Source organism: Pelobates fuscus, chromosome 2, assembly GCF_036172605.1.
Source record: "Pelobates fuscus isolate aPelFus1 chromosome 2, aPelFus1.pri, whole genome shotgun sequence".
Taxonomy (NCBI): domain Eukaryota; kingdom Metazoa; phylum Chordata; class Amphibia; order Anura; family Pelobatidae; genus Pelobates; species Pelobates fuscus.
In genome coordinates this window covers 312200601-312344779 of record NC_086318.1, presented here as the reverse complement: position 1 = coordinate 312344779, position 144179 = coordinate 312200601, and the positions used below count along the sequence as shown (strand labels likewise).

The window sequence follows — 144179 nt, the reverse complement described above, 5'->3', positions numbered from 1 at the left end:
GATGTGGACTGGGATGTCCCCCACCGGTCCGGGGGGGGGGGGGGAGTTGGGAGATGCGAGGTCTCGTGAGGGTTCCGGTGTCGGGGAGAGCGGCCGCCTCTCCCCGACCCTAGTCCCAGTAGGCCACACTTGGATTCCCGCTCCCGTAGCTCCGACAGGCTCCGGGGTGGTCTCGTTCGGGTCCGTGGGACACCCCCGACGTGGGTGGTGTACCCTCGGTGGTCCTCTGGCAGAATTGCCGTCGCTTTGAACCCGGTTTTGGCCCGCCAGGCAGGAGCTCGTGCTTTGCGTGTCTGCACGGCTTGGCGGTCAGGCTCCGCCCCCGGGATATCCGTTTTTTATATTTCTGCAGTGTTCTGCTAGTCTAGTTTTAAGGCATCTAGTGGTCATACCCACATATTGGAGGCCACAAGGGCACTCCAATAGATAGATAACGTTGGTGGTGTTACATTCAATAAAATCTTTTATAGTATAGTTTTTATTGGTAATATTAGATTTGAAACTAGTAACTTTAGAGTGTGTAGAAGAGTCGGTGCTCTTACATACAATGCAGCTTTTGCATTTGTAAAAACCTATAGCTCCATCTAAAAAAGTATGTTGGGTATTTTTAGTTTCTCTAGTATAATTATTAGTTAAAATGGATCTAAAATTAGGTGCACCTCTAAAAACAATTTTAGGTTGTATTGGTACAATTTCTTTCAGGAGATCATCTTGTCTTAAGAGATGCCAGTGTTTTTTAATAGTTTTTTTTAATAAAACCGCTTTTGTTGTTATAATTAAAAATTATAGGGAGGGTGGGAGCTTCTGAAATATTTTTATCCTTGTAGGTTAAAATGCTTTCTCTGGGTTTATTTTTCACTGCTTCTATAGTATTATCCAATTGTGTGGGTGAATAATTTTTTTCTATAAATTGTTTTTATAGAAGCAATTTTTAGGAGCATTGATTGTTCGTTAAAATCATCAATATGGGAACAATTTCGGCGGATTCGTAAAAACTGACTTTTAGGTGCATTCTTGTCACGACTAGTAATGTGGTCCAGCACGCAGAAACTATGTAAACATATACAAAGTAAGAAAAGGAAAATAATAGGATAGAGCGTAAACCGGACCTTAGAATGGCCGGACTAATACGCTAGAGACAGAGAATGGTCAAAGGGAAAGCCGAGGTCAAGGAAGCCAGAAAATACTCAATACCGATTAAACAAGCCAAGTCAGGGAAACCAGAGATCAGAATAACCAGGGAAACGCCAAGGATCAGGATACCAGGAAATCAGAAACACAGAATTAGCACTTTCAGGAAACCAGGAAACTGAAACCACGACATGGCAAAGTAATGGGGAAAGCTAGGGGTTTAAATACCCCTCTCTAGGCTATGATTGGTCAGAGGGCGACCTCTGACCCCAAAACATGCGTGTGCGTTGACGTCGTGACGTCACGCACACGTTAGTATAATTTTCGGGGGCGGAGCTACTCTTAGGCGCGACCACGTGGTCGGCGCCATGTTTGATTCGGGCGTGATGCCCAGAAGAACTACGTGCGCGGTTCCCGGCTCGCCGACGAGCAGGTAAGCTCGTGTAGTCGGAGCGGTCGTGCCGGTCGGGCACGACCGTGAGGCTCGGCGGGCCGGTGACCGCAACAATTCTCAAGCCATGGCTTGTAGTGACAGCTGGTTTGGTCGATTGCAGTATTGGTACATACTTTTTAAAAAAATGTTTTAGTGTGTATTGTACCTTCCTTAATAAAAATGCTTAAATCTAAAAAATGTATAGTTTCTTTACTATACTCGCATGTTAAAACAATCCCTCTGTTATTAGAGTTAAGATGTGATATAAAAGAGTTAAGTGAGTCCTCCGAGCCTTTCCATATAAAAAACAGATCATCGATATATCTAAAATAGGAGACCAGGTTATGCTCCCAGGCATGCCGTCCCCAATGGCGCTGGATTCCCAGTTTGCCATAAAGAGGTTGGCAAAGCTGGGAGCAAACCTGGTCCCCATAGTTGTCCCTCTCATTTGAAGATAAAAAGAGTCGTAAAACCAAAAATAGTTATTAGTTAAAATGATGTCAATACCCTCCACAATAAAATCGATCTGAGTATCTGGAATTCTTTTTTCATTGGATAACATAGTTTTGACAGCATTGCATCCAAGTTGATGAGGGATGATAGTATATAATGAGGTGACATCACATGTAACAAGTATAAAATCTGGTTCCCAATAGAAACTATTTAAAAATCTCCCTTTTTTTTTTTAATTCTTTATTTTTGCGTGCACATGGTTAACATCGTTGTAAACTTAGCCACAACAGCTCACGTTCACATTTTTCAGTAGACATTTAAAACATGGCTATTATGTCAATGCACATTTTTATAATATACGATGAATACGTTTCAGCATTAATTACAGTGGGATTTTTCTTACGTTTGTTAGTCGCTAGCTAGAGATATATATAAAACAATTATATCTGAGCTGGTCATGCTTAGTTGAGTAGTAATTACAAGAGTAGACGATTGGTAAATTATAGGCTATGTAGCTTAGGGTTAATATTTATGTCGCGTGACATCGCTTCAATATCTAGACATTGACATGGTTACGTTTGACTATGCTTAAGTGAGGGACATACATTTAGTACAATAGCAGCTGGTCTAAATAGTCATGACATGCAGTAGATGAGGCAGTAAGTTTGCATTTCAGGTTATGGTAGATTATGCAGTGCTGTCTAACATGCTATTAGGGTTTCCAGCTTAGCTAAGATTATCAGTAAAGCAGGGTGCCACCAGGCAAAGCAGTATACATTCCGCTATTTCCTTCTATACATATAAAGCTCCAATAAAGTTTAACTATATACAAGGTCATATGCAGAGAATGTGCACCTTATTCAATGACTGCAACTACAGTGATATATGGTGTGTCTATTCATGGTATGCTATATATTGTGCTTCTTGCTGTGAACGGCTGGGGTCACTGCCAGCTCCATCCCCGTGTAAAGCTTGAGGCAGTGGGGTCGTGTTCCATGCCCATGCGTGGGGAGAGTCCCTTGAGATTACCCCTTGAGTTCCACTGGGTCCTAATGACCCACTGTGTCTTCCCGGTTGCTGGGTAAGTTTGCCTTGCCTTGGTAGCCTTGGTGAGCTGTCGAGGGTTGTAGCACCATGTGGTCAGTTGGTGAAGCTGGTTGTTCTGCTTGTTCTTTCAGCCCTGGTCATTAGTGGAGCTTGCCTGCAGATTGCAATACTGGGGTTGCCACTTTGATATGGGCATGTAGAGGATGTGCTGGCTGTGATGGTTCTCGCCTGTCAGCTTGTGTGTTCCAAAGTCGTTACGTGGGGGCTTGAGGGCCCTCAGGGACACCCATTATAGCAGCTCAGGTTGTGAGGGATCACCGTCTCAGTTGGAGCAGTTGCTGTGCAGCCGGCGGCCATTTTAATGAGACCGCATGGGAGTCTCTCTCCTCCAGCTTTGGGCCATCCAAGTGGGGTTCTTAGGTGGTAGCCCACCTGGTGGGGACCGGGATGACCCCCCCGGCCCACAGGGGGGGGAAACGGGACCAGGAAGGCACTAGGTAGGTGACGGTTCGCCTTAGTCAGGGTGGAGAGCGAGGCAGCGGCCGTCCGCCCCTCTCCCCTCCCGGGTAGGCCTCAATCTCCGAGCCCCAGAGTCTCACACCAGGACCCAGGGCCACCCTGCAGCGGGCGCCCTAGCTACACCGGGACACTCCAGAGCTTCGTGCCACGGACCCCCGGGTCTGTATAAGCCTGGTAATGTGGGTATATTCCCCATTTTCCTCCGTAGGCTCGGGAGCCCGTGTGATGTGCAGCCTGTCGGCATGGCTGCCCGGCCCCGCCCCCAAAATCTCCCTTTTTATGCTATATTTGAGGGTTATTCCCTATTCTGGGAGAGCAATTTTAGGGCTTTCTGGCACTGATTCACCGGTCAATGTTATGACCCCTGCATGAGAGCCATCACTATCCTACTTTTATTTAAAAATCTCAGTAGTGACATTGAGTCCCTCAAATAAGATTTCATAAGTTTTACTGCTGGTTGTAGTAAGGTATCTATGTATTGAGATAAATTGCATTACAGAGAGTTAATCCCGGACACAATAGGTCTGCCGGGGGGGTGTCTAGCGTCTTTGTGTATTTTGGGTAAGAAGTAAATTACCGGAATTTGAGGATTTTTGATGAATAGATAATCAAATTATTTTTTATTTAGGATATTTTCATCTAATCCTTTTTGCAAAAAAGTGATTACTTTTTGCTATATAGAGGATGTGGGGTCTCTAGGTAGTTTCTCATATACAGCAGTATCATTCAATTGTTTAAAGGCTTCTTTAACATACATTGTACTTGATTGGATAACTAGACCTCCACCTTTGTCAGCAGGTTTAATGACAATGTCTTTATCTTCTTGCAATTGTTTGATAGCTCTTTTTTCTAACGCATTTAAATTTTGAGTACTTTTCGACCATCACGAGTGGAGCTGATTTAAAATGATAAGGATAAAAAGTAGATTTTGGTTTGAGGTCAGTGTTGATGTATATAGGTTGATCTGTGGGGGTGGGAGGAGAGAGAGATGAGGGATTTGAGGAATTAGTATCTGGGTTATGTGCATTAAAGAATCTTTTTAATGTAGCTTTCCGTCCAAATTTGTTGACATCTAAAAATGCTTCAAAAGGTTTAAAAGATGTCGTTGGAGCATATTTTAGTCCTTTACTTAAAACTGAAATTTGTGCTGCATTTAAAACTTTTTGTGATAAGTTAAAAATACCAGCATCAGACTCATTTGGAGCAATTATTGTCTTTCTAATCTCTCTTTTTTTGCTGTCTTCTGCCACTCCGTTTGCCTCTGGGCTTAGAGTTCTTTTCTTTGCTCTTATTGGATATGGTGTGTTTAAAAAAGTGTTGGGGTGTGTTTGAATTTCTAAAAAATGATCCCCATTTTCAATTTTGGAGTCTATAGATAATAGTTGATACCTATTAGTATGTGCAATAGGGGCTTCGCTGTGATTTTGATAATAGTGACTAGGTTTGTGGGTTTAGGGTGAGTGTTTATAAGTGTCCGGGCTACGTGCATTTTAATAATTAGAACGCAAATACTACTTATCCTGAGGTGGGGATTATACCACCAACGCTATCTCTAAAGTGCAGTGTGACCTGCAATTTACTTGTGAGTATATTTTATTTCATTTTATTCACTACTTTATAATATCATCAGAGAGCACTATCTGCTGTTTTTTGTTTTTGTTTTTAATTGTATTATTTTTTTTGTAATTCTTTATTTTTGTCGTGCAAAGGATATAACACATGCATGGGGTACCCCAAAGGCAATCCACATGCTTTTGCGTAACATTTTCAACAATCAGGGGTATGTTAGTACTTGCACTTTTTTATGGTTAGTCTGCATTTGTACTAGTTTAGTCATAAGTTAGCTTTGGTAAATATAAACGAGGTCTGTGTAAGTCAGGCTAAATAGAGAGAGCAACGCTATACATGGGACTGCATAGACATCTGCACTAATCAACATTGAGTAACATGCTGGCTTATTGGCATTAGTGTAGTAAACAAGCTAAACTGCGGGTCTAGGTAGGTAATCTAAGGGTGTAGAAGTGTAGAGAGAGATGCCCAAGTTTGCCTAATGGCTGTCTAAGCTTATAATCAAAGAAAAGATGTGCAATTAAAGGTTACTGGCATGTTACTCAGCACATCAGTCACTTAATGAGGAGACCATTGGATCCTGTGCGGCTCTCAGTGGTCAGTTCAGCCAGTGACCGCTCACCTCAATTGATCAGTCCAGTTTTGTTTCAGCCGATGCCCACGTTAGGTATGTTCTTGGTGCGGGCTGTTGATGTCTCGACATTGTTAGGCTCGATGGGGTTGTCAGTCCAGGTTCGTGGGTGGAGTTGAGCTTGTGACAACCTGTTGATGGCTTGTGGTCTGGGAAGGCTCCGGTTCTGCCCCAGTGAGCTAGGTAAGTGGGTTCTGTAGGTCCGTCGTGTAGATTTTGGATGCCGCGCTGTGGCGTCCCGCTTGTGCCTTGGGAGTCGCCTTTGTGGGTGCTTGGGGCCTGTCGTTGTGTATTTGTAGCTCAAGTTGGTGCCTGTAGCCTTCGATAGCCTTGATACTGGGTGCTTCTTGGTGCGCGCCGGCCTTCCGTTCTGCGCCTGCTTTTTGGTGGTGGTAGGCCCCTTCTCTGATTGGACCTGAACCTTCCTGTCGCTCGGCGGTAGACTGACCACGGGAATGAAAGTAAGCTTCTGCAGCTTCCGCCAGAAGCGCTGAAAGGTCTTGTCAAGCCTCTCTAGGATGTCTGCGGTGTGATCATCTGACCGCCCCGGCTCTGGGCCTTCGCCTCGTGGTCGCGAGCAGCCGCTATCCGCCATTTTGAGGCGTTGGGATTTGGGCAACGGCTCGTAGCTGTATGATGAGCGCTGGTATCCGGTACAGTCTCTGGGTGGACCGGGATGACCCCCGCTGGTCTAGGGGGGGGGTTGGAGTGTCGCTTGGTCTAAGCCCTTTCTCGAGGCACAGGGGGATCGTTTTCCCCCCAGCTCTGGTGCAGGCAGGCCGCGGCACGGACCTCGGGTTCTCGAAGGGGTGAGGTATTAGTCAGCTTCCCCGTGTCCCCCTGACCTTATGCACCCGGTTGGGTTCCCACTATCTGCTGTTTTTATCTCCTTCTCCTGAGAATTGGACAAACCCCCTGGAGGACAAGCACCAATACATCCTGTAAGCGGGGATTATTCCGCTGTATGCTTACAAACCTTGAGCTGGCTATAGCTCATCCAAATGTGAGTGTGACATATATATTTACACAACTGTTACATTTATTGTAAACACTCCGCACGATTGGTCCTCTCTTCTTGTGTTTTCCATATCACGAGACGGTGTGAACTACTACAACAAGAGAAGATACCCCCACAGCGGAATTAGTGACTATATCTATATTTTCTTCTGATATTTACTGGAACTTACCCATTTTTTACTATTTTTACTTTGATTTTATTTTTTCTTTTGGCGCAACCTTTCTTTCTCTTTACTCTATATTTCTCATATAGAGGGTTAGAGGGTTACCCTCTATAAGGTCGCTGCCTGTTCCCTATATTATTAGCGCTAACCTACTTTTTTTTATTGATATGAATCCCTAATGGATGCAGGCCTTGAGTTCATAAAAAGGGACATATACAAAAAATGTTCACTCGATAACATAATTCAGGATTCTGTAAAGAGAAACATTTGTATTCATTCCATTGTACATTTTTTTTTTTGTTTCTCTGTGACTTTAAGCAAGGCACCACTGAAAGCCCTACGGTACACTATTTTTTTTTTTTTTAGATAAAAAAAAAAGATGTGACTGATTTGTGCAGATATTGGAAAAAGGAAAAAAAGATGGCCATTTTCATTTTCTAATCTCGGTTCATATAGCAAAAGAGAAATAGTTTTTTTTTTTTTTATTCATGCAGGCGATGTTTTCATGACTAATCAAGCATAGTGGCTATTCTGACAAAGAATCACACTGAGTAATAATTCTATAGAATGGAGCCTGGAGCTAAATAGTATCTAGATTTAATGCTATTGATTCCCTGCAGGCATCTCCCATGCATATGTGTGTATCAGCCTTAATTCCCAAATAGCACTCAAGCCTCATTTAGTTTCTTTAGTACTGTTTTTTTTGGGGGGGGGGGGGGGAAAGGTTTGTGTGTGCAAAAGGAAACCGATGAAATAGAAGTAAAACAGATCTAGGAATTCTTGCAAATACTACAAATAGAAAATGCAGGTCAGAGCCAAAAGCCTTGCAGTCAGCATGTGGCAATCTCTTCTAAGTGATTCGCCTAGGGCTGTTCATCGTCACACACTGTGTTTGACGCAGACTGCATTAGAAGCTAGAATCTGATAAAAGAGAATTGCCTTTTGATCTAGATCTTCTTGCTCCAAGTCCCCGGATGCCATATTTATACTGAGTAGATGTTGTAGATATGTGGACTATGCAAAGTGCTTATTTTGTAAAGGAGTAAATGGTTCAAAGTGCCTTTTTGATAGAAATAGAAGGACCACAAGCTACAAGGGGGTAGAGTGGTATTATGCTGGCCTTCAGGTTGGGCAACCTTTCCTATATTATTTATATTTTTTATATCATATAAAGAGATATCATCCTCTCCAGGTAAATGCTAGCACAAGGGTACAATGTTTCTCAAAGATGCTCTTGTGATTTCCTTTACAGAGCTGTTCAATTGATGAACTGAGTGTCTTGCATGTTCCTATTTTTAGCCTTGGGTACAAGGTTTTGTTTCTGCATACAGCACCCACAAACTGAGGTCAAGCACTATCTGAAATTAGCAGTATATACATACGTTCTATGTTTCTTTATCCCTCTTGCTTATCAGGATAGACCATAACGGAAGTTTATAATGCCTATAGTCCCAGCATGTCTTTGCTGCCATCTCCCAGTTGTGTCAAATTGTTTTTCAACTGAGAGTCTCTTGAGCATCCATGTCCTGTTGCTTATGGGCACTACTGCCCTTATATGGACAGCATTCATTGGCTGAGTGAGTCAGCTGACATGCACAGTCAATGAATGCTGTCCATACTTTTATATCAGTAATACGGACGTATAATAGCAATAAGATGTTATCAAACAGAAAATGTGTTTACTGTCCAAGGCTCTTGCTTCTAATTAACATTCAGGAATACTGCATCCACGTGAAAGTTGCTTTTTTTTTCATATGGTTATGTTACCATTTTATTTTTTAAGTGAAGCCTTATGTTTATTATTAGCCTAGTAATTTGCTACTTCCTTTACAGATGAAATTTCCTCTGCTTGTAAAAGATATATTCTGTTGTCAATAAATATTTATATAATATCCAGTGTTTCTGTGTATGTGCAGAGCGAAGCTTATTTCTCTGTATCTATTTCAACTCCACACTATGAATTTGGATCATTGTGTGTACTGGCTCCTGTATTCTATTAAACTGCATTAGTCTTGGAGATTTGGTTACCCATGAAACTGGTCGAGGAAGTGCACTCTATCACTTTTTTTCCCTAAATTAGTAACAACTCTTTTTATAAAGAGTTACTTTCAGCAACTTATTACATGCCTAAGACAGTAAAACACCTCATCTTTAAAATGGTATAACCCATTAAGTATATTTAAATCAATTACCTATTGATAGCTAATTATTAATACAAACTAAACACGTTTAGTGTAGTTTAAATACTCTTACGTTTTATAATATGGAGCTCTGTGATAAACACATATCCACCAAATATTTTATTGTAGAACAAGAACAGGGAGATTTATTCAGGTTCCACAGAAGGTAACTTGGGAATTAGACTACAGGGTTTATGATAGAGATAAATAAATACAATAAAAAAGGCTGCGCACATAAAAATAAAATCCAATTCGTTAAACAAAAAAGGAGAGAATAAGTCCAACTATTTTGTCCTTACAAGTGTCCTTGGTTGTTGAGGTCTTCTACTTTTGTAGTGGTTTCACTTAATATGAAAGATAAAAAGGGAAAAAAGACAACCAATGGTGTAGTACGTAAAATTCAGATATAGACGTAAAAAAAAAATAATAGTATGAAACTCACATTTACCAGAGCTAATGTCCAGCTCTGGAGTGAAGCGCGTACAGCGGTTTAATCCCCGCTTATGGGATATAAAGCAGGTTCCTCTCCGTGAGTAGTTTTCAATTCTCGGGATAAAAAGAAACAGCCAATAGTGCTCACTGTATGGCAATATAAATAAGAATAATAAAAGAATGTACTTACAAAATAAGAGCAGACCCACTGCTCTTTGATGACAGCTTGGGTGGATTGATCCCCACCTAAGGATTTCTTTGGGTACAGGAAACTTCCAGGAATTTTCAAGGTTTCTTATAAAACCAGTAAAAAATGATAAAATAACAATAAAAGGCCAGGGTAAAAAAGAGAAGTTATGTGTCTATAAAAAAGATAATTGGCACAAACAAATGACCAAAAAATACTTTAATATATAAAACACAATATTTTAAATATCCATAACGCGTTTCGTCACAAAAGGACTTTTTCAAATGGAATAACATGTTTTACCTGGCACATAGATATTATATAGGAACATAATTACTTGAATTTTGGCGCCAAAACTTGGTCCATCCAATCAGAAATAAAAGCACGTTTAAAACTTAAAATACATTAATAACTTAATAGAAGCATTGTTTATAATATAACAACATGATTCTAATATATATGAATCAAAAACGAGGGTGGGAAAGTATAAATATAAACGTTTCAAAAAAGTCACATGACCGGCGGCACTTCCGCATTTCGGGAGTATAGCCGCAATGCTCAATGGGAAATGTAGTTAAATTTGGCCGCGAGCAACGGCCGTTTCTAAAATCATTTAAGCTTAGACATATATTTACACATGTTCATCTAATGTTAATTCAGGGGTAGATTGAAAAAAACGAAGATGCCAAATAGTAGTTTTAGACAGTTAGAAATGGTCACGTGATTTTCGGCAATAGTGGCCGAAATGCTATATGGGAAATGTAGTTAGGATAAAAACTAAGAGGCAAATACCCAAAGGGAACTGATAAAATAAGAGGAATAATATGGGAAAAAATATTAATACATTTATGAAAAAAGGAACAAGTACACCTTATGTTAAAAAGGGGACAATACTAATAAAATGAGCAGGGTAAGTAAAAGATTATAGTAAAAAATTAGGTTTTAAAAGGTAGCAGTAAAACCATGATATATGTAAATAAAATAAATTACAGTAAAACCTTACTTTAAAGGTACAGGCATCAAGTTACATAAATATTCATAAAAAATTGTGTAGATCAAAATCTGCATTGAGGCCATGGGGTATAAGAGTCTGAAGTTTGTACACCCATTCCATCTCTGTTTTTCCAAGTAACTTTTTTATATCACCTCCACGCCAAGAGGTAGAGCATTTTTTTATACCGATACATTTTAGTAGGCGTGGGTCTTTGTTGTGCATAATAAAATGTTTGGATACTGTATGGTTTAGGTATCCATTTTTAATATTTCTGCAATGTCCGCTCAGTCTTATCTTTAGGCACCTTGTGGTCATCCCCACATATTGGAGGCCACATGGGCACTCGAGCAGATAGATAACATTTTTCGTATTGCAGCATATAAAATCATAAATATCATACACTTTTTTGGTTTGATTAGACATGAATTTTGTAACTTTAGATGAGATAACATGATCCACAGTTTTACACACAATACATAGTTTATGCCAATGAACAGCCAATCTGTTCATGGCTGACTGGGAAAATGTAGCCATCTGGGGCAATCATACCTGGCGGGCAAACCTAGTCTCTTATTTTAGATATATAGACGACCTTTTTTTTATCTGGGATGGACCGGAAAAACATCTTATTGATTTTATTAATCATTTAAACACCAACAATAGAGGCATTATCCTTACACATGAATTCAGTAAACAATCCATCAATTTTTTAGATCTTAATATTTTCATTAATAAGGGACAACTCCAAACAAAAACTTTCTTTAAAAAAGTATGTGTAAACACAGCGATAGACAGATCCAGTTGCCACTACAAGCCTTGGTTAGAGAGTGCTCCTAAGAGTCAGTTTTTACGCCTCCGCAGAAACTGTTCAGAACTCATAGATTTTAATGAACAAGCAGAGTTTTTAAAAAATAAATGTATGGAAAAAAAATATTCAGAATCAGATCTAAATACCACAATCAATACAGTGAAACAAAGGGAACGAAATGAACTTTTGATATACAAAAATAAAGAAAATAATGAAAATATATCACTTCCAGTTATTTTTAATTTTAATATTAAAAGCAACGATGTTAAAAAAATAATAAGAAAACACTGGCACATACTAAAACACGATGAGATACTTAATCCCATTATACCCGCTCACCCAAATATTGTTTTTAGAGGAGCACCCAATTTTAAATCAATTTTAACTACAAATTTTACTAAAAAAATCTCCTCCAAAAAATCTATCCTTTTTCCCTCAGACTAAAGGTTTTTATAGATGTAAACTATGTATTGTGTGTAAAACTGTGGATCATGTTATCTCATCTAAAGTTACAAAATTCATGTCTAATCAAACCAAAAAAGTGTATGATATTTATGATTTTATATGCTGCAATACGAAAAATGTTATCTATCTGCTCGAGTGCCCATGTGGCCTCCAATATGTGGGGATGACCACAAGGTGCCTAAAGATAAGACTGAGCGAACATTGCAGAAATATTAAAAATGGATACCTAAACCATACAGTATCCAAACATTTTATTATGCACAACAAAGACCCACGCCTACTAAAATGTATCGGTATAAAAAAATGCTCTACCTCTTGGCGTGGAGGTGATATAAAAAAGTTACTTGGAAAAACAGAGATGGAATGGGTGTACAAACTTCAGACTCTTATACCCCATGGCCTCAATGCAGATTTTGATCTACACAATTTTTTATGAATATTTATGTAACTTGATGCCTGTACCTTTAAAGTAAGGTTTTACTGTAATTTATTTTATTTACATATATCATGGTTTTACTGCTACCTTTTAAAACCTAATTTTTTACTATAATCTTTTACTTACCCTGCTCATTTTATTAGTATTGTCCCCTTTTTAACATAAGGTGTACTTGTTCCTTTTTTCATAAATGTATTAATGTTTTTTCCCATATTATTCCTCTTATTTTATCAGTTCCCTTTGGGTATTTGCCTCTTAGTTTTTATCCTAACTACATTTCCCATATAGCATTTCGGCCACTTTTGCCGAAAATCACGTGACCATTTCTAACTGTCTAAAACTACTATTTGGCATCTTCGTTTTTTTCAATCTACCCCTGAATTAACATTAGATGAACATGTGTAAATATATGTCTAAGCTTAAATGATTTTAGAAACGGCCGTTGCTCGCGGCCAAATTTAACTACATTTCCCATTGAGCATTGCGGCTATACTCCCGAAATGCGGAAGTGCCGCCGGTCATGTGACTTTTTTGAAACGTTTATATTTATACTTTCCCACCCTCGTTTTTGATTCATATATATTAGAATCATGTTGTTATATTATAAACAATGCTTCTATTAAGTTATTAATGTATTTTAAGTTTTAAACGTGCTTTTATTTCTGATTGGATGGACCAAGTTTTGGCGCCAAAATTCAAGTAATTATGTTTCTATATAATATCTATGTGCCAGGTAAAACATGTTATTCCATTTGAAAAAGTCCTTTTGTGACGAAACGCGTTATGGATATTTAAAATATTGTGTTTTATATATTAAAGTATTTTTTGGTCATTTGTTTGTGCCAATTATCTTTTTTATAGACACATAACTTTTCTTTTTTACCCTGGCCTTTTATTGTTATTTTATCATTTTTTACTGGTTTTATAAGAAAACTTGAAAATCCCTGGAAGTTTCCTGTACCCAAAGAAATCCTTAGGTGGGGATCAATCCACCCAAGCTGTCATCAAAGAGCAGTGTGTCTGCTCTTATTTTGTAAGTACATTCTTTTATTATTCTTATTTATATTGCCATACAGTGAGCACTATTGGCTGTTTCTTTTTATCCCGAGAATTGAAAACTACTCACGGAGAGGAACCTGCTTTATATCCCATAAGCGGGGATTAAACCGCTGTACGCGCTTCACTCCAGAGCTGGACATTAGCTCTGGTAAATGTGAGTTTTATACTATTATTTTTTTTTTACGTCTATATCTGAATTTTACGTACTACACCATTGGTTGTCTTTTTTCCCTTTTTATCTTTCATATAAAGTGAAACCACTACAAAAGTAGAAGACCTCAACAACCAAGGACACTTGTAAGGACAAAATAGTTGGACTTATTCTCTCCTTTTTTGTTTAACGAATTGGATTTTATTTTTATGTGCGCAGCCTTTTTTATTGTATTTATTTATCTTGTTTTAAAGGGTCTGAGGGATTCCCTTTTTTAAGGTTGCTGCCTAAAGTTATCTAGCGCTGTCTTATTCTTTTTACTTTTTATGATAGAGATATATATAACATATAACATCTGCACACTGCCATAAATCAACTAAAATTAATATGAATGAAGAGATCCCAGAAGTGTGGAGGATTGGGCCAAAAATGTGGCCTGGGCATTTAAAGGCAGAGCAGCCTGATAGGAGGATCAGGGACAGAGACGGGGCATGTTATTTCTTTATCATGGCAAACATGCTCCTCTAAAATGAGTATGTTAGTTTGATGCCCGTCCAGAGCATGCCATCCACATAGTTTTGCTGAAGTGCTCTTGGATGGGGAAAATGTCTGCAGTGTTCTGGAGACTTGTTTATGATGTAACCATAAGTGGGATACCAGAGGACAAAAGTGGTACAAGGCTGGCAAAGAGTGCATGTGTGGAGGCTGCCTGTGGTATGGTATGTGTATGGTATGTATGCTGGCTACTTGTGGGATATTGTAGAGGGTTTTTCTATGGTATAGTGTGTGTGTGAGTAAAAGGGTTTATTTGTAGTGTTCTATGTGTGACTAGGGGCTGTAGTGTGTGTGTGTATGTTGGGGTTGTAGAGATTGTTTGTGCGTACCGGAGATATAGAGTATGTAAATGTGTGTGCAGGGCTGGTGCAACCGTAACATATAACATCTGTACACTGCCATAAATCATCTAAAATTATTATAAATGAAGAGATCCCAGAAGTGTGGAGGATTGGGCCAAAAATGTGGCCTGGGCATTTAAAGGCAGAGCAGCCTGATAGCAGGATCAGGGACAGAGACGGGGCATGTTACTTCTTTATCATGGCAAACATGCTCCTCTAAAATGAGTATGTTAGTTTGATGCCCGTCCAGAGCATGCCATCCACATAGTTTTGCTGAAGTGCTCTTGAATGGGGAAAATGTCTGCAGTGTTCTGGAGACTTGTTTATGGTGTAACCATAAGTGGGATACCAGAGGACAAAAGTGGTACAAGGCTGGCAAAGAGTGCATGTGTGGAGGCTGCCTGTGGTGTGGTATGTGTATGGTATGTATGGAAGCTACTTGTGGGATATTGTGCGTGTGCGGGGTTTTTCTATGGTGTAGTGTGTGAGTAAAAGGGTTTATTTGTAATGTTCTATGTGTGACTAGGGGCTGTAGTGTGTTTGTATGTTGGGGTTGGAGAGATTGTTTGTGCGTCCCGGAGATATAGAGTGTGTAAACGTGAGTGCAGGGCTAATGCAACCATAAGGCGCACCTACCCGGAGAGTGAAATGTCAGGAGAGGATCGCACAGCGCTACCTCCTGTGAGTTAAACCATGTACCGTGGGTGAGCAGACGGCGGGAGATGATTTGTATCTTCTACCCTGTCTGACAGGAAGGTACAGATAGAGGATACAGAAGATACACTCAGCCACGTTACATAGAGGTAAGCAGAAGAGACCACAAAAGAACGGGGGAGTGGAACAGACATCCAAGAGAGGCTAGAGAAAGAGACATGAAAGAGGGGATGAGGGGGAGAGAAACACAAGAGGGGCTGGGGGAGAAATAAAAAAAACAGAAGGGATGGAGAGAGAAAGAGACACAGAGGGGATTGGGAGAGAAAATGACACACAGAGAAAGAGGCACACAGGGGCTCGGTAGGGAGAATGAGACACACAGAGGGGCTGCAGGGAGAAACAGACACACAAAGGGGCTGGGGATGGAGACAGAGAAACCCTGAGGGGCTGGGGAAGGGGAAAGAGACACACAGAGGGGACGAGAGAAGAAAGAGACACAAAGAAAGCATAGGGAAGGGGAAAGAAAGGCTGGTAAAGGGGAAAGAAAAAAAACCACAAAGGGGCTTGGGAGGCAGAGGCAAGGGGTTGGGGGGAAGAGACACATAGAGGGTTGAGAAAGGTGTGTAAGAGGCACACAAAAGGGGCTTGGGGAAAAAGAGACTTAAAAGGGGGATTGGGACATGCAAAAAGACACACCCAAAGGGCCTGGGGGAGAAAAATTCACAAGACGTAAGAGCCACTAGAGGCAGTCTTAAATATGCAATGTATTTGTATGTATTTTCTTTAAAACTGCTATGTTTTCCATTGCAGGATTAAGGGGAGAGGGACACTGCATCAAGACCACTTCAATGAGATGAAGTGTTCTGGGTGAATATAGTGCCTTTTCAATCTATTTGTTAGTCTTCTATATAATAGAACAGAGGTAAAATATTTGCTCACAGTTGAGATGGCAATCGATGCCTAGATACAATTACCTTCTGGCTCTTTGTGTATTGTGTAAACTGAGTACTTCAGTGGGGTATAGTTACTTTAACCAGGGAGGATATATACTGACATCTCTAACTAGAATATCCCTACTGTATGAATATGCTGACTCCTAAAATGTAATCCTCCTATCATGAGAACTTTGATTAACGCTATTCACGCAAATCAGGAGAGGGGGACTTAGAATCCCTTAACTGTGCACTATTTTGAAGAAGTTTACAATACTAATAATTATGGTTACAAAGATGATTGTTCATGGTGTGTTCTAAGATATGGGTGTCTGACATATGTTTAAATAGATATTTCCATCATACATTAATTAACTGGCTGTGTAGGAGCAATATCATTCACTAATCCATCTATAGAGAGGGAGTATCTGTCAGATTAATGTTTCAGAACCGTTATGGTTTTTTAATGCTTGATCAGAACAGACTTTCTTAATCATTTCAGTTAACTAGCATGATCTTTTTTTTTGCATATAGATTTTAGTGTGCAGCAGAGGTGGCTCTGGATTTAGTGAGGTCTTGTTGCTTCCTGTGGCGGAACCAGCCCTGCCACTTGTTCCTGGAGAGGACTGCTTGCTAGCCTCTTGCCCTGCGACTATGGCCCTGGGATGTATTACCCTTCTAGGAACTGATTTGGGCATGTTGTATTTTATTATGCTGCTACTGGCCCTTTAAGAACCATCTGGGGACATACTGTGAAGTTACTGGGTGGCCACCATTTCATGTATCAGAGGCACATGGTGAGAACAATGGATGAAGCACATGGTGAGAACAATGGATGAAGCACATGGTGAGAACAATGGATGGCGGCCATTTTAACTCACAGACACTGTTTTGACTTTTCTACACGGTGCCATCTCGCCGGTATTTGGTGCACAAAGACATTGTGCAGTAGTTTTAAACTATACAACAGGGGACACATTATACAGTAATTATTTTTCATATAGCCTGTATATGTTCTGCAGAATCTGCATCAAACTGTATCTTCCAAACTACTGAACGGATCTGGGTGAATTTTATGGGGTTATTGCATGTTTTGTGGTCCCTGTGATATGTTTTATAAAACTGTATTTCTCTGCCTGTGATAATTATATTACCCATTGTGTTCAGTAATCATATTACAGGCAGAGGGGAGGATTTTGTGTGGGAGTGTCTGTGTGTATTGTATGGATTGATTGGTTGTATTTCAAAACCCTGTGGGCAGTACTATGTTTGTGGATTGTGAATAAAAGAGGCTGTATGTGCCAGTACAGTCAGTTCTGCTTGACCTCAAAACGAAGTGTCGTCTCGTTATTGGGGGAATTGGATTGTATGCTGATTGCCAGGAGTGTAAGCTGATTGTATGCTTTTCCTGTTCAGCTGTTTACAGCATTCATATGCTTGAGAGCATTCGTATGCTTCTCCGGTTCGGTGGTTGTGGTGTCTGCTGCAGTGCTTGGAGTCCTCAGGAAGCGCTAGGAGCATCCATCAACGGAGGTACCCAGTCGGGGTGCCCGTCGATCCGTTACACTTCCCCCTTAATCCCTTAAACGCAAGCTGCCAAATAATCATAATTATATTAAACCATTCACTAATCCCCTCATACTCTCCTTTCTCACATAGCCCTCAACTCATTTTTACATCACCCCTTCCCCTAATCTAGGGGTTGGCTATCTTCAGCACTCAAGATGTTGTGGAGTACACCTCTCCTGATGCTTTGCCAGAATTATGGCTGTACAAATATTTGTAATGTTGAAGGTTGCCTACACCTGCTTTAATCCATTCAAAAACCCCATCAACACATACTCCGACTTCTCAACCAGCTTTTTTTCATCCTGTTCAATGCTCGTAGCATTTGCCTAATTGGTTTAATTCCCGCACCCTAGCCCTATAAACACTTAGCCTCTATCCCTATAGTTTGTTTTACAATCGTTATTAAGCACGATTAAAAAACAAACAAACCAGTATGTCTTCAACAGAGTTTACCTGCACAGGGGATAGTAAAAAGTAAATAAAGGGTCGTGACCTGGACGCGGAGAATGATAATGGGGCGCACAAAACACCCGGACAGCTCCCAGACACCCAGGAACCACCCTAGCAGCTCCCAGACGGAACCCATGGACAGGTACCTTGCTCCGTCGACGACCGGGCACCACGAGGCTGCGGGCGCCAATATGGCCGACTCCCCGACCCGCTCACTCACCTCTGAGCCTGCCGGACCCTCGCTGGTTGACATAAGTGAGGACATCCGAGCCCTGGCAGCAGCAATGGTGACAAAGGAAGACATGCAGATCCTCTCTGATAACCTGCATGCGGCGATATGCACGGAGGTGACCGCGTTCAGGGCTGACATCACAGTGCAGGCTAACAGGATGCAGGCAGCAGAATCAACTGTGCAGGCCATAGGAGACAGAGTTGAAGCCTCAAACCTTGCTATAAACATACAAGGTAATATGTTATTGGCATTAAGATGACAAACAGAAGATCTTGATAACAGGGGCCGCAGGTCAAACATAAGGGTCCGCGGCCTACCAGAACCTGAAGGGGTCGAAGACGTAGAGGCCACATTGCTGACCCTATTCCATGACATCCTGGGACTGGAGGCACCAGAGTCCATAGTATTTGACAGAGCGCACAGGGCTAACAGAGCACGCGCAACAGATAACACGCCACAAGACATTATATGTTGTCTGCATACCTACAAACTAAAAGAAAAAAATCATGAACAAAGCCCGCTCAAGACCTACCTGGCGGTTCTGCGACGCAGAAGTGGCACTTTATCAGGACCTGTCACCCCTTACACTGGAAGCCCGCAGGGCCCTGAGGCCCGTCACAACACTCCTCAGAGAAAGAGGGATCCCATACAAATGGGGTTTCCCCTTTATGCTTCTGGCTAGGCACCACAATGAATGGACTCCATTACGATGGCCAGAAGAGGTGCCCAGATTTCTGCAACGCCTCGACCTTACACCTACGGAAGTCACCAACTGGATTCTGGGGCCGACGGAACAGAGGCAGGGGCCCCAAACCCCAGGACAACTGCGTAGATGTAGGGACGAAACGCTGAGGCGCCCGCAGGCAACTTGCACCTACAGATCCGGAGGAGTGATGACAGGAGAACCTCCTACACGCACCAGACAAGAAAGACCAGCCACGACACGAGCACTCTACCGAGGACGGCCGACCCTTCAGGATACCAGAGTCGTCCTGTACACCGCAGAAAACAGATAAGTCCTGCTTTGCACACACACATAAGTAGGGGCACTCACACGGACACCCACAGATGGGCCTCTAAGCACCATAATGCACACTCCTTGGGATGGAATGAACTACCAAGTTGAATGGGGAGGGGGGCCTGAGAGGGGAAGGTGTCATTAGGCACGCATGCTGCGGCCCATGGGGGAAAAGCCTGTATATGCTCACAAGGCACATGCTGGGACGATGCATAAGAAAGCTGGACTTTTACAGGACACACGAAACCCGCAATACAGCGAAGACACTCTGGGGACCCAGGGTGCCGTCAGCCGGGGATAGCAATGCGGGAGTACCCTCACAGTACCACATCACTATTCTAAAAGCTGTCTGGGATAATGTCTGGGGGTGGCGGGAGTGGGGAGGAGGGTACCTAAGGGAACATATAAACGTGAAATTGTTTTGCTAGGTTGTGCTAAGTAAGGTGGACACACGGACAGGAGTCAGGTAGAAATAGTTGAACATACTAAGGGACCACGGGTTAAGGGGGGAGGGAGGGGAACAGACCGGGGTCCACATTGAAGTAAACTAGACATGACTCTGGATATGTCGACGGCACACTAAAGACTAGGTAGCTTGAGTAAAGGCAGGGATGGGAGATCGGGAAATGACTGTAATATGAATGTATATTTGTAATGCTATACAATGTACAGAACCATGGTTCCCCAACACGACACAACCAACAACTGCGAGCACATACACCCAAACTACTGCAGGGTACACCTGCGCACACAGGACTCAGAACCCCACCGACAAAAAGTGGGAGGAAGGGCACACACCCCCGACTACTTGATTCCAGAGACACCTGACAGGGACCTTTATGCGAGACACGGGCTCACATCGTAGCAACTCCCCCACCCCCACCCAACATGACCTGCTGGACACAACATAACAGCCTTACACTGGACTGGCCATACAGACGCAAGGAATGACTCCAAGGGGACAGCCGAATTAACGACATAGGACCTACCGATAACCAGTCACACCGAGTGGAACACTCAGACCCTAGCCCACACCCCATTACAACGTGACCTTACAGAACGTTAGTTAAGGATGCTTAGCTACCGACATCAGATTAGAACCAGGTGGAAAACGGACATCTCACTGAGTACGCCACACACGATACCACAAATTCAAGATACTGAGCTCCTGCAATTCTGCAGGCAAACACACTGGATACAGTTAGTTCTACCACCCCAGACTAGACCTGTGTAGACCCAGACTACTGGGGGTCTCATTTCCGTGGCTGCCGTAGCCCAACTAGGAGACAGTACGGTCTTGAACTCCACCCAGTTACACAGGAACCCCTCACATTGAGGGAAATTTCTCCACAGATGCCACACTAACGTGACCTAACTACCTCCCAGATCGGACCAGCACCGGACGCGGATTATACCACACACCCACGGGTCATAAGACCTCAGACACTTGGGTGTCAAAACCTTCTTCTTACTTTACTGCAACCACACCTCTACCCCCCCCCCCCCCCCCCCACACAATCGCTGTCGGGGTGCGCACGGGCATCTAGAAATAGGACGCGCAAACCCGATCACCGTAGGATCTGCACGCGCAATCGCACTCACACAATGGCTTATACAGCCGCACCCCTTAGCATCTTAACACAAAACTGTCGAGGCCTGAACACGCCTGAGAAACACTCGCATCTCCTACAAGAACTTAAAAGTAAACAGGTCACGATAGCACTGCTACAGGAATAACACCTTTAAACTGACAGATACCCACAGATTAAAGGATAGACACTACCCAACCAACTACCATAGCACCCACCCTGCTGCGCGAAAGGCAGGGGTGGCGATACTGATAGCCGCTAGCGCCCAATTCACCCAGACCGACCAACTCGCAGACCCGAATGGTAGATATCTCTTTATCAAGGGCACGATTTCAGGGAAAACATAAACTTTTGCCTCAATCTATGCACCAAACGCAAAACAGGCGACATTTTTACGCAAGACGATTTGCCAACTGGCAACATTTACGGAAGGATCGCTCATCATAGGAGGGGACTCAGTCTCCAAGACATAGCACAAATAGACTGATGAGAGGATAGGAGTTGGGCAAATGCTCTATGGCAAATAAGGGCGACTAGATGCGAATACATCTCACATTTGAACAGCGAGATACACACAAAAAAAAAAAAGGTCAGGCTCGCTAGAAGAACAAAGATAAGAACACAGTCATGACAAAACCAGGAAGAGGCTTATTTCACACGCTAGGACGCATGGCCCGCTTATGGAATTTAAACATGCATCTTTAGACGAAATGGTTAAGAATGTAACATAATGCATCAAACAGACAAACAACTCACAAAAAAATCTCAAACTCAACTATATATTATATATTCAACTATATATTCAGTTTGCCTATCTTGAGCTAAGATTCCCTTGTTCGTTCTACATAATTTCTGATTTAGTGAATACAACCCAAACAAGTTTACATTTATTTCATAATTTATTTCCAGAGCTAATTTTTATAGGAGAACCCATGTTGATGTTATGATTTAGGGATTTACTAAACAGTGACATGTAAGGAATTGGAAACTGAATTGCAAAATTAATTCCAAAATAATTGGATTAGATAAGTAAATAAGACCTTTATAATCTACATGTCAGATATCTCTTAGTATTGATGCTCCTGCCTTGTTTTTCCCACCGACATGTATGCTTAACTATACGGCAGTAATCTATAGCAACGCAGTAATTCATCATTTATGTTCAGCCTGTTATTATCTAGTTTGTTTATGTTTAAAAAGTGCACACACTCACGCCAATGTTAAGCCTGTATGCATCTATATGAACGCTGTTGTGGCGCTTTACAAAAGCCTGTAATCAAAGAACAAAAATGCACATATATCTGTGCCACTGTTGAGCTTGTGTATATGCACGTGTACGCTGTTGTGGCGTTTCTTTATGTTTTTGTACTCACCTGTGCAACAAAAATAAATAATAAAAAAAAAAAAAAAGTAGAAAAATACGAACTTGGGATGCTGCAAAATGTGATATATTATAAGCATCATGCCAACTAACAACAAAAATTGAGGGACATGATTGTTAAAGTATTACTTAAATAGTCCAGTATCAAGGTAGTGGAGCAGGTACCTAAAAGGGCATCAAAAGAAGAAGAGGGAGAGAGATGAAAGGAATATTAATTCCCCATTTGGCGGTGGGTGGGATTTGTTGGGAATGATAGAAGAGTCAATGGGTGAGGGGAAGAGACATCCTCCCTCTCTGTGGCTCCCTCAATAAGGCATGCAAGCCATGGGGCACAGGTAATACTTCTGATATAAGGATGCAGTCATTTCCTCCATAGTCCTAATTTCATCAACCTTCTGCTATACATTGATGGTATGTCTAAGGGTATGTGCTCTTCCAGAGGACCGGGGTAAAAGTTTTGGCTGCATTCCGAAATGTTTGGCAAGAGACTTTTTATAGCTAGAAATGTGTAATTTGGTATAGTACAGTAAATACTCTGCAGAGTGGAAACCCTATAATCGTATTACACCAAGGCCAATCACATTACCCAACCCCTGTAATCCTATTTTCACTCCCACTCCAATTACATTACCCTATCTTTGTAATCGCATGTGCGATGAGTGCCGTAAATGCATTAGGCTCTCCCTCTAGGAAAGCATGGCTTCAATGCTTTACTGTGGTCTTTTAGATGATGCTGGATGTCCTCATGCAGAGCGTGAGGACAACCAAAAGTCGCTTAATAGTCAGAAAGTGCTTCCAGTGGCTGTCTGATTGACAGCCACTAGAGGCAGTCTTAGGCCTGCAATGTAATCCTTGCAGTTTCTCACTGATGGTGGAACTTGGACACGGCATCAGACGACTTCAATGAACTGAAGCAGTCTGGGTGCCTATAGTGTCCCTTTGAGTTCAACCACTGCAGCAGTAACTTGATTTACTGGACTGATTCTACAGACTTCAGCCGCAACAGAGAACAGGTGTCCTGTTTGTTTTGATCATTTTGGCTGGTAATTATGGGTTACTGTTTATTTTGGACTTTCTTTCTCTCCATCCCTCCCGATATGACTCACATTATTATTTTCTATGGGCAATTTCCCTATGTTCATTTTCTTACTGTGACAAGCGTTAATTCTCCAGAGAACAGTTTGTGTTTATCTGGATGCTGTCCCAATATTTACAATTCTTCTTTGCAGGCACTACATTGCATGAAAGATGTCTGAACTTTCATGTGTTTTATTATAATTGTTATTATAAAAACCCTTTCATATCATTGTGTTTTCCTTGTGCAGTCTTGCAGTTGTGTATACATTGGCATTGTATGCCTGATCTCCATTGCTGGTATGTATTTTCTATTGTTTATCTGCCTTCTCTATGATATGAGAGTATAAAATAAATAAATACAATTACAATACAGCCAACAATATGTTGTTCAAAGTGCAAATTAAGTTCACCAGAAATGAAAAGGAATTAAAAAATTATTCAATACTTCCCCTTTAAGAGGTATAATTGAAGAGACATTTAAATTACATTAACATCATGCTGTATGAACACATATGTGTAAAAAAAAAAAAACATAAATTGTACAAACTAATGCCTTCCTTAGTGATACCTGTGATATCGCTTTCTCCACATTTAAAAATGAATAATATTGTGAGTGATAACTTCCTATGAAAATGGCTCAGTGGTTTTAAATGAATAGTTGAAGTAAATTAGCCTTATGATAAGCAAGACAGTGTATTGTGGTTATTTACTGCTTGACTTGTGCCAATTCAGTCAGCATTCGGATTTCATTTTCTCTAAAACAAAATACTAAGTGAAGATTTAATAGCCATATATAGTCATTGATGGACCGTAGGGAAGTATTAATTAATAGTTATGTTTATTCAGTGTGCCATGTGTTACATGTACCCTCTCAGGCTGTAGGTTTTTGTTTGTTTTTTCGCTGCTTCCTATAAGTAATCTCCATTTGTAATGATATGCTCTAATTATTATTATATGATATTTATTATTATTTGGTATTTATTTAGCATCAATAGAGGGAATACAGACAAATAGTGATTACGTACTTATGCAAAAGGAACAGAGGACACTGCCCGTGAGTTTACTATCTAGTAAATATAGGACCTTTAAACAATGTACTCAGCAAGATAACTCATGAGCTTAACAATCTAAAGGTAATAAGCAGGAGCAGGGGATATTTGAAGTAATGGCCAGAGATCAGGGTGGTATCCGTTTCACTAGACCCCCGTTGCCAAGATACTCCGTCACGTGGGACGTATCTATTGTCCTCAAATTTTTCGAGTCTTGGCCAACTAATACTTTATTTTCACTCAAACAACTTTCAGCCAAACTGGTCATGCTCCTCTGTTTAAGCTCCTGCAAAAGAGTATCTGATGTCCGAAACCTTGATGTTGTGGCTCATTCCTTTACTCCAAAAGGTGTTGTCTTCGATATTTTTCGAAGAACAAAGACCTCCTCCAAATCAGTTTGGTATCCGACCTCTCTTATGCCTGGTCGCATGCCTACATGAATATGAACTTTGTACCGCTACCTTGTGGACTCCAGCGAAACCTGAACTTTTCATCTCCTTCCAAAAAACTCCTCTCCCAGTTTCTTCACCCACATTGGCTCGATAGGGCAAATGGGTTATGTTGTCAGCCAGTATTGATACGTCTATAATTCTGCCCCATTCGGGTTCCAAAGTATCTTCAGTTGGTTGTCGCTTAGAAGATATCTTGAAAGCGGCTGATTGGTCTTAAGAGTTTTATTTTCGACCTATTCAACACTTTGCAGGGAACGTTATTTTCCAGCTTTAACCCCTTAAGGACACATGACATGTGTGACATGTCATGATTCCCTTTTATTCCAGAAGTTTGGTCCTTAAGGGGTTAAACCAGCATAATAGGAGCCTCTGTGTCTTAATAAAATTCACAGATTTTACTGATAACATGACGTAAAGTCATGATTTTATTGATGACACAGAGGCGAGTATTATCTCTCCCACCCAGCCCCGGGAAGGATATGGGTAAGTTGACTTCACGGTAAGTCTTCGAGTATGGCATTATCTAGTTTTCTGATTGTCTACAGTTAAGTTTAGACTTTTCTGAACTAATATTGTTTAATTATACTTAATGACATGTATTACAGTCTATGCATACATCCAGTTTTATACTTGGATATTACCATATTTCTCCTCTCTACTCCAGCTTGATTTTGACCTCAAATCTCTGTTGGCATTCTCTTCTTGTGGATTCCCCTTTTTTGGTTGGATGGTTGTCCTTGTTCAGGATTGCAAGAAAGAGGAAGTAGTTTACTGGCCTTCATCCGATGCCACGTGTGGGTTTCCGCTGGGTGACACTCCATATGTGCAGGATGGCGTCTTGTGTGTGTCTTGTGTGTGGTGAGCCAAAGCCTGCCCCCAGCCCCAGGCCGGTGTTGAGGCCTGCATCATAAGGCCATGAACTCGGGGGCTCACGGAGTCCAAGTCCACCCCATTGTGGGGAATGCAGACGACCTTGGTGGATAATCGCCGTGGGTGGCAGGTGCGTGGGAGATGCTTTGGGGTCGGTCCCCTGACGGCCCTCAGCCGGTGTGTGCTTCTTAGATGCAACCGGAGCTTGAGGAGTAGCTCTGCCCGGAGTGGGCCCTGGCCCCCCTTGTCCGCCACCCCCACATACCGCTTCGTTTGACAGGTTTGGAGCTTGTCTCGCAGCCAGGGTGCCCCAGAATCTTTGGAAGATTGCATCCAGTTTCTGCAGGAACCGCTCCACAGCACCATGATGTGACTGTACATGCAGCGTGGGAGGCTTCCAGCAACATAGTCACTGTATTTGAGGAGCGGGCTGTGTGCAGCTGCAGGGTGTTGCCTGGGTGAGAATAGGCTTGTGTGGACCGGGATGACAACGGGGTATCTTTAGTCCATAGATTGGAAGTCTCGGCTCGTGGTTCGGGAGATCGGCCGCCTCCCCCGATTTCCGAGTGTGCAAGACCTCACCGGCATCCCAGGGTTGTCCCCGCCATGGGGCACTCCCGAGGACTCCGCTCCACTGCCCAGGTCTGTGGGATTCAGGAAAGGGCATTTCGGTGTGATGTGAGTGGGCTATGAGAGTGTATTAGTCAAGCTGAAGCAGGAGCTCTCCCACAGCACATCCGTCCTTCATGCGGTTCAGGCCCCACCCCCAACAGCCCTACTTTTAACCCTATGGTTATACTATTTCTTATCCCACACCTACCTTAACTCTGCCCTAACTACAGTCAGGTCCATAAATATTGGTGCAGCGACGCAATTCTAATCTTTTTGGCTCTATACACCAACACAATGGGTTTGAAATGAAACAAACAAGGTGTGCTTTAACTGCAGACTTTCATTTGAGGGTATTTACATCCAAATCAGGTGAACTGTGTAGGAATTACAACAGTTTGTATATGTGCCTCTCACTTGTTAAGGGACCAAATTTAATGGGAAATATTCACAGTCATAAATTAAACTTTCACTTTTTAATACATGGTTGCAAATCCTTTGCAGTCAATTACAGCCTGAAGTCTGGAACGCATAGACATCACTAGACGCTGGGTTTCATCCCTGATGATGCTCTGCCAGGCCTCTACTGCAACGGTCTTCAGTTCCTGCTTGTTCTTGGGGCATTTTCCCTTCAGCTTTGTCTTCATCAAGTGAAATGCATGCTCAATCGGATTCAGGTCAGGTGATTGACTTAACATTCCACTTCTTTCCCTTAAAAAACTCATTGGTTGCTTTTGCAGTATGCTTCGGGTCATTGTCCATCTGCACTGTGAAGCACCGTCCAATGAGTTCTGAAGCATTTGGCTGAATATGAGCAGATTATATTGCCCGAAACACTTCAGAATTCATCCTGCTGCTTTTGTCAGCAGTCACATCATCAATAAATACAAGAGAACCAGTTCCATTGGCAACCATACATGCCCATGCCATGACACTACCACCACCATGCTTCACTGATGAGGTGGTATGCTTTGGATCATGAGCAGTTCCTTTCCTTCTCCATACTCTTCTCTTCCCATCACTCTGGTACAAGTTGATCTTGGTCTCATCTGTCCATAGGATGTTGTTCCAGAACTGTGAATGCTTTTTTAGATGTTGTTTGGCAAACTCTAATCTGGCCTTCCTGTTTTTGAGGCTCACCAATGATTTACATCTTGTGATGAACCCTCTGTATTCACTCTGGTGAAGTCTTCTCTTGATTGTTGACTTTGACACACATACACCTACCTCCTGGAGAGTGTTCTTGATCTCGCCAACTGTTGTGAAGGGTGTTTTCTTCACCAAGGAATGAATTCTTCGTCATCCACCACAGTTGTTTTCCGTGGTCTTCCGGGTCTTTTGGTGTTGCTGAGCTCACCTGTGCGTTTTTTCTTTTTAAGGATGTTCCAAACAGTTGATTTGGCCACACCTAATGTTTTTGCTATCTCTCTGATGTTTTTTTTGTTTTTTCAGCCTAATGATGGCTTGCTTCACTGATAGTGACAGCTCTTTGGATCTCATATTGAGAGTTGACAGCAACAGATTCCAAATGCAAATAGCACACTTGAAATGAACTCTGGACCTTTTAACTGCTCCTTGTAAATGGGATAATGAGGGAATAACACACACCTGGCCATGGAACATCTGAGCAGCCAATTGTCCCATTACTTTTGGTCCCCTGAAAAGTGGGAGGCACATATACAAACTGTTGTAATTCCTACACCGTTCACCTGATTTGGATGTAAATACCCTCAAATTAAAGCTGAAAGTCTGCAGTTAAAGCACATCTTCATTTCATTTCAAATCCATTGTGGTGGTGTATAGAGCCACAAAGATTAGAATTGTGTCAATGTCCCAATATTTATGGACCTGACTGTATAACACCGCATTAACCCTTTCCCTACATTAACCCTACCGCATAGGAATTCCCAGTTTACACAACACAGAGAGCTCTGTACTGTGTTACTGGAGTATGAGAAAGAAAAAGATAATACAAAATAATTTTAGCACAACCTGTAGTTAATGTTTAGTCAGCTATTAGTTTGTTCTAAAATTGAGTAAGTGACAGTTTTCTTTAAATAAATCAGTTTACAATAAATTGGACACAGATTATATTTATCTAACAAAACTAAATATAGCTGCAAATGGTAGTGATAGGCTGTGGGCGGAGTCTACTCAGCAGCTGAGCTCACACTGAACTCTCATTGGCTGAGCTGCACTGTTTACCAACCAATCAGGAGGATGCATTGTAATTGGCTATAACGCACTTATGGATTATGACATATTTCTGATTGTTCAATATGCTGCAGAAGCAGTCCGTGCTTTACAAGCAGTCGGTGGAGTAGCAGCAGTAACAGCAGTAAAATCAGTCAGTGGCATATAAGAAGTCAGTGGAGTCCAAGCAGTCATTTGTTTATAAAATTAAGCCAAGTAGAAGCAGTGCTTTGAGCATATGTACTCAGGCACATGAGCCAGCTGTGCCACAGGCACCAGCCATGCTGAAGGTGCCAGTTAAGTAGAAGGTGTCAGTCATGCACAAAAGGTCAGCCATGCCAAAGGAGCTAGATATGCTGAAGTCATTAGTCATACCAAAGGTGCCAGTCATACAGAAGGAGTCAATTATGTCAAAGGCATCACTCATGCAGAAAGCAACAGCCATGCGGAAAAGATTTGTCATAGAGACATCACCAGCCATGCCAACTGTGCCAGTCCTGCAAAATGTGCTAGTTATGGAGAAGGCATCAGCCACTCCGAAGGCACGCATGCAGAAGGTGCCAGTCATACAAAGAGGGCCAGTAATCTCAAAATGTGCCTATCTTGCCAAAGGCATCAATCACACAGAAAGCAATAATCATGTAAAAGGCTCCCGTCATACAGAAGCAGTCTGTCATGCAAGAAGGACCAATCATGGAGAAATCACCAGTCATGCCAAAGGCTCCAGTCATCTCACAGATGCCAGCCATGCAAAAGGTGCCAATCAAACCAAAAACACCAATCATGCAGAAAGGAGTCAATTATGTCAAAAGCATCACTCATGCAGAAAGCAACAGTCATGCCGAAAGGATTTGTCATAGAGACTTCACCAGTCATATCAAAGGCGCTAGTCATGCAAAATGTGCTAGTTATGGAGAAGGCATCGGCCATGGCACCAGTCATGAAGAAAGTGCCAGTCATACAGAAAGGGCCAGTTATCTCAAAGATAGCAGTCATGCAAAAGCAAAATGTCCCTATCTTGCCAAAGGCATCAATCATGCAGAAGGCTTCCATCATACGAAAGGAGCCTGTCATGCCAGAAGGATCAATTATGAAGAAATCACTAGTCATGCCAAAGGCTCCAGTCATCTCAAAGATACCAGTCTTGCAAAAGATGCCAGTAAAGCCAAAAACACCAATCATGCAAAAGTGACAGTCATGCAGAAGGCCTCAGTCTTGCCGAAGGCATCCATCATACAGGAAGGGCCAGTCATGTTAAAGACACCAAGCATAGAACAGGTACAAGTCACCTGAAAGATACCAGTCATGCAAAAGGTGCCAATCAAACCAAAAACACCAATCATGCAGAAAGTGACAGTCATGCAGAAGGCCTCAGTCTTGACCAAGGCATCTATCTTGCAGGAAGGGCTAGTCAAGTTAAAGACACCAAGCATAGAAAAGGTACAAGTCATCTCAAAGATATCAGTCATGCAAAAGATGCCTATCAGGTCAAAGACATCCGTTCAGAAAGAAACACACATGCAGAAGGCATTGGTCATGGAGAAACAATCAGTCATGGAGAATTGACCAGTTATGCCAAAAGCACCTGTCATCGAAAAAGCGCTAGTCAATCTGAAAGGCATGCAACATATGACAGTCATCTCTTAGATCCAGTCATGCAAAAGGTGCCAATCAAGCCAAAAATACTAATAATGCAGAAGGTGTCAGTCTAACACTAGGGATCAGTCATGGAGAAATTACCATTCATGACAAAGGAGCCAGTCATGCAGAAGGCATCAGCCTTGCCAAAAACATCTGTTATGCAGAAAGAAATAGTCATGCAAAAGATGTCGGTCGTGGAGAAACAATTAGTCATGGAAAAATGACCAGTTATGCCAAGTCACCAGTCATGGCAAAGATGCCAGTTATCCAAAGTCACCAGTCATTCTAAACATGCCAGTCATGCCAAAGATGCCAGTCATAAAAAAGTGACTATACTGCGAAAGGCTTCAGTCATGAAGTAAGCAGTCATGTGAAAGAGTTCAGTCATGCAGAAGGTACCTATCATACAGAAGGTGTCAGTCATGCAGGAGGAGTCAGTTATACCAAAGACGGCAGTCATGCGGAAGTCCCCAGCCATGCAGAACAAGTCAGAAGCACATACATCAACAGCTGTGCAAAAACAGTCAGTCATTCAGAAATCGTCAGCCATGCAAAAATTGCCGGTCACTCCATTAGTCATTATGAAAACACCAGTAAATCGAAAATTTCAGCAATGCAGAAGTCATCAGTAGTTCATAAACTATCAGCCATGATAAAATTTGGCAGAAATAGTTGCCCCCACCCTCAGGGTCCAACTCACGTGGCGCTGAAGGGGTTAAAACCCCTTCAGCAGCTTACCTTATTCCAGCGCCGTGCTCCCTCGGCGCTGGTGACCTCTCCTCCCCCGCCGACGTCAGCGGAGCTGAATGCGCATGCGCGGCAAATGCCGCACGCGCATTCAATCTGTCAATAGGAAAGCAGCCACTAGAGGCTGGCTTAACCCTGCAATGTAAACATAACAGTTTCTCTGAAACTGCTATGTTTGCATCTGAAGGGTTAAAACCTGAGGACCTGGCACCCAGACTACTTCATTGAGCTGAAGTGGTCTGGGTGACTAAAGTGTCCCTTTAAGAGTTTTGTAGTATTTTAATACATTGTGATAAGGGATGTATGCTAAGAACAAACCAAGTCACTAAACAAAATAATCATAGTCATATACAGATTTCCAAGCATACACATACAGAAGTGGCAAAGAAAAGGGGGGAAGGTTAAAGGGCAGTGAAAAAGGTTGGAGAGACATAAGGGACATGGGAAGGTGGGTTGGAAACACACATGAGGGTCATGGAGTAACAAGGGACGTGAAAAGGATTGGAGAGTCATGAGGAACATGGAACGTTGGAGAGGGCCTAAGATATAATGGAAACGTTGTGGTGGAAGATTTTTTTACAAACAATACAAGGCGTGAACTTGCCTGCCACTAACCATACCAATAGGCCTTAGTAGCTATGTTGCATGGTTGGTCACCTTTACAGGGAGTGCAGAATTATTAGGCAAATTAGTATTTTGACCACATCATCCTCTTTATGCATGTTGTCTTACTCCAAGCTGTATAGGCTCGAAAGCCTACTACCAATTAAGCATATTAGGTGATGTGCATCTCTGTAATGAGAAGGGGTGTGGCCTAATGACATCAACACCCTATATCAGGTGTGCATAATTATTAGGCAACTTCCTTTCCTTTGGCAAAATGGGTCAAAAGAAGGACTTGACAGGCTCAGAAAAGTCAAAAATAGTGAGATATCTTGCAGAGGGATGCAGCACAAGGTGTGCAATACTCAGAGACATGGCCAAGGTAAGAAAGGCTGAAAGACGACCACCACTGAACAAGACACACAAGCTGAAACGTCAAGACTGGGCCAAGAAATATCTCAAGACTGATTTTTCTAAGGTTTTATGGACTGATGAAATGAGAGTGAGTCTTGATGGGCCAGATGGATGGGCCCGTGGCTGGATTGGTAAAGGGCAGAGAGCTCCAGTCCGACTCAGACGCCAGCAAGGTGGAGGTGGAGTACTGGTTTGGGCTGGTATCATCAAAGATGAGCTTGTGGGGCCTTTTCGGGTTGAGGATGGAGTCAAGCTCAACTCCCAGTCCTACTGCCAGTTTCTGGAAGACACCTTCTTCAAGCAGTGGTACAGGAAGAAGTCTGCATCCTTCAAGAAAAACATGATTTTCATGCAGGACAATGCTCCATCACACGCGTCCAAGTACTCCACAGCGTGGCTGGCAAGAAAGGGTATAAAAGAAGAAAATCTAATGACATGGCCTCCTTGTTCACCTGATCTGAACCCCATTGAGAACCTGTGGTCCATCATCAAATGTGAGATTTACAAGGAGGGAAAACAGTACACCTCTCTGAACAGTGTCTGGGAGGCTGTGGTTGCTTATGCACGCAACGTTGATGGTGAACAGATCAAAACACTGACAGAATCCATGGATGGCAGGCTTTTGAGTGTCCTTGCAAAGAAAGGTGGCTATATTGGTCACTGATTTGTTTTTGTTTTGTTTTTGAATGTCAGAAATGTATATTTGTGAATGTTGAGATGTTATATTGGTTTCACTGGTAAAAATAAATAATTGAAATGGGTATATATTTGTTTTTTGTTAAGTTGCCTAATAATTATGCACAGTAATAGTCACCTGCACACACCGATATCCCCCTAAAATAGCTAAAACTAAAAACAAACTAAAAACTACTTCCAAAAATATTCAGCTTTGATATTAATGAGTTTTTTGGGTTCATTGAGAACATGGTTGTTGTTCAATAATAAAATTAATCCTCAAAAATACAACTTGCCTAATAATTCTGCACTCCCTGTAGTTTTTTTTAAATGCTGTTTCAATGGGGTGTCAACAGTCAAATCCACCCGTGCTACCTATACTAGGTTTACCCCTGGCACAGAGACCTGCAAACACATAAAAACACAGGTATACCATTTCCTCCGAAGCACTCTTATCTGTATTGGAGTGTCTTTCTAGCATAGGGAAGGGGTATCCTTGACTCAGATCTTCCCTCCCAGTGCAGGAAGCCATGCTGCAGCTCTTGTCACTAAGCACACTCTAAGCACCATGTTATTCAGAGCCAGAAAGGAGAGCAGGAAGTGGGAGGCAGGGGGTTCCCTCCCTGTAAGGGATCTTGTAGGGAAACATTAACTGTGTATATTGGCTCCGTGTGTGCCTGTGCTGCAGCATGTAGGCAGAGTTTGAATCCTTATCACTCTCTGACAAGCTAAGCATTGCCTCACTGTTTAACCCATTTACAATTCACTGTTTTTCATTATTGCCATGAGTAATGGGAGTGATCTGCATCTTAATATGGGAGACCAGCTCAAACAGAGAGCTTCAGGCTCCTCTATAATCAGTAGTAGTGGAGGCAAGGAGTGAAATCCAGCAGAACACAGGTAAGAGGTCAAACCATTAGTAAACGGTTTGACTACTCACATCAGAGGGGTGCCTGTGCGTCCCTGGCACCATAACCACTACAATACTATGTAGTGGTTGTGGTGTTTGGATTGTTTCTTTCTGAAAAAAATGGTTTATAGCCTAGGCATCTGACTAGAATTTAAAACATTTCTTGAGCTTCACAAGTCTGACAGAACTTGCAAGTCAAACAATAATACTGTCTCACATGAAATCATGTTTGTATCATGTTCTGCTTAAAAGCAATGGTTGACTCATATTGGATTTATATCTAAGGTGAACTGAATCTGACAGAATTTCCCACCTGAGATGTTTATCTAGGTTAGTTATGTGAATGTATAAAATTAGAAGTTCAGCAGACTGGTACCCATTCAATGATCGCATTATATTCAATAAAACGTCAATTTAGTAGATTAATATTTAAAATGTTATCAAAATCCAGACATTCCAGACAGTCACAATTTCCTAATACAAAATATATCAGAAAACAAAAAAGAGAGTTACGGAAGCATGTTTATAGTTATTTGAAGGGCTTATATTTCTGTGCTTGTGAGGTCTTACATTATTATATTTATATACTTGAACAGACAAACTTTGGTACAATCAAAAATTCTTGATGGAAGAGTGCTTGTAATTCCAATAGCGCATGAAAAAAATCTTTGAGATGGTAAATCAGGCTGCCAGGCAAAAAAAAAAAAAAAAAAAATATTTTACAAAAATCCCTTTATTGAATACAAATAAAATAATTAAAAATCTACAACACGTTTTACCTTGCAAGGCTTCTTCAAGCAGATAAAAATAACAGAATAATAGGCCTGGCACATGAGAGTTTATATAGGAGGCTAATGGCAATTTGGCTGTTTGAATTTGGCGTCATTATGACGTCATATGGGAGGAGCAACACCAATTACACATAATAAATATAAGAACATACAAATGGGTAGCAGTATATAGTATAATTGACACTAGTTGCCTAACAGTATGCTAAGAATATTAAAAACGAGGCTGATTGAGCCTTGTATCAAACTTTATGCATTAAAGGACCACTATAGTGCCAGGAAAACAAACTCGTTTTCCTGGCACTATATGGTCTTTAGGTCCCCCCCACCTGCCGGGCTCAAGGGGAAGGAAGGGGTTAATCCCTTACCTTTCTCCAACGCCAGGCTCCCTCGGTACTGGGGGTTCCCCTCCCTCTTCCGCCGAATGCGCATGCGCGTCAAGAGCTGCGCGCGCATTCAGTCAGTCCATAGGAAAGCATTCTCAATGCTTTCCTATGGACGCTGGCGTCTTCTCACTGTGAAAATCACAGTGAGAAGCTCGGAAGCACCTCTAGCGGCTGTCAATGAGACAGCCACTAGAGGCTGGATTAACCCATATGTTAACATAGCAGTTTCTCTAAAACTGCTATGTTTACAGCAGGCAGGGTTAATGTTATGTATTGAGGTTTATGCAGTCCACCTTCCAGTAGATGGCAGCATAGTGAAGTTATGCACTTGTTCTGTTGTGTTTAGTCTCTTTTGTGTTATGTCATTATGTGTGTGTACTGAAGTAAAGAGAAGTCTATTTTACTACAATGTCTGAGAGCCATTTGTGAATATATAACATGCTAATACACTAAACTAGCGACGAGGATGGGATTTCAATAAATGGACACTGCAGAATATATATAAAGGAAATGAAATCAGCCTGAGTGAGGAAGTAAAACTTTTTTTTGGAATTCTTTTATCTACAAATATTTCCAGCATGGCTTCTCTGGGACACATGGAGGAATTTGATCTGGCTAATACAGCCTCATGGGACTCATATGCTGACAGGTTAGTGTTTTTCCTGGAAGCTAATAAGGTGGTGGATGCTATTCAGAAGAGAGCTGTGTTACTGAGTGTTATTGGATCCAAGACTTTTGATATTGTCCACTCACTGATGTCTCCTGCTAAACCACAAGACTACTCATTTGAAGAAATACTGGCACTGTTAAAACGTCATTTAGCACCCACTCCATCTGAAACAGTGAGGCATTTCCATTTCAATAGAAGAAATCAGAAACCAGGTGAAAGCATTGCAGCATACATTGCAGAACTGCGCAGGCTGTCTGAAAATTGCAATTTTGGTGCCAGCTTAGAATTCTTGTTAAGGGACAGGCTTGTGTGTGGGGTGCAAGATGAAGCACTGCAGAGGAGACTGCTTGCAAGACAGAATTTAACTTTTATTATTGCACAAGAGGAAGCGCTCGCAAATGAGGCTGCATATGTCCATTCAAAAGAGATACAATCCTCCTCCAGCAAAGATAATTCACCTGAAATAAATCTAGTGAAGAAGACTGATGTTAAATCAAAACACAGTTCACCACACACTGATGTCACAGCTCCATTTAAAGGAACTTGTTATAGTTGCGGTGGAAAACACAGGCGTAATACATGTCGTTTTCGAAATGCAGTTTGTAAACGTACAGGTCACATACAGACAGTTTGCCAAAGTCAAGCCAGTGGAATTCAGACCAAATATAAGAATGTGAATAAAATACAAACCACAGCGCACTCTTTTAATACTCCACAAACTGTTTTAGATAGTGAAATGACTGCAGGTGTTTACTCAAATGACTATGTGAATAAAGTGGAAAATTCGCCATCAGGACTGAAGATTTACACTGAAATTGTGCTTCAAGATGTTCGGTGCAAAATGGAAGTAGATTCTGGGTGCGCATATTCTTTGATTTCAGAAGAGACATTTACATTGTTATGGCCTAATAATTCACCTTCAATAGTACCTTGTGATATTCATCTCGTGGACTACAACAAACAGGCTGTGGATGTTAAAGGGGCTTGTTTTATACCAGTAAAATATGGTAAATTTTGGGGACATTTACGTTTAATAATTACTAAGGGACAAAGAGCAAGTTTGCTAGGTAGAGAGTGGTTTGAACCCTTAGGAATTTCATTAACTGGAGTTAATAATGTATCCACAGATATTCTACAGAATGTGATTGATAAATTTAGTGCAGTTTTTGAAGAAGGTCTTGGCCTGTTTAACCCCTTAAGGACCAAACTTCTGGAATAAAAGGGAATCATGACATGTCACACATGTCATGTGTCCTTAAGGGGTTAAAGGCCCTCCTGTTTATTTTGTATTAGATTTAAAAGTACCCCCAATTCGTATGAAGCCTCGCAAAATTGCATTAGCTCTCAGACCAAAAATAGATGCTGAGATTACACGTCTTGTGGAACAAGGCATACTTGAACCCGTAACACACCCAAAGTGGTGTACACCCATAGTTCCGGTCATGAAACCAAATGGAGATGTCAGAATCTGTGCTGACTACAAATGTACAATAAATAAAGTGTTGCAAGAGCATCCCTATCAAATTCCAGCTGTTAATCAAATTCTTACTACTTTGGCAAAAGGAAAAGTATTTGCCAAGTTGGATATGGCTCAAGCCTACCAGCAGTTACCTGTGGATGATTAGGCTGCTGATGCACAAACGATAATAACACACAAAGGAGCTTTCCGAGCAAGACGTTTGCAGTTTGGAGTTTCCATTGCTCCTGGCATATTCCAGAATTTAATGGAGGACCTCTTATCTGGACTTCCAGGTGTAGTGCCTTATTTTGATGACGTTCTTATTGGAGCAGATTCTATACAGTCATTGGCTGCACAGCTACAACTTGTTTTACAAAGTTTTCTTGATGCTGATCTAAAACTTAAAAAAGAAAAGTGTGTTTTTGGTGTAAGCAGCGTGGATATCCTTGGTTACCGAGTTGACGCACAGGGCATTCATCCAACTGATTCTAAGGTTGAAGCTATCCATAGAGCTCCGGTTCCAACAAACAAACAAGAACTGCAAACTTTCCTAGGTTTGCTTAATTTTTACCATTCTTTTCTGCCTGATAAAGCCACTGTTGCTGAACCTCTGCATCGTCTACTAGATAAAGATGCTCCATGGAAGTGGACTGACGTTCATACTACCGCTTTCAGCGCTGCTAAAAAACTGTTGTCTTCTGACAGTTTGCTTGTACACTATGATTTGGAGAAACCGCTCAACCTCACCTGCGATGCTTCTCCGTATGGCATAGGGGCTGTATTGAGCCACACTTTGAGAAATGGGGTTGAGGCTCCTATTGTGTTTTATTCACGGACTTTATCTACTACAGAGAGGGACCTGGCACCCAGACCACTTAATTGAGCTAAAGTGGTCTGGGTGCCTATAGTGGTCCTTTAAGAGGACCACGTGACGCGCGATATTACTTCCGCGTCATGTGGTTACAATAAAAGTGCACCTGCGCAATGTGTGATGCGCAGTGAGTTGGCCTTAAGCTTCACTGTGCATGATCGTAAATTCAACGATAAACAACCAACATAAAACAATTGACTTGACATGACCAACAGTCCAACATCCGAAAAATGCGTAGACATAATCCGATGGTAGTGGCTCCTAGAGAGCACCTCCATTGCAATCATGGGAAGAAAACTGGTCCCATTTAAACCATTGTAAAGGTTCAAGCTGTAAGAGACAGAGAAACAGGTGGTAAAATATGTTCAAATACTGATTTCGTAATTTGTATCCGTGACAGTTAAAACTGAACATGTCACCGTGAGTCCAGCAAAAGACAAAATTATTCTAAGTATTCGTAAACCCAAACTAAAGTCAGGTCAAAACCATGCATGGTGTAGAAAAACTGTGTGGGAAGACAAAACGTAAGACTTACCTGTCTGGAGGAATGCCAGCGGGCAGAGATTAACATTACGAGAAAAAGAGGGGTAGAAGACTGAAGTAATCTTCGATTTCATACGTCTGGTGATATTAAATAAAACACCGGTCGGAGTGTATGAAGGAACATATCCAGAGTTCGGACATCCAATACCCTTTTGCAGGAAATTAAACACAACAGCAAGCAACATTTTGCAGACACTTGTTTGAGCGTAAGATGCGGGTTCATAGACCAATCCTCCAACAGATGAATAACTAGGTTGACATCCCACAAACCGTGTATCAGGATGTGGGGGGACGTGCAAATCTAATACCTTGCAGAAGGCGACAGACCAGCAAGTGTTTCCCAGCTGGGAAACCACCCTTCCATTGTTACTATCTGTTATCGCCGATCTCTATACGTTTATCGTGCGGTAGGCCAAACTTTGGTCATACAGGGCGGTAAGGAAACTCAAGATGTGGTTTACAGAAGCACGTATGGGATCCACGTGTTCCATGCACCAACCACTCCATGTGTTCCAGGCATGAGTATAGGATCCCAAGCTCCTGCCAATAAGTCAAGAGTTGCTTGCGAAACATTCGGCACAACCCAAGGTCTACGGAGAGGAGCCACGCCAGAAGTCTGAGATGCCCCTGAACCAGAAGAGGATGAGAGTTCCCATCGGGATCCGATAGTTGGTCTATGGATCCAGGGATTAGACTGGGAAGGTCGATAGACATTTCCATGAGCGACGGGGAACCAAGGCTGTGCCGTCCAGAACGGCGCTATCAGGACCAGCGATGCTTGGGAGCGTTTTAGATATAGTAGGGTCCGAGCTAGTAGAGAGAAGGAAGGAAATGCATAGAGTCGTTTGTTTGGCCAATTGTAGAGGAAGGCATCCACCGCCAGGGCGTCTGGGTCCAGTCTCTAGCTGAAGAATGACAGGAGCTGAGAATTCAACCGGGAGGCGGAGAGGTCAATATGCATCGGGCCCCAGAGTTGTTGGAGCCGCAGGGATATTGTGCGATTCAGTCGCCAAGCGCTGTTGTCTTTCAGATGTCTGGAATTCCAATCTGCTACGATGTTGGATAAACCCGGTAGGTATTCTACTTGTACAGATATGTTGCGATCCAGGCAGAAGTGCCAAAACTCTTTTGCTAAGTTCGTTAGTATCGTGGATCTTGTGCCACTCAGATGGTTCATGTAGTGGACCGCCGAGATATTGTCCATGCGAAGTAGGATGGAACAATAGGTTGTGCCCCCGAGGAGACTCCGCAGGGCGAACAACCCAGCCAGGAGTTCCAGACCATTGATGTGAAGCTGCTTTTCCTGTAAGGACCATTTTTCACCTGTAGAGGTTCCGAAGATTGCCCTGCCATTCCATGCTTCCATGTGTTGAAGCCACCAGGCGAGTTCTTCTTTTGCCGTGCAATCGAGTGGAACAGAATCGGAGTCGCAAAGTCAAGATCGGTCGTGCCAACGTCCACGGGATTTCCTTCTTGATGAGTTTCACTTTTGTGGTAGGTAAACTGAGCGTCCCGTGAATCGCATCTATGTTGTATCCCAAAAACTCCATGGTGTGGGAAAGATGCAGGATTGACTTGTCCCAGTTGATTAAGAAACCTAGGTTTTGAAGGAGGGACAGCGTCCAGGACAGATCTTGACTCAGCAGTTGGGCATCGTGGGCCATGATCAGCATGTTGTCGAGATATATGATCATAAGGACTCCTCTTCTGCATAGAAGGGTGACCACTGACTTCAGCATCTTCATCCCCCCCCTTTAAAAAAAATGTTTTACACCCCCTCCTCCTTTAGGTTTCCTAACTCCATTCCCCTCCCTCTTCCTTCAAGGGCCCCGCGGGCAGTGCGCGCGGACGCTGGTCGAGCATCCTCACCCCACACCACCCCCACCTCACATCCCTCACCATTTACAATTTATAGTGTGACACTTTTGATAAAGCCTCTGGAGAGGCGAAACGCGTCAAGTGGGATACCCTTCCCTTTGGACAATTGGACTTATACTTGTATATGCTTTATATTTTATAACAATAAAATAGTTTATTTTATATTGCATTTAGCCATTTATCCTTTATTATTTTACCTGCATTTCGATGTCCTGCTGACTACCTGGTTCCATCATATCCTTAGGTGGGGATAGTACCACCCATGCTGTGATTACTAGAGCAGGTCTTGCTCTATAAATTGTAAGTACAATATTTTTATTTAACTATCCTGGATTTACAGTACTTACTACACTATCAGAGTGTCTCTCTCTTTTATTTTCATCTTCTCATCTGGAGGATCAAAATCATCTGTACCAGCTTGTATCCTTAGACGGGGATTATACCGTCCACGCTGAACAAAGTAGAGCTCTTTTATAGCTCTACCCTATGTGAGTGATTTTCCTATAGTTACCCAGCACAAATATTTGCACTGTTATAAACTGTATTGCACTATTATTTTCCTCTGTTTTATTATTCCGAGGTATTTTACCAACTCTCCCCTCAGAGGTGTATGTACGTATTACCCTTGGGCGCAGTATACGCCATATTTTATATATTTTTTGTTAATATATAGAGAGAGCAAAAAGACAGGGCACAAGAGAGGGCTCAGATCTCAAGCTGGTTTTAGCGCATCTTATGCCTTGAGATCTGAGCGGGGACCCATCGAAGGGCAGGCTATTTCAGCTGCTGCCCATTCTCAGTATTCTCTTGCTCTCCATAAATTTTGCTCTCCATAAATTTAAAGGGTAATCCAGACGTGGACCCCTTGCTCACGGTGCCTAGAGAGATATCAGCTATGCCTCACCGATGATGCTTAACAAGGCTGAAACAATCGTCTAGGGTTGCTGTGTCTCTTGTGCAGAGAGAACTTGCTGGCATTTCAGATCTGGACTGCCCGTATGGGTGGGACCAGTCTGATATGTTTCAGAGATGTTCTCTCTGTAATGGCACAAGATGAGCTAAAACGAGCTTGAGATCTGAGCGGGGACCCACCGAAGGGCAGACTATTTCATCTGCTGCCCGTTCTCAGTATTCTCTTGCACACTGTTTGTTTTTTGCTCTGCATAATATATATATATATAGCTCTGTATGTCTAGGGGAATATTCACTAAGCATGGCTTAGGTAAAACAATTCATTTTCCATCATTGGTTTAACTAAATATAGTCCCCTGTTTGTTTCTTTTTCTTATGGGCTACAATCTGTGTCTAATAAAACCTGATATTTTCTATATTTCTTAAGCATATAGATATAAACATGTCTAATGCGCTGATGTTTTCTAACATGATATGACTTTATTATTAACATTCCATACTCGTTTCATTTGTTCAGTAGCTCTGTGCAAGTCGTTTTATTGACCGTGTAAGTCTCCAATATATTCACAAGTACAATATCTGTTTTCTGTTGACATTAAACTGTATGTCATGGGTTTCACACAGTAAAATTAGGGCAATCCTTAATACAGAAGGATTTAAGAGCTGTGGCAGACAGCAGGCTTAGCAGCAATAAAGCAATTATCAGCATCAGAAAGCAACTGCAAAATGAATTAATGTATCGGAAAAATCCACTGCAGCAAATAACTCAATGTGCTCACTGGGAGATAATACAACTGTATTTAGAGGTCTTGTGGATGTGTGTATAGCCATGTTTGTGTTAAAGTGGCACTGTCACCCACACCTGCAAAATGAGTATTTCATAAAGAAATATATATAACATACTTATCAATATATCAACAATAGTGATGTCCCGAACGGTTCGCTGGCAAATAGTTCCTGGCGAACATAGCTTGTTCGCGTTCGCCACGGATGGCGAACATATGCAATGTTCAGTCCGCCCCCTATTCGTCATCATTGAGTAAACTTTGACCCTGTACCTCACAGTCAGCAGACACATTCCAGCCAATCAGCAGCAGACCCTCCCATCTCCTAGACAGCATACAATTTAGATTAATTCTGAAGCTGCATTCTTTTTTTTTGTTTATTATTATTTTTTTTTTGTTTGTTCAGTATACATTAACCTCCATAGCACGTAACCTGTGTTTATTATACATTATCCCCCATAGCCAGTAACCTGTGTTTATTATACATTATCCCCCCATAGCCAGTAACCTGTGTTTATTATACATTATCCCCCCATAGCCAGTAACCTGTGTTTATTATACATTATCCCCCATAGCCAGTAACCTGTGTTTATTATACTTTATGCTCCCATAGCCAGTAACCTGTGTTTATTATACATTATCCTCCCCATAGCCAGTAACCTGTGTTTATTATACATTATCCTCCTATAGCCAGTAACCTGTGTTTATTATACATTATCCTCCCATAGCCAGTAACCTGTGTTTATTATACATTATCCCCCATAGCCAGTAACCTGTGCTTATTATACATTATCTCCCCCATAGCCAGTAACCTGTGCTTATTATACATTATCTCCCCCATAGCCAGTAACCTGTGTTTATTATACATTATCCCCCCACAACCAGTAACCTGTGTTTATTATACATTATCCCCCCATAGCCAGTAACCTGTGTTTATTATACATTACCCTCCCATAGCCAGTAACCTGTGTTTATTATACATTATCCTCCCCATAGCCAGTAACCTGTGTTTATTATACATCATCCCCCCCATAGCCAGTAACCTGTGTTTATTATACATTATCCCTCCCATAGCCAGTAACCTGTGTTTATTATACATTATCCCCCATAGTCATTTATCGTTGGACCTAGGCAGCATGATGTCTTAGGCCGGCCCAGAGAGTGAGTGAGTGAATAATATAATATATATGTTCAGAAACATATTAGTAATATATGTAAATCGGGTTCATGCAAAGAGGGTGAATAGGTATTAAAGAAAAACACACTTATTGCATCAAATTTACAAAGCCAAACTTTTAAAAGCTTTCCTCATTTCTTTCTCGGGATGAGGAATATATCGGTTGTAGACTGAGGATTTCCATCTGCCCAATCTTTTAATAATATGCACTGGAGTGTCAGTGTTGAAGGAGACCGAAGCTGCCCCTATTCTAAATGAAAGACCCGAGAAATGGATACAACCCAATCTTAGGAGTAGTGTTCTGATGTAGAAGATGAATTTAGCCGTAGTCAGAGGGATTCAGTGAGAGTAGTGGTGAAATGTGTGTGGCATGACTGAGTGTGGGTAAGTAAGAGTCAAGTATTTTAACTGGGCACTAGTTCTAGGTGGGATAAAGTGGTATAGCGGATGGATGAGTAGTTTGGTTCGTTTTAGAGGTTTGTAGAGAAAGTATATAGTGATCATGATTTTTAGCGATATCCAATATTTTTAAGGTGGTCTCAAACAAACATAAAATGCTATATAAAATTTGTGGGAATATCGAATAGTCGTGTACAGTAAATCAGAGAGGGCTCAGAATATCGAACCATCGATCGGTAACCTGGATGAAGTAGGGGGTCTATCTGTTTTATTAAATACGCGGTAATATGCTTTTAATGGGATAGGACGTTAGGAAAGGTGTGTGATTGGGATAAGTGGTTGTGGCTGTATTTACCTTATCCTGGGACCGACCTGGCTCCGTGCGTGGCTGGATAACTCCTGCCTCCACACGAGCCGCATGCGGCTTGATCTCCTCTTCTGACTTAGCCGCGTGCACTGACCGCAGTGATCGGTCACGTGGCCCGCCTAGCACTAGGAGCACGGCTCGAGTCACGAGCTCGCTCTTAAAGGGGCAGTGGGAGCCAAAAGTTGATTCAGGCTCCCATTGGCCCACGTCATTCCAGCACCCCCACACACAAACGTTTTGGGGGCATAGGCATGACGTGGGCCAATCAAATGTTAAAGGATATTTAAACTTCCCTAGCCCTATCCACTTGGTCCTATCATGGTTTCTATTTTTTTCAAGGAACTTTAGTGCGTTCCTTGATCTATTTTGTTTATTTTAGTATTGACCATGGCTTTGTTCTTGACTCTGAATTTATCTTTAACCCTTTCCTGTCTTGTTTGCCCGTGTGACTGATTACCATCTACCTGACTCTGGCTTGTTCTCGTTTTCGTAGTCTCTCTGTTACCATGACCTCGTCTCGTTTCTGATTACGCTTTATCTCTATCTGACGTTTAGTCTGGCCATTCTAAGTCCAGGTAATAGGTTATATCCTAGTCTTGTCCCTTGCTATCCTAAACTCTGCGTGTTGGGGTATTACATCATGACATTATGATAGGACCATGGGCCCTGCAGGTTTAGGACAGCAAATGGCCTCCTATGAGGCAATATTTTAAGAACAGGATCACCGTATGGACCAGATTGCCCAGGCCCATCAGACACTTTTGTCCAGAAATGCTTATTTGGCCCCTGAGACACTGGTATGCGTACCATCTCAACCCGTACCTCCCATTCCAGAGGCATCTATCCTGACTAGAGATGTCCCGAATAGTTCGCTGGCGAATAGTTCCTGGCGAACATAGCTTGTTCGCGTTCGCCACGGATGGCGAACATATGCGATGTTCGGTCTGCCCCCTATTCGTCATCATTGAGTAAACTTTGACCCTGTACCTCACACTCAGCAGACACATTCCAGCCAATCAGCAGCAGACCCTCCCTCCCAGACCCTCCCACCTCCTGGACAGCATCCATTTTCGATTCATTCGGAAGCTGCATTTTTTTTAAAATTATTATTAATTAATTAATTTATTTTTTAGACAGAAGTGTGTTATATTTGAGCATGCTAGGCTGAACGTGCGTATTTCATGGCTAGTTGCACTGAGTTTATGAGGATATAGCAGTACATTGTTGTGAAAGATGGCTGTCATGTTTAGGGTGTAGCTTGCACGTTATCAACTGTGTATTTATATCAGCAGCTCCACCACTAGTTATTAATCAAGTGTGAGTCGCCCCATGAGATGAGACTAGTGAATAACATAATACATGAACGGTTAAGGTAAAGGCATGTAAGGAACTACGACAATAAACTCTTTAGGAGGTGAAATAATGACATGTTTAAACGCTTGCTACTTTACGATTAGTTAATGTGCAGAGAGCAGTTCATGTGATCAAAGGCATGGTGTGGAGGATCGGTTATAGTGGGACATGCTTGGCAGGCTGCTGTTTACTGCTTGTGCTCATCCGATCCCTTCTGGGCGCCAGGTGCAGACCCTGGGAGTCCCTGATACCTGGAACAACAAGGCAAGTCTCTGGCTGAGTGCTGGGTTCACGGCTTGAAGTGGTGGAAGCTTGTTTTGTCGTGTGATCGGATCTGTCCCGGTGGTGCTTCACGTCCGGTGCGGGATTGTGGTGGCTTAAGGTGGAGGCGAGTGCTTGACGTGGGGCAGGCTCTGCGTTGGTGGATTTTAATGGGGACTGCTTCACTTAGCTGTGGTGGAGCTTGTTGGGGCTGTGGTGGAGCTTGTTGGGGCTTCCTGCTTGTTATTTGCTTCCAAAATTGATTAAAGAGTCTGTCCAGCTCAGACTCAATATCCTGCCATGCTTTGCTGGTACCAGGAGGACACGCAGATAAGTATGTCAGCCTGGGCGTCTGTGCTCTGTGTGTCCATTAGCTTCAGACAGCCTCTCAGGGGTGGACCTGGATAACCCCCACCGGTCCGAGGGGGGGGGGGGGGTAACGGAGCTCCTGTCGGGAAGTAGCTGCTCCTGGGCATCCCAGGATCGGGAGATCGGCCGCCTATCCCGCCCGGTGAGCACCAGGCCACACTTGCCACGCAGAGGTAAGTAAGACTCTGTCGAGTTGCTGACCGCTATTAAGCATGTCGGGTCGGTCAGGTAGGAGCAACATTGCTGGGTCATCCCCTTCTGGGGTGAAATTTGCTTGTTGATAGCTGCTTAAAGTGAGATATTGAGGGAGCTCACACGAAGTGCGTCTCTCCTCTATGACAGCTAGGCCCCGCCCCCCGGAAGCTGCATTCTTAGTGAGAGGAGGGACAGTGTATTCAGTGTCCACTACAGTCCTGAAGGACTCATCTTATCTCTGCTGTAAGGGCAGCACCCCAAAAAGCCCCAAAACATCAGTCTGCTTTTTTATTTATTTTTTCCTGTGTAATCTAATTGCAGTTGCCTGCCTGCCTGCCAGCGTGTGTGTCAGGCTCACAGCGTATACTGTGCCCACTTGCCCAGTGCCACCACTCATATCTGGTGTCACAATAGCTTGCATTGAAAAAAAACAAAACTTTTTTGACTGTAATATAATAGCAGTCAGTTTCCTTCACATGTGTGCGTTTCAGAGCCTGCCAGGGCACAGTGTCACACCAGTGCAACTCATATCTGGTGTAACAGTAGTGTACATTTAAAAAAATAAAAAAATACAGGGGGCTTGTTGTCACCTTTCGGGGACCCTTGGTGTTGTATGTGGCTGGGTGGAGGAAGAGACCTTCAATGACATCAGTAAGGACAAGGAACGGGACATGGCTAGCTTGGTATCCAACCTTGTGCAAATGGGGAGTTTGCGGTTGTGCAAATGGACTGTTTGCGGTGCGTTAAACAGGGAGTTTGGTCTGTCACTGTGAAGCGGGCGTAACCCTTACACTACCTTATCGATACAACATCATACCTGATGTTTTAAAGCACGTTATTCCAAACAATTTAGGATTGTTAGGTGATTTATGCCCTTTATGGATTAAAACCAGACTCTGCATCAACTATGTAATTTTCCATGGGAGTTTTGCCATGGATCCCCCTCCGGCATGCCACAGTCCAGGTGTTAGTCCCCTTGAAACAACTTTTCCATCACTATTGTGGCCAGAAAGAGTCCCTGTGGGTTTTAAAATTTGCCTGCCTATTGAAGTCTATGGCGGTTCGCCCGTTCGTGAACATTTGCGGAAGTTCGCGTTCGCCGTTTGCGAACGGAAAATTTTATGTTCGCGACATCACTAATCAACAATATCAAAATTAAAATGTTTTTTTCATAATAAGAAATCATTTGAAAATATTATCCAGCAATATTAAATTGAGGCCATAGCATTAAGATCATTACTGTTCCACTGCTGGAAGACGATTTTTGAGAGTTCGAATTAAAAGAAAATGCTGCTCCCTCTTCCCCTACATCGTAGATTGCAAAGAAAATCTTTTTTATTTTTTTTAGAACAAATTATTTTTTTCGGTTTATGTTCAGTTCATTTTTATTTATTTTTAACATGTTTTCATGAACCTTTCTGATGTAATGTGCACATGAGATGTGATCCCTTCATATTCACAAGTATCTAATTGGTGGAATTGATCATCCTAAGATCACTTGTTTATTCCTTTCTCTTTAATTTGGCAAGATATATTTAAATACATGTAATTACCACAAAACTGAATCAACTACACTAGTTTGCTTGTATAGTTACCATTACACTGGACACAGCATCTTAATTTTATTCCATGAGCAGAAAGTTAAGCTACGTTATTTTAGTTTATCTTAAGCTATGAATATGCTTAAGTAATGACAATCAATACCGTATACCGCATAACTCAACCTTATAAAAATGTGCAAGATCAACCCTGTACCTCTATGTTTAAATGTTTTATAATGCGCTGGAGGATTGCCTTTAGGGTACCTCACAAGCGATTGTACTAAGCTTATGCACTACAAAAATAAAGAATAAAAAAAAAAAAAATACATGTAATTACACCTATGTTTTTTCCATTCCTCTCGATAAATGTGTTTCAAATATATATTTTTTTCAACTCACAAGGCACAAAATCATGATGTATGTGTAGAATGTACTTTATATTTTCTGTCTGCATCTTCCACCATCATACAAATGTGCCAATGCCATTATTCTTGGATTTTTGTGACATTTTGTCTCATAAGATAAATTGTCATAATTTACACAAATTAAAATACTTGCATATACATAGCCAACCTCTATATCTACATAGTCACCTCTGTCCTCTACTTATTGTCTAGGTTTTTTAATTTTTGGAGAATACTTGAGAATTGATGCGGAGAACATGAAATACAAATATTGTTAGCGCCATGCAGTTAGCATGTTTATCTCCCATGATACACGGGTACTGTAATGTATTGGTGGGCTTAACACAATATGATCATATGGTATAACCAAATCCCCAAATATGTTTGCTGAGATAGGTAATTTTAAGTAACCTTGTAAAAATTAAAATTGGCCTTTACAGCAGCATCATTGGTGAGAACTACGTGATCTGCTTGTGAGCTATAAACCACTAGTTTCCGTTTATTAAAATAAAATGGAATACAAAAAAAACATCTGGACAAATTTAAAAATTAGCGACACTTTAAAAATGCTTCATATTTACACAAGGATAATTCTGAAGGATGTCAAGTGTAGTGTACTAATTTACATTTTAAAGTCAAATCACGCTAATGAGTACTGGGAATAAATCAAGCTGAGCATATATTTCATTGAACATTTACTGAGCTTAGAAACCACATTACATCACTTTGTTGGTGACGGCAATAAAGAGGGCTTTTTGATTAGTTAATTAACAAAGGCAGGATAAGTCATCCTAAGAAACTCTGTGAATTAAAGAGAAAAACAAAAACATCTGCAGATAATTTTCCTGCAAATTGTTTATTAACATATAAATTTCCCTTTTATTTCCAGCAGGTGGCAGGATTCTACATACGTGAATAGGGATAATTTAGCTATGTCAAATAGTATTTCAGTTGGGATATTTAGCTAATTTACTGTACTTAAAATAAATTAGATAAAATATAAATTAAATATAAAAATAAATTAGATAAAATATCCAATAAATGTAAAAGTAAGCTTAAGGAGTCAGTAATAATGAAGACATATCTAATAATTTGCCCCTGGGACGACGGGCAGGGAGGCAATTTTATAACATGACAGGAGGCTTCCTATTTTGCATTAACTCTCTTTACTAAACTCCACAGCAGTAAAGAAAAACGTAAAGAGTAACAAGTAAATCACTGAGCAGCATAGTATATAAGGGTCATGCTGCCTGCACAACTTCCTCTTTCTTTACTGCTCCATCGCAGACAGGTCAGACTTTTTGCTCCCCTGGAGCTTTATTTACTTATTGTACATTAATCTTGATTATATTCTACTATTATCATTATTTGCTTTTACTATTATTATTATTGCTTTCTTTTTACCTGTATTCTTGTTCTGGGCTGTGGGACTAGGGGCTCTCTGTGGGTTTCCACCCTTCTTTCCTGCCCCTCTAGTCTTTCTGGGACCCCCCCTTGGCTTCCCCTCGGTTTCCCCAGGTCCCCCCACTGCCCTCCTAGCCTGGAGTGCCCTCCTGGGCTTCCTCCTTGCGGCCGAAACCATTCGCGGCCGTTTTCGCGCCGACCCGCTTCCAAACGCGGCCGGCCTCCAAAATTTAGTCCCCGGCTTGCGGCCTACACTCGCGGCCGCCATTTTGGATCGCGGACATCGCAAGATTTCGCGCCCATCTTAATTTTACCTCGTGCATCTCATTGGGGGCTCAGTGTGACTGTACTAACTTGCTGTTACCCCTACATTGCTGGTTTTTCACCTCCTTTGTGTCTGGCACCCCTGTGCCTGTCTAGGATTACCTGCTCAGCATTCCATCTGCTTCTAACAGACTGCTATTCAGTGTGACTTTCCAGGATTACCTGCTCAGCATTCCATCTGCTTCAAACAGACTGCTACTCCTATCAAGCTCTATCCTGTGGCTGGGTCAGTCAGGTCAGTGCTGCTGCCTGTTTATCATTGTGACCTGCACTTAAGGGTCCCAACCCTGTGCAACCGGGGTGAGCCCCCACTATAAATACGCTGCTTATTGGGAGACTAGCTGTTGCAGTTCTCTCTAACTGGGTGAGCCCCAGTTTTAAAAGGTCACTACTATACCCTGCTGGGGTTTATACTGGGCTCTGTTCCCATACTATTAAAACTGACCCTACGCCTGCTCTCAAGGCCTGGGTGCCCGTTTATTACTGTGCCTTTCAGTGACATACCAGCCTACCCTTATCATGGAAGATTCCCAGAACGTCCCTGTGGACTTCCAGGCCATGATTAACGCAGCTGTCGCTGCCTCTGTGGAAAAGGCACTCTCCAAGACCCGAGCTTCGGCTCCTGATGTACCTAAAACCCGCAGACGTCCACGTCACGAGTCGGACTCCGAACTGTCCGACTATCAGACAAGGGATGAATCCCGCCCTACAAAACGCCATGACAAAGGCGAGGACTATGCACCCAAACCACCCAAGGGTAAGGCACCTGCCAAGCGTAAATCTGCCAAACTACACACCCCGGCCCCGCGTCAGGAGTACTCTTCAGATGAAGAGCAGGGCCCTGCCCAGTCTATGTCAGTGCTGGATGAGTGGCAAGCTGACGCTTCTGAGTCGGATTACGACGCATGGGGCTCGGATGAGAAGTCTGTCTCCGCTTTCATGCGGGAGACCCTCCTGGGTGCGGCCCAGACAGGAGGTATCGAGGACACTGCGGATGCAGAACCTCCTCTTGACTCAGACACCATTGTGGACCCCTCAGGTCAGGCGATGTTCGACCCCCGCAACATACGGCACCCTAGATCGGGTGACTGGTCGCCTCCAGAACACCTTTCCAGGTTTGACGCCTACGCCAAAGCCGATTCTTTCTCCACCGAAGACATCAGGGAATGGGCACATGATATTCGTGAGTGGGCACAACGGTATTTTTGTTTCATCGGAAACACCAATGTTACGCTCTCTTCGGAGAGACGAAAAGCAGCGTTATACCGTATTAATGGTAAATTGGCAGACCTTGGCACAAAGGAGATTGGGCCCCAGGCACAAGGGAAACTTTTCGGTGAACCGTTCCTCAAGGAACTAAACAAACATGTCAACGTGTTCACCTCCCTTAATAAGGCGCAATCCTCAATGCGCAGAGTTTTCAGGAGCAACCCTACCAGAGGGGTTTTTGGAAGGGCTGGCCGGCAACGGGGCCGTGCCGCCAGCCGATTTTGGCCTTCAGGCCCCCGTACTCAACCAACTCCATTCTACCCAACAAGTGTCTACCAGCAACGACCCTTTTCCAGAGGCTCGGATAGAGGCCGTGGACCCCGTGGACGTTCCCGCTTTGCTGCAGGTAAGGACCCATATTCCCCCGTTGTTACCATGCACCCGCACTGCGGGCCGTATTTCCCTTTCTTTCCACAATTGGGCCACCCTATGCTCAGACACATGGATTCTACAAACAGTGCAGGGATATATCATAGACCTAGTGGGGACCCCCTTTCAGGTTCAGCCCCCTCGCCCCATCCACTTGTCGTCTTCCGACCACAACCTCGTCAACGCGGAGCTACACTCACCTGGCAGTGTCCCTACTGGAATCTCTGGGTTTCGTGGTGAACCAACAGAAATCGGAGCTGACTCCTACCCAGACGATACAATTCCTCGGCTTCGAGATCGACTCGACGACTTGCACTCTGAGACTACCAGCCTCAAAGATCACAGCCATTCGCAAGGAGATTCGCAGGGTTCTCCGACTCGATTCCATTCCACTACGCAACCTGGCCAGGATTGTAGGACTCCTCTCTGCTTCCATTCAGGCCATATTTCCGGGTCCCCTCCACTACAGGGCCATGCAACGTCTCAAGGCGAAGTACCTACGCCACAGGCCTACTTACGACCAACCCGTCCGGGTAACGACGGAGGTTCGCGAAGAACTGTCATGGTGGCTGGACAGCATGCAAGCCTGGAACGGCAAGGCCATATTCGGAGACACCCCAGATTTCATATTGGAATCAGACGCCAGCCTGTGGGGATGGGGTGCCACCAACGGAACCATCTCCACGGGAGGAACATGGACGGCGCAGGAGCTCTCCATGCACATCAATTGCCTCGAACTCCTGGCGGGATCCTTTGCGATCCGCAGCTTGGCCCGGGAAAGATCCAACTGCTGCATCCTCCTACGCATGGACAATGTGTCCGCAGTCCAGTACATCAACCGTCTGGGAGGCGCTCGCTCTCGCCTGCTGTCAGATATCACGAGGGACATCTTCGACTATTGCCTCCCTCGCAACATCACGCTACAGGCAGAATACTTACCGGGAGAGATCAATCTCACAGCCGACTGGTTCTCTCGCCACTGGAGAGACTTCAGGGCCCTGGCAGCCCGGAGGGGTCCTTTTCACCTGGATCTGTTCGCTTCTAGCAACAATCACCAGACTCCGGAGTTCTTCAGCTGGCTCCCGGACCCGGAGAGCAAGGCGACGGACGCATTTCTCCAACAATGGCCGACGACAGGAGCCTACGCCTTTCCCCCATTCTCAATGATTGCGAGAACATTACACCAGATGCGGACGCAACAGATCAAACTGGTTGTCATAACACCCTTGTGGCAGAGCCAACCATGGTTCCCGGACCTCCTGGCCTCCTCCTACAGGGACCCTCTCCTCCTACCCTCCTTCCCGGACCTGCTCACGGATCCCAAAGGGTATCTCCACCCACTCCTCCTGAAAGACCGGCTACCCCTGGTGGCCTGGTCTCTTTCCGGGGTTCCTGGCGAGTCAGCGGACTATCGCAGGCTGCTAGGGACCTCTTATGGGACTCATGGGCCCCGGGAACTAGACGCTGTTACCTTTCAGCTTGGGCCTCCTGGTCTACTTGGTGCATGGAACGGGACTCCGATCCCTTTACAGCACCTATTCCCATGATTCTTAATTTTCTCTCCTCCTTGTTCTCCTCTGGCCGCTCTTATCGTTCGGTCAACGTCGTTCGCTCCGCGATTTCAGCGGCTCACACCCCCGTCGGGGATCTCCCGGTCGGCAAAGACCCTCTGGTCTGCCGCCTACTCCGCGGTATGCGGCTCCGCCGCCCCCCGGCCCCCAGATACCCTCACCTATGGAACGTGGGACTGGTTCTCCGCTTTTTCAGGGATTGGCTTCCGAATGACCGCCTCTCCCTACGCCAACTATCTGCTAAGTGCGCTTTCCTCCTTTGTCTAGTATCTTTCCGACGGGTTTCGGACGTTCGGGCTTTCGACGTGGACGCTTTCGAGGTGGCCCCTGAAGGGGTCACGTTCCACATTTCCCGTCGCACTAAGTCGGGCTCGACTTCGGTCTTTTACCCCTTCTTTCCCGACGACCCGCAGCTCTGTGTCGTGTCCACCCTTCGCAGATATGTTTCGGTTACCTCCTCACTCCGGTCCTCTACGTCGGGCCAACTCCTAGTCTCCTACGTACGCCCTCACGCCCCAGTCTCGGTCACCACACTGGCCCGATGGATCCGATGGATCCTTTCCCTCGCAGGTATAGACCCCGCGTTCGGCGCCCACTCCGTTCGCGGAGCGGCGGCGTCTTCAGCCTTCCTGGCAGGGGCGTCGCTTTCGGATATTCTCCGAACGGCGGACTGGTCTAGGGAATCCACTTTCCGTACATTTTATTTTCGCACTCCCCCTTCTGCTGGGATGTCTCTTCTTCAGCGTTAAAATTGCAAAATAGGAAGCCTCCTGTCATGTTATAAAATTGAAGATTATGCTAGCTTTAGTGTACTAATAATCTTAATTTTAATAAGGACAGGAGGCGAGTATTTTCCCTCCCTTCTGTTCCCTACCCTGACTCCTCGGGGGAGTGGATCTTAAGGTGATGGATATTATGATTTATTTTATAGTCACTCTACCTTCGGGACATATTCGGAATCTCTTCCATCTCTATCCCCAGTATTGCCACCTAACAGACAGTTTTAGTTGTACAACATACTTACACCTAACACATATTTAGCCTCTGGCCAGTTTACTATCTGTCTGTACTGATTTAATTTACACCATTTTGTTAAAACACACAGGCGTGAACAGTTACGGTTCATTACCTAACCGATTTTATACTCTCCTTTCAGTGTAACCCTCTTCAGGACCTCCACTGGTCGCTGGTTTGTTAACCTCACGACCCCGTAAGATGGGATGACGGCTTAGTTTGGTCTTACCTCCTATCTCGTTACCAGGAGTCTCCTCAAGTTCTGCTCGCCAGAGACCACAGTTACGGTTTCGTTGAGTTTCTGGATGTTCGAGCATCTATCTGGACTTGGATGTCGCTTCAAGAAAGAGGAAGTTGTGCAGGCAGCATGACCCTTATATACTATGCTGCTCAGTGATTTACTTGTTACTCTTTACGTTTTTCTTTACTGCTGTGGAGTTTAGTAAAGAGAGTTAATGCAAAATACTCGCCTCCTGTCCTTATTAAAATTAAGATTATTAGTACACTAAAGCTAGCATAATCTTCAATTATTTCCCCCCCCCCCCCCCCCCCCCCGAGCCGCACCTAAATCATGTTAAAAACTGACACTGTCTCTGGCTGCTTGCCTGCCACGGAGGCAGAAATAGGATCTCTTGGCCAGAGGCGGCTCTCTAATTAGGTGAGTTAGGTGGCCGCCTAAGGCCTTGCATTAAAAGGGACCTCGTGGCCACCCGCGTAATCAGAGAGCTGCAGTGCTTCACCAATATTAACTTACTGCCAGCAGTCTTTTCCAGTAAAAAAATATAATTTAAGCCTTCCATGCGGCTGCCACGGAGTTACTAATACAAGATGAAACCCCTTGCAGTCCCCTCCTCCTGCACGCTAAACCTTCTGGCAATCGGTCAATGCGTGTCTTGTTTCCATTCGGATAGTGCCGATTGCCAGCCAATTGCCGAGCACGCTGTGACACCCATGACGTCACGCCACAATACAACCCCTCCCGGCATTCCCCCGCCTGCAGTGCCCAGAAGAAGGAGAAAAGAAGAAAGAGAGAGAAGGAGCCTAGCTGAAGGAAAGGAAAATAGAGCAGAGCAGACGGAGAGCAGAGCAGAGCTAAATGAGAGGAGAGCAGGAGAGAGAAAAAAGGAAAGGAGGGGAAAGCAGAAGAGAGAAAAAAAGGAAAGGAGGGGAAAGCAGAAGTAGAGCAAAAGGAAAGGAGGGGAAAGCAGAAGGAGAGCAAAAGGAATGGAGGGGAAACCAGAGCAGAAGGAGAACAAAAGCAAAGGAGGGGAGAGCTGAAAGAGTTAAGGAGGAGAATACAGTGTAAGACGAAGGCAAAGAAAAGGAGATAGGAATAATGTGGACGACAAGTGATGCTGGACACTGGGCTGAGGCTTTGGTACCTGACAGGCAGACTTTGGACCCTCTCATCATCCCAGGTAAAAAAAAATGTTTAAAATATCAATGTAATCACTTTTTTGATTATGTGAGATGTAGACATATTGGTTATTTTTAAAGGAACACTGGTTACCATAACAAGTTAATCGAAATGAAGTTGTGATAGTGCCAGCCCAGTAGGCCCCCTGGCGCTCTGTTAACTTAATGGGTTAAAACCTATCCTAGATCTTCAGGTCCCCCAACAGAAACCAGCTTCTAAAACTGAGTTTCAGAAAGGTCAGAGTGACGTTGCGTAATGGTGCCGCAGATCGGGTATGGCAAAGTGCTACTGAATAGCATAACATCAACATCCGTTATAAAACCAGGAAAAGGTGGGTATGGATGGTGAGCTGATTCGGTGGTGCAATGGGCCACTTGACTGAATCCCCCCCCCCCCCCCCCAGGCCTAAGGCTTCCAGCCCTCCCCTGCACAGGGTTATTTACCTTAATGGGACACTATAGTCACCAAAACAACTTTAGCCTAATGAAGCAGTTTTGGTGTATAGATCATGTTCTCCAATCTCACTGCTCAATTCTCTGCCTCTTAGAAGTTAAATCACTTTGTTTATGCAGTGCTGGGTACACTTCCGTGCATGTGACTTACACAGCCTTCCTAAACACTTCCTGTAAAGAGTCATCTAATGTTTAAACTTTCTTTATTGCACATTCTGTTTGAGAATGTATTATCTCCTGCTCTGTTAACAGCTTGCTAGACCCTGCAGGAGCCTCCTGTGTGTGATTAAAGTTGAATTTACAGAGCAGGATATAAAAACTTTTAAAGTAAGTTAACAGCTAATTAACAATAAAACCGCATTTTGTTCAATGTAGGCTGTGTCAGTCATAGGGGTGGTATGGCTAGGGCTGCATAAACAGAAACAAAAGTGAATTCACTCCTAAATTGCAAAGAACTGAGCAGTGTGACTGCAGGTGCATGATCTATATACTAAAGCTGCTTCATTAAAGGGACATTGTAGTCATCAGAACATCTACAGCTTACAATACCTGCATGAATTTTCATGTAAACACTGCCTTTTCAGAGAAAACCAATGTACTCAATGTGCAGCACTGACATTCAGCAGCTCCACACCCTGCATGGAGACTCTGAACATTTCTCATAGAGATGCACTGATTCAATGAATCTCCATGAGGAGATGCTGATAGGCCAGGGCAGTGTTTGGCTTCGCCCCTGCACCGCCTCATTGGCTGAGATAATCAGAATTGACAATCTCAGTCAATCCAATGCTTTCCTACAGAAGCCGGGTCTGGGGCGCTCTGGCGGACCAGTGTGCGGTGCTGGAATAACGGTAAGTAAATTGCTTTTTTAAGGGGGGGGGGGCTAAATAGTGTTTTTTACACTATAAAGTCAGGAATACTTGATAATGTATTCCTTTAAGCAAAAGTTTTTTTGGTGACTATAGTCTCCCTTTAACCCATTAACGACAGAGGCAATTGTACACATTCTGATCAAAACAAAATGTAAACAAAACCTTTCATTTGCTCTATATGTCTGTTCAAACGTAATTCACCTCTTTCATATTAAATGCACCCGCACCTATTATATATCCTTTTGTTAAATTTTATAGGAATGAAAACTGCAAGTGTGAGAAATTAAGTTTTTTTTTTTTTTAATTTGTTCTGTGTTCAGCCACTGGATGCGCTTCCTGAATAATAACGGACTTTTGATCCGTTATCTGCCGCTGGACATCCTCACGCTCTGCATGAGGACCGCCAGTGTCAGATTTTTCCCCATAGGAAAGCATATTAACAGGTTTTATACTGCTTTGAAAGTTACAGGGTTAAATATAGCGTTTGCAAAATACATTCTCTGGACTTTCTAATGTCAAGCAGGCCCCTCAAATAGTAATTAGTAAAATCACTTAATTATATAAAATGATTACATAAATATACATGTAGATGTTAAATATATATACACACACACACACACACACACACACACACGTATATAGTTAAAGTCTGTATGTATATGTATATGTGTATATTTATGTAAATATGTATATATAATTGAATTCGTATTGTATTTTGATACGGATATATATATATATATATATTCTATTCTATGCATTCTATGCCACCCTGCGGCATTAAAGCCCTTCTGCAGAACGGCATAGAATGTAGTGCATCCTTAAGGGGTGAAACTATAGAGTGCATTCAAAGTCAAAATAGCTGACCTGGAAACATTCTCTAAGTCAGCAATGCTTCCAGTTTGTCTGCTTTGGTCTTAAATTTGAAAGTCACTGTTAGTATCCTGGCATCTTAATAGAGACATGTACGTAAATGGTCATTGGTACTTAAAACTAAAACATTTTTGACACTAGAAATTGTCTGGTTTTGTTGATAATTGGTGAATAGATGATACTGTTTAATTCTTAGTCTATTTTAAAGGATGCTCCAAGCACCATAACCAGGGCCGTCTTTAAGGAGGGGCAAAAGGGGCAGCTGCCCCGGGCCCAGTTACTCCTGGGGGCCCTAAGGCAGCTGCCCCATGGGCCCCCTGCAGCACCTGAGGTAATCAGGAGACACGACCCTTTAATACTGCTCTGTAATATGGGGCTGGCTGACTACATACTCACAACTAGCCCCCTTACACACTGCCCTGTGAATCTCTTTCTTCCCCGTGGCATGCTGGGAGGAAGTGAGGTCAGACCCTGTAAGAACAGATCACTTCCTTCTCAGTGCCGCTGGGGAGGAGGCACACTTCACACAGAGGATGCAAGCATTGTGGGGGAGAGGGACTGGGGCAGCTGAATGCATGCTCCTATCAGCCTGGGCCAGCAAGCTCCCAATGGACCCCAGGGAAGCCATCCTTCTCAACCCAAAAGGTAAGGAGACAGGAGGGTGGCTAAATATTGTTTTTGTTTGTTTAGCTAATTTCTGATTTCACTTGTATTCATCAGACATTACAAACACCCATGTGTTGGTGTTTGTAATGTAACACACTGGGGATAACTACATGTTAAAAATCCTAGAAGAACCTGACAGTTCCCTATTAAATATAAATAAAAAAAATATTTATTTTTAAATATTATTGCATAAAGTGTTATCAAAGGCTGTACACCATTTCCAAATGTCACTTTTGCCAAATTATGGACCAGGGTATGTAAGAACAGAGTTGAGACATTATATTGGCCAAGGTTGCTGGGAGTTGCTGTCCAGGAGCTGCTAGAGGGCAGAGATTAATATATGTAAATGTACACACATATATGTGTGTGTGTATCTGGCTGTGTTTGTGTCGGTGTGTGTATTTGGCTGTGTTTGTCTGTGTGTCAGTGTATCTGCGTGTATTTGTACTTGTGTGTCAGTGTGTACCTGTGTGTGTGTATGTATATATTGGTGTATGATAATGCATACATCCCAGCATTTTAATGCCAACACTGCACACAAATACACTCCAACATTCCATTGCTAACACTGTACACATATACACCCCTGCATTTATACCTTTGTGTGTGTGTGTGTGTGTGTGTGTCTGTGTTTGTGTGTAAATACCTGTGTCAGTGTGTGTGTGTGTATATGTATCTCTGTGTGTGGATGTGCCAATGTGTATATGTGTGTGTGTGAAAGTGCTTGTATCTGTTTGTCAAAGGGTGTGTATCTGAGTGTCTGTGTGTGTGTATATGCCAGTGTTTGCATGTGTCAAGGTGTGAGCATGTGTCATTGTGTTTATGTGTGTATCTGCGTGTTAATGTGTACGTGTATATGTGTTAATATGTATGTGCATACATCCCAGAAATCACACAACATGCAAACAGACCCCTGCAAACACAAACATTACATACAGACACACCAGTTTGCTGAAACACCAATACTACACACAAATTGAATAACGCATTTATAAAACAACACTACATCCAAACACCTCCTTACATACAAACACATCCCTGTATTAAAACGTTAAAATTATATACAAACACCAACTCTACACACAAAAGTACACCTGCATTTAAAAGCCAACACTACAGACAATCACACACCCCTGCATTCAAACGGAAACACTACACACAAGTACACCACTGCATTGCAATGGTTATAGTACATACAAATACACACCTAAATGCACACATACACTGTATAAAAAAACATGCTTACATTCAATTGTACAAACACAGCTCACAAATACAACCCTGCAAGGATGGTAGATCCCCAGCTGGCATAGCATCGCAGGAGTTGTATGACAGATGGGGATCTATCTGTTCTTTACTCCAGTGCTACAGGGGAGGCCTACATTTTTTTTTGCACCAGGGCACTCTCTACATTAGTTTTGCTGCTGGGTTGCGGTGGAGGGAGTGATTGCATGCCCAGGGGGCCCAAGCAAATGCTTGCCCAGGGACCAATCAATATTAAAGACGGCCCTGACCATAACCACAACAGCTTATAGTAAATAAACCAGCATTCTCCATCCCAAATCTTTAAGCAAGGAGTCCTGGTCTGTGCACAGTTTCTATTAAATAATGTTTTAATATTTTTTTTAATAAGTAATAACTGTCCACTTATGCAGCAATAAAAGTGTATATATATATATATATATATATATATATATATATATATATATATATATATATATACATATATATATATATATACAGACACACACACATACATACACACACGCGCGCACGCACGCACACATACACAGCTGTTCTGTTGTTTATGATCTATTGTTTGGCATAGATCTGCTATATTCAGTGAATATTGTTAATATATTATCAAATTGAAAAAAACAGAATTAAAACAAATTTTGGTAGCAAAATTTGCTGCTGCGAATTCTGCCCTTACTAAATAAATTGATATAATGTCTATTGATGTGAATTTTAATGCATGCATTTTGGTAAACCAGAAACTATACATATGCACACATTGCGTAGTAAAAAATATAATATGCAGACAGGAGTCAATAGATATCTGTAAATCAAATAGTGCCACCTGCTGGTCAGTATCTATTCAAACAATTACAATTAGTACAGTACTCTCTTGATGCCATGGAAATCAAAGTGCAACATTTATTGTGATAAGATACATACCCAACACAAGAAATATGTTTTAAAAAATGGTGCTCAAGAACAAAAACCAAACAAAAAAACACAGACTTTTTGGAGAGATTTAAATTATTATTAATGCTACAATATGTTACACTTTGTGAAAATATTGTCTGTATATATTATTTGCGATTATACGATATCCACTGTCATGCAATCCTTCTAAAAGGTTCAGTTACATGTTTACAAAATGACAAAGGTCACTTTATAAAAACATTCCAGTACCCTAAAGCACTTAAAGGATCACTATAGTGTCAGGAAAAAAAACTTGTTTTCCTGACACTATATCATCCTTAGGACCCCCCCACCCTCAGGGTCCCCCTCCCTTGGCGCTGAAGGGGTTAAAACCCCTTCAGCTACTTACCTTTATCCAGCACCCGGGCTCCCTCGGTGCTGGTGACCTCTCCTCCCACGCCGATGTCTGCACGAATTCAACAGTCCATAGGAAAGCATTTCTCAATGCTTTCCTATGGACATTCTGCACGCTGGATGCGAATTTCGCATCCAGCGTCGCAAAAGCGCCTCTAGTGGCTGTGATTAACCCTGCATTGTAGACATAGTAGTTTATCTGAAACTGCTATGTTTACATCTGAAGGGTTAAAACCTGGGGGACCTGGCACCCGACCACTTCATTGAGCTGAAGTGGTCTGGGTGACTATAGTGTCCCTTTAAGGGTGCTGAAATTATTTATGTTTGAAGAGTATGTCCTTTCTTTTCATTTTACAAAAAGTGCAGATTTCAATAGAATTTGAATTAAACTTGTTACATCCCCTTAGCGATAAGATAACCGTGGTTATTTCCTAGTTTGGTTAGCTCAATGGAGCTAAACTCAAGATGCAGGAAGTGGCCCTGATCACCTGTCTTCTCATTGAGCAGCATTGGGAAGTCTGTGATTGGACAGTCACAGAAAGTCTGGGCAGGTTTAGAAGGGGAGGCCTTGCAAAAGCTGTTTTTAAATATACCCCAATTAAAAAATGCACAATTAAATGCATTTTCTTTTCCTGAATACTATACACAGCAGAAAGGAAAGGGGATAGAACTCTGAAATTGGTATAAATAGATCTACCACCTCCCCATTAGTCTTTTTACCCAACTTCACAACTCTAATTGTAGATGGGAACGTAATGCCGCCATGTATAATGATCAGGAAAGGAAAATTACGGTAAGTATGAAACAATTGTCCTTATTCTTGATTAAACATGGTGGCATTTACTTATGGGTAATACACAAGCAGTATACATAGTGGGAAGGACAGAGTTCAAATACAGCTAATAGTTATGAAATGCTTGTACCCAGAGGCTGCTGGTCAGCAACCCCATGTTATGCAAACTCATGGAATATCCTAAAGAATTATAGTGCCAGGTAGGAATTACGTACATGATAACGAGACCTATGAAGGAACAAGTTTTCATGTTCGATATTCACAAGTCTAGGCTAATACCGGAGAAAGTTCTGTAAGCGGGGAAACATCCTTCTTGGCATTCTATGGAGAATAATAAAATATATTAAAGTCATCTAAAAACAAAGACATGGTCTATAAATTACAAACATATTTAAGCAAAAACAGAAGTAAATGTATTTCTATAATATAGAGAAAATACTCAATTGTCAGTACTTTTAAAACAGAACCTTGTCAAAAGCATAACTTCCAGACACCAGACTGGAACATGTGACATTCCAGACTGATACAGCCAGGAATTCCATTAGCAGCACTCTTGTAAAATGCATTATTGAACATTTAAATTTACCTAAAGGCTCACCAAAAGCATCCTTAATGTGGCCTATTTGTTAGAAGGAAGTCCAAATGTAAGTAACTGGGAGGAAGTGAAAGAACACAGTTACTTATATTAGTCAGTCATCTAAACCAGTGGTCCCCAACTCAGTCCTCATGGACCACCAACAGTCTGTGTTTTGTCAGTATCTCCATTTGAATAAAAGATGGAAATACATAAATCCTGGACTGTTAGTGGTCCATGAGGACTGGGTTGGGGAACACTGATCTAAACTACTAATGTCCTTACATGCAATGGGAAATACAGCTATAGAGACCAATAATCTGCAGCAAATGGGGATTTGAACTGACAGTCTAAACTGCTTAAATTAAAGGCTTTAGTTATATACCCCATGTGCTATTTGTAATCCCCATTGGGGAAAGGTTCATACATGCCTCCCAAATGTCCAGATTTCAGCAGGACAGTTCCGACATTCGGGTTCTGTCTCGCCATCCCACCTTAGAATTGTCCCCAACATTCATAGCATGAGCGCATCATAAGACGCGCTCCCGCTATGTATAGGGCACCAAGACCCTGCATGGAGCATTGAAACAGTGCTGGTGAGCATAAAATGAAAACAACATTTAGTGTCTGTACCTTATCCATCAGTTATCGTTTTGGACAGAACTCAGAATACGGAATCAAGTGAACATGTTTGCGCTAGTCATTTGATTGGTTTTACGTCTGTATGGCGCTTCTGAGTTATGAAATGCAGCTGAACAGCTGATCGACCCAAATTCATCTAAACTACAACTCGTCTGAATGCACAAGTCTATGAGAATCACAGAACAGTAGCACTAGCCACATGATTTAATTTGCATCTACATTTTTATTTAAAGGAAAACTATAAAGTCTGGAATGCAAACATTTATTCCTAACACTATAGTGTTAAACTATTTAAGTCCCCGTTCTCAGATCGCTGTGAAAAGGTATTAAGTTCACCTTGCTGCACCATCAATCTTGAAGCCCATGGAATAAGCAAAGCTAGGTGGAATGGGCCTTGACAGAGCTAGGAGGCAGGCCTATGGAGGAGTGTTACTTGATTGGTCAATTGAAATAAGGGGAGTGGCTTAGTCATATAAATATTCGCCATTTTAAAATTGGGTTCCATTTTAATTTGAAATCTTTACCTGTTGTTAGCTGTTGCTGGCTTCTGGTTGGGATTTCTTCTTTTTTGTCTTTCAGATGGATTCTGTGGCTGAGAGTGATATGGCAGCGATCCTCGAGGGTGCGATCCGGCAGCATGGCACAGCTTGGATGGAGCAGCAGCTGGGGGCAGCACTGAGCATGGCGAGTCCGTCGGCGGCGCCGGCGCGGAGGACTTCGCGCCGGACCAGGCCTCCACAGCGATTGAGCCCTGAGGCCGGTGCTGGCGCGGTTAGGAGTCGCAGCCCGTCAGCAGGCGGGAAGAGGACCGGCAATAGGAGATGTGGCGGCCGGGCTAGGATCCGCGGAGGTAGCGGCCCGGAGGCGACCGCGCAGCAAGGTCGGCAAGCAGCATCTGAGGTGTGCGGTCAGGACAAGATGGCGCCGAGGAACTCGGAGGCAGCGGGCTTGTTACCAGCAGCGGGTCCCGTTGGGAGCAGGGAGCAGCCTGCAGGACAGAGTAAACGCGGTGAGTCGCCCCCTGGGTCAGTTAGGGCAAAAAGGGGTAAAAAGCAGGGGTTGGCAAATGAGGCCCTCTTAACCCGTTCAGGTTCAGCGGATGATGGGGCAGCCAGTAAGGGCTTGGACAGCAGGGGACAGTCAGCACCTGCCACACATTCCAGGGCGGGTAGGGCGGCACCCAGAGCACGCAGCGGGTTGCAGCAAGCGAGGGCTAGGCCGCAAGCACCCCTTCCATCAGCGCAGCGTCCGCAGGTGACAGGCGATAGGACTGCTCATAGGGCGCTGGTGACGGGTGGCGGGGTCGCAGCAGGCAGTGGCATGGCCCCCTCCAGAACTGGCACTGAGATGGGGCGCTGTAGGCCGGCGGATCAGCGGGCGGGCAGGGAAGGCCGCGCTCAGGATAGGTCGGACAGCCCCGTTAGTTGGCGCAGGGACAGGGGGGGTGATAGGGGATCCCGTCATCGCTCCAGGAGTAACCGGCGGAGCAGACAGCGCAGCAGCAGCGGGGAGTCGTCGGTTGGGCGTTACCGCGGCTCACCCGTTCGGGGTCCAGTCTCGCGGGGGAGTGCATCCAGGTCGGCGAGCAGGGGCTCTCCTGACAGGCGAGACAGAAGTTCGTCCGGGGACAGGTGTGGCAGAAAGGGCCGGCAGGCCAGGAGTAGCAGTACGCATAGAAGCGCAAGGGTTGAGGTTAGGGAGGATTTGGGTTCTGAAGACGGCCTCCCCAGTTGTGCTTCTTTCGCCCACAGGTCTTTGGATGTCGGGTCAGCGGGCCGTAGGAGGCCTAGGGACGGCGGAGAATTCGCAGCAGCATCGCCAGGCCCATCGCATGGCGGAGTTCGGGATGCAGCCCCAGGATCAGCAACACCTCGGGGTTTGGTCGGTGAGTTGCACAGTACACCACACTCTGGAGATTTATTAGAGGGCTTAAAATCGTTCCTTACATCTTGGAGTTCAGGGCTGGATAAGGGGGCTTCTTTTAGCAGGGCTTGGTTGCCAGGATCGTCGGGTTTGGGGTCGGGGGTGCTTCCGGTCCCCGAGCGGACAGGGAGCGGGGCAGGTGAGTTGGCAGGAGCGTTAGGGGGGTCAGTAGCCTCAGAAGTGGCTGTGGAGAGGGACACGCTAGTGGGGGAGATTCCGGATGCAGCACAGCAGAATGTACACGTGTCGTTTGCGGGTCCGCTAGGGTGTCACCTTAAGATGGAAGTTAAGGAAAGGTTGTGGAAGGGTGAATTTGTGGAGATTTTCTCCCTTCTCCCTTTAGATGAGTACCTGGATTTGAAGGAGGAGGATAAAAAGGACGCTAAGAAAGAGGAGGAGGAAAAGCGGCGTCGGTATAGGAAAATCCCGAAAACTTTCGGGAATTGGTTGCGAGCATTTTGCATACTGGCGAGTGTGCTGGGGGAAAAGGCCCCTGAAAAATGTTCCCAGCTGTTTTGTTACTTAGACGGGGTGTGGGAGTCTTACCGCACGTATGGGGGGCTAGCCTGGTGGCGGTACGATGAACAATTTCGCCAGAGGCTATCAGCTAATCCAGGGATGAGATGGGATCAGATGGACCTACCGTTATGGATGAAGCTGATGATGTCCCAAAAGGCGGCCCCCTTTCAAGGGGGGGCTGGCGCCGGTGCCTCTTCCACCGCGTCGGCTGCGCAAAGGAAGGGTTTTTGCTGGCTCTATAACGAGGGCCAATGTAAGTGGGGTGCCTCATGCCGCTTTAAGCATGAATGCTCCGGTTGTGGAGGGGGGCACGGTTACAACAGGTGTTTCAAGCGGGGTAAGTCCGCAGCACCTAGCTCGGCCGGAGGGGCTTCGGCACCATCCGCTGCCGCTGGGTCGGTCACCAGTGAAGGTAGACGCGATGCTCCCGTGGCTAAACAGCTACGGTAAACGAGATGATGCCTGTTTGTTGTTTGAGGGATTTACGAAGGGTTTTATCATTCCCTTCCGGGAGCGGGTTGTGGCACCTCGTTTCCGTAATCTGCGCTCCGTTGGCGAACATCATGATGTAGTGTGTGAGAAATTGCTTCATGAGGTTCGCCTGGGCCGGATGGCGGGACCGTATAAAGAGCCTCCGCTGCCCGATCTCAGGGTTTCCCCTCTAGGCTTAGTGCCAAAGAAGGAGGCGGGGAAATTTCGCCTCATCCACCACTTGTCATACCCGAAAGGGTCATCGGTCAACGATGACATTGACGGGGCACTCTGTTCTGTTTCCTACGCATCATTCGACCAGGCGGTCGAGCTGGTAAGGGAGGCAGGACGCGGAGCGTTGTTGGCTAAGGCGGACATGGAAGCGGCTTTCCGCCTTTTGCCCATTCACCCAATGTGTCACCACTTATTGGGTTGTTTTATCGATGACAGCTATTTTGTGGATCTGTGTCTACCCATGGGTTGCTCCATTTCATGTGCGTACTTTGAGAAATTTAGTACGTTCGTGGAATGGGTAGTGAGGAAGGAGGCGGGCACCAAGTTTGTGGTCCATTATTTGGATGACTTCTTGTGTGTGGGGCCGGCCGGCTCCGACGCTTGCCGTTTCAGGTTGCGGTGTCTTGAATGGGTTAGCCAGGTTTTTGGGATACCTCTGGCTCGCGACAAGACCGTGGGGCCTGTTACTTGCCTTAGTTTCCTAGGACTTGAGATTGACACGGTCGCCGGGGAATGTAGGTTGCCAGCGGATAAGTTGGAGTCCCTGCGCGACGCTATTTCAGAGTTGCGGGGGGCAAGGAAGGCGACCCTGCGGGATATACAATCGCTGTTGGGACGGTTGAATTTCGCTTGTCGCATTATTCCGGTGGGTAGGGTGTTTAACCGGTTCCTAGCCAAAGCCACGGCGGGAGTGCGGTCACCTCATCATTTTATTAGAGTCACTGCTCCGATCAAGGAGGACTTGGGGGTATGGGAGACCTTCCTGAAGGATTTTAATGGGAAGGTCTTTTTTAGGGAAAAGTGTATTGAATCGCCCGAGTTGGAATTCTTTACCGATGCATCTGGGAGTGTAGGTTTCGGGGCCTACTTCGCGGGTCAGTGGTGTGCGGAAAGATGGCCTGAAAAGTGGGCAGTCAGCCCGCTGATTCGGAACTTGGCTTTCCTCGAGCTGTTCCCATTGGTGGTGGCACTCTCATTGTGGGGCCAGGTTTTACGCAATAGGAGAGTGGTTTTCTTTACTGACAACATGGCTGTTGTGGAGGCGGTGAACAATCTGTCAGCGTCCTCGGTCCCAGTGGTCCGCTTGCTTCGCCGGTTTGTTTTGTACTGCATGCAGTTAAACATTGTTTTTCGTGCACGTCATGTCCCAGGTTTCTTAAATGTAATTGCGGATGCTCTTTCTCGCTTTCAGTGGGAAAAGTTTCGGGCGGAGGTTCCGACCGCGCAAAAGGAGGGTCTGCCATGTCCGGATCTGATGTGGCGGCTCGGGACATCTTGCTTGGAAGACTGATCAGGGATTCGTTGGCTCCGGGCACGTGGGCAGCGTATAGTAAAGTGTGGGAAAGGTGGGACGAAGCAGTAGGCTGTACAGGGGACATGGTATCGGCAAAGGTACGTCTCGAGACTCTATTATGGTTGCTTTGCCGGCTGTTCGCAGGGGGTGCTTCCCCGGCAGTGGTTGGTCGAAACTTGGCGGCCTTAGCGTTTCTCTTCAAGCTCCGTGGGTGGGAGGATTTGACAAAGTCGTTTATTGTGCGGCAGGCAGTTAAAGGTTATCGCAAGGGGAAGTCTGTCCCTGACAGTAGGAGGCCGGTGTCTTTCACGGTGCTTCTGCAGCTTCTGGGGGTCTTGCCAAGTTTGTGTTTTTCGCTGTTTGAGGTCTTGCTATTTAAGGTGGTTTTTGTATGGGCCTTTTTCGGGGCATTTCGGGTGAGCGAGATTGTAAGTGGGAGTAAGCTTAGGCAAGGGGGTCTTCAGTTCGAGGACGTGGACTTGAGGGTAGCAGAAGTAGCTATTCGGCTACGGCGCTCGAAGACTGATGTCTTTGGGAGAGGTCGGACGATTAAGCTGTCTGCTATACCTCAGGTGGAGGCTTGCCCGGTGGGCTGTGCTCGGCGATATGTGGAAGTCTGCCCTGAAGGGAGGGGTTCCTTTTTTCGCCATGCTGACGGCTCGGCGTTGTCGAGGTTCCAATTCACCAGGGTGTTTAAGTTGGGTTTGGAGCGCTTGGGCATGGATCCCTCGCAATTTGGCACCCACTCGTTCAGGATCGGGGCTGCCACTGAGGCGGCGAGATTAGGCTTGGGGGACGAGTTGGTTAAGAAAATTGGGAGATGGGAATCGCTTAGATTCCGTTCATATGTACGACCTGACCTGTTATTATAAATCAAGTTGATGTTTTGGCGGTACAATTCAGGTTGGCCGTGGTTATAAGTTATTTCTTTTCTTTTCAGGTGGAGTCGCATGGATAGTAGGCCACTCATATGTCTACTGGGCTGAACGGAGGGCTGCAGTTCGGAGACAAGGCACGCAGCTCGGCTTTCCGTTGGATGTGTTACGTGTGTTGTGGTTTGGTTTTCGGGGTTATGGTTGGAGAGATACGTGTTTGGATTTATTTCGGAGGATAGGGCAGGGGGAAGTCCCCGATTTCATATTGTTCCACACGGGGGGGAATGATTTTGGGTTGGTCCCGCAAAGGGAATTAGTTCGTGGGATTAAAAGGGACTTGGATAAGTTGAGGTCTTTGATCCCCGGGGTGGTTATTGTTTGGTCGGAAACGGTACCGCGTTTCCATTGGCGTCATGCGAGGGATTTCGCAGCGATGGCAAGATATAGACGGAAGTTCAATAAGTTGTTGGCGATTTTTATTAAGAGATCTGGGGGGGTAGTTGTGCGGCACAGGGAGCTGGAGGATATGTTACCGGGATACTTCCGGTGTGATGGGGTGCATTTGTCTGAGGTGGGTTTGGATTTCCTTAATTTGGGCTTTCAGGATGGTTTGCGGCAGGCTTTGTTTATTCGGGGTGGGGGCGCCCAGGAGGCTTGAGGGGTCAAGCTCTGTGCTGTGGCGGGGGATGGTTTAGTTTAATTGGGGGTAGGTCGGTTTTTGGTAAGTGGGATAGGTCAAGAGGAATACTTACCTTTAGATTTGGTGGTAGGTTCGAGCTCGGCGGTAGCTACGAACCTGGGGGTGTAGGGGTGTCTCGGTATGCCCCTACACTGGAAATGGATGCCCTTGGTGGCTGGGACAATGGTGTAGGGGTGTCTTGGTATGCCCCTACAGTGGAAAGGGATGCCCTTGGTGGCTATGTGATGGTGTAGGGGTGTCTTGGTATGCCCCTACTGTGAAATGGGATGCCCTTGGTGGCTATGATAATAGTGTAGGGGTGTCTCGGTATGCCCCTACAATTGGAAATGGTTGCCCTGGGTGGCTGTGTTAATTGTTTATGTTATTTATGATATGTTACATTGTTATATGGTATTATGTAAATATGTTTGAGGTCATTGTCTGGGTATTTAGTTATGTTAATTGGGGGAATGTCTTTTCAAATGTTGGTGACAATGACCTCTTAAATTTTATATTTTAATTTTATATATTTATGTAATTAATAAAGCCGTGGAATATTTTTGCCAAATAATCCTTGTGTCTGTGTTTATTGGAGGTTAATTGGTTATAACTGGAATAGGCCAAAGAGACGACAATGCGCATGTCATGAAGCCCATGGAATAAGCAAAGCTAGGTGGAATGGGCCTTGACAGAGCTAGGAGGCAGGCCTATGGAGGAGTGTTACTTGATTGGTCAATTGAAATAAGGGGAGTGGCTTAGTCATATAAATATTCGCCATTTTAAAATTGGGTTCCATTTTAATTTGAAATCTTTACCTGTTGTTAGCTGTCCCGCCCACCCTCCCTAATTTAGTGGGTTAATGGTTAAGATTTATGACTCTCCCGTTTTGTCACGGCGGCGGGGGATGGTTTAGTTTAATTGGGGGTAGGTCGGTTTTTGGTAAGTGGGATAGGTCAAGAGGAATACTTACCTTTAGATTTGGTGGTAGGTTCGAGCTCGGCGGTAGCTACGAACCTGGGGGTGTAGGGGTGTCTCGGTATGCCCCTACACTGGAAATGGATGCCCTTGGTGGCTGGGACAATGGTGTAGGGGTGTCTTGGTATGCCCCTACAGTGGAAAGGGATGCCCTTGGTGGCTATGTGATGGTGTAGGGGTGTCTTGGTATGCCCCTACTGTGAAATGGGATGCCCTTGGTGGCTATGATAATAGTGTAGGGGTGTCTCGGTATGCCCCTACAATTGGAAATGGTTGCCCTGGGTGGCTGTGTTAATTGTTTATGTTATTTATGATATGTTACATTGTTATATGGTATTATGTAAATATGTTTGAGGTCATTGTCTGGGTATTTAGTTATGTTAATTGGGGGAATGTCTTTTCAAATGTTGGTGACAATGACCTCTTAAATTTTATATTTTAATTTTATATATTTATGTAATTAATAAAGCTGTGGAATATTTTTGCCAAATAATCCTTGTGTCTGTGTTTATTGGAGGTTAATTGGTTATAACTGGAATAGGCCAAAGAGACGACAATGCGCATGTCATGATGATAGGAAAGCATTGGGAGGCTATTGTGTATGCGCAGCAAAACGCAGTGATACACCAATTAGCATCTCCATAAAGACGCGTTGAATCAATGCATCTCAATGGGGAATGGTCAATGTCTCCATACAGAGCATGAGTGTCCTTTTACACATTTTTTTCTATTTTGACATCCTGGCGTCCTATCCACAGTGCTGACCAAGGCCCAAGTTAAATAGGTCTAGGGCTTAATACACCCTTGCATGTCACATTTGAGAGGCATATAAACACATTCAGAGAGAAGGCAATTGTCCATTTTGTTCCAGAAAAATGTCTTCTTCGTGGTAGATTAATCCTGATATCAGACATCTTGAGACGCAGTATTAATTAAAATCCTGGTTCTCCATACATACTTCCCTACTTATACTATAAACCAGGGATACACAACCTTCAACACTGCAGATTTTATGTACTACATCTCCAGTGATGATTTGCCAGAATTATAGCCTTTCAGAGCATTATGGGAGATGTAGTCCATGACCACTGGCGTACATACCGCGGTCACAGCTGCGACCAGGCCCGGCCCGGCCCACCAGGGAGCCCGGCCGCCCTGAGACCCGATATGTACGCCAGTTTGCCAGCCCCTTCTCCTGGGGGGCCCAGGAGCTGGCAACCTCAGGGCCTCCGAGGCTGGCAGTGCTGTCAGCAGGCAGGCGCGTGAGGGATCAATCTCACCTGAGCGCTTTCTGCCCAGCTCCCTCGCGTGCACCGCTGTGATGCCGGAGCCAGAATATGACGTCATTCCGGCTCCGGCATCAGAAAGCCGCGTGCAATGGAGCTGAACAGGAGCATCAGTGCTCCCTCGCCGCCTGCAGGACCGGCCACCCAGCAGCACCACTGGACCCCAGGGAAATCTGGAATCCCCTCAGCACTCCCAAAGGTAGGGAGGCTGGGGGATTAAATTTAAAAAAAAAAATTTGAGTGTGTATGTGTGTTAGTGTGTGTGTGTGTCTGTTACTGAGTGTGTTAGTTGTGTTATTTTGTGTGTGTCTGTGTGTTAGTTTGTGTGTCAGTGAGTGTTCGTGTGTGTCAGTGAGTGTGTGTGTGTGTGTCTGTTACTGAGTGTGTTAGTCTGTGTGTGTCTGTTAGTGAGTCTGTTAGTGAATGTGTGTTTGTCAGTGAGAGTGTATGTTTTGTAAGTGAATGTGTATGTGTATCTGTCTGTCAGTGAGTGTGTATGTATGTCTGTCACTGAGTGTGTGTCTGTTAGCTAGTTTGTATGCGTCTGTTTGTTAGAGTGTGTGTGTGTGTGGTTAAAACCCCTTCAGCACTTACCTTTCTCCAGTGCCAGGCTCCCTTGGTGCTGGGGATCTCTCTGCCCCGATCCGCCTCTCAGCTCCGAGGCTTTCTTATGGACGTCCAGCGTCTTCTGACTGTGAACTGCGACCAGGTGCCCGCCGCCATTTGTTTGAGTAAGCGCCGGGGACACACACACCCACGGATCAATTTTCGCACCGGCGCCCCATGGATCATGTGTATGTCACTGTCCATGACATCTGTAGTGCCAAAGGTTGACTATCCATGCTTTAACCCCTTAGTGCTGTTAGGGAGTACTATGCCGCCCGCATTTAGTAAGCCTAAACGCCATTAGAGAGGCATAGTATGCCCTAATGATCGTTACCTCCCCTGTCCCGGCAGACATCCGGCGATCCCGGTCCAGGGGGGACTGCCTCAGGAGACAGGCAGTCCTGCTGCTTCCATTTCTGCCCTCCGGGGCCATGTGATCGCCACGGACATCGCAATCACATGGCCGCAAAGCAGTCTATGAGACTGCCTGCGTGTTCAGGCAGTCCCCCTAATGCCTGAAAATTTAAAAAAAAGTTACAATCAAACATTAAAATAATATATTATACATGTGTCTGAAATGCTGAAAGTCCAGCGAATTTAATTTACAAGCCCTATATTTAACCCTGTAACTTTCCAAAACACCATAAAATCTGTACATATGGGGTATTGTTATACTTGTGAGACTTAGTTGAACACACATATAAGTGTTTTAGAACACTAAAACTTGTAATGATGATGATATCATCAGTAAAAGCGCAGTTTTTGTGAAAAAAAAATATGAATGCTAAGTTTGGCCAGTGTTTGAATACCCTGGGTTGTCTACTTTTATAAATGGTATGCCATGATGGAGGTAAATCTCATTCCTGGGCTGCCATATAGTCTCAAAGGCAGCATAGGCCACCTAACCAATCTGGCAAACAGAAATGGGAAAACCATATATTTAAACCCTGTAACTTTCCAATACCATTAAACCTACACAGGTGGGTAGTGTTTTACTCGTGAGACATCTCTGAACACAAATATGAGTGTTTTAGAGCAGTAAAACGTAAAATGAAATTGATATCAGTGAAAGGGCATTTGTTTTTGTAAAAAATTTAAAAACTAATATGAACGATAGTTTTGGCCATGGCTACTAAACAATACTGGACATACCCCATTTTGAATATCCTGGGTTGTTTACTTTTATAAATGGTAGCCATGATGGGGGTATTTCTCATTCCTGGTCTGCCATACAGTGTCAAAGGCACCATAACCAATGTGGCAAATTTCAATGTGAAAAAAATTAAATGGGCATGCCCTATATTTGACCCTGTAACTTTCCAAAACCCCATAAAACCTGTACATGTGGGGTACTGTTTTACTTATGAGACATCATTGCACACAAATATGCGTGTTTTAGAGCAGTAAAATATATAACGACGATGATATCATCAATGAAAGTTCTGTTTGTGTGTGAAAAATGCAACAAAAAAAACAAAAATGAAAGCTAACTTTGGTCACGGTTTGTGACTTAGTGGCTACTAAAAAAGACTAGATATACACTGTTTATAATAACCTGGGTTGTCTACTTTTGCAAACGGTATGCCATGATGGCGTTAATTTGAATTTCTGGGCTGTCATACGGTCTCAAAGGCAGCATAGGCCCAGCAAACCAATCTGGAAATTTTCAATGTGTAAAAATGAAAAAGGAGAAAGCCCTATATTTGACCCTGTAACTTTCAAATAACCCATAAAACCTGTACATGGGGGGCACTGTTGTACTCATAAGACATCGCTAAACACAAATATGTGGATTTTATTGCAGCAAAAACAAACAGTATTATGACATTCACAGTTAAAATGCCACGCAGAACTTAAAAAATAACAAAACGTGTTCTTTAAATTATGTTTCAAATATAAATATTTTATATAAAATGAAAGTCCAGTTTTCCTGAACAAAATGTTATATGATAAGTGTGGGTGCACTTACTATGAATGAGCTAAATTATGGTTGAACAAACATACAGCGCAAATTCCAGGTTTTGTTTTGATCAGAACGTGTACAATTGACTCCTTCCTTAAGGGGTTAAACCATCACCTTTTAGACAATCTTCCTTTAGTTTTTATGCTGTCTGTTTTTTCACTTTTTTTGTGCAGCTTTGTACATTTCAATCCCTTATGTCAATTTCAATTCTCTCTTCTCTGTTCACCACAACCCTGCTCCTCATATGCACATCACGCTTCCCTTCCTTATGTTGTAAAAGGACTGGAAGACAAACATGCACCAATATTCCGCATCAATTAATTAATGAATCAATCTGTGTTCTCTTGCTTGTCTTGGAAGCAGAGCTGTATTACCCATAGGGTGCATGATGTGGGCCCCAGTCTGGACCTGGAAGCCTTAGCTCTGGCTGTAAGGAGGCCCTCCTTGAGCTGGCGTGGAGATGAAAAAGATCTCTCTACTCCACCCGGTCCCCCTGTACCTGCTTGAGGGAGCTATGTCGTCTGCTCCAATATTGGGTGCCAACATCGGGTCTCTTGCCACACTGAAGGCTGCCTGACCCAAACAGTCTGAGGAGACCTGAGCATTTCCCCTGGACCTGGCCTATCAGGAGTTCCAGTGGTACAGCTGCAAAATCACTGCAGCCTTCTAGACTTTGGTATGAGCTTATAGAGACCCTGCCCCCTTAACCCTGCAGCATTCGCCATGCACGCGCATTAGGTTTCCCCTCGTGCTATCATCGGAGGAGAAGGAAATAGAGTTTCCGCTCTGGATTCAGGTAACTGAAAACAGGGTTTTTAAACCTCTGATTGCAGGGGTGGGGAGCAGTTTTGTATTCCTAAAACTATGGTGTTCCTTTAAGCACAGTACTCTGCGTCTGGAAATACATTTGAGTTCCTGCCCAAACTATGACCATCCCCCTTGGTGCCTGCTCAGGTAGCCATTGTATACCTGATACTGTGTTACACTGGCTTCACAGGCCTTCTTATCCTGCTGTAAATATGACCACCAGGTAATGCAATAGAGTATTCAGACAAGTGGCTGTAAGTGTACATTGGTGTTTGATTACTTACCATGCAGAGGTTCAATGCGGCATTCTCAGTACGTGCTAAAAGAAGGGGCACAAGGCGGTGGGGAGCTAGATGGTGGTGGCTCTCAAAGAATATTCAGAATAATATTCATAAGGGAATGCTGAAGAGCCTGTGACAGCAATAATTGAATAGAATTTATTACAAATCCAATAACATTTCATCTTAGCATATGTTTTTTTTTCTGCATTGAATGATAAATAATTGAATATTTAATTCACACTTCTTGTGATCTCATTCCTCACTGTTTATTGTTCCAAAACAGATTCATAAAACTAATTTAATTAAGACACTCTGCATTGCTTACTAACATTACAAACAATCTAAATAGCCACTGAGACTGTGAAATTAAAAAAACTGTAAAAAAACACAGGAATCTTCACTACCCACTAGCCATTGGCTAGTAAAAATTCAGCCCTGAGAAATTAACCCTTGATGAGTCCATGGGCCCTACAAGCTTACAGTGATAAACAACATTTAGACCTGTATAGTAGGGATTCTAGTGAAGGACATAAAATGTTGAGCCCTGAAATAAATACAGATACATTCTAATTTTAGTATTACATTACTGGGTAGAGTGTTGAAGGGGGAGGGGGGGGGGGGGTTATATATTTGCCTCTCCTTGTAGACTATTGGTTAAAATTAAAGAGGTTAAATGAATACTATAGGGTCAGGAAGACAAACCTGTATTCCTGACCCTATAGTTTTAAAACCACCATCTAGCTCCCCACTGCCTCCCCCCCTGCTACCCTAAATATAACAAAATCTTACCTTTATTCCAGTCTGCTGCTGGCTCTGACCCTGATCTGCCTGCTTTGCTGACATCACCAGAAGTGATGTTCTGAGCCAAACACAATGCTTTCACATAGGATATGAGCTTGTCAAGGAGGTAGATCGGGGGAGAGCCAGCACAAGCCAAACACAGCATTGATTAAATCAATGCATCTCTATGAGGTAAGTTCAGTGTCTCCATGCAGAGGGTGGAGACACTGAATGTCAGTGCTGAACAATGTGCAGCACTGCCCCACGAAGCACCTCTGGCAGCCATATGAGGAGTGGACAGTGGAGGTATCCCTAGGCTGTCCTGTAAACACTGCATTTTCTCTGAAAAGACAGTGTGTAATGCAAAAAGCCTGAAATGAATGATTATACCAGGACCAATACAATAAGCTGTAATTATTCTGGTGACTATAGTGTCCCTTTAAATTAATGAAACGGTTCAATAGAATAAAACGTTTTTTAAACTTTCTCATACCAGAGAAAATCTCTGAATACACAAATTTAGTGTGCCATTGAATGTACTCACAATATTGCAAGAAAATATGAAGCATGCATGAGTGCTTTTGCTGTACATGCATGTGTGCTATGATGATACAACCCTTTTTACCAACTGTGGCGAAACCAATCTCGCCACTGTTAACTGGAGAAGCCTGGTTGCTTGCCTGCTTCCTTTGGACTATGGACCAGACTTTAAAATGCCTATTTTCCCTGCAGAAAGGCTTATTCGTGCCTCTTCTGCCGGGGTGTTCGATGGATTTTCTCTACCGAACAAACTGACGAATGCGCGACCACCTGGGAGCTGGAGTGTGCCGTCAATTCACCGCCCAGAAGCTGCGGATAACCGCAGCTTAATTGATGAACGCTGGGTGGCCTTTGTTCGTTTGCCGAACACGTGGCAGCGGCCATTTTAACTCCCAAACGGCCAGGGGTGTTCAGCGCTCAAACTATGGAACTGAAAACGGACACTTTATTGCGCGAACACCGCTGAGCCGCCAGCCTCCTTACCTCGGCATTCGGTAGTGGAACCGACTGGCTGTTCATTCGGTAGTTTGACCGTATGAACAGCCTCACCCCAGATAGCCATGCCATGGAGCCTATTCGTGTAACGAAAGACTTTGGCTCCATGGCGATTGAACTATATGTATGTGATCTGAGCGCCATTCGGTAATAATGTGCGCTCAGATCTAAGCTATCTGGGGATATATTGCATGTATGTGTTTTGTGTACTAAATGCATCAATAGGTAATTTTATGTATTTTACTGTCCTTTTGTCTGCCATGTGGGTAATGGAGTTTTGCCTCTGTCCTTGGAGATAATTAGATTCCTTCCCCAATTATCTCCAGGGCAGAGAGGAGGGATTGTGAGGCATCGTGGGAGGTAACTCATGTATGATTGGTGTATTGTGTAATTACTGTAAATCCCTCCCTTGCATGGGAGAATCCCATATAAGCCTGTTGTGTGGATAAATCAGTGTTGTTGCTGTTTAACCCTGAAGCTGAAGTGTTGTCTCATTCTTGGGGGGTTGGGGGGGGTCTATCTGAAAGGGGATTATCGCCTAAATGGTTTTTATCCTCTTGTGGGCGAAACGGTCCGTAACACCAACCATGTTCATGACAATCTTGACAAAGATGCTCATATACAGCACTCAACATAACACTGCTCCTCCTTCCAGCATGCTGGATTGCTGGACCAGAACACAGGGTTAAACATTGCACTTCTTAATAAACCAGTTCTTTTGAATTGTCATCCTTTGCCACATTATCACAATTTTTTTTTTTTTAAAGCTTTTATTAAAGAAATATGAAAAGCAGCACAAGTGAGAGATATACAGTTATTCATTAAAGTGAGAATTCAAAGTAAACTTAAGGTTAATTTCAAATTTAAGGTTAGAGTAATCGAATTGAAAGCATAACTGACTTAGATAACTCTTCCAGATCAGCTGTTTTGACCTTAAAATTAAAATTCAACTTGAATTCTCATAAATAACCATAAAACTCACTAAAAACAGTTCAAAATTACATATTGTTTCCGCATTTGTCCTAGCGTAGAAAACCATTAAAATATATTGTGCTAAAAACACAAAACACAATATATTAAAAAAGCAAAAGAATTATACCAGCACTCTGGGAATTAAAAAAACGAAATCTATATGCTAACGTTTCTGTTCCACACGGGAACTTTCCCATGTGGAACTGAAATATATATTTAAAATGATGGTAAAAAAAATATTTTTGTGAAGTGTCATTGGCTGGCTGGAATTCCTGAATATGTGTGTATGTGTGTTAGAATGCATGTGTGCACAGAGGAAGGGAGGTAAGGCAGGCAATGCAGACAGAGGGAATCTTTGTATGTTGTCTTGTATTTGGCTGAGCGGAGCCTCTGTCTCTCATTAATATTCCAGTCTGCATGAACATGAGGTGGCTTCTTTTCACTCTCTTAACAGCTTACTATCAACAGGTAAGCTTCCTTTGAACAAGGTTCTTTTTATTTTAGCAGCATTATTGTACTTGCTTTGCGGTAAAACTATCTGAGAAAGGCTTCAGGCAAGACAAACTTTTTCAAGTGCTTAAGAAATCCCACTCGGTTGAGATCACAACAACGTTTTACATTTCACAGGTTTCCTCCATCTTGCCTGCTCTCACTTTTAATTTAATGTCGACTGACAGCGAGGTTTGTAGAAGGAGCACTGTAGAGCGCGCATTGCAGTGACGCTTGTTTTCTGACATTCCTGATATACAGCAATATCCTGCCCTGTTGTTTTTCCACTAGTGTCGGAGCCCTGAAGCACTTTTCTGTTTACCAGATGAAAATATAAAACTACCGACATAGGGTTAGGCAAATTTCATTACATCATGACATTCAGTGGTCATTAACGGGTTAATCCGGTAATTCCAAGCATGTCATAGGAACTGAATGTATTAGAATTGTCAACATTTTCACATGCCAATAGTGTGTGAAACAGATAGCAAAGTAAATGACAAAAGTCTCCTCTCACTTTATAGTTTGTCTTTATTGTTTTATCCGAATATATTTATTCATGTTAAAAATACAAATGTTATGCAGTAAAAACAAATATTTAATTCGGTAGCTCTAGAAAAGATCAACATATTAGGGCTTATTCACTAAACTCTATATTGAAAAAATAGTAATGTTTTTCCTAAAATAGCCTTTGACTATAAAAAAAAAAAGTCAACAATGACAGAGTTGGAAACTTTTTCCAAATCAGATATTTTGGCCAAAATGTATAATTTCAGTACGTCATAGAATCAAATTATGGTCCGCACTCAGGGATATACCCCTGTAATCCACCAAAAAAAAAAAAAAAAATATAGATTTCTTTCAATTTTCACTACAGTTCTATATTCAATGAGTAAAGATCAAGATCATTGTAATTTTTACTAGCGGGGTTATTTCCTAAACCAGGAATCATAAAGAAAATCACAAATTTTAGGCCTGAATTTTGGAATGGAAAAAATCTCCAGCTTTTCTCCAGTTAGGGTAATTTGGCATACAATTTGCAATTCCTTTGGTAATTTTAATAAATGAAATGCAGTCTTCGTTTAGAAACTAGCTAATAGAGCATCTCTCTCTCTCTCTCTCTCTCTCTCTCTCGCTCTCGCTCTCTCTCTCGCTCTCTCTCTCGCTCTCTCTCTCGCTCTCTCTCTCGCTCTCGCTCTCGCTCTCGCTCTCTCTCGCTCTCTCGCTCTCTCGCTCTCTCGCTCTCTCGCTCTCGCTCTCTCTCTCTCTCTCTCTCTCTCTCTCGCTCTCGCTCTCGCTCTCGCTCTCTCTCGCTCTCTCGCTCTCTCGCTCTCTCGCTCTCTCGCTCTCGCTCTCTCTCTCTCTCTCTCTCTCTCTCTCTCTCTCTCTCTCTCTCTCTCTCTCTTCCCCTTTCAGTGATGACTAAAAGGCAACAGCTATTGCTTACGTATATAAGGGCCTTATAATGGACTTATGCACAAATGAGATTCAGCTGCTAAAAACTATTCAAATGCATTTTAACCACTTAAGGACACATAACATAAATTTGCCATTATACTGGCCTTTTACTTAGGAAGAGGTGTCCTTTAGGGGTTAACTTGTGCCTGAACAAGTCAATCTGTCCATGTTTTACCTATGGACTCTCAATGAGACGCTACAGGTAAATTGATTCATTTAGTGCAGAATAAAAGGCATTTGATTCATTGGTAGCAGCTGAAACTCATTTGTGCAGAAGTCTACCTTATAATCACTAACTAATTAGTGAACAATTATTTCTAATTAGCATGTTTACGCCATCATGAATTAAAGTGTTTTTGATGAGACCAATATAGCTTGATGTTTCATGGAGAATTTCAAATTGCTAGGACATGCATAGGTAAAAAGGTATTGAAATTGTAGTGTTTTTTTTTTTTTTACAGGCATGCTGTTGGCATTGTTAAAATGTCTAACTATGGCATCCATCCACTGGTGGCTCTAGTCTTTGTGAGGCCTTAGGTGAAACTCAAAAATGAGACCCCCACTAACGAAAAAAAATAAATAGGGGTTGCATTATGTGTAACAATCAAATAATAACAAAGAGCTGTAGTTATATTTAAAGGGCACTATAAGCACCAAAAACAACTTTAGCTTAATGGAGTGGTTTTGATGTACAGATCATGCCCTTCAGTCTAACTGCTCAATTCTGCCATTAATGAGTTAAATCACTGTTGTGTCTGTTTATGCAGCCTTTGCCACAGCCTGCATGACAAAATGTTTTATTTTCAATCACACCTTAAAGGGACAATATAGTCACCTGAACAACTTTAGCTTAATGAAGCAGCTTTGGTGTATAGAACATGCCCCTGCAGCCTCACTGCTCAATCCTCTTCCATTTAGGAGTTAAATCCCTTTGTTTATGAACCCTAGTCACACCTCCCTGCATGTGACTTGCACAGCCTTCCATAAACACTTCCTGTAAAGAGAGCCCTATTTAGGCTTTCTTTATTGCAAGTTCTGTTTAATTAAGATTTTCTTATCCCCTGCTATGTTAATAGCTTGCTAGACCCTGCAAGAGCCTCCTGTATGTGATTAAAGTTCAATTTAGAGATTGAGATACAATTATTTAAGGTAAATTTACATCTGTTTGAAAGTGAAACCAGTTTTTTTTTCATGCAGGCTCTGTCAATCATAGCCAGGGGAGGTGTGGCTAGGGCTGCATAAACAGAAACAAAGTGATTTAACTCCTAAATGACAGTGAATTTAGCAGTGAAATTGCAGGGGAATTATCTATACACTAAAACTGCTTTATTTAGCTAAAAAGGAAAATTTGCTTCATACTTACCGTAATTTTCTTTTTCTGATCATTATTCATGGCAGCATTTACTCATGGGTAGCTCCTCCCCTCACAGCAGAAAGGACAGGAAACAGAACTCAGAAACTGGTATAAATAGATCCTCCCCCTTCCCATCAGGCAGTCTTAGTAACTAGCATCACATCTTATAGTATATGGGTGGGAACGTAATGCTGCCATGAATAATCAGAAAAAGAAAATTACGGTAAGTATGAAGCAAATTTTCCTTTTTTCCTGACATTATTCATGGCAGCATTTACTCATGGGGAATACCCATGAGGGACAGAGTTCAAAAACAGCTAATAGCTATAAAACCATTATTGAGCTGCATAAATATTAGAAGACTTTAAAAAAGCCAAACACGACATCAATAGGATATTGTCATACATTCTGCTCAGACAAGTAAATTAACCTAGAGGCTGCAAGGTCAGCAACCTCCTGGCATTCAATATCTGAAATATCCTGAATAATGATAGAGTCAGAAAGGAATTAAGGCCATGATAGCCTAAGTTAGATCAGGATAATGCCATTTTGATATAAAATTTAAAACCAAATTGATGGCCTCATCAGATGACCTTGACAAAGGCATAACAGACTGTTGGATGAGAACAGACACACCATGCTATTAAACACGGGGAGAATTACACTGAGAATCCAATTACTTCCTGGATGTAATTATTAAGGACGATTCACACTGCTTCCTCTTGCCTTTTTGAACTACTTACCTGTGGATACAGGAAACAAATCAATATCTGCCTGTCAGAAAGAGGCAGAGCCTAGTAGAGAAATAAGTGTTATTAAAACACTGCAATAACGAATATATATACCGTATTTATCGGCGTATAACACGCACCGGCGTATAACACGCACCTCATTTTAAGAAGGAAATTCCAGGAAATTTCCCCCCCTCCCATAGTGCCCCCCCCCTCATCCCATAGTGTTCTCCCCCCCTCCCATAGTATTCTCCACCCCCTCATCCCATAGTGCCCCCCCTTTCCATAGTATTCTCCCCCCCTCCCATAGTATTCCCCCCTCCCATAGTGTTCCCCCCCTCATCCCATAGTGTTCCCCCCCTTTCCATAGTTTTCTCCCCCCTCCCATAGTATTCTCCACCCCCTCCCATAGTGCCCCCCCCTCCCATAGTATTCTCCACCCCCTCCCATAGTATCCCCCCCCCTCCCATAGTATTCTCCACCCCCTCCCATAGTGTTCCCCCCCTCATCCCATAGTATTCTCCACCCCCTCCCATAGTGTTCCCCCCCTCATCCCATAGTATTCTCCTCCCCCCTCCTTTCAGTCCCACCAGAAACCGGAACCTGAAATTGAAGTTCCAGTACCGCGGTGCGCGCTGAACACCGGCCCACGCTTCAAGACAGGTAAGTAAATATGGTATATCAGCGTATAACACGCACACATCATTTCCCCCCTATTTTCAGGGAGAAAAACTGCGTGTTATACGCCGATAAATACGGTATATAGCAAAAATCAGGCTCACAACAATACCTCACACCGTGGATGAATTGATACAGTAATGATCAGTCACAGGAGAGGTATAAACCAATGACATTACTAGGCAAAGGCAATAAGAATCATATACAGATTAGTTAAGGATCAATCACGTCAGTACCTACATTCAAAGAAACATATTGTAAATAGTACAGATTATGCCAAACAGTATAATCAAATTTATTAGAGACAGTTGTGTAACATAAGTAGGATATATGTAATTGGCAGGATACTGATGAGAAGGTGGTAACCAGAGGCACATGATCCATTGTGGCAACCGACACATAATAAGCAGGATAGTAGAAGATATTCAGTTATCCTTATAAGAATAAACAACCGCTTACTTACTCTTACCTTATCTTCATATAGTGATGAAATACTAATGGCAGAGCCTATGGCGATAATAAGCAGTTTGTATTATCTGTAAGATATCAACACCAATACAAGTATATAATCCACAAGTAATAAATCAATGCAATGTTAGGAGTGACCATAACTCATACCGATCTAGGTACAGAGACCTTGAAAAACATATCAGTCAAATGTTTGTCATCAACAAGCTGCATTACATTATATTATGTAGGATGAATAAACCACTTAACCCCTTAATGCCGTTACGACGTACCATGCCGTCCCGCATTAAATGGGCTTTAAAGCCGTTGCGGCGGCATGGTACGTCGTAACGGCTTTGAGCCCCTGGAGGAGAGGTGTACTCACCTCCGCCGCGATCCTCTTCTGGGGGGCTGCCTGACAGCCCAGGCAGCCCCCCTCCGGCAAATGAGGCCCCCGGGGGCCATGTGATCACTCTCAAAGAGCTGGCTATGGATCTGCCAGCAGGGGGACTGTCTGAAATATCAGACAGTCCCCCTGCTGGTAGGAAAGTAAAAATAAATAAATTAGACAAGTGTAAAAATAAATTAAATATATTTATAATATGTATATATATTATATATATACATATTATATATGTGTAACGTCATACAAAGTGTATTTTAATATTAATATAAGTATATATATTAATATTAAAATACACTTAGAATGACGTTACATATATATAATATGTATATATATTATATATATAATAGATGTACATATTCTATATATATCTATCTATATATATATAAAATACAAATAACCGCAAATATATATATATAGATAAATACATATAATTACATAAAAGATTACATTAGTATACACGTAGAATTTAAATACCTTTAAATGCATATATATTAAAATTCTACGTGTATATTTAAATAATCTTTTAATGTAATTATGTGATTTGATTAATTAAAATTTGATTGACATGCCTGACAACACAGGGAGAAAGTGCAGAGAATTTAATTCGCAAGCACTATATTTGACCCTGTAACTCTCCAAGACACCATAAAACCTGTACATAGGGGGTACTGTTTTACTCGGGAGACTTCGCTGAACTCAAATATTAGTGTTTCAAACTTGTAAATTGTATTACAACGATGATATTTTAAGTAAAAGTGAAGTTTTTCGCATTTTTTACAAGCGAACGGCACTTTTACGGTCTATATTATTGTTGTAATATGTTTTACTGTTTTAAAACACTAATATTTGTGTTTAGTGAAGTCTCCCGAGAATAACAGTACCCCCCATGTACAGGTTTTATGGTGTTTTGGAAAGTTAGAGAGTCCCATATAAGGCTTGCATTTCATTTTTTTCACATTGAAATTTGCCAGATTGGTTATGTTGCCTTTGAGAGCGTATGGTAGCCCAGGAATGAGAATTACCCCCATGATGGCATACCATTTGCAAAAGTAAACAACCCGAGGTATTGCAAGTGGGGTATGTCCAGTCTTTCTTAGTAGCCACTTAGTCACAAACACACAAAAACAAATATGAACGCTAACTTTGGCCAGTGTTAGTGACTAAAAAAGACTAAACATACCCCACTTTCAATACCTTGGCTTGTCTACTTTTTCAAATGCTATGCCATTATGGGGGTAATTCTCATTCCTGGGCTACCACACCGTCTCAAAGGTAACATTACTAATCTGGAAAATTTCAATTTAAAAATGGAATGTTCTATATTTGACCCTGTAACTTTCCAAAACAACATAAAACCTGTTAATGGGGGGTACTGTTGTACTCGTGAGACATCGCTGATTACAAATGTGCATTTTTTTGCAGTAAAACCTAACAGTATTATGACATTCACAGTTAAAATGTCAGACGGAAATGCAAATTGAAAAAAAAAATCTTATTTTCTCACATTTTTTTACATTTTATTCATAATAAATTATGTTCCATATATGAATAGTTAATGATAGATTAAAGCCCTGTTTCTCCTGAACAAAATGATATATAATAAGTGTGGGTGCATATAATATGAAAGAGGGGAACTACGAGTGAACAGACATAAAGCGTAAATTCTAGTTTTTGTTTACGTTTTGTTTTGATCAGAACGTGCACTATTGACTCCGTCCTGAAGGGGTTAAAGCCATACATTGGTAGCAAATTCCAGATCTAAGGACCCCTAGAAGAATCCCCATGAATATCAGAAGAGAGGACCGTAATGGAGTTACCTGTTAAGGGGTTTTCTCTCTTGTTCTGGTAGCAGGTGAATTTTACCTGAAATAGTAAACCTCCCAGTGTCAATTAAAATACTTGCAATACAAAGTATCGAAAACTTACCTGGATCATATGAGCCTAAAAGAATACCTTTAATTGCAGAAAGGAAATTATAATATTCCCCTTCACAACAGGGGAATCTTGTCAGGAATTTCTGAACATTAATTCCTTAAGAACCAAAAGCATGCCACCCCTGACCTATCCTAAAGGGATTGCCAAACTCCCAGGTCCCCAAGGGATAAAAGAGAATACTGCATATAAAAATTAGTACATTCTCCAAATTATAAAGATTATGTTTTAAGGAAATGTACTCAGTTCTAAAGAATATGTTAAACCAATTCCAGAGAATTGAGCAAAAAAATGAATAAAAAGCACAAACCAGGCGGGCGGAGCTTGGGAGCGAGACGAGACAGACGCCATTTCCAACGGCTCCCGATCTGCCGATACTAATCCACAAACTGAGACCTCTCACAGGAGCCCTTCACCCTCCAAACCACCCTCATAAATCTCAGGAACCCTTGCCGCATCGATCGATGCCTTTTAAGTACGCACCAAAGCAGACCAAAGTGAAACGCAAGCCGGGAGCCTGCGCGCCCTCGGTCTTCCCCTGCCTGGAGACTTTCCTCCTCTGGTCCCGTCTGACCGACCTTCCCGCTACTACGGGGAAGACCGCGACAGCCCCCCACAGCACTGAAGCAGCAATGGGGAGATGATCCGAAAAAGCTCAGCCAGGTACTCAGGCCGAACAGGGGGATATAGGGACACTACTACAACGCCAAGTGTGCCCCAAGATGGCTGCCGCAGAAGGCCCAGTCCCCTCTGTTCCCTCTCCACAGCCAGTCCCGAACAAGCCACCAGAACAGCCTGCACCTCGGAGCTCCCAACTCCCAGCTACTGCCACATCAGATGGCTCTGCTCCTGCTACAAAACAAGACCTGCAGAATATGCTGCATGAGTTCCAGAGAATCCTGGCAGCAGAGCTAGCACTTCTCCATACAGGTATACAGCAGGTCACAGACAGGGTGCATACAGCTGAGGGTGCCATCCAGGATATGCAGAATGGAATGGCTACAATGAACAAGACAATCCTACAACTACAATCTACCCAGCAGGCATTTTCACTGCAGCTGTCAGCCCAAGAAGATAGATATAGACGGAACCACATTAAAATCCGGGGCATACCCGCAACAGTAACTGTTGAAGAAATGCCGCACTACATCAGGAGGCTCTTGGCTTCCGTACTGCCTCCGTCGGTAGCCAAAAAGATCACCCTGGCAGGGTTATACCGCCTCCCTACAAGGGCATCACCAACAACACCCCTGGATGCTCCTTACCACAGGAGAAGGCCCAAATTATGGCTGCCCTGAGGGGTCGCACCCCACTCACGTTCGAGGACTCTAACTTATCCTTTTACCAGGACCTAACCAGAGCCACACTTCAGTGGCGCAAATCGCTGAGCCAACTTACAGGGCAACTGCGCTCCGCAGGAGTGACATATAGATGAGGGGCACCAAGATCGCTAATCGTCACCCACGATGGGACCACGCACAAATTTTCCTCCGAAACTGAGGCTCCTGCACTTCTCTCCGCTCTGGGCCTCATGGACTCAACACCCACTACCCCTGCCCAGACGCCTACCCAGACCTGGGACCCAACCCGAGTGGTGCCGTTTGTGCCTAGAAATGGAACCGGACACCCCGCGGCCCCCGACTGAGGAGGCAGACTACGACCCCAAAAATCGGCAGCACAAGCCACAGCCCAAGCTGTTTGTTTAAGTTTATGATTTTTACATGTTCACATTGTTCTTTTACACCTCTTCCTTATTTATTGTTCTAGAGCACCAAAATGCACTCCGTAACTACGGGGAGACGTCTACCAATGGCGACCACCCTGAATAACATGACACACAGACCCATACCAGTCTCGCAACGATGCCAATCTAAGCCAACACGCACACACCCCCCCGGTCAGGGATGACCACCCCTCACGAGCAAGCCCCCAATAGACCCTAACTACCATGCCTTCTAACAAAGGCGAGAACCCTGCAAGGAAAACTCCTAGTCAATCTGTCGACACAAGCATACAACCCAATCACCTCAAGACACCATCTTGTAATGTACTACCTACAAGTTAGCAATCTTGCATATAATGCCTCTACGTCCTGCCTCTAACCACACATATGCCACTAAGATCTCCCTAGGAAGACACCTCACAATCTCCTTTACATTAAAGCAATTAATGTCTATCTCATAGGGGTCACCTAGGGTCATAATCTTGCTATGTATTTTAAAAAATGTGCAACCTAACCATGACACCTATTGCTTATTGTTACGTGTTTCATTGATGCACATGTGTCACATCATGCTATTACTGTATCCATTGCACAACGAAAATAAAGAATAAAAAAAAAAAAAGCACAAACCAGACCAGAAGTAGTGAATTCTTCAGAGTAGAAGTTTGCGGAAAAATAAAATGATACTAAAGTTAAGACCAGGAGAGAAACAAGCCAATATGAACAGCTTTTAATTCAGGTAATGGCTTCCGAGTTACCTACTTATGAGAACGATTAATAGCCCAATTTGTGCTCCTGCAACCAGCATGATGTACTCAGCTGTCCATCAGTAACGGCATATATCTGAAGGTTAACCCCTTAAGGACACATGACGTGTGTGACACGTCATGCTTCCCTTTTATTCCAGAAGTTTGGTCCTTAAGGGACTGCCACCAAAATTGAAAAACAAACAAAAAACATTCCCTATCTTGATAAGAGAGGAAAGGATATCTGGCAATAGAAAAACTTTTGAAAAAAGGGTCTCATGTATAAATACATAGGAGTGCACACAAAAAGGCCTTAACCCCTTAACACCGCAGCCAAATGTACAAGTTGTGAACGAAACAAAATGTAAACAAAACCTGGCATTTGCGCTATATGTCTGTCCAACCGTAATTCACCTCTTTCATATTAAATGCACCCCCCTTATTATATATCATTTTATTCAGGGGAAACAGGGCTTTCATTTAATATCAAATATTTAGCTATGAAACATAATTTAATATGAAAAAATGGGAGAAAATAAGATTTTTTTTCATTTTTTTAGTTCTACATGACATTTTAACTGTCAATGTCATAATACTGTTTGCTTTTACTGCAATAAAATACACATATTTGTATTCAGCAAAGTCTCACGTGTAAAACAGTACCCCCTATGTACAGGTTTTATGGTGTTTTGGGAAGTTACAGGGTCAAATATAGCACGTTACATTTGAAATTGAAATTCGCCAGATTGGTTACGTTGCCTTTGAGACTGTATAGTAGCCCAGGAAATAAATTTACATCCATAATGGCATACCATTTGCAATAGTAAACGACCCAAGGTATTGCAAATGGGGTATGTCCAGTCTTTTTTAGTAGCCAATTGGTCACAAACACTGGTCAAAGTTAGCGTTAGTATTTGTTTGTGTGTGAAAAATGCAAAAAACGCCAATTTTGGCCAGTGTTTGTGACTAAGTGGCTACTAAAAAAGACTGGACATACCCCATTTGCAATACCTTGGGTTGTCTACTATTGCAAATAGTATGCCATCATAGGGGTAATTTTCATTCTTGGGCTACCAAAGGGTCATAAAGGCAACGTAAGCAATCTGGCGAATTTTAAAGTGAAAAAAATGAAACACAAGCCTTATATTTGACGCTGTAATTTTTGAAAACACCATAAAACCTGTACATGAGGGGTACTGTTGTACTCGGGAGACTTCGCTGAACACAAATATTTGTGTTTCAAAACAGTAAAAAGTATTGCAGCAATAATATCGTCCGTGTAAGTGCTGTTTGTGCGTGAAAAATGCAAAAACCGTCACTTTTACTGGCGATATCATCGTTGTAATACATTTTACTGTTTTGAAACACTAATATTTGTGTTCAGCGAAGTCTCCCGAGTAAAACAGTACCCCCCATGTACAGGTTTTATGGTGTCTTGGAAAGTTATAGGGTTAAATATAGTGCTAGCAAATTAAATTCCCTTTACTTTCGGCATGGGTTGTCAGGCAGGTCCCGCTAATTGTAATTAATTAGGATACCTAATTATGTAAAATTATTACATAAATATATGTGTAGAATTAATATATGTATATATATACATATGTGTATATATACGTATATATATATAAAAAAATTTTTTATAGTTTTATTTATATATAGGTATATATATAGTGATATATACGTATATATTTATGTATATAGATATATATATTATTTCGTTATAAGTGTATTTTGATATAAATATATATATATATTAATATCACAATACAGTTAGAACGAAATAAAACACATCTATATATTTTTTAATATTTTATTTTTAATTATTATTTTTCTTTTTTTTTACGTATTTACATATTTTTTTTATATTATTTATAAATATATATAGAACAATATTGATATATATATTTAATCAGTATCAGTCTACGTATAATTTGATATTAATATATATATATATATATATATATATATATATAATTATATATATATTAATATTAAAATAGACCTAGACGGTATATGTGTGTGTGTGTATATGTGTATATATATACTTAGATCATATATATTTAATATATATATATATATATATGATCTAAGTATATAATTTATTTTTTTTACACTGTTTTAACATTTTTTTATTTGATTTTCAGCCAGCAGGGGGACCAACTGTCATTACAGTTAGTCCCCCTGCTGGCAATGCAGCAGGCAGCTAACCCGGCCATGTGATTGTGAGGTCCTCGCAAGGACCTCACTCTCACATGGCCGGGAGGGCTCCTGGAGGGCGGACGTGCCGCGGGGGGCTCCCTGGGAGTCCCCCCAACCGCGATCGCTGGGTGGGATCGCCGGCGACCGGGTAAGTTACAAAAAACCGGAGGGCCTACTATTACGCCCTGCGGCGTTTAGAGCCGCTTTTAAAAGGACGTAATAGTACGCCCTCCGGTCATAAGGGGTTAAATTTGTTAAACAGTACCATGCTCCATTTTGGAAATTCAGGTCTCCTTTCCTGGGAGAGGCACTCAGACAGGTTCAGAAACACCTGCAATCCATCTGAAGTGGTAAAATGTGTTAATTGCTTATCCTGAAACACCTGTGGGAGAAGGAATCTAATACAAAGCCAAAAAGCAGCGTATTTCAGCGGCAAAATGGGGATTTGATCAATTGACAGCCTAAACTGTTTAAACTATAGGCTTCCATCTGTACCCCATATGCCATCCATCATCACCAGTGGGAGGAGGTTTAACCAACCCCATACAAGGTGGAACACATAGAAAAGGAATACCCAGGTAGTCACCTTATGGAAGTGCTGTTTACTGGGTCTTCAGGGATAAAGGCTTAGACTCGGCTGGCCTCATGTATGCAGTGGACAGCTGTCATCCCCTCAGGGAGAGAGATAGGCCAGACTCCTGATTGCTGAAGGAGGTACCCAGGCTGGCAACTCTTATAGCAACTCTTATAGATGTGCTGTTTGCTCAGCTGGGCCTCATGTATGCAGTGGACTGCTGTCATCACTTCAGAGAGAAAAAGAGAGAGAGAGGTCAGACCCCTGGTTTCTGAAGTAGGTACGCAGGCTGGCAATTCTTACAGATGTGCTGTTTGCTGGGTCTTCAGGGATAAGAGGCTGAACCCTGGCCTGGCTTCATGTAGGCAGTATATCACATTCATCCCCTGACAGGGTACCCAAGCTGGCCTGTTGCTGGGTCTTCAGAGATAAGAGGCTGAACCCAGGCCTGGTTTCCTGTAGGCAGTATATCACATTCATCCCCTGACAGGGTACCCAAGCTGGCCTGTTGCTGGGTCTTCAGGGATAAGAGGCTGAACCCTGGCATGCAGTGGACCATTTTCATCCCTTAAGGGAGAGGTTGGGTCCGACCCCCGGTCACTAAAGGGGGTACCCAGGTTTGCAGTATTAACAATAGTGCGTTGCTGGGTCTTCAGGGCTTAGAGGCTGAACCCCGGCATGGCTACAAAAATATTGCCTGGTGAGCATAAAAGAAAAATTCTAGACCTGCATAAACAGACTCCTTCCAAACTGCTGTGAAGGACAGGAAAAAAGACTGCCTGATGGGAAGGGGGAGGATCTATTTATACCAGTTTCAGAGTTCTGTTTCCTGTCCTTTCTGCTGTGAGGGGAGGAGCTACCCATGAGTAAATGCTGCCATGAATAATGTCAGGAAAAGTAATTTAGGTGACTATAGTGCTCCTTTAACTTGCTTAATAAGTTTTTATCTCCTGCTCTGTAAACTATAGGCCAGTAAGCCTTACTTCATTAGTGGGGAAAGTCAAGGAAACCATGTTAAAGGATAGGATTGTTGAACATCTAAAAACACATGAATATCAAGATCAGAGACAACATGGGTTTACTTCATGGAGATCATGCCAAACGAATCTTATTGATTTATTTGATTGGGTAACTTAAATAATAGATCAGGGTGGTGCAGTAGACATTGCTTACCTAGATTTCAGTAAGGCTTTTGAACTGTTGCACATATAAGGCTTATCAATAAACTGCAATCTTTAAGTTTGGATTCCAATATTGTTTAATGGGTTAGGCAGTGGCTGAATGACAGGCAACAGAGGGTTGTAGTCAATGAAGTATATTTGAAGCAAGGTCTAGTTACCAGTGGGGTACCTCAGGGATCTGTACTTGGACCCATTCTTTTTAATATTTTTATTAGTGATATTGCAGAAGGTCTTGATGGTAAGGTATAGAAAAAAGTATAGGGTCGCACTCGGTCACAACAATTAAACACAGGGTGCTACTGAGCATAGGTCAGCAAAGAACCCCAAGGAATATATGCAAATAGAAAAAAATCCCAGGCACTCACTGATAAAGCTTGATAAAGACCTGAATAGGTCGAAAGTTGCAATAAATCTGCCAGGAGACAATCACAGTGAGTGCCTGGGATTTTTTCTATTTGATGGTAAGGTATGTCTTTTTGCTGATGATACTAAAATTTGCAACAGGGTTGATGTTCCAGGAGCGATAAGCCAAAGGGCAAATGATTTAGGTAAACTAGAAAAATGGTCAGAGCTGTGGCAACTGACATTTAATGTGGATAAGTGCAAGATAATGCACCTTGGACGTAAAAACCCAAGGGCAGTCTATAGAATATTTTATACCCACCTAACCTCAACATCTGAGGAAAAAGGGATTTAGGAGTAATTATTTCAGATGACTTAAAGGTAGGCATACAATGTAATAGAGCAGCAGTAAATGCTATCAGAATGCTTGGTTGTATAGGGAGAGGTATTAGCAGTAGAAAGAGGGAAATGCTCATGCCCTTGTACAGAACACTGGTGAGGCCTCACTTGGAGTATTGTACACAGTACTGGAGACCGTATCTTCAGAAGGATATTGATACCTTAGAGAGAGTTCAGAGAAGGGCTACTAAACTGGTTAATGGATTGCAGGATAAAACTTACCAGGAAAGGTTAAAGGATCTTAACATGTATAGCTTGGAGGAAAGACGAGACAGGATATAATAGAAACATTTTAAATACATAAAGGGAATCAACACAGTAAAGGAGGAGACTATATTTAAAAGAAGAAAAACTACCACAATAAGAGGATACAGTCTTAAATTAGAGGGGCAAAGGTTTAAAAATAATATCAGGAAGTATTACTTTACTGAGAGGGTAGTGGATGCATGGAATAGCTCAATTAAGTTGTTATTGAGGCAAGAGTGTCCTGGTATCTTCTTACCTTCAAATGTTAAACAATATGGAAATGGTTTAACTCCAGAAATTGAAGCTCCAGCGCCCAGTATCCAGGGCCAGATTAAGAGCCCAGTGGGCCTGGTGCTGACAATTATGAGGGGCCTATTTACAGGATCTTAGGGACCAAAAACACTAAAACAATCATACCTCCCAAGCATCGTGTATTTGATGGAGATGGTGTTAAAGGGAAACTCAAAGGATGCAGCTATACGAAAACACATACTACTTGCTAATCTCTCTCTAATTTATGCTTTCATCTTTCAAGTAAATCCATACCCCCTAACAGCAGTGTCCAGTGAAGCAGAGAGTCAATGGGCAGGGTAAAAGGGTGGGCCACTGGCGCGAATCACGTGACCAGACCTGCCCAAAAAGGGGACATGTCTGTCCAAAGAATTGGAAGGCCAGCCTGGCATGAATTCATTAGTACAAACCAGAATATAGGTCGCGCTAAAGCTGTAATAAAACAGTAAAAACAATGCGTACTTACATAAAATTAATAAAAAAGGAATAATATCCTGATAAAAAGTGTAAGAGATAATAGTCCAAGTTTGATTGAAGAGATAAGTAGAATCAATAGACCTTGTAGAATCTGAGGAAGTCAGGTATCCAGATGATGTGGAAACATGCAGATTGAAGAGAGAGATTCCAAAAGTGTGAAACTGTAATAGGACGATAACAGTGGTGGTAATATCAGCCCATCTTACTCACCTATTTCATAGCTTTGGCCAGCTCAGGAGTGTGTAGCATTCAGTGGCGTTGATCCCCCACTGGTAGGATATAGGTGTTGGTAGGTACAGGTCCTCGGTATAGAGAGAGAAATAAAAACAAATAGTACTCTATGTATATGGCAATAACAGATAGGTATATAAAAGGTATAATACTCACATATAAGTGAGCAGGAATATACTGCTCACTATATTGGCGAAGGTGGTATGATCCCCACCTAGGATTCTTGAGTGAGTGAATAATCCAAAGTTTGCAATGGCCAGGTAAGAGTTAAATAAAATGTTAACAAATAATTAAAATTCTATTGTATAAAAAAAATATGGGAGCTCTGTAATTGAGATGATCTCTTTGAAGGAAACATAAATGGACCAAGATATCATATTTGAGATATCACAATTTTTCCAGAGTAAGGGTCATTATAAAAGTATATGTAACATATCCGATTTTTGTTAGGAGTTTGCGTATTACTCTTGAAAATCATGTTCACATGTTCATGTTTCAAAAAATTTCTTTTAAGTTTCTCTGCAGTCCTGGAGAGACTGAGAACACTGTACTCATGGCTGGGGGAAAAGTAGCAGGTGCAGAAGTCATGGACCGCAGAGTGTTCTGTCAATGGCCGTGTAAATGTTCACATGAACGCACATGCCCGAGAGGAGTAAGCTTAGTGAAGGATGGCTGTGGATGCTGCAAAATTTGTGCAAAACAGCTAGGCGAAAGCTGTAATGAGGGAGATGTATGTGATCATCATAGAGGCCTATATTGTGATTATTCCGCTGACGCACCCAAGTTTGAAGTCGGAATTTGTAAATGTAAGTTGCTTTTATACTATTTTTCTTTCTATTTGTTGACAAATATTAATATGTTTTATGTTATGTTTGTGTTAAGTTCTTAGTTGTATTTATAGACATTAGATGCCATTTTAATTTGATTCTATAGTTGTTCTATACAACTTAACATTCAACATGCAGTATTCTATAATAAAACTAGATTTGATCTTTTTTTTTTCTCTTTTTGTTGGACATTTTTTTTCATATATTATATTATATCAAAGATATCAAACATCAAATGGCAATATTCAATTAATAGACCAGAATGATACCAATATTATTATTTGTTTAAATCTTCTTCAACATCTATTTGAAATAATTTAATGTATTTAATAATTGAATACATTGTATCGCATTTGTCAAATAAAGAAATACTAAATTACTCAACAAACCGTAAAAACAGGACTACACAAATTAAAATACAAAAATAATGTTAAAAAATGAGAATGGACAGTTCACAGTAGCTTGCTTTGAGACTTGGTATTTTTGTAGTACAGTAGTCTCAAATTATTGTACAGCTCGAGGGAATATGTCAGTGTTTTAAATACAACAAGAATTAAAAAAAATAATAATTCTGCTTATTTTTACCATCCCATTAATATATCACATATCATGTAAAATGTTTGGCTACGTGTTAAATACAAGAAGTTATTTATTTCATTTTTTACGATATGAATAATGGTTAATTGTAGATAGGTGAATTCTGATATCTTAATATTAATTAAGAGAGTCATTAAATGCCAGGATCCACCTATTTATTTAATAATTATACAGAAATATCAAAACATTATGATATGCTGTTTCAAAGACTGCTGACCAAGATGGATTACTTACTCTTGTTTAAACTTCAACTATAGAACACAATGTATGAAAAAGTGCCTAACATAACATTTTTGCCTATTATTATCTTCAAGATCTGCTAGCTGTCGGATGTGTACTTAATGGGGTGCTCTACCAAAATGGCCAGACTTTCCAACCAAGCCCCCTTTATATATGTCTTTGTATAAGTGACACTATTGGATGCACTCCCTTGCTCATGTCAAAACAAGGGGGAAGTCAATGCGTGGAGTCTACAGGTCTAATTAAAAAGTCAGAACAATCAAGCTGTGCTCTAGAAAAGGTCCAACAGGTAACAGACTCCAAATTCGTACCAGGTATGTCTAAACAATTAGCAGTTTAAATATAATTTTGATTATTTTAATGGCAAAGAACAATCAGTAAAACGATAAGAAGCATTTGAAGGACAACAAATATAATCTACCCAACTCATTCACAATCAGTCATGATCTTTTCCCCATATTTTTGTTATCAACCCTCCATGTTCACGTAACTCATCCACACTGGCAAACCTGCATATATCGTTGTATGCAGACATTTTTAAGCAGAGTAACACAATAATACATTAGCCATTACCTGCCCACGGCACAGTGGAAAAATGAATACTGGTGGAGACCAAAATTGAAACCAATGTTTCATTCTATACGGATTTTGTCAAAGTTATTTTTGTTGGTTGCTTGCTATATATTTTTAGTACTTAGTCATCACTGTTTAAAACTGATTTACTGCAGCAATGTTTATTTAGATCAACATTTAAGATTTAGATTATCTTAGTTGTTTAGCACTAAATGCTTTCACTTTAATCTACGTGCTGTCAAAACATAACCATATCTCAGAGATGTCAACATAGAATCAAAGGAATGTCCTTGTTGATTGCACAGCATTTTGTGTGTTACCCCATGATTACGCTCTATATATGGTCCAGTGTACCAAAAAATGAATAATAAAAAATATATATATATATTTATTTTTTATTATATTTCACATATGATTAGGTGACATATATGTTATAAAAAATAATGGAGTATTGCTTCTGGATTATTGAAATACTATAGAGAATAATAAATTCTTGCTTGAGGCCCAAAATACTTGAAAATGAATTTTCTATAATAGCAGTGGAGGGGGTCCTACAATATAATATGAAAATCTCATGACATGCTGCCAAATATTTTAAGTAGAACTGTCACAAGCAGGGCATTTATAGTAACTATGGCTTGTGTTTTTTATTTTACTTTTTTAAAATTATTATTTTAGATTTTTTTACAATAAAGGCAATGCTTTGAAGGCACCGGCTGGCGTATGGCAGTGTGAAAACCCCTCATATTGCAATGCATCCATTAAGTAACACAGGCAGAATTTGTGAGAAATCATGGGTTTGCAGGACATTATGGAAGAAAATCACATATGCATTTTTTTGGTGCATCATGGGAAGATGGCAGTTTCAGCGTCAGGAAGTGCTGTGGAGAACAGTGTGTTATATAATTACCTCAGCCGTCATCAAAGTGACAGATGACTTTTAAGTTTTTCTTGTAAAATAGCACGCCTCCCAATTTTTCTATTTTGGTGGGACATTCAAGATTTTCGGGTCCTGTATAACCTACTGTCCCGTGTTTTGGAAAACCAGGGAACTGTCCCCAACAATCATAGCATGAACACATCTTTTGACACTGCAGGGAGCACTGATATAGTCTCCAGCCTCCAGGTTTTTTACTTTTGTGCAGGCTGAGGGTTGCAACGCTAAACAGATACTTACTATAAGTGCAATGAATAATTTATTAGACATCATATACCTGAAATCCCATGAAAAGTAACCTTTACGACTTTCATGATGCAGTGGGATTTGTATAAATCCTTGTCATGGGGGACTTCTTTCATATCTAATACTCTAATACCTTATGCATGAAGGAGATGTTTTGAAAACACCTGTGGGTTTGTTTAGCAATGAGTATGCATCCAGTTGCTAATTCTACTCCTTATACCAAAGAACTTTGAAAATATATAAGGGGAATAGTTCATGTTTTTTTTCCATAATAAACTTGTTCTCCTCATTTTGTAATTTACAGTGTATTATTTTCTTCAATGGGTCCCATTTTTGAGGTTTGAGAATTGTATGAGATAAAAACTTCTAAAGTAAATTAATATCTGATGGAAATTAAACAATTTTGTCCATGCAGGATGTGTCAGTCACAGCCAGAGGGCGGGAGGTAGCGGTGGCTAGGGATGCATACATGGAAACAAAAGTGATTAAACTTTTAATTATTGAGCAGGGAGACAGCAGGGGCATGATCTATACACTCAAACTGGTTAATTAAGTTAAAGTTGTTTTAATGCCTATAGTATCCCTTTAATATTCTGGCTGAACTTTACAGAGCCTAGAAACAAGGATATTGAGGTTAAAATGACCCATTGTTGAAAAGAACGGAAACAGAAAAAGGAGAATAATTTTATAATGAAAATATTAAACAAAAAATATAAGGCTAATCTGCTTTAAGATTAGGGGACTGAGAATTATGGGCATAATGTCCTTATGAATATTATGGGAATGCATACTTTGATATTCTTGTTCTGCCAAGCTTTTTTCTAGTGCTTATAATAATCAATCTTTTGCTCTGTATTCCAAGTGCAAAAATAGATTGCTTTTATTATCTGATGCATTGTATAATGTACTATATTTCAAAACCATTGCTTTGCCTTTACTCCCCTTACATTTTAAAACATCACATAATTCTGAGATAACCAAAATTCTAACCTGCTTTTATTTATTGCAGATGTATGCTGATCTTTTAACCTGCTTCCCGCTCTGACATCTTTAAATCAATGCCTGCCTTCCAGGTACCCTTTAAGATCCAGCCTGATATCATTTTGTGAACCCTTAAAGATATGTTCAGTTGAATTACAGATATTTTTTTTTCCAATCATGGATCACAATGAAAGCTGCTGATTACATAATGTACCTGCTTAAGGAGTGAAATTACTGCAACACTTTTAAACCCTATAAGGTCGTTGATGACCCATTTTTAGGTTGATGGATATCTACAAGGCTCTGATCGGATCCATCTATGTATATGTCTGCTGCTTAATTTCTTATTTTTACAAAGCAAATCCCAGGGTGCCAATGAAGCCATTTGGGTTTTCTGAATCTGAATGCAGCAGGATTGAACAACCTTAGAAAAATAGATTTAACTGAGCTATACCTGATCTGTGTTGCCCTGAACACATGGCGGTGATGTAAACAGGCGTTTCTGTCCAAAAAAAAGCAAAAATTGCAAAAAAATGAGCTTCTATGATTGTGTGACAGCTACTCCTAGAGAAATATGTGGTCTATTATTATCATATTGGCTTTTGTTTCAAGCACTTAATTTCCTAGACTGCACCCTCACTATAACGAAAACCCTTGAGATTAAGACTACCCTCTTCCGTAAGCCCACGTCAACAAACAACATGTTGAGGTGGGAGAGTTACCACCCAGTCCCCCTCAAAAGGGGTATCCCAGTAGGGCAATATTTGAGGCTTAGAAGGAATTGCTCATCGACTGAGGATTTCAAGACAAAAGCAAAAGAACTAAGACAAAGGTTTAGAGAAAGAGGATACCCAATCAGATGCCTGAAACAAGCATACCAAAGGGCACTTGATAGTGACCGGGAGACCCTGTTACAAAACAACAAACCAGACACGGACAAACAAATCAGATGTATAGCCAACTATGACGCAGGCTGGGAGGAAGCGAAAAGTATTCTAAATCGATTCTGGCCATTACTGACACAAGACCCTCACCTGAAGGATACCATTTCCTCTAGAGTATCGGTCACAGCCAGAAGAGGGAAAAATATAAAAGATATATTAGTACCCAGTCACCTGTCTATGTCTAAGACTACATCAAAAAACTGGATTACGGTACAAGGTACATACCAGTGTGGGAGATGTGTAGCATGCATTTTTATTGCCAAAGGATCTAAGACAATTACAGACTCGGCAGATACCACTACATTCCCCATAAAGCAGTTTTTTAACTGCAATACATCTGGTATAGTATATCTATTGACGTGTAAGTGTGGTTTAAAGTATGTTGGAAAAACCATACGTCCTTTTAAAAAACGAATTATGGAACATGTCCATTCAGTTACATCACACAGAGACACACCAGTCGCAAGACACATTAGGTCCCAACACAGTGATACACCCCGCTGCATTAAATTTGCGGGCATCGAGAAGATCCAGATGGGCAAGAGAGGTGGAGACCTAGATCAGACCCTCAAAAGAAGGGAATGTTACTGGATCCACAAACTAGACACCCTATCGCCTAAAGGACTCAATGAAGGGTTTACATTCACCCCTTTCATTGGTTAAGGAATTCCATAATTGTAAATATGTAAATATGTATATGTAAGAGACAGTCTACCTGGGACGCAATTTTCTAAACCTACACCATAAATGTATTAAGGATATAAACATCTACATAGACTAACACTTAATGTGACACTTCGTTATGACACTGACTCTATGGTTTACCTACAAACGGTACATGCACTGTACAGCTTATAAAGCCCAGACATAATAGAGGCAGTGTTTTACTCCATTTATTTGATAATGAAGGATTAAATGGGAGCATATAAGTAATAGTATATAGACTTAATGTTGGCTCCCTAAAAAAATCCTTCCCTTTCTTCTTCTCCCCTTTTTGATTTTCTTCGGGGGTGAGGTTGTATCTCTTCGAATGGCTATAAACAATATCCTATTTTTTTAGGCTATAAGACGTACCAGTCTTTGCAAATAGTTTAATATAGGACTGACACGACACCCGTTTCTCTCTCTAAAAAAGTACATTGTGGTACCCCAAGGTCTCGGCAAGGGATGTTGGACATCACCCGTCCTCTGACCATTATCGTTAACAAGCTCCAGTAATCATCATAGCGCATATCATCGGGATACGAGTATGCTCCATACACATACTCACTTGCAAAACACGCCCCCGAAATGACGTGGAGGGGCGTTTCTAAGCGGCAGTATCCGCCCATTCTGGATTTTGGCGCGCGAGGCATGAACGAGAGGTATTCAGGGATTGGTTACCAATCCTAGGTAACATGATATAAAAGAAGAGCCAGTGCCAGTGTCACATTCACCTTTGAGAAAGGCGCTTGCATAGCGCCGAAACGTGCGTTAGGTTATGCTTTTAGTTTAATTTTTCACCAAACACTTTGTGTGTTCACTGGGTGGGGGGAGATCTTTGAGATATATAGGAGGTTCATATAGGAGCTTTGTTTTTTCTGCAAATTGGAGTCTTTCTAAGTTTGAGCAGTCAGTACAGAATGTTACTCTTTATCTAGCTATTCCTGCAACAGTGTGTAACAGTATGAGAAGCAGTTAACCTGGCATTTAGCGTCAGGGACGGTTGCTTTAGAGACTAGGCTACAGAATTCTTTAAACAAGTTGTTCATATTGTTAGTTAGTACGACTTATAGACCCTGTATACCTGTCTCACAGCATCTACTGACCAATTACAGTGTACTGCCGCATACCTACACTGCTCTGCCAATAGCATCTTTAATAAGAGTATTTCTGTTCTAAGCTTGTTTTAGATAGGATCTAAAGGGTCTGCCCGTACAGAACTGACATTTTTGTCAGGATTCAGTTGTCTCCACGACGGCAACACCAAATCCTATCACTCTAAGCGACTCATTAACAGTCTCATTAATGGGGGAATCGTGATAGACACTGGATTTAAGGCTTTATCTATAGACTTCTCGTAATTGTCTTATACTGACTGACATTACGTTTTAGACGGTCTCGATTAGCAAGTCCTTAGTGTTTAATTTCTTTTCCCTCTAAATAGAATGGTCTGGATACTACCTTGCTAAAGCCCATTACTTACAGATAGGTTTTCAGTACCTCTGGGACACAGTTGACAATTGGGTTTCAACGCTCAAGTGCCTCATTGTATGTATCCCTTTACCTATCGTATATACTTAGCAACGGCTCTATTCATAAGGGACACTGTCTATCCCCATTCTATATAGGATCTCTATACTATGATTATTTCACATCAGTTACCTCTTATGCAGTTCATAGTTGAACTCTAGGGATCCGAGGATGTTATTACGAACTATTTTATTATCCACTCCTATCTCATATTGATACAGGTTCATCTCCCCCTTTATTTATTAGATGTGATAGTTAGTTATAAGTTTCCTTTATTTTTTGAGGGGAATTTATACCCTACAATAAAGGTGTTTTTTATTTTTCTGTCCATCAAGGGTAGACTCACAGAATCTTTATGGGTGTTCATGTGCTGATTTGGGCCTTGATCACCACCAGTCTACTTAGTGGATTTTGTTTTAACCTAAAATAGGTCTAGAAATTTTAGTAATGATATACCACTACATTTATCCTCCTAGTGTGTCTGCAATTAACATTGCCAATAGTAGAGTGAGAGTGGGATATTGCATTGAGAATAAATAACAAAATATTCTAGCATGTTAGTCAAAAATATGACCAACTAGCCTAGCCTAATTCTCTCTTACAGTACACCTTTAGATTCAAATATTCTGCATTGTATTGTATTCTCATATTTTCCAATAAAATGTTATATAAATAAAAATAATATATGACCAGACACACATCAGGCTTAATGTTAGGAAATGCACATACCATGAGTGGGAATTAAAGATTGTAAATTATTATTATTATTATTGTTTTTTATAAAGCGCCAACTAATTCGGCAGGGCTTTACAATATTATGAAAGAGGGGACATTTACAATAAATGAGACCATTAAACAGTGACACAGGAACAATAGGTAGATTAGGGCCTTGCTCAAACGAGCTTACAGTCTAGAGGAGGTGGGGTACGAATACACAACAGGGCAGCAAGGGTGACAGCCACCAAAAAAAGGTGGAAAAGTAGCCTAGCTGGATGTGAGAGTGGAGTGTGGCTCTTAAAGGACCACTCTAGGCACCCAGACCACTTCAGCTTAATGAAGTGGTCTGGGTGCCAGGTCCAGCTAGGGCTAACCCATTTTTTTTATAAACATAGCAGTTTCAGAGAAACTGCTATGTTTATAAATTGGTTAAGCCTTCCCCCAAATCCTCTAGTGGCTGTCTCACTGTCAGCCGCTAGAGGCGCTTGCGTAATTCTCACTGTGAAAATCACAGTGAGAGCACGTAAGCGTCCATAGGAAAGCATTATAAATGCTTTCCTATGCGACCAGCTGAATGCGCGCGCAGCTCTTGCCGCGCGTGCGCATTCAGCCGACGGGGCGGAACGGAGGAGGATCGGAGGCAGAGAGCTCCCCGCCCAGCGCTGGAAAATGTAAGTTTTACCCCTTTTCCCCTTTCCAGAGCCAGGCGGGTGGGGGACCCTGAGGGTGGGGGCACCCTCAGGGCACTATAGTGCCAGGAAAACGAGTATGTTTTCCTGGCACTATAGTGGTCCTTTAAGGAGAGCAAGAGACAGATATGGATAGGTATAGATAAGTTACTCTGGAAGTCCATAGGCATTTCTGAACAGATGTGTTTTGAGGGACTTTTTAAACAATTGAAGACTAGGGGAGAGTCTGATTGGGGTAGGCAGGCTGTTGCAAAGGAAGGGAGCTGCCCGCAAGAAGTCCTGCAAGCGCAAGTTAGCAGTAAGGGTGCGAGCAGTGGACAGGAGAAGACACCAGAAGAGCAGAGAAACCAAGAAGGGGCATATCTATGAGTCAGTGAAGAAATATAAGAGGGGCTAGAGTTGGTTAGGGCTTTATAGGTAAGGGCTAGTAATTTTGAATTGACATGTATAGGATACAGGAAGCCAGTGTAAGGATCAACAGAGGGCCGAGGTATGGGAGGAGCGACAGGTGAGAAAGATCAGCCTGGCGGCAGAATTCATTACAGATTGTAGCAGGACAGTTCGGCTTCTGGGGAGACCAACTAGGAGAGAATTACAGTAATCCATGTAAGAGATTACCAGAGCATGAACAAGCTCCTTGACAGCATCTTGTGTGAGAAAGGGGCGGATGCGGGCGATGTTTTTAAGGTGGAATAGACAGGTTTTAGCAACAGTCTGTAAATGAGACGCAAAGGTGAGGCCAGGTTCAAAGATAACACCAAGACAACTAGCTTGCAAGGATGGACATCAACTTGCAGGGAAAGCAAAGGAGGAGGATCAGCATTATGAGGGGGGGGGGAAATAATAGCTCAGTTTTAGAGAGATTGAGTTCAGAAGCAGGAGGACATCCAGTCAGAGATTGAAGAAAGGAAAGCAGTGACATGTTGTAGGACCACGGGGGAGAGATCAGGGGAGGTAAGATATCTGGGTGTCATCGACATACAGGTGGTAGCAGAGAGGCAGTATAAAGAGAGAACAGAAAGGGACCAAGAACAGATCCTTGGGGGACTCCAACCAAGACAGGGCGAGAGGAGGAGGTGTCATTGCAAAAGGAGACACTGTACTAACATTGGGAGAGATAGGAGGAAAACAATGAGAGGACAGTGTCACAGAGATCGAGAGATTGAAGAGTTTGGAGAAGGAGGACATGATCAATAGTGTCAAAGGCGGCAGAGAGGTCAAGAAGAATTACTATGGAGTAGTGGCCTTTGGATTTAGCTGTAATTAGGTAATTTGTAACTTTAATAAGAGCAGTCACAGTAGAGTGGAGGGGGCGCAAGCCAAATTGAAGAGGATTGAGGAGGGAGTTGGAATTTAGGAAGTGAGTCATAAGAGTAAAGGCAAGTCTTTCTAGAAGCTTTGAGGAAAAAGGAAGCAGGGATATGGGACGATAGTTGGAAGGGGAAGACGGGTCTAGGGATTTTTTAGTATTGGTATGAGAGTAGAATGCTTAAGGGGAGCAGGGACAACACCAGATGAAAGAGAACAGTTTAGGATGTGTGTTAGGGATGGTACAAGAAAGGGGGAGAGAGATCTGATAAGGTGGGATGGTACTGGATCAAGTGGACAGGTGGTGAGACGATAGGAGAGGAGAAGCGCAACCACCTCCTGTTCTGTAGCTGGGCAGAAGGCCTGTAGGGTAGGAAAGGTACAGTCCAGGTGTGGTTGCGAGAGGGAGGAGCAAACGGGGGGAGAATTCTTTCATTAGCTGTTTAATCTTGTCGGCAAAGTAGCATGCAAGGCTATTGGCTGAAAGGTTAGTTTAGGGGGTGGCTTGAGGTGGGTGAAGGAGAGGGTTGAAGGTGTTAAAGAGACGCCTGGGATTGCGTGAACTTGAACTAGCGAGAGAGGAAAAGTAAGATTGTTTAACAAGGGTGACTGCTATATAAACACAATATTAATTTATAATGGAGGAAGTTTGAGAAGGTGCAGGACTTCCTGCAGCAGCTTTCAGCTGAATGGGAGCATCTCTGCAGGTAGAAGGGTCGACTTAGTGTGCCATGGTTGGAGGCGCGTCTTCTTTGAGGTGCATGTTTGGAGCGGGGCTGCAGCATCTAGGGCAAAGGTGAGGGTATCATTATATGAAGAGATAGCCAGAGAAGGACAGGAGAAGGTAGGTATCGATGAGAGTTTGGAATGGAGATCAGCTGAGAGTTGCTGGAGGTCAAGAGAATTCAGGTCCCTTCTGAGTTGAGTGGAGTTAGAGTGAGGCTGTTGGGTGAGGGGTCTCTCAAGATCAAATGATAAGCGGTTGTGATCTGAGAGAGGAAATGGCGTGTTGTTGAGCTTAGAGATAGTGCATGCATTAGAAAATAGGAAGTTCCACAAATGTGCTGATTTTCTCTACCGATGGGAAAAGCTGGCATTACTACACAAGAAGTTCAAGTGCTTGGCTTGTAGAAAACATGTATTTGGAAAACACGTAACATACTGAATTATATTTTCATACTCATTTATTGAATCATAGATTTCAGTGAATTCTATGGATTTGTTCAAGTTATTCAATATTATTTGCTATGTTGTAGAACCAAAATTAGGACAAAAAAAGGTGATGGCTTTGGTCCACAAAAATGGATGGAACGAATAAGCATGCAGACATTAGATTCAATGCCTTCTCTAATCTAAGTAAAAAGTCGTCAACAAAGTACAACGGTGTAATATGTGTTCTAAAGGAACCCCTCATATGTACCTACAAACAGTTGAGTCTTTAAGCTTGCCACATGACTTCACTCTATTTCTTATAATTAAATGGTACCCTGTGTTCCAGTTTATAAGGTTTTGCCTCTCGTGTGGAAAAGAAAATGCCTGGTTCAAGCAACTCAATGGAGTCCTTGTTCAAAAACGTGTGACATGGGCATGTCAATCAGAGTAACTAACGAGAATAGCAAATGTGAATTAAGGAAGGACAGAAGGCTGTGCTACCTTCGCCCATGTAATTCTACCCTACTCAACAGCATTGAGGTAATTTGATAGCTTTGATATCATTTGTACGTTTTTGAAAAATATATATTGCTAACAAATACCCAAGGATGTGTGTTAATTTAAAAGAATGTTAGAGTGACTTGACATTCAATCAGCAAAATGTATTTCAACAAAATCACAAGAGTTTAAAAATATATTTACCAGAATTTGGTTAGCACAAAGTACAGATGAATTTATATTAGATTTAAAGTGACAGTTTTATGACATGTTGACTGTAAAATAAAGCAAACAAATGCTTCTAATTACCATGTACTCTATGTGATCCCCTATGTGAATACCATAAAGTAAAAACGTACAAAATATTGTTGACTAGTGCATTTCTAAAACAAACTTTACCTACTTGAAACGAAAGCTGATATACAGAAGTTTATATTCTGTAAAAATAGAAAATAAATCACAACAATGTGTACTGTAGAGAAAACCCTCTATGTTAATTTGTTTGTCCTCACAGAGTACAGTGCATCAAATGATCATTTATATGATGTAGTCTGGGCCCCTTCAGTGGTCCTTTAAAACATGCTTTTATTCCTATCTAAATAAAATGCATTTACAAGATAAAATCACATAGCACTCATATCACAGTAGTGTTGCAAGTCCCCCATGTGTCTAATACAAATGTGGTGTACCACTAAAAAGAATTCTTAACTCTGTCCCTGTTAACAAGAATACAAACGTCTCTCTTGCACCACAAAAGGGGTCCTGTCTTATTCCAGAAAATATTCTATTAGTTTGTACTTGAGCGTATAGAATTGTGTATAAAGAGCATATAGGTTTAGATATATACAGGTCAAACCTTGTGTCGAAGAGCTGCCAACATAATGCCCCTGTAAACACGTTATCTACCCCCTGCAGCCCCTCTATCCCCGTAAACACATTTTCTACCCACTGCAGCCCCTCTACCAACTACAGCCCATATACCCCCCTAAACCCACTGCAGCCCCTCTACATCCTACATCCCCTCAACCCTCTAAAGCCCCTCTACCTCCTGCAGCCCATGGACCTCCTACACCCATGGGACCATAAATTGGTTCCCCATGTCATTATAACGGGTCACCCTTGTTTGGAAAAGGCACATCATATTCAGGCCACAGGCTATTCCCACAATAATAATTCACTCTAGCAACTCTATGCTGCAAAGAAATATATTTGTTCTCTGAGCTAACTTTTATGAGGAAGGCCTCTGCTAAGTGCTAACAAAGGCCAAGAAATACTGCACTAGAGGATCGCCCCAAAAAATGTTTTCGGAGTTAATCTATTAGGGTTTTTTCCATATGCATTGCACAGTATGTTAGTTTGGTAACATGTCATCTTTTATTTTTTCCTAAGATCCCAAAGGATAAAACTTGCCAGCCTACAATCCAGGCTTTACAACCTATGAAATTTGTTTTGTCTGAATGCTCATCAGTTCGCAACTATAGGCCTACATACTGCGGAGTGTGCAAAGATCGGAGATGCTGTGTACCAAACAAATCAAAAATGATAACCGTCCAGTTCCACTGCCCAGGGGAGGGCTCGTTCACATGGAAGATGATGTGGATCACATCTTGTGTTTGTCAGAAGTTCTGCAGTGATCCTGGAGATATATTTCCCCATTTAAAAATTTTGTGAAAGTTGTGACTCTTAAAAATTTCTGACAGAAAGAGTTCGATTCTATTATGGAAGATAATTATATCACCAGTAATTACTGATGTCAATGCGAAAAATGCTATCCAGATACCAGAGTTAAAGGAAAACCCCAAGCTTCATTACAACTACTGCATGGTGTACTGGGTATGATGCCAGGAGTGCCCTGGGAACCCCCCAATGTATGTAGTCCAACCATTTGCTAACAGTGTGATTTCTTACCTGCAGTCTGTTGGGTGCCGGTTACTGACTTTATGGCAAGTTGGAAACTCATGTGTGGAGTTCCGTTAGCTCTCCTGAGATAAACTTTGTTGTGCAGGGCCAGCTCATTGACCTAGAGTGTCAGCTGATTCTTCTCAGCCAATGAGCTAAGCCCAGCAACACCGGACTTAGCTCGGCACAGACAGCACTCATACAGCCAGTGACTGGCACCTGGACCCCTGTTAACAAGTGGTTTCACTACATATGGTACTCCTGGCATCATAACCACTAAAGCACACATAGTGGGTATGATGCTTGAAGAATGCATTTAAATGGATACAATAGGCACCAAAACAATTTTGGCCTAATAAAGTAGTTTTGGTGTATAGATCATGCCTCTTTAGTCTCACTACTCAATTATCTATCGCTTCCTGTAAACATAGATGTTCAACCTCCTTTTATTTCACATTCTGTTCATGTCTCCCAACTGTTCCACTTTTGGTGGGACAGTCCCATTTTAGCTGCCAGACATCCTGCATCTGAGGACACCAAGGAACTGTCCCCGAGCCGCACAGAGCGAGCGCATTATTTGTCATGCTCTCAATGTGCCACTGGCACTATCACCATGCAGGGAGTGTTCAGCAGTACTCCCTGCATAGTCCTGATAACTGGGGGCTAGCCATGCTATCAGGTGACGGGCCTGCCCCTTTTCTGGATGGCCCCACCCATTGTAGGCATCACTGGCTACACCCACCATCCTGACTTGTGGAGGCTGAATGTTGGGAGGTATGTTCTGTTTAATTTAGAATTTCTTATCTCCTGCTCTAACTAATAGCCTGCTAAACCCTGCAGGAACAGGAGATTAGTATTCAATTTAGATAAAAACCTCTAAAGTAAGTTCAAGATCTGGTTGAATATGACCCTTTTTTTTTTTTTTCTTTTTTTTTTAAATGGAGTCTGTGTAAGTACCAGTCAGCGGAGGTGTGACCAGGGCTGCATTAACAGTAACAAAAGTTATTCACTAAATGGCAAAGAATTGAGCACTGAGACTGCGTGGACATGATCTATACACTAAAACTTCTTCATTAAAGGGTTATTGCAACCACCATGACCACTTCAGTGATATGAAGTAGTCATGGTGTTAGGTGTCAATATGTGCAGTGTTTCTGCTTGAAACATTGCTCATACAGAGAGATTGCCAGTTGTGTGCTGGGGACTAGTTGACCCTCCCCAGCACACGTGATATATATCAATTCTGAGCAAAAAATGTCTGTCAGTGCACACTGCACGCTGACAACAGACATTAAAATAGTCCTCTTCCAGGCAGAGCTTCTGCAAGGGAAAGATAGATCCGCCATCCCAACATGCACAATGGTGTTTCTTTTTTCAAACCTCCCTCCCCTCGCCAGCCCAGAGTACACTCATGCACACAGAGACAGCAATTGGTCCAATCACAGGCTTCTCTCTGAGCTGCGGAAGAGTAAAACCTGATTTCAGGTTTTACTGCACAGTGAAGGGGGGTGTCTTCCCCACAGTGCCCAGTAGGGCATATTATGTCAGAATGGTCCCCCCTCTCAATAAGGTTATAGTAACCATTTTAAGCTCAAGTTGGTTTTGTGCTCTAGTATCCCTTTAAGTTTAGCTCCATGTGTTGGTTACATCAAATTCGAGAAATTGTGTTGTATTTTTTCCCTGAAAATAAATGGCACATTTTATTGTGTTTGAATTCCTAAAACCATACAGCACGTGCAGAAAGGTAATAGTCTTCTTACTCTGTTGGAGACTAATTATATCACCGCTCAACCACTCAATGAAAAACGTACAGATGGGAAGAAACACAGAGGACGTTTTCTAATACATGGCACGCCAAAATTCAGAGTTATAATATGTACCTGCAACAAAAGAATGTTACTACTAACAAATAAGTAATTTACCTGTCAAATTCTATTCTGAATTTTGGCCCACCCTGTACAAACTGTTGCACTTGCAAAATAAGATCACCCTTTCCATACGTTTGAAAGACGCATCACCGTGAACAAACTGGAAAGAAGAAATAAACATAAAATAAGAATTAGATGCATTAATTTAACTGCATATTTTTTTAAAATTTCTTCATTTTTGTTGTGCATGGATTTAGAAAACAGCATGCTTGCAGTGCCACAACAGCAAGTGCATCAGCATGAGAAAATGAACAAGCATATGGCATATGGAAATTCTGCACATTTTTATATTATAAGTAAAAACTGGCTAAGGAAACACAGCTGGATACAAGGAAGATAGGGTAAAGTATACAAGGCTAATATGCATGCGTGATATACCACCCCAGAAGGCCCTTGACGTAAACATCCAAAATGAGTTTTATGAAGCTAAGGAACGAGTACACCCTAACCCCACCATGAGGTCGTCCGGCTGCGTGTATGAGCAGAACGTCCTTGTAGCTGTTCAGCCGATGTCCTACATAGGCATTGCATATTTTTTTTTTATTTGGTAACTAATTATAGTTTTTAAAAATATATACATTTTAGGCATAGACAGGGTTATTCACTAATGTCCGCAGGGCCACATACTGAATGCATGCGGACAACTGCTACTGATGAGGTTGGATCGACTGAATTTGGCTTTAGTAACAGGATTTCTAACAGCTAACAGTTTAATTAGCTTGAGAGAGTTTCCCTATAATAGAGCATTTCCTTAATATTTCCTCATCCATATAATCATATCTTTCATGGCTGATGAACTGGCCTCAGCAGCTAATGAAGATCCACCTCAATTTTGTCCAGGACTACTTCCTTGTTATTGCTGGCACTGTCTAATCAAATGTTTCTCAAAGAGAAGCCTTGAGAACAAATTTCCTGGCAAAAGCATCTCAGAGATCGGTGGTTTCATGGATATATAGAAGAGTAAATTAAACTCTTTAGGGTTGTATTAGTTCAAGAGCGGTTTTAATTATTCATTTCAAATGGTGACTTGCTATTGAATGGTATTGTAGATAAAATTCTTATCAAGGTCAGCCAACCGCTAGGTGAGGCCAATCTAATTTATATTCCACATAAGCTGTTCGCAAGTGGTTGCGTCACTATCCCATTACCACAGATACATATTGTACCTGGGCAATTGGACTTTAACAATCTGTGTGTAAGTTGCTTAGCCATAGCCAGAATGTCCAAGGCATCTGGAGTTAACAGACTGTGTGCGCACACACCAGATAAAAAATTGCACAAAACTGATATTTCCAGCCAGGAAGGGAGTATTCCAGCTAGCTGATTGACATCCCAAAGAGGCAACCTACAAACAAAAAATTTAAAAATCAATAAATAAATATTAAAAAAAAATAAGTGTATATATTTTAAATATGGTAGCAGAGGCAGGTTCTATGCACTATGACTTTCAGTAAGCTAAGATGATTATGTTGCGTAGTGTCCATTTAATACCATCCAGGACTCCAGTCCATAGCACACCGTTGCTCTATTAAACATGATAATTAGGGGAAATTAAATTTCCTATGCCTATAAGTATAAAGTTAGACTAGCTGCTTCTTTGTGTTTAAATTCTGGACTAGTAACACATTGTATATCTAGATTTAAAGAATAAAATTACAAATATTTATGCCCAATATCAGGTAAACTTTGATAGAGTGATGGGCTAAACCAGTGATGGCTAAGCTTGACACCATAAATTGTTTCTGGACTACATTTCCCATGATGCTCAGCTAGTTTTTAGACTCTAAAAGCTAGCTGTGCATCATGGGAAATGTAGTCCAGAAATAATTTATGGTGTCAAGGTTAGCCATAAGCCTTACCTGAAGGTACTAAACTGTAAATGATAATCAGTCTGCCCCGCTCTTATTTTGCATTTCTGAGTCTTCAATCAGGTAGCCTTAGACAGGGCGATGCCGATAGGCTGAGAGCCTCATCTGACGCTTTTAGACTATCACTGGCTCCACATTTTTTAAAAGTGATGAAAAAGGTACAAAAGTACATAATACATCAGTGATGCCTTCTTACAGACTTTGGGGTCAAACCGTTGTTACTGTGCCCAGAGTGTTCTTTTAAAGGTGCATTCAAAATTTCTACGGATTTTAAATTTGCAAGGAATATTTAATGCAAAATAGTTACATTACGTATAACTAGATATTATGTCTGTGTGTTAAACAAACTCAGAGCAAACAAATGCAGATTTCATGATAACATAACACAATCACATAGTGTTTATTTCAGAAAATAAAACATGTTTATTTGAGATTTTACAAAAGTACAGTAGTGTTAAAAATCACAGTACAAATTTGATTTTAAATATTCAAAAAATTAAGAGGAAACAAAAAAAAAATAAGTGGAAAGGACAGATATTGTATCAAATATATATGGATTTTGCGACCAGAATGTTATATATACAGCATAGCAAAGAATAGAAATATAAATGTTTTACTTAAAATTTACTTCAACATACAAAATATATTTTTATAGCACAACAAAATATCTATCTTGATAATTATTCATTTCATTTTAATAAATAAATTGAATACAAGAAAAATACACTAGTTTTCAAGTAAATCATTTGGTCTAGGTATCATTATTAACCTTGTGAAATGCACCTTTTATATTAACATTGGAAGACTGATTTGAGCTCACCAGGAATTGTACCTTTGACCCAGAGATAATGAGCTGGAGCATTAATTATGGAGGTATTTTTTCAGGCACAGAATTCAGAACATGTACAAAATAAAGAAAACTTGACAACATTTTCAGATAAATATAGGCTTATGTTTAGGTTAGCAAGCTTTTTAATTGAGAAAATAAATGTATTTAAAAAAAAAACAAAAAACAAGCAAACACCACTTTATTTTCAACACAAAAGACAAAAAAAGTACGAGTAACACGAACCAAATTAAGATGTAAATCAGAACCATGCTGAAGTTTAAAAAAAAAAAAAAAAATATGGGCTTACTACAAATAAAGCTAACGGGTACCCTTTCATACAATGGCTTTGATTTAACAATTTTATATAAACTTTTTAGAAAATTTTATATTTTAAAAAATATTTTATGTTTTTATATTTGATACATTTGTCAATATTAAAAAAATAATTTCAAAAGTGTATCCAAAAATATTAAATCTAGACCTACGTGTCACAAATTCTAAAAACGAACGCCTTCAAAAGAAACTAAACAAAAAAAAGGGATGAGATATACATTTAATGTGATTTTCAACACACATACACATATATATATATATATATATATAATTTTTTTTAAAGTTCAATAGACATCATAATTGTACTGTATTGTTTGTTCTTTTGTCTCAAACCTGGTTTATACATTATGAATTGTATGTGAATAGGCCAGTGCTTGTGAGACATATCTTGTAGTTGATATGTACTCAAGTGACATAAATGGCAGATGGAAACACAGGATTAGGCTAATTTGTTTTCCATCTGTATTGATCAAATATTATTTCTTATAAAAGTACTCGGTTGACAAAAGTTAGACAATGTCATACAGCTATGTTCAGTCTAGGAGGAACTTGGTTTGGCATCCCTTTGGTGGCATCAAGCTGGTGGTATTCCTCTATAAGAGTTGACAAAGAAGAAAGAGCTTGGCTAAAACAGCTTTGTTCCATTCCGTCCACTTGTAGGTAATGGTGAAGGTGGGCCTGCAAGGAATACAAAATTTCAGTAACAAAAAATCTCATAATAATGAAAACAGTCTCTGATAAAAGGCAATTCAAAGAACCAATCATTTGCAGAACTCACAAACACATACCCGTGTTTGTGAGTTCTGGAAAGTAAAACTAAAATGTAGAAACCCACACCGGTATATTTAGCTTGATGCTAACTTGAACATCTTGGCTTCCTGGCAATCACTGTTAGAAGGTCTGTCCACATTGACAGAAACAATGCTTGTGTTTCTTTTCCTGTGCTGTGCAAGGACTGGACTGCATTTACTAGTTATTCCTTTTTTTTTTTTACAATCAAGTTTAGTATTTTTATTTAAAAAAAAAAAATTATTAGAGCAGTGTAGGGTATACACGTTCAATATAACTGAAATATTTAAAAAGTACATGAAAATACGGTATAAAGTCACATGATTATCGTTTTTCATTCAACAATGTGTAAGTAATATTTAAACAGATGTGGTATTTATCACATTTATGGATTCTCCTATGACTGTAACAAAGGTTACCAATAAAGGTGTCATCATTGAGTTATACAATAACAGGGTGAAGAAAAAGATTTACTAGTTATGTAATATACATTTAAAACAAAACAAAAACAACCCTCCCCCTCCCCAAAAAAACACAGCAAAACAAAACACGATGTATATGAGATTATAACGGTTTTATTTAGCAGTAGCTCTCATTTTATGCATAGTACAGTGAATACTAAATCACCTAAAACCGTAAATAATAATTCATACCTTCTTCCTGTACAGCTTATTGAACCTGTCTCGAAGTTCTATAAAAGTAGGCTTCACACAGGTGTTATTTGCCAGTGCCAATAAAGAATGGGTATGGCCCACAGGAGGAACTGAACACAGACCAGTCTTCCAACCTTCTTGATTCCAGGACACAAATTGCAGAGATGGTTTCAACCTAAAAAACAAAGATAAAGCCGGGTAAGTATTAACTAGAGGAGAATTGTATCAAATAGTAGATAGTAATAGGCTGCCATACTAAACCTTTCAATGTTCCTGCGAAGGTCGGATATCTGGACATTTCCTCGCACCATTAATGCACATGCAAGGTAGAGGTTATGTTTTGGGTCAGCATGGATCAATTGGTGATCTTTACTGAAAGCATCAGAAAACATCTGGTCCAACCTGCACAAAAAACAAGGAAATGGAAAATTAAATACTGAAATTTGCCACCAACCTGCAAGATCTAAATATGTCAGCCAAGTTTGCAGTTGTTCTAGTACTCATAACAAGGTATACTGATAAGTACAGGTACACTGTGTAATACAACTTTAATACTACATATTAAATAAAAGTCAAATTTAAATTGGCTTTGCAAGATAAGAAAAAACTCCAGAAATAGTATAAGGTACAATAACTAATGTTGTACCTGCAGCTGCCAACTTGACTTAGGATACTACAGGCAACAATACAACTGTAGCTTTTTGGTATATAGATCATGCCCTTGCAGTCTCACTGCACAATTCTCTGCCATTTTTACACACCTCTCTACATGTGACTTACAACGTTCCTAAACACTTCTTGTAAAGAGAGATCTAATGTTTAACCCCTTAAGGACCAAACTTCTGGAATAAAAGGGAATCATGACATGTCACACATGTCATGTGTCCTTAAGGGGTTAAGTTTCCTCTATTGCACATTCAGTTAATAGCCTTCTAGAGCCAGCAGGAGCCTCCTGTGTGTGATTGAAATAAAATTTACAGAGAAGGAGATAAAAACTTCTGAAGCAAGTTTACATCTGATTGAAAACTGTAGCTAGGGCCGAGGAAACAAAAGTGATTTAACTCCTAGCAAAGAATTAAGCAGCGATACTGCAGGTGCATGATATATTTACCAACACTGCCTCACTAAAATACATTTGTTTATAGAATCAATTTAAAAGCTGTAAGAAACTTGATGTGTTTCCAGCTTGTCTTGTACATTATTGTAATAGGTTTACAATGTATCTTCAGTAAATGTTTATTGTCAAAGAAAACAGAATAACAGGTATACAAAGTCAGGAGAGATAAGTATTGTCATGGTCACAAAGTGCAAATATGTTCTGCTTGAAAAAATAGAAGCCCATTGTATAAACGAGATTTTAACTGAAACTGAAATTTAGATGTGTGGTTGCCAATGGAAGATTATTCTTATTTGCATAAAATATATGTGAGTCTGTAATCTCTTATAAAAGAGGGGTAAAATAAGGGTGATAAAAGACAAGAAGGAAGAGAAAAAGATGAAGAAAGAAAAAGAAAAAAGAGGGGAGGGGAGGTTGAGGAAAATGAGCGTCAGTAAAGTTTAGTTAACATGTCATTTAGCACATTTTTTGATTTATACATTTCTAACCCTTTTTTGTTTGCAAAGGTCAGTTCTATCTTTCCCATGCCACCTTCTCTACTGGAGAATGAAATACTAAAATGGGGCATAAATAACACATCAGCAAATATACCGTATATACTCGTGTATAAGTCGATCTCATGTATAAGTCGAGTGCAGTTTTGTGACCAACAATTGTGAAATATGCTATACCTCGTGGATAAGTCGAAGGTAAAACTTGGGGCTATGAAATTCTGTGATTTTTATAATTATATACACACACACTCATACAAACACACACTCTGCATTATATACACACACACACTCATACAAACACACACTCTGCATTATATAAACACACTGTCTGTTTGTGTGAATGCAGAGTGTGTGTTTGTATGAGTGTGTGTGTATATAATGCAGAGTGTGTGTGTGTGTGTAGTGTGTGTAGTGTGTGGGGGGAGGGCATTTTTATTATTTAAATTTTTTTTATTTAAATATTCTAATTTTTTATTTTAATATTATTTTTTTATTATTTACATTTTTTTTTGTCCCTGGTGGTCCAGTGGTGTGTACTGTGCAGGAGGGGGGCTGGCAGGAAGCGTTTACTTATCTTTCCTGCAGCTCCTGTCAGCTCCCTTCTCCTGCGTTCCGGTCAGCTCCCCTGTAAGTCTCGCGGTCTGCGTGCCGCGCGGAGCGTTGCCACGGTAACCCGTGGCAATGCTCTGACGCCGCGGCTCTTGCGAGATTTACAGGGGAGCTGACCAGAACGCAGGAGAAGGGAGCTGCAGGAAAGGTAAGTAAACGCTTCCTGCCAGCCCCCAACAGGACCGCCGGGCTTGTAGTGAGCCCGGCGGCCCTGGTCTGTATTATGGCAATGTAAGTTGCCATAATACAGACATTGACTCAAGTATAAGTCGAGTGGGGGTTTTTCAGCACAAAAAATGTGCGGAAAAACTAGACTTATACTCGAGTATATATGGTACACAAAAAACACCCCCTTGGTTTACTGTTTGAAGCAGATCTGTAAATTTCAGAGTTTTTGGCATATTTCGCAAAGATCCCCAAAACAGACAGATCCGGTGGGGGTCTGGTGGTTGCGGAGGTGCAGGGCAGATGAGTTTTACTTACCTCCGGCTGTCCTTTGCAGCATCTTGATGATAAAGGTCCTCTTCGGAGCCTGGTGCTTCAGCTGCCAGAAGCCACAAAAGTAAAACACTGAGGTCTATGGAGGATCCTGTGACATAATCCATGGACAAAGCCTGAATCTCACAGACATCATTTGTGATGGCTGATAGAATTGGCCAAAAGTTGACAGAGGAGCTCCTTCCTTTTGTCAACCTCAAGCGTTTCCATAAGCAGTCCCCAACTTTGTCTTATGGTATCTTTGGATTGTGTTGAAATTTCAGTGAAATCTCTGTGAAATGAACATAGTCAATCAGTATATCATAAAGATTATATCTTTATGAAATACTAAAAACTCACAGATTCGCTTTAATGCAATATTGTGTTGCTTTGTCAAGCATTCATTTATAATGTTCCTGTATTCCCTTCCATGTGTAATGGGAATAAATCCAACTAGGTGCAGCAGGTTTACACCTACAAGCTTCCTGTACCAAGTAATTCTAAAACAATTAAATACACCTTACCTTCGAGTAGGCACATTAACATCAGCCAGTGTATAAAGAGGAGTCAGGCTTGATGTCAGGTAATGAAGTTGAGGGAAAGGAACTAAATTCATGCTTATTTCATTTAGATCCATGTTAAGCGACCCTTCAAATCTGGCAGAACTAGGGGATAAATAAAAGACCATTTAAATTATAACCAATAGCAATCATAAAGCCTCAATTTCATGCACATATAAGAACGGATATTGTCCTTGTCACTGAAGTCTAGTAAATGTTTTGCTTTGAGCATTTTAAGATTTTTGCCAACATTGCCAATGCCGTCTGCACAAATATGCAAGGATCTGGCTGTTAAAATATCTCTTCAGTTTAGAGCCGATTATTAAGGGCTCTGAAATTTGTGAGTGTTCCATATTATTTTTACATTTTAAAGTGTATATACATGTTACACTATGATGGTTGTCATGTGCTTACTATTTAGGTTTTATCTTGCCATGCATTAGCTGTGAAGTACTATACCATTCATGTGTGCCATCACCTCGTTTATATCCTGGCTGAGGGAGAATGCAGGCGGCCGGCTCAGGGAGCATGGAGTCGGTGAGGGAGCTGCAATCTTCCTGCTCTGCTTACTCACTCTGCTGTGATGCTGGGAGCAGGGATATGACAGCACACCGGCTCCGTTATCACTAAACAGCGGGAGCAGAGAAAGAAGAGCAGGTCGATTAAAGCAGCCACACTGGACCCCAGGGAATGGATCCACTCCAGCTCTCCCAAAGGTAATGAGTCTTTCAGTGTGTGTCTGTCTGTCAGTCAGTGATTGTGTGTCAGCAAGTGAGTGTGCCTGTCTGTCAGGGAGCGTGTGCCTGTCAGGGAGCGTGTGCGTCAGTTTGCAAGTGTGCGTGTCTGTCAGTGAGTGTGTGTCAGTTAGCAAGTGTGCGTGTCTGTCAGTGAGTGAGTGTGCCTGTCTGTCAGTGAGTGAGTGAGTGAGTCTCTCTGTTAGTGAGTGAGTGTGCCTGTCTGTCATTGAGTGTGTTTAGGTGACCGTCCCCCAGCTGATCGCATTGGAAAGGTGTTTTTACTCAACTTTTTTCCCATGCCGCTCCGGGTCTTGCCACTTATAGCCCCGACTTCATTGCTGAGATAATCAGTCTTGATGATCTCAACCAATCCTGCGCTATCCCACAGAAGGCTATAATGAATGTGCAGCAAATCTTTGAGTCAATCAGTATCTCCTCATGGATATACTCGATCAAAACATCTCTATGGGGAACTTTCAGTGCCTCCATGCAGAGCATGGAGACTCTGAATTTAGGTGCTGCACTAAGATAGGAAGCACCTCTAGTGGCCATCTGAGTGACTGCCACTACAGGTGTTACTAGGCAGCAATGTAAACACTGCTTTTTCTCTAAGCTGCAGTGGTTCTGGTGACTACAGCATCTATTTAAAATGTGTGTTTTTGTCATTGAAAATTAAGCTTTTAAAATAAAAAAACGAAACAAAAAAACAACAACTTTTTTATCTGGCTCCTAGATGTCATGCAAATTTGTCAAACCCTGATGTTAGGGATTCTAACTAGGTCTCCTTTACCAAGTTCAAGGCATAATGATATTCCCTCATTGCGCCTTTACTTGTATATAGATAGAATAAGGGATAATCTGCTAAATACAGATAAAATGGAAAAACATAGCGTTTAACTGTGTGAGAGTGAGTGACACTCAGTGAATTACAATTGGCCACTCACAAATTTTCAGATGGAAAACAGCCTTAAGTGAAATCCTTTCTTCAATGGTCACTGTACTTTCTCATCTTCACACTCCCATCATAGGATTGGAATATGTAGCTCAGAAAGAGAAATATACAAAAAATGTAGTGCACTTCCAGAATGTAGTACAAAAAGAATTTAATAACTTACATATAAGTTTAAAACAAATCACCACTGTGAGTCCTACGCGTTTCGTCCTAAAACCGGACTTCCTCAGGGACTTGGTAGATCAGTGACAACAAAATTATAAAATACATTTCCCTCCCACAGTTTTTATATCCCCTGTAGCGTCTATTATTCAATAATTCCCGGCCGGTGTTCCGTTTCTGCCTGGGGCCTGGCGGCACTTCCTGCTTGTTCGAACAACGTGACGTCATCACGGGCGCCGAATGCGTTTCATCTTGCGTTCCAGGAACCCGGAAGTAGAAAACGGTCGTTCGTTTCACATAATCTCAATTACTCCCAGGGTATATGAGTAGATAAAAGAATAGGGGAGCAATTAAAAAACACTCTAGATGGCACGACAAATGTATTTAGAATAGAAATCACAATATAATATGCAAATATGGAAATATATCCATCGCTAACTTGCTCTTCATTCTCTTAGAGAAAAAACTCCAAAGATATAAATGAAAATAAATAATAATAAATGGAAAAATAATCAATGAAAAAATAAATGATAAATACAAAGGTACAACATCTAACATTAATGGTTTTAATCCGTGTAACTCGTGTAAAGTGTGTAAAAATCAAAAATATATGCAAAAGAGAGAATTTATGAGCTTCACTACAAAAGAAAGATTTAAGATAAAGTCAAATATAAATTGTAATACTAAGAATGTAGTTGACATGCTGCTATGCCCATGTGGAAAGCAGTATGTAGGAAGGACGTGTAGAAAACTTAAAGAAAGAATATTGGAACATCAAAATAACATTCAAAAAAATTCAACCAAACATATAGTACCTCTTTGGCAAAGTTTTTCCTTCATGGGCATTGAACATGTAGACCCTTATTGGAGGGGAGGGGATTTGACCAAAAAACTCTCAAAGTTAAATAAATAAATTGAAAACACTCAAATTTGGATATTGATTTGTGGAGTTTTTTTGAAGATTTATTCTTTGTCTCATAAGTGTTTTCTTGTATAAATATTGCACTTTTTCTTAATCTCTAAATAAATTGAACTACAAACAAATTAGCCACTACCAGTTAAAGAAAAAAGATTTGAAATGAGATAGATTTTTATTTTTTATTTTTCTATTTTTATTTATTTTTCTATATTTAATAATATATATATTTTTCATTCATTTTTTTATTTGCTTTTACAATTTATCTCCAATTAATTTTTTTAGATTATTAGAATTAGAATGAATTAGAAGAGATAGAAGAAAAGGTACAGTATTGATTGGGTGTTTCACCTAGTCCCCGATGTATTTTAAAGAGGATGTTAAGATATTTCGCTGTCTGTATATTTTATTTTCTGTTTTGTATATATATTTTTTGTATCATTCTAAAAATATGTATGTAAAAAATAGAAAACTTTAAGATGGAAATTTATATATCCATTGTGTAAACATTTTTTATATTTAATATATATATTTTTTCATATATATTTTTTTTATGTATTTTGTATATATATATATATATATATATATATATAAAATCATTATTTTTAATTTTTATTTTTCTTTTATTATTTATTATATTTACTTATGTATTTTTCATTTAATTTTTAGTTTTATTTCAATATTATTTTTTTGTATTTACCTTTTATTTTTTCATTGATAATTTTTCCATTGATTATTATTTATTTTCATTTATATCTTAGGAGTTTTTGTCTCTAAGAGAATGAGGAGCAAGTTAGCAATGGATATATTTCCATATTTGCATATTATATTGTGATTTCTATTCTAAATACATTTATGTCGTGCCATCCAGAGTGTTTTTTAATTGCTCCCCTATTCTTTTATCTACTCATATACCCTGGGAGTAATTGAGATTTTGTGAAACGATCGTTTTCTACTTCCGAGTTCCTGGAACGCAAGATGAAACGCATGTGGCGCCCGTGATGACGTCATGTTGTTCGAACAAGCAGGAAGTGCCCGCCCAGGCAGACACGGAACACCGGCCGGGAATTAATAATAGACGCTACAAGGGATATAAAAGAACTGTGGGAAGGAAATGTATTTTATAATTTTGTTGTCAATGATCTACCAAGTCCCTGAGGAAATCCGGTTTTAGGATGAAACGCGTAGGACGCCCAGTGGTGATTTGTTTTAAACTTATATGTAAGTTATTAAATTATTTTTGTACTACATTCTGGAAGTGCACTACATTTTTTGTATATTTCTCTTTCTGAGCTACATATTCCAACCATATGATGGGAGTGTGAAGATGAGAAAGTACAGTGACCATTGAAGAAAGGATTTCACTTAAGGCTGTTTTCCCATCTGAAAATTTGTGAGTGGCCAATTGTAATTCACTGAGTGTCACTCACTCTCACACAGTTAAACGCTATGTTTTTCCTATTTAACTGTATTTAGCAGATTATCCCCTATTCTATCTATATACATTTGCTGAAGACAGGAGGAAGTCTTTGGGGACCTATCTGGATACTTCACCTATTACAGGGAAGTTCCGGTTTGTTTTAAATTATACACTTTTTTCACTGGGGTTGTGTTCACATATTCTGTTTGTACGCCTTTACTTGTGTCAGATGCTTTGCCTTAATGCCAAAGTTAATTGACTGAAGTACACACTGATAATATCAGCACCTGCCACCAACTTGTATCTCTTAACATGCATCATAAAATGAGATCATTTCTGGTTGTTTACATATATAAGCTGTTAAAAAACAAAAAACAAAAGTACCCAATATAAAACAGGTGTAGCCAAACATAATTCAATCAAAGCAGGATATACAACAGTACCTTGTTAAATTTAGGAGTAGGTTAGCCACAATGTTGTTCATTGCATCAAATGGCTTCTCACCCTCATTGACACCACCTTTGCTAGAAGTCACAAGACTATTTTGCTTAAAAGTTCCAAGTTTTCCAGAGTTTGCCATTTGCTGAATTTTTTTCACGATGTCCACTAGTGACTGAAAAACAAAGTTAAATTCAGTTGGCAATAATACAAGTTTGATGAAATAGAGAACATGTCAATAATTTATTTGTTTTCATTATTGCACTAGTAGTCACTGTGTTAAAGGTTCTGTAACATTGCACAACTCAAAGCAATTAAAGAGAACATGTCTTTGATTTTTAAGAATGAGACTGCTGCCGGCTCTGATTGTCAGCCTCCCCCATTCACCTCAATGCATGGCACACACCAAGCCTCATATACAGCGCAGAGCGCTGAGTCAGCATAGCAGATATTTAACGCAATTTGTTTTAAATCTAAAATATTAACACTTGCTGATTATTTGGTTGCACTATGTATAAATGGAAAGTTATTTTTTTCAAATAACACAAAAGCTATTAAAAGTCTACTTACTTCATGTTTGTTTCTTTCGGGTTCATTTATTAAAGCAGCAAGTGGCTGCATGAACAATTGTGCTCTTATTCCCTCTGTCATTTGGAGCAATTTCTCAAAGTGCCTTTGTATATTATACTTACTCTTACCTGATTTTCTATTGGTAGCACACAGTCTGCATGTTCAGTAAGTTCTCTCATGGCCAAAACACTGTTGTAGGGAGATGTGATGACATCATCTTCTGCAGATGGGTATACAGAAGTCACAAATCTATAGACCTCTGGAAATTCCTCTTCAAGTACATTCAACACAAATGTACCTAAACCAGACCCTGTACCTGAAGATGTAAACCATATTTCAATGCAAATGAGATTCCGTGTCCACTGACGCTAATTACAGAGACAAAAAGTGCTATATTGCTTATATTTTGCTTAACTTGGAGTATTGAAACATCTGTCCTAAACTTTAAATCATTCAACAATCAGCACTAGATTCTGTGTTTTGTTTATGAATAAAAAATAAAAAAAAACAGCATATATATATATAAAAACACACACACACATATATTTCATTTTTGTGCTTGTTCCGTGGTTGCTCAAAGGGACCTTAAAGAAACATTTAGTCACCAAAAACAACTTTAGCTTATTGAATCAGTTTTGGTATATAGATCATGCCTCAAGTCACTGCTCAAGTCTCTGTCACTTAGGAGTTAAATAACTTTTGTTTCTGTTTATGCAGTCCTAGCCACACCTCCCCTGGCTGTGAATCATACAACCTACATGAATACAAAATGTTTTAATTTTGAATCAGATGTAACCTAGTTGAAAAGTTATCTCCTGCTCTGTAAATTGAACATTAATTACACACAGGAGGCTACTGCAGGGTCTAGCAAGCCATTAACAGAACAGGAAATAGGAAATACTCAATTAAATTGAATTTACAATAAAGGAAGTGTAAAGATTAGATGACTCTATGCAGGAAGTGTATAGGAGGGTTGTGTAAGTAACATGCAGGGAGGTGTGCCCAGGTCTACATAAATAAAGTAATTTAACTCCTAAATAACAAATATTTGAGCAGTGAGAATGCAAATGCATGATCAATACATCAAAACAACTTTTTTTTAAGCTATGAATATAGTGTCCTTTTAATAAAACCACCAGACTTACATAGAATACAAAATATTTTTTTAGTATAGAAAATGTCAAATTCTTCAAGTGTTTGATTTTGAATCTCATACATCTGAAGATTGATTCCTAAATGGTGTCAAACAGCACATAATACCAAAATGTACATTCAAATTGCTACCTGTCAAAATAGATCACATTGATATATACACACACAAACACACTGGATACTTTGTACTGTGCTGGCTTATTGTAAATTCTGTGCATATTTCATGCACACAGAGTGTAATGTGTTGGCTAAGAGCAATCAGCTGACACACTCAGTCAATGAATGACTGGTGGGATCGCCATCTGGTTTGTGCAGCTCTGCAGAAGCCAGATGAGCACCACCCAGCACCAAAGAATTCTCGTCACCCAGCCCATCTCATGTGAGTGAGCAAACCATGCAAAAAGGTTTCCCTATTACTGGGTGTAGCGTTCACCCCGAAGAGTAGAGGGGTTTCCACCACCAGAGACGTCCTTCTCCCAAGTATGAAGGGTGTTACTGCATTCCAAGTAGTCATCCAAGTAGAGAAGCTCTTACAAGAGGTAGCAGTGATGGCTGTATAGCAGTTCCCTATAATAAGAACTCTGTATTGAGGGTGAAGTAAGACTGTTTTTATGGTAGCCACATTGGCCTTTTATGCAAGTCCCCATCCAAGGGATACACCCATGTATGGGTACAGTGATACAAAATTATCAACCAATAATAACAGAGTTGTACAGTGTGACAATCCCATACAGGACATACAATCCCTCCCCTCTGCCTGGGAGATAATTGAGTCAACTACTGTCTTTAACTCAATTATCTCCAGGTGAAAAAAATAATATGATTTATAAGCAATCTAAAAGTACCCCAAAACACCTAGTATCCACACAGAAAGCATATTGCCTGATAGCCCCGATCTGGGGAAACAACATATTTAAAATCACCCAGATCAGTTCAGGGATTCAGGATTTGAATCGAGGTCTTATTTCTGACCGACCGCAAACGAGGCTCCTGCCCGGAATAGTTCCATAGAATCAGTCTGTGTGGCCAGTCTCATTCAAAAGTACCAAACTAGTGTTTATAGGGAAAATGACTGTCCGTGTATTCTTTCTCATAGTCCTAGTGGTTCAGGAGAAGTTATTACCGAACGTCGTCCATTTCGTACATATAATGCCAAACTTTTGTGAACATGGAAGTCTTAGCGGTGTTCGTGCCGTCGAGTGTCCGATTCTAGTTCATGCACTCAACGACAACACCGCTGGCCGCATTCGTATTCCAAGATGGCCGCTGCCACATGTTCGGGCATACGAACACAGACCACCCAGTCGACCACTTAAAATGTTGGGGTATTTGAGGTTTTAGAGGGGTCACTAAGGTTAACAAGCGCCACACTCCGCATCTGGGTGGTCGGTTGTTTGGTAGTTCTTTCGTCAGGCGAACGGACAATGGTGAAATAGGGTAGAACTGTACTTGGTCGAACGGATAGGCGAAAGGGTAACATAAACTTTAAAATTCAGGGACAGAGGGTCTGTCACACTGGGGAAGGGCACCGGGTTAATCCTAGCATCATAACCACTACAGAGGGCTGTAATGGTTATGATTGCATAACAACATTTTGAAGTTTGTACCTCCTAGTTACCATACTGCAGATACTCCCGCCAGCACATACCTCTAGATGCTATTTCTCACGGTCTTTAACACAGGACCCTGTCATCATTTCTGAGATGCTATTTTCTGCAGTATACTGGCACTCTCTAACTTGTTTTGGAGCCCAGACACCGTAGTTTCGTTAAATATTATCAGCTTTGTTAAAAGCTTCAGTGCAGCTCACTGGGACTTGGATATTTATACTTGAACCCAGATACTGGTATATCGATACATTATTGACACTACTAATTTGAAGCTGATGTTCCCACATTAGCATTTCACTCTGTTAACAGGCAGTGTAACTGTATCACTTGAGGATTTCTTACAACAGTTATTTGAACTAAAATTTGTTTGTTTACCCCCTTTTAACTATTTACATTAAAAGTGAAGTTTTAATTATCTTTCCTCTTTTGTGATCTTCCTGAGCCCAACCTATCCTAAGGTCACCCCTCTATAACGAGGCAACTACCACTCTGCAGGACACTATCATTTATCCTGTCCCTTCTCCTGTCTCCCTTCCTTATTGTTTAGTTTTATAGTGCATTTTGTTGCACTAAGGGATAACCCACGCTCAGGAGTAAGATTATTGTACTATCTTCCTTCCCCTTGTTTTTTGGTTATGATTGCAGTCAAAAAAGAATTGATTTAATTATAGTTTAGAATCTACAAAAGTGCAGCCCTTGAATGACTGCCATTTCCAGCACAGTATCTAATAAAAGCTACAAGGATCAATAACCATTCATGCCATTCCCACATACTGGCCTTTGATATAGGTAGATAATGAATGTATCATAATAAAAGTGATCATTAAACCCATACTGTATGTGATTCTATAGGCCTTTTTTCCCCCTCTTTACTTCAAAACTTTCCCATTTTAAATGTTATTATGACAACAATTTGGGGGGCTATGTAGAATGATTTGCTTTATTTCCTATAAAAATGTATTTACCATTTGCAACTCCATTGTCCCCTGATAACGCTATAAAAATATGACATTCTATGTGAGAGTAGTAGAGGTAAGATACACTAGCTGGAGGAATAATTCAGTGAAGCCATGGAACACTATCTTACCTCCTCCCATGGAATGGATAACAAAGAAACACTGAAGACAATCGCAGTGTTCAGCTGTCCTCCTCAGATTTTCAACTATTTGCTCACGATACTGACCACCATAGAGTTTATTTCCAACAGCCCTGCAACAATGGAAACATAAATGCATGTCACACAGAGATTTTTTAAATAAAAAAAAAAATAAAAAAAATAAGGTTAGTAAAGCGGCTCGGTCACCCTTTTTTTTCCCAGCGCCACAACATAGGAATGACTCATTATAGGCCACCTTCTGACACCCCCCACAACCATTTAAAGCCACGGTACCAGCTCAACTTACCTTTTCCAATGTTATGCTGGTCCTGCCGAGGTAGAGAGACATTGCCAAAAACGAAGGCTGGTGATTTGCCTTAAATCTCAGTTAGTGTCTCTCTGACCATTCACCAATATGAGGTTAAACATGGACAGTCCCAGTAGAAGTGCTTAACTGAACCTACATCCTCTCCTCACCTCCAACACTGTAGTACACCACCAGACCTATCTTATGAAGACATTCCGGGGTTAGGTACCACAGAGAGAAAAATGTATAATTGACTCCTGGTATTTAGCACTAAGCGAACTTTTGTGATGTAAGATAAGAATTTGTGCTGCTGGTTTCCCTACTGGCATGTGGGTGGGATCTTGGTCTCAGAGTTCTAAAACAGTGAGGGTAATGCTTCCCTGTAACCCTCCCTTTCCAATCCTATCCATTGTTTAACTGTGGTCTGGACATGCCATTCCAGGATCTGCTGGAGTACTGCCAGCTGGTGCTATTTCCAAAAGTCTGGCAATGCCAGACCTCCAGACCTTTTGGCAAAAGTGATGTGTCAGGAAGAATACGTAATTCCTCTCCTTTCCATACCTAAGCAATCCCTGTCGAGTAATGCCAAAAATGCTTTTGGTAAATGTAGGAAGATTGTTTGAAACAAATACAACAATCGCGGGAGTATATTCATTTAGACTATAAATGTTATGAAAATCAATCCTTACTGCTAAATAATAATGTATTAAGATTGATATAAAAAAATAAAGAGAATATAATGTATACACAGTTTTAATTCCATACTAATTTATGAAAGTAGTATACAGGTGTTTTCTTATGAAGGGGTTAAATAAAATCATACTCAAAGGAAAATCCATACATGTGAATAAATAGAAAATGTGCACAGCATTAGAGGTTAGGTTACATTCATTGAGATATTCATACAATTCTTTAATGTCCTAAATACCTTCTCTACTCATAGCAACATATATTTAGGACTTCTAGTAAACTAGCAGAAAGGAGATTTAAATTTACTTGAAAAGGCTATGTTTAAAAAAATTTTGTTCAACTATAAATGCATTTGCATAAAATTGCAAATATATTTGGTGTTTTATGTTGTTAAAAAAAAAAAAAAAAAAAAAATAGTGGTGGTAGTATAAGATGTATACATTAGTGGCTATCTTGCCTTTAAAGAAAAATCAAACTTATGGCCTTTTCAAAACATTTGGATGCATAACTTTTGGCTTTTGCTGCATCGATTTTCACTAATCTTTAGAGTCGATCACCAGTCTTATTCTCCTTACTCATTCTGATACTGCCATGATACAAAGCAGAGACATTTGCCAAACTTGGAATTGTTTGGGACAAAATAGTCACGTTGGAAAAATAACCTAGTAGGAGAATTTATCCAATTTGGCATTTTAGCCTAAGATTCCCTGCTCAGTTAACAGATTAGAGAATGACCCTTTAAGTAACGAGAAATAGGTATGTAAATCAACCCAAGACGGCTGCTTCAGAAGGGCGTTCTATACCATAAAACTATATAAAATATGTCCAAAGGTTGTTTACAACATCAAGAAAGATTCTTGTTCTTACCAGTTGTTTCCAGAACCAGAAACATCTGTAATTAACTGTTTACTGTCAAACAAGTCACGGAGAGGTCCCTGTAGCACCTCATTCACTACTCCTTCTTCCATATCTATTAATACAGCCTGGAAAAAAAAAAACGTCATCCATTAAATAGAGTAAAAACAAAAGGAAACATCAAACTTCCTTGTTCATGCTGGACAGCGTTCAATCAAATGCTTCATGGACAAAGTGTGCACATTTGGAAGCTATAAAATCATGAAAAAAAGATTAACAAAACAAATATATAATATCACAGACTGAATATTTTACAAAATAAATGAACACAATAATATCCTTCCATTGTCATGGAATGTGCTTATCTTAAAGTGCAGAGAGCCTGCAAGTTTCATTATTATTTCATTTCTCCTCTCTTTATCTAACTTTATCTAGATTCTCAAACAGGAGGTTGTCTAGCACAAGCAGATGATTAACAGAGTAGGATATAAGAGCTTCTAAAGTAAATACACTATGCTAAAGTTTGAAAATGAAGCTTTTTTTTTTTTTTTAGGTGTGTAGGTCATATTCAAGGAAGAAGGGTAGAGCTGCAGAAATAAAGTGATTTGACTCCTAAATGAAAAGCAAAACTGGAGGGCAGGCTCCCCCAAAGCTGAACTACAACTCCCATGATTCTCAGCCTATTTCATTCAAAGAATCATGAGAGTTGTAGTTCAGCAACATCTGGAGGGCTGGAGTTTGGGGAAGGCTGCTGTAGGGCATTAATCTAAAGTTTGTTTGGTGCTGGTGCTCAGACTGTAATCTTTAAGCGTTTTGGTTAGTCATTACATTGTGTATATTATTCGTTCCTTTGTCAGTTCTAGTCAGCTTATATTTATACGCAATATAAGACAATTAGTTCCATGTTATTCAAGCAGGTCTTACTCTGGCTTTAAGTGAGCAGATTTTGCCTTTCTGAATATCTGCACTGCCAGCTTCAGCTCTGAAAAACAAAGCAATGGGGGAGAATTCTTTGTTACACTATGTCAATCAAAACCATTAAATTACAAGAACTGCATAAAATATACACATATAGACAAATTGGGCAGATCATGTTTTAAAACCTGGGTAACATCACAAATCTCATAATGTATGGTTTAATGGCACGGAGGTGGCAAATATCAGAGCTGCACTCCCAGCCTATCACTATCATCCAGTTGGAAAGGGTAATGTAGACGTTCACTTTAACATTAGCCTAACTGGTAAAGTGGAGCCGGGCGTGTCACGGTTTTTATCATGCCTGTACTTGAATACACCAAACAAATCCTTTCTTTTAGTTACACATATTTATTCACCTCACATTGAACATATAATATAGAAAAAAAAAAGAATCAAGACGATTTTAAAGCTTACCTTGTATCAACATTTCTAAAGAAGCTGCATAGTGCATCATCATAAATTCCTTTCTGTAACATCAAATGTAGATTTTACATTAGTATTTTTCACCTAAATGACAGCATCAAAGAGTTCAACAACAATATGCTTTCTATTTATGTTCTACAAATGTGAACCAAAGGTAAAAAATGTAAATATGCAATGATGCAGCCATATATACATACACACTCAGATATTCAATCCACAGCTTGCAACATTTAACCCAACATTGGCATTTGCTTATTTATGCATTTAAGGATGAAGATGTGGATGAGTGTGCTCTATGGGACATTACATATGCATGTGCCAGTCTTATCAGTTAAACAGCTGGTGTGTTAAAGTGTGCATGATGCCACAAACTGTGTATGTATTTGATGCCTCAACTTGTATTACCTGTGAGAACATTAGAGGGGTTTACTATGATATAGTTGAGGGTTCTCAAAACTCTAGTCCTCCAGATGTTGCTAAACTACTAATCACATGATTCTCTGAATGAAACAGAAAGCTAGAGAATCATGTGAATAGTAGTTTAGAAACATCTGGAGGTCTGAAGTTTGGAGAGCCCTGGTATAGTCTAAAGGGGGAAACAAAAAGAAGAGGTAGACTGAGAGGTACATTAGTAAACATCTCTGCATCTAAACTGAGAGTATTTACTTTATATAAAGGGAAACTATAGTACTAGGAAAACAAAGTAGTTTTCCTAGCACTATAGCTCCCTATAGTGCCATACTCCCTCACAGCCTCCCCCTTCCAGCATGGTGCAGAAGGGGTTAAAAATCTTGTTATCATTACCTGATTTCAGCACCGATGTCCCTTGGTGCTGGATCAGACTCTGCAAGCACTACTCCTCCGCTGACGACTGCAGAGCGGCGAGATCGAATTAGAATGCTGTCCTATGGGGTTATGGGCGATGCTGGATGTCCTCATGCAAAAGTCGCCTACCCACCCAGATGTCCCTCTAGTGGTTGTCTGGAGTTAACCCTGCAAGGTAATTATTGCAGTTCATCAAAAACTGCAATTATTGCAATTGCAGTGTTAAGAGGCATGGGACACTGCACCCAGACCACTTCAATGAGCTGAAGTGGTCTGGGTACCTATAGTGTCCCTTTAAAAATAATAAAGACAGATGTGCTTTAATTTTCCCTTTAAGAGTCAAGGTGGTCCTACGTTATTCAAACAAAAATTAGACACACACATGCTTACCCTAAACCCATATTCCTATATAATTTTTTTGGTTTGGTCTGTGGGTTGCAAGTAATTAATTTGGGAATATTCCAAACAAACTAAGGTATGATAGGTGTTGACCTCTGGAGTTAAATTATTACATGCAATGTAAATCTGTGTTCTAAAATAAGATAAGACTAAATCTAGGTGAGCCAAGAACAGTACAGGATTGCCAAATTAAAAGAGAAACCATGACCTTTCTAGAAGTTGCACCATTGAATAATATATTACACCAGCAGTGTGACTTTCTGAACGCACATATCTATGCAGATATGGGTTACAAATAAAATGGCACACTGCCACTGACAACATTGAATTATGAGAGCCAGCCAATAGCCATTTTACTGTGTCAATAGCTCTCTATCAATGGTTCTTATGCAGACCTCAGTTATTAGCTTATCACCTAAGATCCAGCACGGTTATGCCCAATTTGTCAGCTTTGTGGGTGTTATACTATTCTTTCAATGCTTATACTTCTTGCTTCAATGCCAGAAATTTGATGGGCAAATGGTAGAAAAAAACACTATTTTTAATAATGTTTTCTTTATCCCATTTAATAATAATAATAATAATAATAACAATTGCTAGAAATTTTGCTAGCACAGTGTACAGATGTGATTTTATGCTCTTTAAAACACCACACGTTATATGTACTGTAATAGGTACACTTTTAACACAACAACCATTACAACCACGGCCAGCAGTAGTAGTTGTGTTGCCAGGAGTCCCTCAGCGTCGTCTTTCTTTAGGGAGTCAATGCTTAAAGAGACATTATAGTGTCAGGAAAACAAATCGGTTTTCCTGACACTATAGTTTTAAACTTCAGCGCAACGGGAGGGGGACCCTGAGGTTGGGGGCATCCTCAGGGTCCCCCTCCCGTTGCGCTGAAGTTTAAAACCTCTTCAGTAGCTCACCTAATTCCAGCGCAGGGTTCCCTTACCTCTCCTCCCCCGCCAACGTCACAGGAGCCGAATGCGCATGCGTGGCACTGCCACGCGCGCATTCAAAGTGTCCGTAGGAAAGCATTTTTCAATGCTTTCCTACAGATGCTCTGCGTGATTGAGGCATAATATAATAATATGCCTCAATCATTGCCGATGCGCCTCAAGTGGCTTTTCGGAAGACAACCACTAGAGGCTGGCTTAACACCAAATGTAAACATAGCAGTTTCTCTGAAACTGCTATGTTTGCATCTGAAGGGTTAAAACCTGAAGTGGTCTGGGTGACTATAGGGTCCCTTTAAGCAATATCAGTTTGAGCTGAAGTGGTCTGGGTGACTATAGGGTCCCTTTAAGCAATATCAGTTTTGTGCAGCTTTGGACATCATTCTCTCAATGAAGGAAGTTCTATCTTAACATTGTATGGTTACTGCTGTCTTCTAAGTGTATTAACAGCTATAAAACTTTTTTTTTTTTTTTTTTAATAAAAAGGAGCATTGTATAATAATAATAATAATAATTTCTCGCTTCAGCCAGATCACTCAAGCACCATCAAGGGATTAACATTCAGCTGTTGAGCACCATACAACAAGCCTGCTCATTTTCCACCACTGTGAGTTTATCAATAAATGTTGTTTCTACACTTGTCACTTAATAGTCCCAGCTGCAGTGACAATATATACCATAACCACTACAGGTCTTCGTAATAGTAATTATGATGGTGCTTAGGCTACTGTAAGGGTTTTGCAAACAGATTATTGATTGGTTTGACAAGACATATAAGGGACCAAAATCCAAGGAGAATTCCCAGCCCCAAGACTGCATCAGAAGAAGCTTCCCTCCTTTTCTGAGTTATGCTGCCTGGCTGTGATAACTGGGCTGAACCAGCACTCACATCCTAGCACTGTGTTACTAAGTGCTGGAATAAACCTCCCCTAGTGTAGAAGGCAATCATTGTCATCCAATGTAGTGTTACTATGAGTCCTGTAGAGGTGACCAGAAGTACAGTAATTTTTCAAAACTATTTACAAATTGTTTGCCACTAACCTTGCTGTGTTGGGCACCCACAGTTCCTCTAACCTGAGTTGCTACAATAAAGCTCATACTACTAGATTTTCATCCCAATTCATACAGGATTTAAACTGTATTCATTGGCTGAGAACAGGTGCTGAAGTGGTTACATTGCTTAGAAAGACCCTTTAAGTTATGTTCGTAATATTCTTGTGGATACTTTATAAGACTGCATTTCCAGATATTCATACAGCATATATTTATTTTGTTCTGCGTTATTTTCATAAAGATATGTTGTACAGTGTGATTTACGTTTTTGGGTGTTGCACTGATACCGGAGAAACTGACGGAAGCCAAGCACAGAGAGATGGACACAGGTTTCTTCAGGAAGGAAGAGATTCTTTATTGGATCACCGATCGGGACTCAGAGGGACTAATGTCACCAAAATACAGCAAGTTCTGAGCCCCGGACAATAGTGCAGGCTCCTTATATAGGCATATAACTCCTCCCATATTAAGCTCCACCCGCACATTCTCTTAACCAATCAACACAAATAAGAATTAACTTCCTGTTTGACCGCATGGCTTGTCCAGCACAATGGAGGAGGGGGAATACTATATCCTGTATTCTTGCACATGCTCCGTACACTACTGATCGTATCTTGCCTCGTGCAACCAACTGATCGATACGTCAGCATATGCACGTACACATGCCACGTGGTAATCTCGGCCTACTAAATTTATTTTTACCGAGATTCCACCACATTCCCCCCTTTGATGCCTCTTGATATTTTACAATTACTTGAGGCATCACATAACCTTAGTTTTGCTTACACCGCAAGTTACCTTGAACCAGACCAGACTTATCTTATGATGTGAATCTTCAACATTCATCTTCTTGCATTGGTTCTCCCTGATCTAGAGCCTTATATTTATATATCGCCATTATCTGTGCAGCAGCCTTCCTCTCTGCTATACTTCCTATCAAGCTTTGCACAGACCTAACTACTAGGGGTATAAGACACGGTAGGAGTAGACACAACAGTAAAATCAGTAGGACTCCACCTACCACTGCCTTAAGCCCTCCAAACCACTCATACCAGCTACCAAACCAACTACTTGGATTGTACCCTTTCCATACCTGAGTAGGCACATGCGCTAGTTTAACCATATGGCTAGTAAGCTCAGCTATTGCTTGCCCTTCGCCGTCTATTTGAAGACAGCAATTGCTTAGGTTAAACTTCCCACATACACCTCCCTCTACTGCCAATAGGTAATCCAAGGCTAATCTATTTTGGTAGACTGCTGTCCTCATCCTGGTGTTATGCTTCGCTAGAAGATTGAGCGCTTGTGATGTCTCATTTGTGATAATCTCAACCACCGCCTGTAATCTTATAATACGGTTGAGCATATAAATAGGGGTTCTATAACCAAAGGTACCATCCTCAGCCCACGTGGCTGGCCCATAATAGTCTATAATACGCTGGGGAGGCCATTCATTATCTTCCCAGGTGCCTATCTCTATGGGTCCCCTTTTCTTCCTATGATTCACATCATACACTTTAACACCTAAAGTCTCACCTGTTTCAATCGGTAACAAGAAGAAGGATGGTTTGAGCATACCCAACACACATGCCCCTTCCCAGTCCTGTGGCAGCTCCGAATAGGCTTTCTTACCACAGATCCAGTACAAATTGGCTGGGGCTCTCCAGGTAGATGTGATAGATAGATCAAACCACACATCCTTTAAATTGGCGTATCTAGCAAACGGGTTAGATGGTTCTGAGACATTTGAAGCCGACCACCAAGTTGTATTCTTTGTATCATCATCATAAGCTTTTTGCCCTAGACAAGTTAATTCTCCTACAGAAGTGTTATACATTATTCCTTTCCTTGCTATGCAAACATAACCTATGATGGAGGTCTTTAATCTCCACTCAGATTTACCTCTAACACTCATATGATAATCGGCTTGTGTAGATATTAGTTGGTCAACTGCCTCAGAACCGGACATTACCTCCTTTGCTTCCCAAGGCCATTGGTCTCCCATGTTAGTACCTCCACACACATAGCAGTTGGTAACATTAAGACTACCGGCAATACTTTCAGCTAGGTCAATGAACAGGTTTTTAGCGTTATGGGGGATCTTATTATCTATACTCATCTCTTCATAAAAGGAATGATATACTTGATGAGTCTGGGAGGATACCGTATCAGTCTCTATCCCTATAAACAATAATGTCCCAGGATCTAAACCCGTCCCGTATATCTGAAACCCAAATAAATTGCCATACTTATCTAGGAACTTGTCGGGGTTATTAATAAGTATATGGACTGGGTTGCATTCCATAGACTTACAATAAGGGCTAGTCGGCAACTTAGTCACTATCATGTCTTTATCTACTGTCTGTCCCCAAGTCGCCCACCCCACACAAGACCAATATGGGCAAAAGTTATAGTCTTTATTTGGGCATCTAGGACTTACATATTTATTTTTACTACTGGGACAAATATATTTATCATTAGACCCATACGTCCTCTCCCATCTAAGATCCCCACATACATTCCACGGCTTTCTACCACTCGATATCGCTTTACACGCATCAAATAGCAGAACACCCGAAGAATGTACGGATTCTAACACCGTCTTATTAACTAGGGTCCCCTGAGGATCTCCATTCCTGAGAGTCAACCAAATTGTACGAGGTTGATACTCTGGACTGAAGCACTTAGGTTCTCCTACTCCTAAATGGCACACACTATAGTCTATATTTAAGTATCTACATCTCGATACATCTCCTTTACACTCGTATTGTGAATGCCAAATTAGGGTTTGGGAAATATGGTTACCTGTTCTCGTAGTCTTAATGCATACCTCACAGCTAGGAGTGTCGGTACCTCTACCTTCCTGAATATAAAAACACATGTAAATAAACACAATCAAAAGCACATCTTTCGCCGTCATCCTCAGTCTTCGTCCGTGCGATGGAACCTCAGCTTCCAGGATGTGAGGGCTGCAGGGAATGGAGTTCTGCTCGTCTTCACAGGTGTCCCTTCGAGACTTTCCTGGCTTATACACTATGTGTTGGTAAGCGGACAGGCTTTATTATGGCCTTCTCACTCACACCTGTAACAATAAAATTTGTAATCCACAATAATTCCTCGTTACTCCGACTGAGTAGTGCGTTTCAACCGGATCTTGCAGGGATTCTCTGGATCTGCTGTAACTTGCCAAGAATCAACTGCTGCTGGCTTAACCCTGGAGTGATGTATCCACGGAGTCACTTCTGCTACTTTTATCGCTGTAGGGGTAGACAAAAGAACAACATAAGGACCTCTCCACTTGGGCCCTAACGGTACATTATTCCACTCTTTAATCCACACTTGGTCTCCTGGATGATAACTATGAACAGGGGGATAAATATTCACAGGTAATCTATCTTGTACCCATTTCTGTACCTCCTCCATAGTCTTACCCAACTCTACAACCTGCTGCCGAGTAATTCCTTCTCCCAACTGACTCAAATCCCCCCTTAAGTTACCAAGTACGGGAGGTGGTCGCCCATACATGATTTCAAAAGGAGAGAGGCCCATCCTTCTGGTAGGGGTACTGCGGATTCGCAATAGAGCTATAGGTAAGAGAACGTTCCACTTAAGTTGGGTTTCCTGACACATTTTAGCCAACTGGTTCTTAATAGTTCTATTCATTCTCTCTACCTTACCAGAACTCTGGGGTCTATATGCAGTATGAAGCCTCCACTTTATACCAAGCATATGAGTCAGTTGTTGTAGGCACTGGTGAACAAAAGCTGGACCATTGTCCGATCCTATAGAACAGGGTAGTCCATATCGGGGTATTATTTCTCGTAGCAGGAATCTCACAACTTCTCCTGCTTTCTCTGTACGAGTAGGACATGCTTCTACCCAGCCTGAATAGGTGCACACAATTACCAGCAGGTAACGATGTCCACCCGATTTAGGCATCACTGTAAAGTCTATTTGTAGATCGGACATGGGGAGTCCCCCCATAAACTGGACTCCTGGTGGCTTTACTGGTCCTTGTCTTGCATTATTCTTAGCACACGTTACACATCTGCGTACAATGGCCTGAGTCAAGTTGGACAATCTTGGTATGTAGAAATGTTTCCTGAGAGATTCTTCAGTACTGTCTCTCCCAGAATGTGTCCCGTTATGATAATTTTGGACAATTTCTACTGCTAGTGATGCTGGTATGACTATTCTTCCATCTTCTAGCTGATACCACTTGTTCTCCAAATACTTTCCCGGTTCAGTCTTTAACCACTCCTCTTCTTGAGTTGTATAAACTGGAGTCCATTGAGACAGTGGGGTTGGTATTAGAGCAGCTATATGCCCCACATACTCCTGTCTTCCTGATTCGGCAGCACGCTTAGCTGCACTATCTGCCATCCGATTTCCCTTGGTTACATCACCATCTCCTCTCAGATGCGCTCGACAATGTATAATACCGACTTCTTTCGGCTCCCACACTGCTTCCAATAGTTGTAGGATTTCAGCTGCGTACTTGATTTCTTTGCCTTCTGAATTCAGTAGTCCTCTTTCTTTATACAAAGCTCCGTGGGCATGAGTGGTTAAAAACGCATACTTAGAGTCCGTATAGATATTTACTCTTAAACCTTCAGCCAATTGTAACGCTCGTGTTAGTGCTATCAATTCTGCCTTTTGTGCTGATGTTCCTTTCGCCAGTGGCCGAGCTTCTATCACCTTGTCTATTGTTGTTACTGCATATCCTGCATAGCGGATCCCTTCTTTCACATAACTACTGCCGTCGGTATAATATTGAACATCGGGGTTCTGGATGGGAAAATCACGAAGATCTGGTCTACTTGAGAATACTTCATCCATTACTTCCAAACAATCATGTTGACTTTCAGTAGGTTGTGGCAAAAGGGTAGCTGGATTTAAGGTGTTTACAGTCTCTAAATGCACTCTTGGGTTTTCACACAACATTGCTTGATACTTGGTCATACGGCTGTTACTAAACCAATGATTTCCTTTGTAATCCAACAACGTCTGTACTGCATGTGGGACTCGTACATAAAGTTCTTGACCCAGAGTGAGTTTATCGGCTTCAGCTACTAGCAGGGCGGCTACGGCTCTTAGACAAGGTGGAAGTCCGCTGGCCACTGCATCCAGTTGCTTAGACATGTAGGCAACAGGTCTTTGCCATGATCCCAAGTACTGTGTCAATACTCCCACAGCCATTCTTCTTTGCTCGTGTACATATAAGTAGAATGGTCGTGTGTGATCAGGTAGACCTAATGCTGGGGCACTCATCAAAGCCTTCTTCACATCTTCAAATGCCGTTTGCTGTTCTTGGGTCCATAAGAAGGGATCGTGCTCTGTACCTTTGATGGCTGCGTACAGAGGTTTTGCTAGTATCGCATAGCTGGGAATCCATATCCTACAGAAGCCCGCTGCCCCCAAGAATTCTCGCACTTGTCTTCTATTCTTGGGTATTGGTATTTGGCAGACAGCTTCTTTTCTCTCTGGCCCCATAATCCTTTGACCTTCAGAGATATGGAATCCCAGATACTTGACAGTTGGCAAACACAACTGAGCCTTCTTTCTAGACACCTTGTATCCTGCCTTCCAGAGAATATGTAGTAGATCGTGCGTTGCTTGCTGACATTTTTCTTTTGTAACTGCTGCTATCAACAAGTCATCTACATATTGTAACAATACACATTCTCCTGGGATAGACTCGAAATCCAATAAATCTTGACTTAGGGCTGAACCAAATAGGGTAGGTGAATTTTTAAACCCTTGGGGCAGTCTTGTCCAAGTCATCTGGCGTTTTGAGCCCGTTACAGCGTTCTCCCATTGGAAAGCGAAAATACATTGACTTTCTGCGGCAATTCGGAGGCAAAAGAAGGCATCTTTGAGATCTAAGACTGTGAAGTAAGTAGCCCCGCCCGGAATTAAAGCAAGCAGGTTATATGGATTGGGTACAACTGGATGTATACTAACAACCGCATCATTGACTGCTCTCAAGTCCTGCACAGGTCGATACTCATCTGTACCGGGCTTTTGAACAGGCAGCAATGGGGTGTTCCAGGGGGAAGTACAGAATTTTAGGATACCATACCGTATGAACTTATCCAGATAGGATTGGATGTTCTTCTTAGCCTTCTGTGGGATGTGGTATTGTCTTAGGCTCACTGGATAAACCCCAAGTTTCAGTTCAATTTTTATAGGTGGAATATTGCGGGCCAGTCCTGGTGGGTTGTTCTCTGCCCAAACTCCTGGTATGTTAAATAATGTCTCATCACTCCTAGGGTTTTGGCTAGTCAACACTGTATAAAGTCGCCACTCTTCTTCCTTTGGTACGGATAAAGTCATAATACCTGAAGGTCCATTAAACTTTAAAGATGTTGTTCCATTTGGTAGGAACGTAATCTGCGCTTGTAATTTTGATAGCATATCACGTCCCAGCAATTGGACTGGACATTCAGGCATATAAAGGAATTGGTGTTTTACTACGTGGCCTCCCAGTGTACAGAGTCGACTTTTAAGAACCGGTCTTTCAGCACTTCTTCCAGTTGCTCCTATCACAGTAATAGTCCTTCCAGATGGAGGAGCAACTAGATTAGTCACCACTGAATGTTCAGCACCAGTGTCGATCATGAACGCACTCCTTTTTCCCCCTATTGATACATCGACCATAGGCTCCGCTCGACCAAGGGGGATGGAGCCCGGTCGGTATCAATAGTCCTCCATGACCGTGTCAGCCAATCCTACGAAGTCCCTACCTTCTCTATCGCGGGACCTTTGCGCTGCTGGAATATACCTGTCTTCCCTAACACTTCCTCTGTTCCCATTACTCCCTCTATAACCATTACTCCCTCCGGGGCCTCCTCTACCTCTCGCTCTGCCTCTAAAGTTTCCGTAGCCTGCCCTGGGTTGGTCTCTCTCGTACTGCTCTCTTTGCGGACATTCGTTCCTCCAATGCCCTTCTTCCCTGCAATACGCGCACTGATCCCTACTCAAAGGCTCCCTACTCCATCTGTTATTGCCTCTATCTGGGCCCCGTTTATCTACGCCTGCGATCGCTACCGCTAGCATATCAGCCTTTTTACGCATCTTGCGCTCTTCCTCTTTCTTACTTTCTGTATCCCTGTTCATATAGACCTTATTTGCTACCTCCATTAGTTGGGTGATGGACATACCTGCAAACCCTTCTAACTTTTGTAGCTTGCGCTTAATATCTCCGTATGCTTGGCTGACAAAGGCGGAGTTAACCATTCGGGAATTGTCTGCGTCTTCCGGATTAAAGGGGGTATACAAGCGGTATGCCTCCAATAATCGGTCATAAAAGACACTGGGCGCTTCATCGCTTTTCTGAATCACCTCAACTGTCTTCGACATGTTAATGGCTTTCTTTCCTCCTGCTTTCATGCCAGCAATTATAGCGTCTCTATAGGCTCTGAGTTGAACCATATCAGCACCATTTACGTTCCAATCGGGATCAGTGTTGGGATAATGTGTTGCGGCCCATGCTGCTGGATTAGCTTGGTTCAAAGCACGGGCTCTATCCTCTAGTGCTTTAATGGCTGCTTGATTTATTCTTGTCCTTTCCTCATTGTTAAATAAAGTCATTAGTAACTGCTGGCAATCAGCCCATGTCGGATTATGCGTCTGTACTATTGAGGTGAACAGATCAGTCATGGCTTGTGGTTTCTCAGTATACGAGGAATTATGGGTCTTCCAGTTTAAAAGGTCGGTAGTGGTAAATGGGACATATACGAAGACTGGGTCAGCGTGTGCCATTTGACCTGCGGCATCGATATAAGCTGACCCAGGATTTAGGCGAAGAGGCATCTGATAGTGCTTTAATTGTTGGGCACCAGTCAACTGTCGGGTTTGGATGGGGCTACGTAGAGAGGCGTCAGTCATGGGTTCCGGTCGGGGAGAGATAGGGTATGGGGATGTGGGAGGTTGGTTTTGGGAAAAGGTCGTAAATAAAACACTTCGAGCCGAGCTAGATGAAGCTTGACCGGAAGTCTGAAGTGGCGCCAAATCAGGATATTCGTTTCTAATGGGGGTGGGTTCTGGTTCCGGAAGGGGAGATTTAGTACGAGGGGGGGTGGATCCTGTACTGGAGGAGGAAGCGGAAGTGGATGAGGGTAATGAGGGGAGGGGTGCAGGACTTCCTGCGTTTGCGTCACTTCTTCTTAACGGAAAGTAAGGGGGCGGCAAAGGGATCTCGGACTCAGGGGGCGTGTCCAAAATGGGCCTAACACCAGTCCTAGTGGACGAACAAGTCCTAGCTACCATGAGGCGACACTGCTCCTCGTGGCATGTCTGGAGCCATTTTGGCGAGTCATTTACGGCCTGTCTCCAACAGTCAATATAAGGAAACTGGCCGTAAAGTTCAGGCCTACCTGATACAGCCACGTGTAAGCGCTGTACCAGAGTTAGATCCAAACTGCCACGTGGCGGCCATGCCGCAACCAAAGTAGGCCACTCCCTAGTGCACAAAGTAACTAAACGCACAGGAGACATCTTAACCCCAAAATCACAAGTTTTGAATCCCTTTTTAAAATTCTTCACCATACAACCTAAGGGATCCGGAATCGTTGACTGCGACGCACCCATACTTAACAATGGAACGTCGTTGACAACGAATACTATACACGCGTACTATTCAACAATCACACCCGTTTCCCCTGGCAACAGCACCACGTGGTACGGTTACCAAGTGAAACGTACACAATAAACACTCAGGGAATTCCCGTACACACACAGCTGTTACACCAGTCACTATATAATCAATATTATGCCCTTTGGCGTAACTATACAGTCACCCACGCTATAATTCTCTATATACGAATTACCCGTCTATAACACACCCCAGTAACATCGTCTTTTACAAATAGCGGTTACAGTACGGTTAGCATAGGTCAAAGCACAAGTTAAGGTCACAATACAATTATTAGTGGTTATGGTGTTAAACATGCATTAGACGACAATGATTAGTACTTATATACAATGTCAGTAAATATACAGGGTTATGGTACCGTGCACTATAATACAGCAACACACTATTAACACTCTCGCTAGACGGCTGAGCTCGCGCTATCTAACAAGATATACACTTTACTAAAACAATCGTTAACACATTTACAATTCCCAACTAAACTATTGGCCAGTACCTTGAATGGACTACCTAAAACTATATACACCCGTTTTGGTTAGCCACACTGCCCAATCACCACATATATAGCGAGCTAGAGAACCGAATTTACACAGGCGCCTCTTAGTCGCACTATCAAAAGTCTAGTGGGTTCCAAATTTACACGCCTTCCCACTTAGCCCAGATAGGATGAGAACTAGCGAACCGAATTTACACAGGCGCCGCTTAGTCTCCCGGTCCCTCCGACCTAGCGAACGTAATATACACCCTAGAACGCTAGTCTAGACAAGACACCGGTGTCCGGCTAGGGCTATTTACACAGGACCCCGCCTGACTAACCAAATCAAACGGTCTGACTAAAGAGCGTTCGATCGAGCGGTGCGCCTTCGCTCCTTCCCTCCGACAGAGGGGGCAGATACACAGATTCAAAACCCCTTTGGGCCTACCGCACAATCGGTATACCCCTAGTGGGTCCTGCCGTCTAAAACAGCAGTTGTCTTACCTCCTCGTTCCTGAACCTGAGTTCACACTCATCGACGGGGACACCCCAGCACTTCTCACGTAGAGGCCGATGATCTCCTGGACAACAGACCAGTGGCGCCGAGACGAAGGGAGGTCCACGCAGAAGTTCAGGGGTGCAGCCGTAGAGAACGTGGGCAAAGATAGACCGTCTCACGCCTCTGCCTCTCAGCTACCGTTGAACGATGAGCTTCCCGGCCAATGCACCAAATGATACCGGAGAAACTGACGGAAGCCAAGCACAGAGAGATGGACACAGGTTTCTTCAGGAAGGAAGAGATTCTTTATTGGATCACCGATCGGGACTCAGAGGGACTAATGTCACCAAAATACAGCAAGTTCTGAGCCCCGGACAATAGTGCAGGCTCCTTATATAGGCATATAACTCCTCCCATATTAAGCTCCACCCGCACATTCTCTTAACCAATCAACACAAATAAGAATTAACTTCCTGTTTGACCGCATGGCTTGTCCAGCACAATGGAGGAGGGGGAATACTATATCCTGTATTCTTGCACATGCTCCGTACACTACTGATCGTATCTTGCCTCGTGCAACCAACTGATCGATACGTCAGCATATGCACGTACACATGCCACGTGGTAATCTCGGCCTACTAAATTTATTTTTACCGAGATTCCACCACAGCACAGTTGTATAAGTATTACAGCATTTTTCTGAGAGGTACTCATAATACAATCCACTCTTTTTATTCCTGGGGGGAGGGGGATGCTTATAACAATATTGTGGTCATGTTGCCCTTTATTGAACATTGTTCGTGTTTTCACACTGCTAAGTATGTGCTCACGATAATAAAAATAATAAATATTGATTTAAAACAAAAGATCACATGTTGAACATTCTAAAAATGATCAGTTTTTTTTTTATTTCATATTTTCAGAATATGTCTGCCCTTTTTACTACTGTCAAGACATACAGTATAAACTCTTTTAGTGACATTTTCAGCAAATGCCATTTTTTCAGCAAATGCCCACCCAGTGAGGGCAGGGTTACCTTGTTGACAGCTGCATGCTCCCTCAATGCCAGGTCCCAGAATCTGCAGCCAATCTGATTGCCACATTGCCCAACTGCAACAAATGAAACACAATATGGTTTTAGAAAAACTTCCAGTTTGTCACACTATTACAATATATGCACATTTAGACTGGGTCCATATACAGCCTGTGATCTAGCAGCAAAGAACTGACACATGTTCCTATCACTGTCACACACACACACACACTAAATAAAACTGTGCTTTTAATATTTTTTGTTTATCTTTCTATTCTTCTGACTACAAATAACTCACCTTGCACTACAACAGACTGGGTCATGTCAGCACCAACTGTACTCTCCAGCCACTGTCAGAACACAGAGCACTAAAACCCTCAGGAACCTTTGTTACCAAAAGCAAGTACACGCACGGAACAGTTTCACTGTCGGACCAAACAGAAGCGCCTGGAGTTCCCGCTGTCCTTCTCTGCTACAGTCGCTTAGCAACGGAGACCTTCTCAGCCGGAGTTGTAAGTAGTTGACGTAAATATTTCCTATCACGATGTCAGCGTAGCGGCCATGTTGCCGTAGACTAGTACTCGGTAAAATGGACGCCTACACAGAACATAGCTGGCAGTAATACTTTAGTTAGTGTGTATACAACTCAAGCTGAAACTGTTCAACAAAATAAAAGCGAACATTTAGAGTCATTCTTTGTTATATGATGGCAGGTGTGTGTGCTTCTGCCAATTTATTAATTTCTTAGTACAAATTACATAAAAAGGAAAAAAAACTGCCGTGTAAATAATGGTAATATTTACAGGGACACTCCACTTCCAAAATAACAATAAAATAATATATTAACCCCTTAAGACCGCAGCCAAATGTACAAGTTGTGATCCAAAAAAAACGTAAACAAAAACTGGAATTTGCGCTATATGTCTGTCCAACCGTAATTCACCTCTTTCATATTAAATGCACCAACACTTCAACACTTATTATATATCATTTTATTTAGGGGAAACAGGGCTTTCGTTTAACATCAAATATTTAGGTATGGAACATAATTTAATATGAAAAAAATATTAAAAAATGGGAGAAAATAA

At 41.6% G+C, this 144179-nt stretch overlaps 2 protein-coding genes and 1 long non-coding RNA gene across 3 annotated transcripts in view; 1 reads left to right on the top strand and 2 right to left on the bottom strand.

Annotated features, from left to right (window-relative positions):
- The window catches only part of LOC134585818 (uncharacterized), a 50265-nt gene extending 16968 nt beyond the window's left edge, over window positions 1-33297 (bottom strand). The window contains exon 1 of the long non-coding RNA XR_010086547.1: window positions 33161-33297. This is a non-coding gene — a long non-coding RNA (uncharacterized LOC134585818). The remainder of the gene's footprint in view (window positions 1-33160) is intronic.
- A 44525-nt stretch (window positions 33298-77822) lies between these two features.
- Window positions 77823-108162, top strand: CCN6 (cellular communication network factor 6). Its single transcript, XM_063441286.1, has 5 exons — window positions 77823-77962; window positions 93913-94204; window positions 95137-95376; window positions 105188-105381; window positions 106729-108162. The coding sequence occupies exons 1-5, from the start codon at window positions 77912-77914 to the stop codon at window positions 107008-107010; spliced, it is 1059 nt and encodes a 352-aa protein (XP_063297356.1). The 5' UTR covers window positions 77823-77911; the 3' UTR covers window positions 107011-108162.
- A 4311-nt stretch (window positions 108163-112473) lies between these two features.
- TUBE1 (tubulin epsilon 1) lies at window positions 112474-143536 on the bottom strand. Its single transcript, XM_063443508.1, has 12 exons — window positions 143390-143536; window positions 143095-143168; window positions 129193-129245; window positions 128725-128782; window positions 127813-127928; window positions 125940-126061; window positions 122219-122406; window positions 121526-121695; window positions 116860-117000; window positions 113900-114040; window positions 113639-113813; window positions 112474-112874 (listed from the first exon to the last, which is right to left on the bottom strand). Exons 1-12 carry the CDS (start codon window positions 143412-143414, stop codon window positions 112716-112718), a joined length of 1422 nt encoding a protein of 473 aa, XP_063299578.1. The 5' UTR covers window positions 143415-143536; the 3' UTR covers window positions 112474-112715.
- Between the last annotated feature and the right edge of the window lie 643 nt (window positions 143537-144179).

Excerpts from the sequence above, each read along its gene's own strand:
- TUBE1 (XM_063443508.1), bottom strand. The coding sequence starts at position 143,414 with ATGACCCAGTCTGTTGTAGTGCAAG. Across the intron at positions 114,041-116,859 it reads GTTAATGTGCCTACTCGAAG|GTTGGACCAGATGTTTTCTG; the intron begins GTAAGGTGTATT and ends TTTTTTGTGCAG. Across the intron at positions 112,875-113,638 it reads ATAAGCTGTACAGGAAGAAG|GCCCACCTTCACCATTACCT; the intron begins GTATGAATTATT and ends TATTCCTTGCAG.
- CCN6 (XM_063441286.1), top strand. The coding sequence starts at position 77,912 with ATGAACATGAGGTGGCTTCTTTTCACTCTCTTAACAGCTTACTATCAA. Across the intron at positions 95,377-105,187 it reads AGACTCCAAATTCGTACCAG|TTTATAAGGTTTTGCCTCTC; the intron begins GTATGTCTAAAC and ends CCTGTGTTCCAG. Across the intron at positions 105,382-106,728 it reads CCCTACTCAACAGCATTGAG|ATCCCAAAGGATAAAACTTG; the intron begins GTAATTTGATAG and ends TTTTTTCCTAAG.